Raw genomic sequence first — 141,685 nt, 5'->3', positions numbered from 1 at the left:
ATTGGAGAATGTTGGAGATGTGAAGCTCAAAAGCACATTTTCAAAAGGTTTATCTCTAAGTAAACGTCTGAACGCTGGCGGAGATGTGACATGACCTCACTTTGAGTACGTCTTAATCATTGACTCTGCAGGTCAATGTTTAACAGTGAAATTCCCCGCCGAGGATCCAATCACTTTGTTGTTGATAAAAATTGTGTGACTTTGATAAAAATATCTTCCGTGTTTGCAGTGGGATGAAGCTCTAGCATGCTTATTATTTTTTAATTTTTTTGCATATGTTATAATAATAATCTGTATCACTCCTGAATGTGAAGCTAAGAAATTTGCAGCTTTAGGCAAATCTGTCCATGGACTAATTTTGGCTATAAAAACAAACTAAAAAGTGAATGATAATCTCCATTGGTTTATTGTTATGGAATGAATACAGAATACGAACAATCCCAAACTCCATAGCCATAAAGCGTGAACAGGACTTTATGCACAACCACTGAATCCCTTTTTAATTCGTTAAAGGGACTATACAGAGTTTAAACATGTTAAAAGTATGTATTTTCCTACATATTCCAGCCATGTCTTAATGTGTAGAATGAGCCCAGAACTGTTCACCACAACTGCCTCTAAAATCCTGCACTGTCACTCAAACAGTTTTACTTCGGGTCCGAATTGCCGTCATGAACAAGCTTAATATAGAAGGTGCAGTTACACGTATGACCTGAGATGGCAGTAGTGAGCATAAAATGGCCAACTTGCATCTAGCCCCTTTAAACTCTTATTGTGTACGTTGTGCAGGTCCGGTTCCAGGGACGTGGTACGAGCAGATCAGACCCCACTACTGGACCCCGGACAATGTTAAGAACTGGATCTGTGACAACATGGACGGCACAAACTTCGACGCTCGCTCCGTGAATCTGGCCTACTGCGATATGGATGGCCCTAGTCTGTGTCAGATGACCCAACAGGACATGATGGGACGGTTTGGCCCGCAGCTCGGAGCTCACCTGTACAATAGCCTGCTCAAACACAAGGCCAAGCCTGGTAAGAGAAACACACCTATTGAGAAATTGTGACAAAATACATAAAGGCAATTGCATAGTTACAAAGAAATATTTGTGTAAATTACCTGTTCATTATGTTGTTAAGTAGAAAACCTAACAACAACTCTTTCCCTTCAGACCAAGAGGCAGAGCTGGACGAGACGTGTCAACTCCTCGACAACTTCTTGGACAGACTCCCTCTCCTCAGCACCCTTATCATCGCAGACAGCATTGAGAGTAGGTCTTTTCACTTTTAAACAGCGTGAAGTATATGTTTGAAACGATCCACTGCCCTGCATTGAATACAAATGCTGATTCGTGCATCCTTTCCACTGACAGCCAGCAGCCTCGCCCCCAAAAGGGAGACTTCTTTCTACGACACCGTCTACGACCTGAGCCAGCTCAACATAGAGCAGCTCCCTCCATTCACTGACCCAGGCTACTTCTCAGATCACCACTCAGACAGCGAACTCAGCTCCTCCTCCCACAGTAAGCTCGAAAACAATCACCATTCTACATGAACAGACAAACAGACACATTGACATAGATGAATAATATGTGTACTTGTCTTTTAGGTGGTATGTTCCCCCGGCTTCACACGCCAGAGTCCACAAGCGGAGAATCTGACCTGGAGTTCTCCATTCCAAGTAAGGATGTCTGGGATATTGATGTCTATCCATTCTGTGTCCCCAAACAGAGGTATAAACGTGTGTATTTTTCTTGTCAGAAATCAAAACTGAGAGGGATGAGGAGGAGTATTGTCCGAGGAGACCCCGGGGCCGACCTCCTAAAGGCAGCAGGGAACACAGTCTGTACAGTCCCAAGAAGAGCAAGCATGGTGAGGACGAGAATAATTCACTCATTAAGTTTAACCATATTGTCGGTACCATTAGTATTCAGGATTAGGATTAAGCATGCGATAAGTCAAGTGTATTTATTCATCAGTGGGTAAAGTGGGTGAAGTGATAGCACTGTACAGTATATTGCACAATGTAACCAAGGCCATTCCCGCCGACTGTTATCACGAAAACCACGTAGACATCAAGTTATCAAACGCCATAACTGGGTCAATTCATTTATTACAGCCCGGAGACAGATTACATTGCCTAATAAATAAAACGGTCGTCATGATCGATCATAAAAGTCCGCTGGCCCACTGACCTCACTGTGGGGGATGTTTTTGCAGCACCGCGCGGCCCTCACCTGTGGGAGTTCATCCGGGACATCCTGGTCCATCCCGAGAAGAACCAGGGCCTGCTCAAGTGGGAGGACCGCAGAGAGGGGGTCTTCAAGTTCCTCAAATCCGAAGCCGTGGCCCAGATGTGGGGACAGAAGAAGAAGAACAGCAGCATGACCTACGAGAAGCTGAGCCGCGCCATGAGGTCAGCAAGTCACACCGCTTCAAATAGACCCCTCGTTACGCATTTAAGCATCATCATATTCAAAATGAGCCTCGTTTATTGCTGAATATTCACTGTGAAATATTTGGTTCACAGGTACTACTACAAGCGTGACATCCTGGAGCGCGTGGACGGCAGGAGGCTTGTGTACAAGTTTGGAAAGAACGCCAACGGCTGGAGGTTGAGCGAGCCGGGCCTGGTCATGTGACTGCACGGCACATGCTCAGTGTAACGTTTATGACACTTACTTCCTCCGAGCAGGAAGGTGTTGACAGAAACTGTAAGCCACTGTTTATGGCTCTAGTAGGTTTTATGAACCGCATTTAATATTGAACGTGTTGTTATTTTTTGTTATGGACTCATTATGTTGAAAATTATTGATATGGTACGATTATCGATGGACATTTGTAGCTCTATTTGGGCATTGTGAATACTTTTATTACCCTTGTTTTTTTATGAATTTAAGTGTGGATGTTTTTGTAGTGTTAATGTAAGACCAAAGGAGAAAGCACTGTGTAATTTTGTGTCTGATATAGGGTTGATAATGTTATATCAACACTGTATATGCTCTCTGTATCATGCATCATGTCTGAAATGTGTTTCATTAACACACTCCATAAGTTTGTAACTTTTATGCTTTTCACAAGAGTCAATGTTGATTTATGCTTTCCATTTTTCAATATAGTAAATATTTCTACAAAAAATACCAAATGTTTTTTGTACAGTTATAAATAAAATGAACCCTCAGCAGACCTTAGGATTTAGAAGTGAATTTGTTTAGTCTAAGAGGTCTCGCAGGTCAGATTTCAGGTTAATATATTCTCATCTGATGCTTAAGTCTGAACTGTCTGGTCTGTGGAGTATATGACTCACACTGACATTAACAGGTAGAAAATACTTTTTTGTGGGTTGAATTAATGTTTCCCATTCTGTTACTCTTCAGGCCCAAACCTCGACTTCTGAGATCAGACACGGAAGGTGCTATGTCTGATTGAGTAAATTAATGATAAGAAAGGACATTTTGGTAAATGGCCTCGATTTTTATATCTTGCAGGGGTCACCAACCCTATGCCTATTTTTCTAAAAAATATAACACTTGAATTTCTTGCACCTTGATCTTAAAAATACGGTTTATTTGTGTTCTTGAGACTCACTACTTGTTTAAAAGCATGAATGTGTCATATAATATGCTTAATAGTCTATAATTAAACCGTTTAAGTATTCTGGATGATGTTTTTAACTGGCAGCCACTGAACAACTTAATATTCTTGAAGTAGAACTTAGCTCTGAAAAGGTTGGTGACCCCTGTATGTATAGTAGTGGAAAAGCACTATACTACCACTATACCCCAGCTGCCCTGGGGTTGACAGACAGAAGTGCGACCGCACCACCAGCCCCTTTATCCACAACCAACCACTTTTTCACCACCACTCCCTCAGGCTCAGGCTTTGAAGTTTACGTGCTTCATTGCTTTGTTTCTCACACTGCCCAGCTCTTCTCTGGCCGTAGAGCTGACCATCAGTGAGATTTGTTTGAACTCCAGTGCGAGGTCACTGCTGTGTGTTTGGGACTCTTGGCTGTTTTGTGGTTTATCTTCAGTTTGGACGAACAACTGGTTTTGCCTGTTGACTGAAACATGATAACATCAAGATGCTGCCATGTTGCATAAGATCGGATCAGGCTGTGTCACGCAGTTCGCAAAACTGTTAAGCAAAAGCTGATTGTGAAATTTGGAAATCTGGATAAAAAAATGTTTTTAACATATCAGTATTTATTATTGCTCTCGGAGGAGTTTTGCTCTAAATGAATAGTGTTAATTAAACAGACAATGTACCCTTTCATTATGGTCGATAATCTTTTCATAATAAAGTGTACTAAGTTAGTACTACATTGCATAAGCACGGTTTTCGGGTATTTCTCTTCACCATCTTTTCAAAAAATACCTTTGTATCGTGCAAAAGGCCCAAACTTATGTAAGGACAGGTGAGATGTCCCATTGGGAATTGATGTGAAGATCTGAGCCAGATCAAAAAGATTTCCATTTATGCAAGAGTGGCCTTTGTGGTGATGAAGGTATTCATGAACATAAGAGAATTACATAACACAAACTGATGAATGTTTTAGTGTGTGTGTTGCACTCTCCAACAGAACAGGCGTAAACTTGGATGGTTTGCAACTTTATTTAGTCCAGTTCGTTGTACATATTGAGGCACGCTTGGACCAGCGTCACCATAGCGCACACACCAGGCATCACTCACTACTTCCCGTGGGCGTGGGCAACCCACTTTTGTGAATGAGCCCCACTCCTGGACTCCACCCATGGCGGTACATGTGATCGTATAGTGAATAATTTACACTTTTTACCAATAATAAATAACAGTGAAATCTACATTTGTTTTACCAATAGATAAAATAGATGGGCTACACCCTTCCCCACTGAAAAGAGAAGTGCTCCCCATAGTCTCTTTTTTTTCATTTTCCCTTTTATACCCAAGTGTAAAAGACTATACAAATTAGGCATTACATTTCAAAAGCAACAGGTTTGGCAGTCCATTTCACATTGTTTACAATTTTAACTTGTTATAAAACGTCTTTTTATCAAAGTCCATTTTTTTATGGCAACAACACACGACTCCTCATTAAGTCCATATGCATCAGCGGGTGCATCGTCCAGGGAAGTATCGGTGGGCCCCCCAATCTTCCATCATGGGACAAGGAAAATACTTGTTTCACCCCAAAGCATGTTATCACATGACTATACCAATTCACTTTAGTTTAACTTTAGATCAGATACGTTACAACTAATACTCTTTAGAATAGTATCAAATTTGTGTGCCACTTAAACCATTTACTCTACCCACAACATAACGTTTTAGGAGTCAAATAACCCATCTTTCACTATTTACAATAGCCTATAAGACTAATAATGCGAAAAAGGATACATAATGGGTCCGTCGTCGGTGTGGACCTCATCTGCACCGCTAGCACGAATGGGACAGGTCTGCAGCTCTCTCACTGTTGGTTCACCCAGCTGGTCATAGGTGTACAGACGACGAGGCTGTTTTGCTCTGACTGGCCTCCGTGGTGGAACTGCAGCTTCCCTCTGTTCCTCTTCCGACTCACTGGCGGAGGCTGGTGAACCCCCTTGATTTTCAGGCTCGCCTTCAGGACTCCCAGGAGCTACCACTTGAGGCTGCACCGCATTCTCTTCCCGTCTCTCCACTTGCATAGGCCTTCTGACAGGTGCTGTGGTGAGTGGATACAGTGGCTTCCCAGCTGTCCAGAGGCCAAACTCCTCCTCACTGGAACTTTCTGTCTCCACTGGTTGCAGCTCTCGCCGACCTCTTTGGTGTCTTCCCCTGGTCTGAGGTGGGGGGTGGTATAAACCGGACTGAGGAATGTCCCTGGGAGGCTCTTCTACCAGGTAAGGGCAGGGCAACAACAGGTTGCGGTGTAACACTCTTCTCCTCCCTGTACCTTGCAGTGGCTCCACTGTGTACACTGGACTGTCAGGGCCTCTCCTCTCTCTCACCACATAGATGGTTTCCTCCCAATAGCTCCGCAGCTTCCCTGGACCACCTCTGGGGGTTAGATTCCGTACCAGGACGTGGTCACCAAGTTGTAGTGTTGAGCTCCATGCACGTTGGTTGTAGCACTTCTGCCCTCTCCTGGCCGACTTCCACATGTTCTCCATGGCTATAGCATAGGCCTGCTGCATAGCTTCTCTCCATTTCTCTGCATAACCTACTAGAGACTGGCGCTCTTCTTCATGTTTTTTTCGAGGGATGAGCAGATCAACGGGTAAAGTAGGTTCACGGCCGAAGAGGAGGAAAAACGGAGAATACCCTGTAGCTTCATGGACTGTGGAGTTATAGGCATGGATGACTTTACCGAGATGTTCCTTCCAGCGTGACTTCTCAGTTTCTGCCAGGGTCCTCAGCATCCCGAGCAAAGTCCGGTTGAAGCGCTCTGCAGGGTTTGACTGTGGATGGTAGGGTGAAGTGCGGGAGTGTCGTACACCAGAATAGCTCTCTAGTTTGCGGAAGAGCTGATTTTCAAACTCCCTTCCCTGGTCATGATGGATTCTGGCAGGGAAGCCAAAACGCAGAATGAAATCATCAAATAGCTTTCTGGCCACCGTCTTTCCAGACTTATCCCTTGTGGCATATGCCTGTGCATATTTGGTGAAGTGATCCACCAACACAAGGATGTACTCCTCTCCTCCACTGCTCTTCTCAAGGTGCACAAAGTCAATAGAGATCAACTCAAACGGAGCTGATGTCTCAATACTCTGAATTGGCGTTCGAGTGACTCTATTTGGCTTCTTCCTCTTGAGGCAGCTGCAGACAGAAGTGACATAATGCTCAATTTCTTGTCTCATCTTGGGCCAGAAAAAGCGCTCACGTGCCAGAGCTATGACTCGCTCTGTTCCCAAGTGTCCCATATCTTCATGAAGGTGCTTGTAGATGAGAGCTTTCATGGGCTCTGGGACGACCAACTGTGTTCTACAGGATGTTTCCCTCCAGAGGATCCCATCTTCATCCGTCTGCAAGCGAGACCACTCTCTGAGGAGCCTCCGCACTGGTGCACTCTCTGTCACTCTTTCTTTGTACTTCAGGTGAGTATATTTTTGTTTCAGGAACAGGACTCTGGAGATGGCTGGATCTGCTCCTTGAGCTGCACTGATGTCTTTGGCTGCTAAGGGCTGTACAGACGGAGCAATGCTGAACTCTTGTGGAAGAGCATCAATGTTACAGGTAACTGCTGAGATCCAATTGATTTCTCCTCTGCTTTCCTCCCGCATGCCCATGCCAATGCCTTCAATATCCTCTTGATGGAACTCTTCAGTGCACTCCCTGATGATGTTGTGAATAGGCTTGTGTCTTGACAGGAAATCGGCATCCCTATTAGCAGTCCCGGGCCGGTACTTGATGGTAAACCGGTAATCAGCCAACTCTGCTATCCACCGGTGTCCCGTCGCATTCAGCTTGGCAGATTTTGTGACATAGGTCAGTGGATTGTTGTCACTGTACACTGTAAAGTGGGGTGCATGGAAGAGATAGTCCCGAAAACGCTCAGTAATTGCCCATTTTAGAGCCAAAAACTCCAGTTTTCCAGAGTGGAGTTTGTAGTTCTTCTCAGTGGCGGAAAGGGTCCTGGAGCCATACCCAATAACTCTGAGGGCTCCCTCTTGCCTTTGATAGAGGACAGCACCCAGTCCCTCTTCTGAAGCATCCACGTGCAGAATGAAGGGCTTCTCTAGGTCGGGATAGGCCATCACTGGAGGGTTAGTCAGCTGATGTACCAACTTCTGCAGTGCCTCTTGGTGAATCACAGTCCATTGCACTGGGTGAGATGGAGCAAGCTGAGCTGAATGACGACTTGAGACCTTCTTCGGCGGGCTTTTCTCTGCAACTTTGGGCTTAGAGAGTAGGTCGTACAGGGGCTTTGCTGTCCTCGAGAAGTCTTGAATGTAGGACCTGTAGTAGGTGAGGAATCCCATCAACTTCCTCACTTCTCTGACAGTAGAGGGAGTCTCATGTTGGAGGGCTTGGACCGCTTCCATTTCCTTGGGATTCATCTTGTAGCCCTCAGCTGAGATGATCCGCCCCACATAACACACCTCCGGTTTGAAGAAATCACACTTTGTTGGTCTCAGTTTAATACCAGCTTGTTTTTGTCTTTGCAGCACTTGCCTCACATTTTGTACATGCTGATCAAAACTTTTGCTGAAGACCAGGACATCGTCAAGGTAAGGGACGCACACTTCATCTCTTAAATCCCCAAGACAGCTCTCCATGTAGCGCTGGAATGTAGCAGGAGCATTTGCAAGTCCAAATGGGATCCGTACCCATTCATACAGGCCCCAGGGTGTGATAAAGGCTGTAGATGGGCGACTCCTCTCACTCACAAAGCCCTGATGGTATGCCTTTCCTTGATCCAGGACCGTGAACCACGCGTTGCCTCCCAGATTCTCCAGAATTTCCTGAATACGAGGGATGGGGTGGCGATCGGGCAAAGTCTTTTGGTTCAACAGCCGGTAGTCCACACAAAGACGAAGGCTCCCATCCTTTTTCCGGACACAAACAATAGGTGAGGAATATGAGGAGTAGGATTTCTGGATCCATCCTCTACTCAGCAGATCTTGGATGTGTGTTTTCACTTCCTGATAAAGATGACGTGGGATTGAATTGTAAGTCCTTTGCACTGGGGTATCATCTTTGAGCTGAATATTCATTTCCAGTCCTTTAATACATCCCGTATCCCACTCATCCTTAGCAAACACTTGACTCTCTTCCCTCAGCATTTGGCGTACCTTCTGTTGTTGTTCTGGAGAGAGATGGGTCAGGTCCACAGGAGGATCCCACAGCTCATTCAGCAGCACTTGAGTCGACTGCTCTTCTTCAAGTGTGGTGCTGCCCTCTTCTGGAGATAGTGATTGCTTAGGCTCCAGGGGACACACACTATTAACACTATGCAGCCAACCAAGGGTGGTGCGACCACACAATGTAATGTCTCTGTCAGTATTATTCTCCACAGCCACAGTGACACGTGCATTGCCTTGGGGGATAACTATGAGCTGCTCTCTCACTTTTAATCCATTTGGCCACGGAAACTCCGGGTTGGGTTCCAGCAAAGCATAGGATCCACCCCCATGGACCAGTCCACAAGACACGTTCATGATACTGTTTTTGGGAATTGTCACCGGGCGTCGGCTGAGGCGAGCGATGTGAGGGCTGTCCTCAGGCTTATGCTGCTTCAACACAGACAGGACAGCATGAGCCGTTCTGCGGCCTACATCTAGTGCTGAGGAAAGTCTCTGGGCCATGTGACCAACTGGATTGCAGTTCTCTGAATTGTCACTGGTCAGGGCGAGTTCCTCTATGACATTGAAGCCTATAATTGGACGCTCCAAGTCACTGCTGGCCACCAGGACAGGTACAAGCACGGACTGCTCACTCATCCCTGGGACAGCCTCGTGAGAGAGAGTGAACTCCACCTCCATCCATCCTTTGTAGGGAATCTCTGTTCCATTAGCTGCAGACAGGCTAAATTCCCCATCCTCTAGGAGCTCTGCTACAGGCCTCACCAGGACATCTGGTAAGTATTTATTTTTCCAGTCCACTCCAACAATCGACACCTGTGAGCCACTGTCCCATAATACAGTTGTATCCACATTATTGAGGAAGGCTCGAACCAGGCATCTTCGCCCCACTAGTTTAGCTGTCTGTCTTTGCTTACTAGTGAGAGGTGTTGTCTGGCTGAACTGGGCGTCGGTCTTACCAAGATGTACCTTAGTCTCAATCTTATTTGACGAGGCTGAGACATTGGTGCCCTTGCGACAGCCAATGGCCCAGTGGTCAGCACTCCCACATTTATAACAGTGGTCACACTTGCCGTGGGGGTTGGTGTCCTGGCAGCGTTGACACCTCCCGGTCGTATGCGGTCGCTGTTGTGGCCTGAACCTCCTGTTGAAATGTCTGCTAGGTCCCTCAAGGCGTGGTGGTCCCGGAGCTGGAGCTTGATGGAGGGTAGAGAGCTGGTTTGTAAGGTGTTGTATAGCCTCACAGATGGCTTTATTGCCCTGGTCCACTTTATCCAGGAGCGTCTCACGTTTGGGTGGTTCGCTGGGCTTGGTGGCATCCGTGGTGGACATCAGGGTGTTGCTCTCTCTGCTGTAAGTATAATCCTCCCCCACTGCTGCTACTCTCGCCCCCCTTGATTTTGACATGGAGGCAAACTTGTTTTTCCTTTCCACTTCTAGAGTATATGCATCAGTGACTTTCTCCAGGAGAACCTCATCCACCACCTTTGGGTCACGTAAGTATGGCTTTAAATCAGCCCGGACAGTGTCATCAATCAAACCAGTAAGCACTGTCTGAAGAAACTGGTTTTGGATCAGTTCAGAGCTATACTTTAATCCAAACTCAGCCCTTTCAGATGCAAACAAAATTTGCTGTCTCAAGTCCATAGCTCTCATTACAAACTGTATGGGTGTCTCCCTTGAGTCTTGTGCTGCTCTAGTGAGACAGTAATACAGTTCTGTTGCATCCTTCTCAATAAAATGGGTTCTCAAAATTTGCCTCAATGCCTGAAGAGAAAGGTCCAGTCTGCTCTCAAGGTAACTTTTTAATTTTATTCCCGGAACAATAGCTTGGATTACAGCCTCCACAATATCAGCTTCACTGTATCCTTTCTTCAGGGCTTTTTCAATCTGTCTCTCTAAGCTTGTATATCCCAGTTTGTCTTTTTGCTGCGGTTCACCAATTTGTCCAACAATTTTAAAGTCTTTTCGATATAACCGATGAACAAATGCAGGACTGGCATTATAGACAGGAATATTAGCAGCAGACACGGGTGCGCTGGGCACATTTTCATTGCTGGGTGCAGTACCTGATCTTTCCAGCAGATGGAGGTCTGGTGTTATAGAACGCGTCAATTCATCAATGCGATCTCCAACCTTCAGCAACAGAGACATTCCTTCGTCCTCCAGCAAAATCACGTCTTCTCCTTCCAAATGTTGTAGGATAATCCGTCTCATTTTGCGAGGTAGGTTCTTGTCCTCTTCGCTTACAGGTAACTCCAGCATTGTGCATAAATTAGACAGCTCCGTAGCAGGTAAAGTCAATACTTTCCCCTCGATCTGTTCCAGCGTGCTTTCCCAGATGACAGACATTTTCCAAATGGCAATAGTCACGATTCACCGTTAATGCTTTTACCTTAGCTCGTTTGGTGAAAGAGTACAGTTTGTGAGTAGGTAGCCGTGCGCCGCCGTAGTGGGCTATCAGCTGTTGGCTTGTAGCTACAACTCCGATCAGCTGTTGGTCAAATAGCCGCTGTCCATTTGCGATCTCCAATCCGGGTCACGGCGCCAAGATTTATGTTGCACTCTCCAACAGAACAGGCGTAAACTTGGATGGTTTGCAACTTTATTTAGTCCAGTTCGTTGTACATATTGAGGCACGCTTGGACCAGCGTCACCATAGCGCACACACCAGGCATCACTCACTACTTCCCGTGGGCGTGGGCAACCCACTTTTGTGAATGAGCCCCACTCCTGGACTCCACCCATGGCGGTACATGTGATCGTATAGTGAATAATTTACACTTTTTACCAATAATAAATAACAGTGAAATCTACATTTGTTTTACCAATAGATAAAATAGATGGGCTACATGTGCAGTAAACTAACATCTTTATAAATGTTTATGCCATTTTAAGATGTCACAAAGGTAAGTTTTTATTCTGATCTAGTGCATTTTGAATACAGTCATTTACGCCGTGGTTATTTATACAAAGCAGTACTGGCAAACACTGATACTGTTGTGTCAGGTTTTGCATATTGCGCCACATGGTGTTTGCTTCTTTCTGAGCGCTGAAAAGAGCCGTGCCTTTGTTCTAACCACGACAACAACTACGTATATGCAAAGAACTGTCCGTTAAACCCTCAGTCTTGTTGCACAGTTAAATGTTGTTTATATGTGAATCCTGTCTCAAGATCAACCGCATAGCACGGTGGCTTAGTGGTTAGTACTCTTCCCTCTTCCCCTGGAGTTTGTATATTCTCCCCGTGGGTGGGTGTCCTCCAGGTGCTCAGGTTTGGCCCGGTCAACCCAAACATGCATAACAAGTTAATCCTCCAAATAAGTTATTCTGAGCATTTGCTTGGCTCGATCTGTGTTCTTGGCGTTGACAAGATGCCCCAGCAGTAATGAAGGATGGGCCAAATTAGATAAATTAAGTGTGTCTTTATCTTAACAAGGCCTTTGTGATTGCAGTGAATATTTTATTTTGGTTGTATGGCCTTTGCTCAGCTTGACCCCGTCAAATATCAGAAGTTAAGCAGGGTAGGGCCTGGTTGGTACTTGGATGGGAGAACACCAGGAAGCCTGAGTGAGTGTAAGTGGTTGGTAGTGGTCGGAGGGGCCGATGGCACATACTGGCAGCCTCACTTCTGTCTGTCTACCCCTGGGCAACTGTGGCTAGAATAGTAGCTAACCACCCATATGGAGTGAATGAATATTGCAATGTAAAGCGACTTTGAGTGTCCAGAAAAGCGCTATATAAGACCAATGCATCATTATTGTTTATGTATTGGTTTATTTGGCCGGAACAGTGCATGTTAATGAACACACTGGATTGTAGCTATGTAATTTGCGTCCAATGTCCCACACTCGCTGACTCAAACACACTCTCATTCATCCTGGTCTTTTACACATGTTTTTAGTGGTAGGGGAAACCGGAGTACCCAGAGGAAACCTACGCAGACACAGGGAGAACGTGCAAACTCCACACAGAAAGGCCCCCTGGGAATCTTTTAGCACTAACCACTGCACCACCATGCAGTTACAGAACATAACTGATGGAAGAAGCTTTGACGCCGACAATTATAGATGAATCATTTCAGCGAGCATTTGGATAGACACCTGTCATCTGCAAGTATTTAATAAAAGTCAATCTCCAGGAAGAGAGTTTTTTATATTACTTCACCTCCTGCCAATTTAAGTTTCTGTCCTAGATTGTTGTAATTCTTTTGTGTGGTTTGTAAGAATGCAGAAGGCCAGGCCAAGTAACTCAACACCTCACAATGTCACCATTGTTGAAGGAAACAAATGTCTTTATAGTTTCATTTATAGCAGGTCTGTTTCTTTCGGTGGTACAGGACTCTCGTCTTGGTTCAAAACTGGTTGAGACTTGTTTCGATCATTTAGTCCTCAGCGTTTTTACTCCATCATGTTTCACTTACATTTTAGACCAGGCAGGATTAATACCAGTTTAATAGTTAACACAGGTTTAGTCCTGGTTTTGAAACATTTGGTAGTTTTCCCTTCAAAATAGCTTAGCTCAGTTTGTCAAAAATCAATGAATTGGAAGATTTGCCAGAGCTGATAGTCCTCAAAATAGCACTTAGTTTTCAGACAATCATACAGCTAAATGTCAGTCTCCGTTTGTGGTGACGATTGGCAGGAATGAAGGATATGTGTGTGTATTAAAGTAATGGTTCTCATTTTACCACTGGTGATCCTTATATTTCTAACACACGTAACTCAAGACGCAAACAACACACTTGGGTATAATGGTGGCTTAATTGGCAATTTAATCTCTTAGTGTCTGAACAAATCAGGTCGTGCAATGAAAAACTACAGTAATCAGCAGAAATCAGGTATGCAGTGTTATAGGTTATTATAGGTGCTATGCAACTTTAGTGCAAAAAGTGGTGTCCGACGAGGTGTCAATTTTCAGAAATAACTGTCCGACACGGAGGCGTGAACCGGCTGCTTCTGCGGAGTCCAGTTATTCTGATAATGGACACCTCGGAGTGCATTATCCCGCTTATACCATGGTCCATCGAACTGAAACTGTTCATTGGGGCCTGTCTGCTCCTGGGCAGGAGTTATCACACTTTTTAAGCTGTTTTACCTGAAGCTCGTTCCAGCTCAATTGTTTATCGTTACTATGGAAACAGCTGCAGTGGAGTGATATGCGTTTGTTAAGTGGTGACGTCACAGCGCTACTTCCGGGTCCCGTGATGTGCGAGAAACTACAAAAAACTCTTTAATACCACAATCAATATTTCTGAAACTCAACAGAGAGTCACTGAACGTACTTATTTATCAGGCCCATTAGCCAAAAATGCTGTACCTGCTGCTATAAAAGTAATATTTATCAAAATGAACATGTGATGATGTCATCAGGCCGCGCTGCTCAGTTTACTTGCGCAGGTGTGAGGGCTGGCCAGCAGGGGGCAGGTGTGAAACAGAGACCTCTCCTTAATCGAGGCATACATGAAATCATTTGTACTTTTATGACTGTTCAGAAAACAGAACATATTCAGCATAGTTTTTTTTTTAAATAATATAAATATAATTAAAATAAATACTTTTTTTAAAGGCAACAAATAATCGTTTGAATAATCGTGATTTCGATTATGACAAAAATGATCGTGATTATTATTTTTTCAATAATTGAGCAGCCCAATATTATGCTTTATATTTGAAAAATTAAAATGGAAACAAATTACATGCAGCTGATCAAAGAGGAGTCGCTACAAAAAGGTCACCCGCTCTAATATTTCACTTGACAGCCTTAGTTTTGATTCCAGCACAAATTCATTGTGGTATTGTTTCAACAAGCTTCTACAATGTCAACAAATCCAGTGTTGCATTAATGTTTCACCAAGATCTTGTATTGATGATGGGAGAGTGTGCTCCGGCGCAAAGGCTACTGTTGGGGGGTCAGGCAGTCGGTGTACTTTGCATGTCACAAAAGTTCTTCCTCGTTGCTGGCACTTTATGTCTGGGTGGAGGGAGCACATATAAAATATTGACTTGTTTGAGGTTTTGTTACTTTGTGATTTGTGTGTCAGAGGAGTTTTCACTGGTTAATATGTAAGAAATAAAAACAATCCTCTCTTATCTGCTGTATCAGTGCCAAAACACAGAAATCACTTCTATACAAGATTCGATCAGTCTCACTGTCACGCGAACCAGCGGCATGTCTAAAGGGTGTCTGAATCTGAAGGGCCGCCCACTCAGAGCAGCCGAGGCAGTAAACTGGTCAATAACATGTTCTTTTCACTTTTCACTTGTAATAAATCAGCAGACAGTGACAAATAAGGGATGGTAACACAAATTATACATTCATGTTTACCAGTGTCAGGGGTAAAGTATTACACAGTTTGAATTTGAGGGTAGGAGCTCATTAGCTTCTTGCTTCAGCCCACTCCTTTTGAGCATGTACTGTATACTGCTCAAATAAACAAATAAACTATACACAGTGATGGGCCTTCTCTGCTAGCCCTGGCCAAAGGAGGATAAAAAAGTGGGAAAAGTCTTTTTTTTAACTTTAATGTTTCACTGATAAAACAGCACAGACAAAATATAAAATATACTCTTATCCCCCGCCTTAACCGAGCACATTTTCTCCAGTTCGGCTTTACCCAAATCTAAAAGCAGACTATATAGGCCTAGGCCAGTGTAACACCTCATTTGAAAGCCAAGGCCCACAAAACTGATCGAAGTCTTTCCCGGTTTTTGTTTCCGTCATGTTTTTATTGTCGTTTTGGATTTAGGACAGTAACATTAGGCCTACACTAAAAAATGAAATGCGGTAAAATGCAACAAACAATAAAACAACAAAAACTAGGAAGATGCTTTGACTTTTGTAGGCCTTAGCTTTTAAATGAGCCGCCACAGTGGCCTGTATGCAAACTCAACAGTCAAGCTTCTTCATGAAGTTCATGTAGAAAGTGTAACAGTCCAAACTCTTGGGCAGTTAATCCCTCCCCTCTGTCCCCCCTCCCTGACACCCTTAGAGGTTGTGAAAAGTGTGAAAAGTCTTAATGGTATATTTAATTTCTAGTTTATTTATATTATGTACAGTTGAGTCGCTTATGTTGATTTTGTTGATGTGAAGTGCCTTAAACACCTCTGGCAAACTGCTCCTCCTCAGGGCGTGCTCCACAGATTCTGTTGGCCCTGTGTTGTCAGGCCGCACATGATTAACAGCCAGCATGACTGACAGAACTATCAGCCAATCAGAATTCGATGCATATTGACTGTACGCCCCCTTGGCCTGCAGTATCTCAGAAGCTAAAAGTAACTTGATTTACAAGTGTATTTAAATGATTTGTATTGATTTAAGAACAAAAATGACCCCCAACTCCACCCAAATAAAATACAGCACCGAATCAGTTTGGACACTGATGTACAAGATCTGCAGTTGCGTGTAACTAACGTCGTTAAAACTCAAAGTAACTCAAAGTAACTCAAAGTAGTGTAACTGTGGTACATTTTCAACTACAAACATATTACAACAAACATATAACATTTTACAATTTTAAAGTAACTTATCCAGCACTGATGTTTACGAGAATACAGTCTTCCATTCAAATTTAAAGCTTTCTGCTCTGGTACCACCCTGGAATGTGTGCCCCTGAGTCACCCGGGCGGAATATGTTTGGATACGTCCCTGACGCGCAACAACAAGGTTTTCAGTTTGGTATCGTTATTTGGAATTTCGACTCTCATTCCATGCATATTTCACTCCTGGAACCGCCACCATGACGTGGTGGAGGGGTTTGAGCACCTGAATGATCCTGGGAGCTCTGTTATCGTGGGCTTCGTGCCCCTTGTCGCGTCTCCCAGGGCAAACATGTCCTCGGTGACGGGTCAGACAAAGAGCGGTCCCTTATGAGAGACCAACAGGCCCGGTTTGAATCGTGAGGCCGTCCTTTCGTGGACTCACCACCTGCAGGAGGAGCCATAAGGGGCTGGTGCAATGTGATTTACGACCCGGCAACGGACAAGTGGAAGAAAATGGATGGATGGATTTAACCACAATTCAATTCTATTTGTTCATCTTATGAGTACTTTGAGTAATGAATCCAATCATGTCATGGTCCTTTATAGCAGATGTTTTTCTATATGACGAACACTGTGATTGCACTATGTCTCTACCTTTTCCAATTGATGAAAAAAAAACAAACACTGATATATGGCACCGTTATAAATCATGTGTTGTGTGACCCTGAAATTTTCCTTGAAGGAGAGAGGGGTAAAAAGGCTGAACAACCTCTTTACCTTTGCAAAGGAAAATGTTTTTTATTGTATTATTCCAGTGGTTCTCAAACTTACTGAAGCCCTCCCACATAGAATATTTTCCCAGGCCTAGATCAAATCAGGACTAAACTGGGTCTAAAAAGGTCTAAATCATATGTCTTAATTAGTGTAAAACATGTCCAATATAGAAATGCCCTATAGTTGCATTACTAAAGCACAAAAGAAATATTCTCTAATTAAAATCTCATTTGAACTTGCAGGTGGCCCAAGCACTGAACGACTGTATAATTAAATGCCTGCGTTTCTACCACATGACTATATTGAGATTACCGTGTGGAAACTATTTTGCGTGTCATTAATTTCTTGGCAGATTAGATGTATGTAAAAGCCCTGTAAAACCCTGACCTCTCAAGCATGTCATTGTCACACTAATTGAGCTGAAAATTCCTGAAAGATAATCAAAAGTTTATCATTGCTATTTTGTAAATATTCAACTTAGGTAATGCGAAATAAAAGCAATTTTTCTAAGTCTGATGCCACTCTTTGCAAACGTTAGATTAATCATTCCATGTCACCCGCGCCCACTGACATCCCTTACTTGAGTTTCTGCAGCCCTCCTCCTTCTAGGTCAATATACCAGTCCAACAGGTAGGGTTGGCCCAAGTCCAGGATGTGAGCGTAGTTTACTGGAAACTGTGCCCTGTGTGCCAGAAATCATGTGACCGAGACAGGAACTGCCTTTTATGGTCATGACATCATGCAAAGCAAACAAATACTCGGCTATAATGGTCTTCTTAAAGTTATTATCAGGCTGAGCCCATGCAGTAATTACAGGCCAGCAGGGCAAACATACAGCATTCACAGAAAGGTCATTAAAATTAAAGAAATACAATGGGAGTGGTCATATTATTATCATGGTTCATCTAAGTCAAAGTTTACCAGTGTAAAAAAGAAAAAAAATGCTTCTGTATTATTGCATGAACCAGTGTCTTCAGAGAAGTCTCAACATTCTCTATTTGCACCCCATGCAAACTTCCTGGGAGAAACTCAAACTTGATCAAATCTTCATGGTGTATTTAGGAAACCAGCAACAAAACAACAACTCTGCTTTGTTAAAAGAATAATGTCATGACAAAATTACATAACCTCCCCTGCACTCATACAATGCAAGTTGAGAAGTGTCCGCTGGGTGCCTGGGTGGATTTTGGGCACTTCTGCCACGCCTCCTCTGCATGCCCTGTGTCTGCGGGCCATGTTTTCTTATCTGTTCATAATTTCTCAGCCTTTTCTTCATTATTTATTTATTCCTGTGGGGCGTGGGAGGTTGGTGGTGAGGGCAATTTGATTTTAACCTGTAAAGCATTTTGTTTTGCATTTTTGCAAGTGCTTTATAAATAAAGTTTGCATGCAGAGTCTGTATGCAGAATGTGGCTACACACATTCTGCATACAGACATATGCATAATTACGGCACATCATGGCTTCAATCTCTCAGTGACCAACTAAATTCTAAATTAACTGACTGACTACACATGTGATTTCTGGAATTCTTCCCATTATTATCTGATATAGATCTAATTTATTTCCGAACTTTAAGACTCTAGACCTTTGAGTAATTAAACCTGTCTCCGCTGGGCAGACACAGGTATTTAACGCCACATGGAGCAGTTTGACTCCATTTCCAAATATGGAGGGAGCAATAATTTCCAATCAATATCTTGTTTTGCAGATGGAGATGATTGAACGGAGGGGTAACCTAAAACTGAACTGACACATGTAGAACACAGAGATTTGGATAATCAGATATATGAAGTGAATATGAAGATCTAATATAGTGATCTAATATTGTGACATCTAGTTGTCAGATTTTTCTCACTCTTCTAGAATAATTACTTTTTGTCTAAACTCGAGCTCAGCAATAAACTGGACTGGTCCCACAACACCAACAAGAAGGGCCAAAGTCGCCTCCACCTTCTAAGAAGACTCTGCTCTCCACTACGCTGCCGTGTGCTGGGCCCCGGGCAGCACAGAGCGGGACAAGAACAGACTGAACAAGCTGGTCAGGAGGGCCAGCTCTGTCCTGGGCTGCCCCCTGGACTCTGTGGAGGAGGTGAGGGACAGGAGGGTGTTAGCCAAGCTCACCTCCATCATGGACAACACCTCCCACCCACTGCACGGGACTGTAGAGGAGCTGAGCAGCTCTTTCAGTGGAAGACTGAGACACCCTCAGTGCAAGTAACATGTGCAATAACCCCTTTGAAAAACTACGTGCAATAATCTCTGTATCAGCGCCACTTTATTCCCTGTACCAGCGTCACTTGACAACCTGCACTAGGACTGTAAACTTTGTGCCTCAATATTCTACTTTTCATAGTCTATCAGTCAGTTCTATTTTTTATCTTATTTTCATTTTTTCTTATTTCCTTATTGTTATAATTCCACCCCTTAAGATTTTTGCTTTTACTTAATGTACATAAGATTTTTTTCCACTACTTAACTGTTTGCACATTTCCTGTCTGTTTTGCACAACCTGAGTGATCTTACTGAATGCCGATTTTAACAAGTGAATTTCTCCGTTGTGAGATCAGTAAAGGATTATCTTATCTTGTCTTATTGGAGAAAATCCCATTTTCCTCAGCCTGACATTATAATTACAATGTTGCAAAAGATTCGCAGTACATTTATTATGCAGAAAAAGTATAATAAACCCACTGTATCAGCAGGAATGTTGTCATACGTGCAGCTAATTGCTTGGTTATGCTCCACTGAAGACATGATTTATTGACAGCAGCAGTTTACTTTGGTCACAGCCCAAGTACTGTCACGTTGCTGCTCATTAATACGATTTTCCCTGGTAATCCAATGTTGATGTTTTTTTTGGTGTTTCAATGTTTTCTTCAGCAATAAAAAGTGATGAGATGATAATTTAATCTTCACGGTAAAGGTAGGGCGTCACAGGTGACGAGGCTACCGGTCAGTCATAAAAGCATAAAGCGTAGAGTTATCTCACAAATGTAAATGCACACCTAGTATGTCTGCAATTGTTTCTTTATATCTCTTCACTTTGTTAGACTATAAAGTGGTCTGTGTTCAGCTTGGAACAGTGTGATTTCAATGTCTCCTCAAAACAGCTCAGCCACTCATTTCAAAACTGGTGTTATCAGAGAGTGATACAACCCTCAGTAAAATGTCCAAATTGGGCTCAAAATCTCAATATGTTGTGTAGTATTTTCCAGCTCTTAATCCTCTTGGGCATGGAGTTCACCAGAGCTTCACTTCTGGACTCCACACTCCAACATGACAATATCACAGTAACGCCCTCAACTGGAGCCAACACAGAACTACGATTAGACACATTGATATATTTTGAGTAACTTGTAAGTTGTAGATTTATTTATTGTCGTTGGATATGATGCATAGAAACATGTCAAAAATAGAACTTAGCTTGTTTATTACAAAACACAAAATTGTTACAAAATGGGCTTGTGCTAAAAAGTTAAGCCACAAGGCGCTTAAAAAACACTTTACTGAATAGTGGCATTTACATTTTCTTTAAAGTCAAAGAGGCCAAATGTATCTAATTTAAGATTGAAAATAAAACATATAAATACTGTACAAATATGTCAATATAAACAGTACGTTTTAAGTTCAACATTACACGTCACACTTGTTGCAGCACCTGTCTCTTTCCCAAATGGAAGCATGGCAGGCATAATGTCATCAGTCTGAAACGGGCCATAGTGCGCTAAATCAAGTTTGGAGCTTCATTCTTCCATGTTATTTATGTCATGCCTTAACTATCTAAGTGATCCTGTATTCTCTGATGGGCCTCATAGCTCTTCCACTGGCCCTGCCTGTAGCACTGGTCAATCAACTCTGCCCTAGGAGCTGCTGAGATCATTTAACATTTATCACGACTCTGCTGCACTCTGCTGGTGTTTATCGTTATTTTTCTATGCCGACTGTAGGGAGAGATTGTTTTTCATTATGACCAAACTTAGAGGTTGTAGAACAAGCTGTGGTGTTCAGAGTACACCAAGGATAAAAAACGGATTGATCACTATATTGTCATTATTAGTGAGATGCTGCATAATGATGGGGTAAGATTTCTTTTTCAAGGGCCAATTTTGTCCTACCAAGACGGATGAAGGGAGCCTGAGCCTTTCCCTTAGTGCCCCAACTCAAACTTTGCTCTGTGCAATATATAGTGTTGTTGCTATCATTTGCACACAGCAAAGCAAAGTTGCTGTACTTAGACTGGACAACAGGACCTACAGTCTCTGACATATGACAAATGATGTTGTTGTTGTTGTTGCCATCAGGGCAGTCTATGTGATCTGGCTGTAGATTAAACGTTTAGTTCTTCTTCGAGTACTAAGAAGTTTCTCAAATAACGTCTAAACACTTCTTGTAAAAGCAGATCCATTACATCATGCTTTTTGTTTATATGCATTAGTATTCCAAGTATGACATGGAGGATTACATTTCATGGATCAAAACAGATCATCCACACAGATCCAGACTCTGATAACTCTATGATCCTGTAGCTCGTTTGGATCGACAGAAAAAATACTGAACATTGCAGCAGTTTTTGTGTCAAATGATTGCAGATGCACCAATTGCATTAAACCAGGACCAAACAAAACTCCTCAAAGATTTAGTTTTCCTTCATCCTCATTTCACACTATAGACCCTTATGGATGTTGTGACATCATGGGAAAGCAACTTTTTCAGGAAAAACTTTGTCCTGTTACTGCAATATGTCAGCCAGCTTTTCCTGATAGTACTCATAGTTGTCCTTACAGTCCTCCCACAGATTAAAGGCATCTTCTTCCTCGTGCTCCACGAAGGTGTCCCAGGTGTAGGAGAAGTCCAGGGGTTTCATGACACGCAGTTTACAGCCAGCAGCATGCAGACTCCTCAGACCCGCCTGGATCTCCGGCTCCTCCCACTCGAACAGGCGAGCCGCAAAGATGCTCAACTTCACGCTCTTCATGGCCTTCAGCGTCTCAGCGATCTTAGCGGCACAGGCAGCGCATGGGCTGGACGACACGTACCTGAGTAGAGCACATAATGGAGGACGTGTATAATGTTGATTGCAGTTTTGCTTCTAAAAAGATTTTTCAACATGTCCCACTTCCCACTGTGACTAGGGAGAATTACTACAGTATTCCCCATCGAGCCTGCAGTATACAGCTGAAGAAATCTAAGTTAGCTGTCTGAGCTGTACAATCAACAACTTATAAATACGTCTGTGGACTGGACTTCCCCAGGACCAGTGTCGGGACAGAACCCCTCAATTCAGTCTGACTCTTTTCTATTAATGTCTGTGTATCAAGTTGCAGCCGTGTAAAATGTGGCCTTTGTGAGAGATGCACTATTGAGAAAACATTATCCATCTGTTAAAGATGTCAAAGGCCAAAGGTTCAAATACCAGGTGATGGTGTACTTGATGGCGGGGTCGTAGTTGGGCAGACACTGTGTGAAAAAGGCCTCCTCTGCATGTGTGCCAGCGTGCTCATCCTCCAGGGTTCCCCTCAGCAGCTCGTCCGCACTGCCCCGGTCCACCAGGTAGCACAGAAACGTCTTGTTCCGCCCCGAAGAGTACTCCACGTTCTTAAACTGGAACTTGAAAGCGAAGGGATCTATCCGGTCGCTGCACAGGAAAAATATTTACAGAGGTGACTAATGATATTAATGCTGGCAAGTGTACAGCATGTGTTTACACTGAGCTCTAAGTGTCCCAGATCTGACCTCTTCATTTAAGAGTCAGCAGCTCCACTAATGTGAACTTGATCCTGTTGGGGCCTTTGAGGGCATGGCACACAGACCTGGTTAATTGGGTGCAGGGTTTGTTAAGTTCAACCACTGATGTGTGCTTTCATTAATTTAAACCTGACCTTTGCTTGTCACGTCTCATGCTGGTCTCATCCCATCAACAAACAAAGCTCCAGACTTTGTCACTGTTTACAACGGGACTAAACGGAATGAGCAGCACAAGCTTTTGTAGTTGCAACTTGTTCGCACACCAATTTCATGCAAAGTTGCTGGAAATAAAATTTGAAAGTAATTTGTGTGAAAAAGGCTTTACAACTGCAAATGAACATGTTACCTTGAAGGTGCATTATGCAATGTTTTAGGTGGGGAAAAAAGTTCATATTTGTGCATATTTTACCTTGTAGTGACCCAGCAGCTGTATGAGTGGTCAGCATGACGCCTTTACTTTCTGTCACTGTGGTCTCTAAGACGCTCCAGGATCAGGTTTTCTAGCGAGAGGGTCCGTTAAGCGAAAAACTTCCAAACAGTTGTTCGTGGAGCGTCCAGGGAGACCACTGAGATGGAAAGTAAAGGCGTCATGCTGACCACTCATTCAGCCGCTGAGTCACTACAAGGTCAGAGAATCAGAAATGTAGTTATTTTTTTTTACGTAAAAGTTACATAATGCACCTTTAAACTGGATACAAGGACAAAGGCACAAGTTTCACTATATGTGTCATTTCAAAGAACCTTCAGAGTTCAGTCGCTGGGATTGTGGAAGTTACTGTATTCTTATTTCTAAGCTGATTCGAGCTATAGGGAAACTTTAAGTGTGGAGAAAACGAGGTAACACAATTTTTACATCACATTTTTAAAAAAAAAGGTGTTTTCTTTGTTTTTATTGTCAGTGAATCAACATTACAACAAATATGTGATTGGAAAATGTCTCATCTTTGAACAAAATAGGTGATGTTTATGAAATATTTGCAAAGAACAAAATCAAGAAAAAATACAGTTGATGGATGTAAAATGTTGGTTGCAGCTCTGGAGGACTAAAGTTATGTAAAGGGAGATAAAAGTCTTACTGAACCCAAAGCCATTCCCTTTACTCTAGTAGAGGTACATACCCTGGGATGATCTCAAATGGAGGAAGTTCCATGGGCTCCACCTTCGGCTCTCCATTCGCGGCCTCGGCTCCGTTCTCTTGAGGCGCCTCTCCATTCTCTGCTGGCTTCTCCACTTTCTCCTTCATTTCTTTCACATTTTTGGCTGGCTCGGGCTCTTCCTTCTCCTTCTTGTCCCTTCTCCTCTGAGACAAACGACTTTTGTCCGCCATGGTAACTACAGGCTTGATTCCAAAGGCTCGGCAGAGAAGCAAAGAACCTCCACACAACACAACAGCCTGTCGAAAGTGAGGTCTACAAATGTCAGAGAGAACTGGAGAGGGCTGACAGGAGGAGGGGGTTCACACAGCACATACCTGACCCATTTGTGTCTGTGCACCCCCTCTTTCAAGTCACAGGCTCATCTTATGATGAGACACTTATTTACAGTTTGAGGCTACTTTCAGAATATGAACATGAACATTGTGCATAAATATTATTAGTCAAAATCTAAAAATACAGGTCCATTGGCCTTTCACAGCTGACATTAGTGGAGCCTGGGATGGACGCAGGCAGCTGCTGGCTACACATCCAGCATGGCTATTTACAGAAGTAGGTTGTGGGGAGGAGACTTTGAATGCCCAAATCTATGAGTTTGCACATTTACATGTAGGGCAGACATTACCAGTTCCTTCTGATAACCCCACTCTCGGTTCAGATGTTTTTCTGTTGATCTCATCGGTGAGCCAGTCCTGTTCAGGGTGACAAATTCCTTATGAATGAGGTTATTTTTATCTGCAAACCCCTGGTCAATGGCCACACATCTCTCACACTCTGCATTTACACTCTCTCAAAATGTTCAATAAGAACTCCCACAGAAATGGATTTATTTCAATATGCAAACTTAAAAAAAAAAAAGGCGTATTAAAAAGAAAAGGAGGAAAAAGAAAAATACATGACATTTTAAAACAGTTCCCAACTGCTTGTGGATTGAGTCCTGCCAACTCAACATAGACCGGTGACAGCAGCTCAGATGGTAGAGTGTGTTTGAGAGTGTGAGTGTTGGACAGCGGATGGAAATAAGCCAAGGCTACAAACCGGCGTGGCGTGTTTACATGCATGAGTTCCAAATAAAATTAAAATAAATAGAGCATGTCATCTTATAACCCAAAGGTTTGCACTCGCAGGTGCACATTGTCGTTGTGTTCTTCGGCAAGACATGTCACCCACTTTGCCTCCAGTGCATGAGTGAGAGTGTGAATGTGTGAGTGGTTCCTTATGTAAAGCACTTTGAGTGCCAAATATAGGTGGAAAAGTTCTGTATAAATTCTAATTTGTAATCATTTACTGCTGTAGGCGATTGCAGATTGTAGAACAGATTATGCAGTGATCACAGATTATGCAGCGACCACAGATTACGCAGTGAGGACACCTGCTGTCTTTAAATACTGTAGACCTAAACGCAATGACTCTATTCTCATAATTCACCTTACTTTTGTGGTTCTCTGTACAGTTTTCTCAGCACGAGACGTGCTGAAAAGGCCTCTCACCAGTTATTTGTTGTTGGTTTTTTGCACGTTAGTGTGGTATGTGGGCACTTTGGGCCTGATGTGTAGCCATTATACAAACACAGATGTATCAAATGTGTCGATTTAACAAACGACAATATGCTTTGGATACAGATTGTGAGAGTAATGAGCTGAAAGGGATGGTCTGGAAACAAACTTTGAGATGAGCTTTCCCTCTGGGGCAGTTGTTTGTGTTGTGAGTATTTATTGACCTGCACATTTCGCTTCTCTTTGCTGCCTCCCCCATTCTCCTCTGCACACAGCCCCACTGTCTGAGCCTGAACATTCACGAGGAGCAGCTTCTCTGGAACCACTACACAAAGGTGAGCGCCTCTATATGTTGCTTTAATATTTATTATTTCATGATGGATTAAGAATGGAACATGGACCACTCTGACAAATAATTTCAACCCAGTCGTGATAACATTTGGGTTGAAATGTTGGTAACTTTGTGTGTTGCTAAATCCAACACTGAACTAACTTTAGGCAGTTCTCATGGAGATTCTCAGACACTGGAACCATCTTTCTAACAGTGCCATGACAGTCAAACCCATCCACTTCAGAGTCTTGATATTTGCAAGACATTTACAGGTTTTGTTGCTCAGAGCGCCAATATTTGTGCAGAATAGACAAACACAAATCTGTTTCGTTGTGATAAGTTCGATATGCCTGCAGACTGGTGGAATGCTTTGTTAGTTACTGAAACATGATTCATCTAATTGTGAGGCTATTGCACAATGGAGCTTACTGTATTCAATATTTAGTGAGTGTAAATAAATAGCTCTGAATTATCCAAGAATGCAGCAGTCGTCCCGGTGACACAGTCCTGCTAAAAGTCAGAGCAAATACAACATTGTTTTTGGAGGTTGGTCACATGAGGTTGCCAAATTTCAATTAAACACAAGTTGGAATAGCCTACTTACAAAAAGTACTTCGCTTTTATCACTCACAGGAGTGATCCACAATCTTTTTTTTTTACACTGTGAACTAATTTTAGACCACCAAAATAGCAGAGATTAAGCTCTGATGACACTTTGCGGCTTAAAGTGGAGTCCTTCAACCAGGATGATATTTCAGCACAATTAAAGAAAATTACTTGAGTTTCCTCATTTTAAAGGGATATTTCAGGATTTTTGACATAGGGCCTCATTTCCTAGTTATCCAGAGGGTTATTAATTTCTGGAGATTTTTTTCTTCTTTTTAATTCATGCAGTCCTTATATTTGAAGAGTTAAGTGGTGCTAGGCTAGTGCTAGGCTAGCGCATGTCTATGGTAACTAGTAGCCTGCATTAAAAACAGTCTGACCCAAGCACAGTGCATCTGAGGCAAATCACTTATAACACCAGACTAACGATATAAATGTCTGTGTTGACTGAATAAAATATATCAACTTTCCCTTTAAAGGAACGTATATTTGAGCAGCATCAGCTTCCTGGTTGTATGCTACGCAGCGGCGGAGTGATCTGCTAGGTTTCGGATCTACAGTAGTTTGTTTACCTGCGACCGGCATTACTACACGTGGAATTCACAAAGGAGCTTTCTACAAATCAGATATGGCAACGTTTGGAGGATTACCCAGTGATTTAGAAGAGGTTTTTAATGCAGGCTACTAGTTACCATAGACATGCGCTAGCCTAGCACTAGCCTAGCACCACTAAACTCTTCAAATATAAGGACTGCATGAATTAAAAAATAATAATAAAATCTCCAGAAATCAACAACACTCTGGATAGCTGGGAAATGAGGGCCTGCCTGTGTCAAAAATCCTGAAATATCCCTTTAAATGTTCATACAATGTGTTCAAATTGGCTTTTCTCTAGGATGACCGCTAGTAGTGTCCACATCTGTTAAGGCAAGTTGAGGTAGAAAATGAGCATGAGCCCAACGGCCTGAACACATTTCTCGTACGCATTATGACAAATGTAAGCTGTTTCCAGGCCAAGTCTCCTGTTCTGCTGTGTGAAGATGCCCCTGTTGGTCCAAAGCCTCACACATCTGCTCCTGCTCCTGGTGGTGGGCTGTGGAAGTGCAGCTCCGACGGAAGACCCCGAGGATGTGCTGCTGGATTTGGACATAGACGAAGACCTGGATCTCAACCTTTACGATACGTTTGATTACGATGATCTGGACCAAGAGGTGAGACGGCAAGACTCACTCGAATAATAATGATAATGTAGGGATTTGCTTTTTCATGTGTTCGAGGTGAATTGCTGGGGAAAAAAATGTTATTTTTGATCTGCCTCTTGTATGTTTCCTGTCTTTGGGGGACAGATCGACGCTCCTGCTCCACTGAGCCCTGAAGCGCCTGTAACAGGTGATGAGGACCACGAGGAGACGCCCCAAACCAGCACACCTCCCGCCCCCAACCAGGACTTCAAGGCCCTGGGTCTGTTTGGCCCCGACACTGGCCTGGGTAAGCACACTCCTGGTCACTCTGTTCTTGAGAATCAGGCTTTTCTAAACCCTCACCGACACCTGAGAAAATAACCTTCAAATTATGATACTTCTGGAAAGACCTTTGGTAGACATTTTGATTGAATCCCTCCTGCATATTATGTTTTTTTTAATTATTATTTTTTTATATATATAAGGTAACACATAATAACTGTCCAGTGACTACAGATAAAAAAAATAGTCATGTTTATGAATATGCACTGTCCCCGTAACAAAATATATAAATGAAAATTGATTTGAGTAATCTTACCTCTACCTCTGAACAGATTAAATTTTTGCTTTATCCCCTTTTGGGAGTCTTTTGCATTTTTCTAACCCCAGACTGTTTCTAATATTGCAACATTAACCTCTTAACCCCCGCCTTCACCAAGAGCATTTTCTCTCTGTTCTTTGTATCAGTTTTACCCAAATCTTAAAGCTTACAGACTATAGGCTAGCGTGTAACGCCTCATTTGAATTCCATCTAAATGGATCTTTCTCCTTGCGTTTTTGTTCATTTTCCGAACTTTTCTGTAGCTTTGTTGTGGCTTTTTGTTGCATTTTCTTCACACATTTTGCCATTTTTCTGTTGCTCTTTTGTTGATTTTGCTAATTTTTTTGTTGTTGCCATTTTTGACACTCTGTTCAAGAAGCTTTTAGATTTGGGTTCAGGTGGGGGTTAAAGGGACTATACGATGTTAAAACTAAGTATTTTCCTCCCCCTACATGTTCCAGCAATGTCCTAATGTGTAGAATGAGCCCAGACCTGTTCACCACAACTGCCTCTAAAATCCTGCACTGTCACTTAAAAAGAGTATAGAGTAATATAGAGACTGCAGTTACACGTAGGACCTGAGGTGGCAGTAGTGAGCATAAAATGACCAACTTGCTTCTAGTCTCTTTAAGAGCTTAATGCATCAGCTTCTGTTAGAGTCATGTTGTTGATGACTATGCTAATCAACCATATTTGCTAAATGTATGCAATTAACTGGAACTATTATCACTTGTAAAGGAAAGATACACTGGGTCAAAAACAGTCTATAAATAAGTTAAAATGCTGTCAGGTGCTCTTCCAGGATGAGACAAAGCATAGAGGTAGAAGAAACTTTCCTTACTTCACACCCAAGTTTCTTCTACCTCTAACTTTTTTCACATTGTTGTACATTAGTTTTATGCGTCCTTCATCTGTGTGTGTGTGTCTAACGTTTGTCCGTAGGAATGCCCACATGTCTGCTCTGCGTGTGTCTCAGCGGGAGCGTTTACTGCGACGACTCAAACTTAGAGGATGTTCCACCTCTTCCTAAAGACACCACACACTTCTACGGACGCTTCAACAAAATCGAGCACATCAAGAACACAACCTTCACGAATCTTAGTAAGCTTTACGTCTATATTTGCTACAACGGCCTCCATTCATTTTCATTTCTTTAGACAAGCTCCAGTCCATTGATCTCACCGGAAACGACATCTCTGAGATCGACGGGGCGGCGCTCAGGCCTTTGCCACAACTGCAGCATTTGATTTTGGCAGATAATGACGTGAAGGTGATGCCTGACCTGCCCAAAACTATGAGGCTCATTGATCTGCGCAACAACAAACTGAAAAGCTCCACAGAGCATTTGGAAGTGTTCAAGGTAACAATAAACGATATCCAGTATTTGACCCACTCAGTGCTGATACTTGTCTACAATGCAGGACATGAAGGATCTGGAGTACCTGTATCTATCTGATAATGAACTGGACTATATTCCCCCATTGCCTCTGAGCCTTCGAGTGCTACACCTACAGGTAAACATCTGTAAGCAGAGATATCAGCAACACTGTTTACACATTTGTACCTTTTTCCTTCTCCACTCAGAACAACAACATCCAGTCCCTTCATATGGACACGTTCTGCAACAGTCACGACCCCACATTCATCCGCCGGAAACTGGAAGACATCCGCCTTGATGGAAACCCTGTGAACACGCACCTGTTTGCTCCGGCTTACTCCTGCCTGCCCCGTCTGCCTGTGGGCACTCACTGACCCCAGTCTCCTTATCATTTCACCCTGTGGATATGTCAGGATCTGTCTTTTTATCTACCTGTAGCCCATAGACGTTTCGTTTTCTGACACATTCCTCTTTTGACCCTCAGTTATGGTGTATACTCCTAATAGATACAGACGGCATCTGGTCATAGAAGGGGGCGTGGCTTCGCCCAGGGGGAAAATAGAATCTCCACTCTATTAAGCCATTTTCTGGTGGAATATGAACTTATTTATCACATAAATAAAGTCAAGTCTAAATCGGGCCCATATGGATATTTTTCTCACAGCAGATTGTTCAGTAGAAGTGAAAAAACGTTTGTAGCTAGCACTAGCTAACCGTTAGCATTAGCCCGATGCTAACAAGAAGCACCATTCTCCGTTATTTATGTCTTTATGGGCTATTGAACCACTTTGCTCCTGTCCATGTCTTTGTATCTTTATTTAGTAGAAAACTATATTCATAATTCAGCATTTGTTAAAGGAGTTTTTGAATAATTAGAGAAAGTTTAGATTTTTCCCCTTAACTGTTTTTAAACATGACCATATATGGGTTAATTGAAGTACATTTACAAATACTTCTTCTGATATTTTCAATGCTAATTATTTGTATTTGAGTGGTGAAGTTTTGTATAAATATCCTGTAAGTAATTAAACTGTGTGTGAGTTTTATTAATGTTTAAAGTTGTTTATACACAATGCCAAAGCCTTACAGTGTGGCCAAAGATCACATAGACGTCACAGTTCATCTCTATTAAAGTAAGAAACTCTCGCTTATACAGTGACTTCTTTTAATTTCTAATGTAATTCACACAATTATATTGCACAAAAATATACTATTTTTTAAATTCATTTAGAAAGATTAATTCGATATATTAAAATGGAATTACTAATTTACACAAAGGCCACATGTGTAGGGCACCTCACATGGATTTTCAGGTCGTTGGACGGTCGTTGGCCCGCTGCTCATGGAGCGTAAATACTCAGTACTCGATAGTCACCGCCTTCGTCTTCAAATATTCATTCAGTGCTTCTCTTCCTGTGGGGCACACAAAGGCATCAAGGGCTGTTTGCTCCATTTGATCTAATGTTTTACTGTATATGAACAAAAGAGTTACAGAAAGTTCTTATCAGTAGTGAGCGCACACACTTTCATTTTCCTTATTGTATCCATTCAGGGAGCTCTTTATTTAACTTACAATGTGAATCGCTTTTAAGCAGAATGCCTCTGAAGAGCAAACACGCTGCAGTGTTTTCAAATGGCGGTGGTGAAATCCTCCACACCTCTGTTTGAAGTTACAGTATTTGTGATTGCAATATATCTTACCCAGATCTTTGCCGAATCCAGACTGTTTGAATCCCCCAAACGGTGCCGCCACATCTGTTTTGTTGTAGGTGTTTACAAAAACAGTGCCTGCGTTCAGCCGTTCACTGACATACAGCGCTTTACTGATGTCTTTGGTGAAGACGCCAGACGCCAGGCCGTACTCTGTATCATTGGCTCTCCTCAGCACCTCATCTACGTCTCTAAAAGATACAAATACCATTGAGGCAATCGTTAATGAATACATGCATGAATCTGGTATGTGTGTAAACATTACCCGCTCTTAAATGAGGAGAGGATCATGACTGGTCCAAATGACTCTTCTTTAGCGATGTACATGTGGTCCTGCACGTCTGTGAAGATAGTGGGCTCAAAGAAGAACCCTGGAGCACACACAGGGTATTCCCGGTTATTGCAATAGAACTGTATGATCTCTGGCATCAAAGGCTTCTTCACATGTAAAAATAATTATATTGTATGTAACTTTTTATCTAATGATTGTGAAATATTTTCTACTATTCTAACAACTGCCTTTATTGTTGACCTGTGTGCTCTAAAACCGATATATTGTTAACTTCATAATAGTTTTCTCGCCTCTTAACAAATCATTTCTCTAAGATTGTTAAAAAAAATTGAGACAAAGAAATAGGTTGTGAATTACAAAATAAATGTCATCACCTTTGTTCAATGGAAAAACTTTCGATATTGTAATTTGATCACTATTTGAACACTACCTGAGTCTGTTAAGATTGATTGTTTTTATCATGATTTCAGATTTTTAGGGTTATTAAATGCTTGCTCATGTAAATGTAAGAAAAATAACTTTACATTATATATATAACAAATTCGATGGCTTGTCACCATAAAATGACAAGCCGCAACCCTGTTTTGGGTTGCGGCTTGTCATTTTATGATGATGGTGGGTCTCGACACCAGTTGAACCACTGTTATAACGTATGGATGCTCACCTGGGCGCGCCATCTGTTTGCCCCCACACACCAGGGTGGCCCCTTCCTTCACTCCTGTGTCACAATACTCCACCAGTTTGTCCAGGTGGGCTTTGTGGTTCTGTGGACCGTGGTCTGTGGCCCGGTCCAGCGGGTCTCCGATCTTCATCTTCTTCACCTCCTCCACCTACAACGAAAAATTGCTCGGTCAGCACTCTCGCTTAACTCCATTTTTATTGGCCGTATTTACCAATTCACATAGGTAGGTCTCAGAAATAACACTATACTAACTTTAAAATCAATTTTAAAATAAAAACGTGTTTAAGCCTCTTTATGTTGTAATAGCAGCATTTGTGAAAAATGACCACAATGCATCAAATTTCAAAGCATTTTATTTTATTTGATTCATGAACTAGCAGACTAGTTGTTCGCATTGCTGTGACAACAAAGCTCAGCCGTGCTCCCTGAAACTTGTGAAATATGTTTTTAAACTGATGACAAAAACATGAATGTTTGAAACGTATCTGGAAAGTTATAAAGGAGTTTCTACCGAAACTAATCGTTTAAACCAGGGGTGGGCAATTCATTTTCATAAGGGGCCACATGAGAAGCCTGAGTAGAGTCGGAGCCGCACCAACAATAACTCAAACTTATTCTGCTCAACTCTGTGTATTTTGAATAGCTGATACCTACCATTATTTAGTAGGATTATTATTTTCTGTAAATATTTAGGGGTAGACTGTCCATTTCACACTTGACCACAATGTGTTGTTTGTATCCTGATCTTTCATTATGTCAGTGCTCTCTGCTGGACACCTGTGTAATTCTTTCCTTTTACTTTTATGTAAGCTGCCCCCCAGTGGCTGGACTGAGCATTCTGATAATTTCTTTAAAAAAAAATCATAACTCCGCACAGGAATGGGCTCGCTCGACTTACATTTTTTTTGGACATACTTATGAATTTATGCCCTACAAGTCGTGAGCCGGACTGAATCATCTCGCGTGCCAGATGTGGCCCGCCGGCCGTATTTTGCGGCCGGTTTAAACTTTAAACTTTACTCACTTGCTCAGTCATTGCTTTACTGTGAATAACATTGGGTACTGGACAATTTCATCATCTCCATTCTTGAGGAAAAAGCTCACATACAGTAAAGCTTTCCGAAATATTATAGGATGAAAAACATGAGTGTTCCTTCAGTTGGTTACGTTTCATTTACTTGAATTTGGTGTTGTTAATAAAGTATATTGTATCGTATCATACGGTAGAGAGTTGTAAATTCTCCAGATTATAAGTACTATACGAGTATTCGGTCACGTACCACTCTTTTGACAAACTGGTCATGAATAGTGTCCTCCACAAACAGCCTCCCAGCAGCGATGCAGTTCTCTCCTTTATTGAAGAACACTGAGCTCATCCCCTTAAAGCACAGAGCAAAGCAGTGAGGCCAGTTATCCAGTCTCCAAAACACCACATCCCTTTGAAAGAACATCCGCACCATCCGCACTGCTTTGTCCATGTCACAGTCGCTGAAGATGATGAGAGGGGACTTTCCTCCGAGCTCCAGAGAAACCTTCTTCACATTACTCACGGCACAGCTACAGAACCGCACACACATCCAGGAGCATTAACATTTGAGAGATGACTGAAATATGAGATGCCACTTGTTTGTAGAGTAACCTCTTCATGATGTGTTTGCCGATTTCAGTGGAGCCAGTGAAGCCGAGTTTACGGATATCAGGGTGGTCCGACATTCGCTGACCAACCAGAGCGCCTGGAATATATTATCAGTCCTACAATTACTCTTCTACGTTTTTAATAATGTCATTTAATCAGTCAGTATAAAACTCCCACCTGAGCCTGGGAGAATGTTTATGACGCCTTCTGGAAACCCTGCTCGTGCCGCCAACTCTGCAAATTTTAGTGCAGTCATAGGAGTCACCTGTAAAAAAAAAAGATCTGTCAGAAATCTTCATCATACTTGGGAATATCAACACATCAAAAGAAAAATGGGTAACACTTTAGGTTGCAGCCTGCAAGTTCCATGTTTAGGTATAGGTAATAAAGTAATTACACATGTAAGTGCAAGATTTAATAAAGGTGTACAAACATGTAGGTGTACATGTAGTACAGGCCTACAACAGGGGAAGGCAATGTCAGGCCCGGTGGCCAATCCAGCCCAGAACCTCTGGCTCCCACAATGATTTTGAGAAACATTATTACACAAATTAGGGAGTAATTTGTGTAATAATGTAGTAGAGAGTTAAATGGGAGAATAATGGACACAATATATAACCTTATTGGTGGTATTGACAGCACAAAACAAAATTAATATTTTTAAGGAATAAATTATATAAATCTACTTGAATTAGGAGATTCTCGAATCCCGAGAAACCGGTGCCATGACCGAGCGGCATCGTCACCTCTGCCTAACCAAAAGCTGGACTTCTGAGAAACAGGACCATATCTTGGCATGGCAACCCTCTCTTGTCTTCAATCCAAAATTTGAGAAGATAAGTTCTGAACTTATCCACCATTGGCAATAATAGAACCTCTTATTGCCAATGGAACAAGTAATTATTTTCTTAATTCATATCTTTGATTAGTTCAAACCAACTCAAATTCAACATATAGAACTTTTATTCAAACGATTTTAAGTAATTTATCTTATTTAAGCAACATTTTTCCATCGTTATACTTTGGGCTAAAATTGGCTGCTTCGGCCCTGTCTTTTTACAATTAAGAAAATCAGCCCTCCGCTGAGGAAACTTGTCTACCCCGGCCTACAAGGTGTAACAAAGGTGAACACAGCGTCTGACTTTAGATTACAGCCAGCGCTGATGTCTCATTACACATTAGGTAGCATTTGTTATGTGGTTATTTTCCCTTGTTCATCCCATTACTCTTTGTATTTCTCTGATCCCTCTTGTTTCTTGTAGTACTTTAGAGTACTCACGTATAGTTACACATTAGGTACAGTGCATTTGCGCGTTATGCGGTCATTTTCCTCAGTTTGTGAAACTTTATAAAGCTGGCACATCTATATCATGGACAAAACACCTAGATCTTATCACACTTCATTGAGCATTGCACTTCAACGTGCAATTACCTGTAGCTACATGTGTAATTACTAAATCTTGTTCCCTGCACCCAACACATGGAAGTCGTGGGCTGTAATCGAAAGTGTTACCGAAAAATGAGTGTCACCTGAGCTGGTTTGAGGACCACAGTGTTCCCAGCGGCCAAACACGCTGCGGTTTTCCAGGCCAGCATCATCAGAGGGTAGTTCCAGGGAATGACAATGGCACACACACTGACCACAGACAGACAAAACACAGCTTTAAGTTAAATTACAATAGACTTCAAGGATTAAAGAAAAACACAACTCCATTTTAAGATCACTAGATTATCTGAAAACAACTGAAATGATGATAAATAGTAAATTTGATCGAGCAAGTCTTTATGATCTTATGAAATCGTAATAACTCACCCTATTGGTTCCTTTCTGGTAAATGTTATATTACGATTGGGCCTGGCCTGGTTGATCGGGATCGTACTGCCCTGTGTAACAAGGTTAACTTCTTAAAATGTGTGTTTGTTTCCTCAATATTGGTAGTATTGAGTACAACACACCAACCTCGATTTTGTCACACCAACCAGCAAAATAGCGGAAAGTCTGTATGGACATGCCTATGTGGGTCTTCAGGGCCAGAGTGTAGACAGCACCAGAGTCCAGAGACTCAATAGTGGCCAGTTCCTCCTGGTGCTGCTCCATCAGGTCGGCCAGTCTGTCAGAGAGAGCAACGTGAAGCACAAACATGGACTTAAACTCTTTAAATAATTGAACCACATTCTTACGAAGCTGAGATGACTAATTACACTATCAATATAATAGTAGATAGATAATAATAGACAAACATAGGTCATCGCAAAACACAAAAAACATAAATAAAAGACTTACCACAGCTTTCAACTGATATGCAATCAGGAGGGAAAATCATGAGAGAAATAAATCACTGACAATGCTTTTTCCACCAAAGCACTAAAGCTTGTATAAAAGCGGAACAATAACCAATCTTACTGACACTTAAAAAAAGAGTGTCTTAGTGGGGTTAGCGATGCTCTGAGAGAGAGTGCACTGACTTGTAGATGAGGCGGCCTCTGTCCCGGGGGTTCATTTTGCCCCACTCTCCGTTCTCGAAGGCCTCTTTGGCAGCAGCTACAGCTTTGTCCACGTCGCTGATCTGAGCCAAGGACACGTCACACAGGGCCTGCCCACAGCACACAGTGTCAGCATCTTCAGACCATCTTCCAATTCAAATTAACTTAAGCGAAAACATCAAAAACTGTATGACCAATGGGACATATTTTAGGTGTGTACTCATTGTGGAACATAAGAAATGGAAAAGTAGATGCAAGCTTATACATGAGGATGACTGTTGCCATTAACCAGTTGTAGATGGTGATGAACCAATGCTGTCGTGGACCCTTACCGTGCCGGTGGTTGGATTAATTGTCTTGTAGGTTTTGCCGCCTGCTGCATCCACAAACTCTCCATCGATAAAGAGCTGATGAGGCATCTTCACCGTCATGTGGTTGATGTTCATCTCCGCCTAAAAAAAAGAATGACGGATCTAAAAAAGAATGATCTAATACAAGTTCAATACAGTCTTATCGAAGAGGCACTTACATAGTCCACCACCAGTTCCTCCTCCTCATCCTCGCCACGGATCTTCCTTACACACATCTGAATAAACTCCTGGAAAGTGGAGTTGATGTAGATGTCTTCGTTCTGGAGCTGACAGTTACTGGCCAGAAGTTTCACCTCCTCCACCAGCCTGTAGACGAACGAGTGACATGAAACTACTGGAACGTAAACAGTGTACGTCGCATAAACGTGTGTATGATTATATAACTCTCCTAAAGACAGTGAGATTTGTTATAAGACTGTTACATATTGTGCAAAAAAGAAACATGATGTGAAGTCACCTGACCACATCCATGGAAGCTGCTCCAGACTTGAAGAAGTCTGTGGAGTCCTGAACTTGACTGACATTGGTCAAAATACTCTGCCACACAGCCTGTGAGCACATGAACAGATTATGAGAAGAAATCCTGAGAGACATGTGTCAAGTGACTTTGAGACAGAGCACTCACTCTCATCTGCTCAGCCAGAGCCTTCTCCTCCTCCGTGAGCTCCACAGCAGAGGTCTTCCCTGCACTGAAGTACTGCGAGGAAGGGATCATCTTTCCATCCTCAAATTGCAGATTCTTCACCATGAGCTGAGCAACACAGCAGTGCTAGTCTACCAATTCAATTTAAAGACATATACTGTACAAAAAGTTTAATTTACTGCTTTGCCGTCATTTCCGAACAGAACCAGTCCTGCTTTAGTCACGACCCCAGGTTGACTCGCTCCAGGGATCTCCAGCGGCTGACCTTTAGCTGCCGTCCCATTTCCGACCAGCGCGGAGCCATAGAAGGTCACATTCTGTCAAAGCAAATGGCAACACAACAGAGCTAAGGTGAGGTCTGGATTACTCTTCAAACATCTGTTTTATTTAAAAATCTAACTAATTTGTCAGATTCACAAATGTCGACATACTTTTCCGTCCACTTCAGCCCAGGCCCCGGGGACTTTGTCGTTCCCTCTGATCCAGTTGTGGAGGGCTTCAGCCGTCTGGTTCCAGTCAATCTAAGAAACAACATTTGCTAATTCTGACTATAACTCTGATGTTGTCGTCACGTTGCACTTAATGTTATGGAATCACTGTATTTTGTCCTCTTCAGATGTTACTTACCTTGGAGTTTGCTTTCTTCTGGATGCACTCATAAGTGGCGCCCTCTTGTGGCTGGGTAATTCTGGGAGCTTTTCCCTCTGCAATCAGCCGCACTGCCTCGACCTGCACCAGTACCCAAAACATCCTTAGGTTTTGGTTTTCATATGCATTTATATTACAACCAGTGTGCAATATTTTTTATCCAGACTTGTTCTTTCATATATCATCATTCATTATGACTGTTGCATGATCAGCATTTTTAGTTATTGTGCCCAGGGCTAGCACAAGAATCGGGAAGAGTGGTGAGGATTTGTTGTTGTATTTTGTTTTTTATTGCAGGTTTTCTCAGGAAGAAGACGGCTAGGACATTTTTGGAAAGTGAGGACATTTTGCGTGGTCCTCACTTCTTTGAAGGACTGTTTGAGGGGCAAGATGTGATTTAAGGGTTAGGGTTAGAATTGGGTTAAGATTAGGGTTAAAGGGACTCTACAGAGTTAAAATGCTAAAATTAAGTCTTTTCCTCCCCCATATGTTCCAGCAATGTCCTAATGTGTAGAATGAGCCCAGACTTGTTCACCACAACTGCCTCTAAAACCCTGCACTGTCACTCAAAAAGTTTTACTTTGGTCCGAATTGCCGTCATGCACGAGCTTAATATAGAAGGTGCAGTTACACATGTGACCTGAGGTGGCAGTAGTGAGTATAAAATGGCTAACTTGCATCTAGCCCCTTTAAGGTTAGGATTGGGGACTTAGGGTTAGTGGTTAGAGTCTGGATAATGCTTTATGTCTATGAGTGTCCTCACTAAGATAGCATTACAAACATGTGTGTGTGTTTGTTGTAATTACATGAACACACAAACACATACAGAGTGAGAACATTTTTGAAAAGTGAGAACATTTTGGGTGGTCCTTACTTATTTGAAGGACTGTTTGAGGGTTAAGATGTGATTTTAGGGTTAGGGTTAAGATTAGGGTTAGTGGTTAGGGTCTGGGTAATACACTATGTCTATGAGTGTCCTCACTAAGATAGAAGTACAAGATTATGTGCGTGTTTGTGCTACAGTCTCACCGTGCCCTTGACTCCCTCAGGGAACAGGAACCTCTTGTAGATGGAGTTGACCGTGTCGTCTGGCTCCACGTCACACTCTCGCTGCAGGAGGATAGGCCCCGTGTCCAGACCATCGTCCGCCCAAAACACAGTGAAGCCCCCTTTCTTATCTCCGTGGATCAAAGTCCTGTGTCAGGGTCCGCGCACAGAGGAAAGGAAAACAATGTTAAAACATTTACCACATAAAACATATCGAGAAAAGGGGAAGTGTTTATCGGGCACAGCTTAACATTCCATTCTGTTCGAGTGGTCACATGCATCTGAGAACATGTTTGTAGAGAATAAAGCCGAGACTATATAACCAAAATCAGTGCTTCAGGGTGTAAAAATATGTGCATTGTTCATTGAGAAAAAGAATGGATATCCGAGAAAATGAAAAGCCCTTTATAACATATTCTTGGGAGTGTTTTTTTTTTTTAATCTATAGGCTATTTTAAGTTTATACTACTGTTTTTATGACCTGTATGTTGTAAGCTAAAGGGGAAATAAAGCGCCTCTTATCTAAAGCCCAATCCTTCAGGAAGTAGAAAGCAGAAGCTGTATTATTATTTAAGATTATGACAACAGTGAATCATTGACAGAGCTCGTAAAAAAAAGAACAATTTGCGTCACTATGTTTTCAGGAATAGATGCAGTTGCACAACCTGAAACCTGACAACAATGAATGAAGAAGAAAGGGGACTTGTTCAATGGCTAAGATTACAGTTGACAGGGCAAACATGTCCTGGAGCATTTAAGAGAAGACTGAAATATAAGCTGTTTAACTAATGCAAGAATCACATGCACTTCAGGAGACAATAGCAGATATGTGAACTTCAGGGTTTACCGGTTGTATTCATGATAACTCCTTATAGATTCAGATTTTTTGTGACTTTCAATCCCAGCTTCACTTCACATTTGATTAATTGAGCGTCCCTTCCGACTTAAAAAACAAATGTCTGACCAGTTGATGGCCGACGCCCCCCTGTGGCGGGGCAGCAGGGAGGGGTGGTAGATGATGGAGCCGTGTTTGGGGTGGTTGATGACCTCCATGGGGATGAACTGGGAGCAGAAGGGCAGCACGTTGAGATCAGCCCCCGTGGCAGCGTACTGGCTCACCACCTCAGGGATGGCCTGGCCCTTCACCCTCCAGCGCGGGAACTTAAACACGGGCACGCCGTCCTTCTCCGCCTCCACCGCTGACACAGCACACAGACAGGAGCGCACACATGATCAATTCACAGTTACATTTAAGTCTGTGGTGACGTTCGTGTTATAAAACAAAGGCTCTTATTCCTGATTTATATTTTTTTTGGGGGGGGGCTTTACCCAAATCTAAAAGCTCAAAAGAAAAAGCATCCAAAAACGAGGATGCAAACGGAACAAAAATGTGCCGTAAAAGCAACAAAAAAGTGACAAAAACACAACAAAATGTGACGAAAACGTGACGACAAAGCACTGTAAAAAGCAATGAAAAAACAACAAAAACACGAAAAAAAAAAGAAAAACTAGAGACAAAACACAACAACAAACAACAAAAACGCAACAAAAAAGTGACAAAAATGCGGCGATAAAAAGTTACCATCACTTTTCTAGATTTTAGCTTTCAAATGAGGCGTTACAGTGTTGCTCTCCAGTCAAGAAGCCTTTAGATTTGGGTAAAGCCGAACTGGAGAAAATGCTCTCGGGTAATACGGGTGGCAAGAGGTTAGCATATGTCTTTGTGGAAGTGTCGCATTTCCGCTAATTTGGGCCGGACTGATCAGAGTCCAGGGCTGTTTTTCAGTCCCAGTCCGCCCCTGAATGAGTTCATAAACACAGGGAGCAATAACCTCTTAGTAATGTAATGTTTTTTCCACAATAACACAGTACAGGGCCTTAAATGTCAGATACCGGTGCGTGAAGAGTGCGCTCTTACCCAGGAGGTCTGCTTTGCCATCGTTGTCAGGTATCGTGAAGACCCCGACAATGGTGTGGCCTTCTTTCCTCAGCTCCTTGTACACCTCCTGACCAAACAGGCTCTGACCGATCACAGCAATCTTCATCACTGCGGCTCAGGCTTCTATAACGGGGTGGGGGATCAAACGAAGGAGTCAGTTCTCAAATTTTGATGTATAGAATGGAAAATGCAGGTCATATGCTCTGATATTCCGTGGGACCCGCCTTTAGCTTTGATTACAGCTGTAGCACTGTTTCAATAAGCCTCTGCGACGTCAAAAGTGTTATTTTTTTCACGAAGATCTTGTACTGATGATGAGAAAGTGTGACCACAGTGCAAAGCCTTCTCCAGCACATCCCAAAGACTCTCTAAGGGGTTAAGATCTGGACTCTGTGGCGGCCAATCTATGTGTGAAAATGATGTCTCATGCTCCCTGAACCACTCTTTCACAATGTGAGCCTGATGAATCCTCGCTTTGTCATCTTGGAATACGCCTGTGGATGTTCAGGTGGTTAGTTGATTCCATTCTTTGGGCAGTGTTGTGAACCCCAGTTAGATAAATCGGGGTGGCGACTTTTTTTTTTGGTCAGGCAATGTATAATTTAAGCTACAATTGCCTGGTGTGATCTAAAAAAAAAGTGAAAGACTACGCCCCTCAACCAATAGGTGCACACTGCTATTGTTTACATGAAGCATAAACAGGGTAATTTATGCAGAACACTGAGTAGGACACTGTGCACTTTGGTTGGATTCAGAGCCAGGAGCTGGATGGAGCCAGTTGAAACATTTGCAGTACAAAGAGCAAACGAATTTAGTTTTGTCCGACCAGAGATGGAGATAAGATAAGCGAGAGATATTCTTTTTTGTTTGCCTATTGATTGAAACCTGTTAACAAACCCATGTTGTTACGTAACCATAACATTCAGTGACATTCAGTATAACACAAGGCTATGCATCAAAACTCAAATTGTTTCTAGTAATGATTTGCCTGATGATGAACGTACACAGAAAATATGAATATTGAACAAGGTGACTTCCTTCCACTAAAAACAGAGAAAGCATTTGGCCACTTCAAAACATGATAATGGAATAACTAAATGTACAGAACAGCAAAAGTCAAATAACAGGAGGCACAAGTGCTTGTCTGACCGTCAGTTTCAATGCCCAAAGTCGTTTAGCTTTGATAACAGTCATAAAAGTACAATTTAGTTAGTCATTATGAACCTCTCTATCCCTCTATCTAGCCCATGATTTCTCAACTCTTTCACAGATCAACCTATTTTCTTCAAACTGTGAGGAATAAACTCACATTTTTTGTGTGTGTCAAAAGTAGAGTATATATTTTCCAAACACTTTAAAACATCCATGGTACACAGAGAGAGCACACAACTTGTATTATGTGTCACAGAGCCAGAGAGAAACGAGTCTGCCAATGATCTCCAGCCAATCAGGTGCGCGTGCCTCTGAAGGCGACCAATCAGAGGCTCCGAAAGACTGTATGGCGGCTCCAGTTCAGAGTTCACACAGTTCCAGTGTTGTGAATCATTACATGGTTATCAAGTTTGTTTCCTTTCTCTAATATCCCAGTTCTGCAAAAATACTGTACATGTTAACTGGAGCCGGAAGATGTTCCCATGTCTAAATAGTGGTTAGTTGGTGCTTACCCCTTTGGTGCAGCAGACCCCTGGCTCAGTGCAGTGGAAAAGAGGGATCGGGCTGCTACGCAACTTCTTAATTTCGTCCCACTGCTCCACAGCTGTTACATAACACTGGACAAAGCCGTGCGATTGGTGGAGAGAGTGTGTGAGGAGCAGCGAGGGCAGCCAATCGGACTTTCCCCCTGTGAATAAACAACCCAGCCCAAATAAATGTGGAGTTTGATATGGTAGGATGACTTGCAGAAGTAGGATTTGGTCTACAAATTTAACAGCCAAAAACATTGTAACACAAATCCACAGTACCTTGTATGTAGGAAACTGTGCGTTAATAAGTTAATTTGTTCCCACTTAGACTTCTGTGATCATTTCGTCACAAACAACTGCAACAAACAGCATGGGCTAAACAATAAACCAGAAACACAGGTAGTTACTTAATAAAAATAAGTTTATTACAATTTATATTTCCCCATGATAATAAGTTGGCAAGCACAAAAATAAGGTATAAAATAAATACTCAACAAAAATGTACAGTTCCACATATCAGTTCATGGTGGCGCTGCTGTGCATGAGGGATTAAGGCAGACAGATTGTACAATGCATGTGGCATCGTGGAACAGTTCAGCCTTGAGTTCATCAAAAGGCAGTTACAGCACTGCTGACATGCTAGCAGTGAGACATTGTGCCTGGAAATTTATTTTAGCGAGTTTGTCTGACTTAAGTACAAGCGTTGCTCGGAGTAAATGTTTTATTGTTACACGTTAGTTCAACCTGTATCTTCTCAGCTCATCGAAGGCCTCTGCGTGAGGTTTCAAACTGAAATAACACTTTCCCCCTTTCTCCAAATTTGAATGAACACAAGGCTTTACATTTATATGGATAATGACAATACAGAGCTATTATTTTTTTTGGAACAAAGGGTGACCTTGTGATCATAATCCATTGAAGGTGCATTTTTAGTGGCATCAGCCTCACGAGGAGCTGCTGTATTCAAATGTCAGTCAATGCTGTCACTGGACAGTGTGGCCGAGCAGCAGCTCACTCCAGGTCCTGGAGGTTTATGGTGCTTCCTGTGAACTGTGAGTTCTCTGAGCCAGTGTCGTCCTCTGGCATCCCTGAAGGCTCCTGCCAAAAGAAACAACATGGTAAAATAATGCACTGTCTTTTACCAACACTCAATAAAGAAGTGGCCAATTAATGATGTTTCTTTTACATTTTAAGCTAATTAAGTTACAATACTGACATTGTCAAAACCTTTCAGAATACACTTTTAGTTGTACCTGTAAAATGTTGACTGGCAGATCCACAGTGAGCTGGGTGTGGGAGCTAGAGGGCTGCGAGCTCAGCTGGAAAGCAAGATCTCCGTCAGAAGCTGGATCGTCCTTGTGAGAAAAAGGGATACGTTTCACATAAAAATTAGATAAGTGCTTCTCAATCAGTCTCTACATGAACAACTGCACAATTTCATAAAGATACACACATTCATTTATTGATGGTCATTACTACAGTCCCATACGTTCAACAGTAAATCCATCAAAGATCCGTGCCTGACTCTCTCATAAACAGCTCAATCAAAGACCCCGTGTGGAGGTGTGGATACCTGCAGCAGCTGAATGTGCACGTATTGGGGTGAGGAGTCCCGCAGACTCATGGTCCTGGTGGAAGACACTGTACTTTCACTATATTGAGGTCCGGACAGTGGTGCTGCAGCCGCCTTCACAATCTTTGGCCTTTTCACTGTTGACCACAGGGGAGAAAACGGTTATGTTTTTTCCATATTCTTTCAGTAATCCTTTATTTATTACAAAGATACTTATAAGATCCTGGTAAAATGTATGATTACTTTGTAAATATTCACCAGTCTAGTTCATGTTACAGGAAACATTTTAGCCGAAGCTGATGCTCAATGTCTGTCGCTAAATGGGCTTTTACACAGAAAAACTAAACATCAATCTACAATGTTGAGTGAAAAGATTTTAGAGCTACCAGATGCTGGTCCACTCTGTTTCTTCCTCTTGGCCAACTGAATGGCTCTGTAGTCTGTGCGGGCTGATCCTCCAGTTTCCTACAACAGAAAAGGAAAGACAGTGGTTACAAACTACCCATGTAATAACAGTAAAGTGTGTCAGGGTCAGTGCGTCTTACCAAGAAGCTGCTTGGGGACACCGTGGTGTGTTCAGGGTCCTTCTGTGGGCTGAAGCTGCTGCTGTTCCCAGGAAACACAAACTGAGTGAGAACCTTCTCACCCTCATGTGTCTCCATCACCTCCACACAGCTCAGCAGAGACGCCTGGCCTGGGCCACTCATCTCTGGACCCTTTGGGAGAGAGGCCAGGAGCTCCACCACTGGAGCGGTGCTCTCTACACTCAGGGAGTCCACTGCCACACCTGCTCCCTGCATGTTGAGGCTACTGAGGGAACCAAGAGCCTCTGGAGTCACACTCTGCACGTCGTCCAGGTTAAGTGTCCCCTGTGGAGGCAGCACCTCTTCAACAGACCTCTCCAGAGCCTCATGAGAGCTGACCTCTGCTCCAGCTGTCAGCAGCAGTGGGTCCACAGTTTTAGCCAGTGTCGTGGGTGCACCGGTGCCCAGTGTGGCCCCCACTGAAGAGGGGTCAATGGTTAAGATGCCTGAACTAACCATGGACAGGTCCATCGTGAACATCCCAGAGGAGGAGGTGCCTCCTACAGGTATCCCCACACCAATGCCTGCAGTGGGCACCGTGTTCGCCGCTACTCCGGACAACAGAGAGCTGAGGTCCAGACTGGTCAGTTGATCAGCCGCTGGACCACCCCCAGGGACCAGAGCAGGAGAGGGGCTGACCAGTTCACTGCTGGGGGTCAGTGTGGGGGTCATCTCCATCTGACTCAGCATATCTGAGAAACATCAAACAAACATAAATGACATCCCCAACAGTTCTTCAGTCCAGTGTCGTGTCACTAACCTGGACTGATGTGATGGCACTTCAACATGTGACTCTTGAGGCTGCTGCGGGACGAGAAGTGCTTGGTGCAGTTGTCCACAGGGCAGCGGGTCCGCAGGCTGCTGGCATCCTGCTTGTGCTTCTTAGAGTGGATGTAAAGGCTACTGCGCGCGGAAAATTTGGCATTACAACCTACAGAACAAAGACAAGAGTATAGCTCGGTGAGTTTTCACACATCCTGGTTTTAATCTTTAAAGAGCATTTGGGTACCTTCTGCATGGCACTGGAAAGGCTTTGTTCCCAGATGAGTGATACTGTGGCCCTTCAGGTGCTCTGCCCGAGTAAAGGACTTTCCACACCCCTCCTCAGTGCAAACAAAGCGTCGGTCATCATCATGTTTCCTGACGAATACAGAAATATGGGTATCAAATTTGAAATAACTTTTTGGCATGAAAAGTGGCTACAAGTAGAATTGGTTAAAACGCCATTTGTAACAGATGAATTACTAACCGTTTGTGTCGGAGCAGTTTGGACATACTTGTGAAAGACCAGCCACAGCCCTCAGAGTCGCACACAAATGGCCTTTCACCTGGACAGTGGAGACAACAGCGTATGTGGGTATAAGAATGTAATTAATTAGAAATAAAATCACAGCCCAGGGATCGTACCAGTGTGACTCCGGAGGTGGATCTTCAGGCGGCAGGCTTTGTCATAGGTTTTCTCACAACCGGGGAAAGTGCAGGCAAAGTGCCCGGTCTCTCTGAAGTGAGTCCGATTGTGGGAGAAGAGAGCACTGAAGGTCATGAACGTCTTCTCACAGCCTGCTCACAAAGACATGTGTAAGCGTGAGAACCAAATATTACAAACGCCGCCCTTCCACAACAAAACTAGAAACTAGAAAAAAAGACATGGGAGATGAGAGATCACCTGGAAATTCACATTTGTGGGGCCTCTGTGGCTCAAAGTGCACTCTCTGGTGACTAGCGAGTCGAGTAGCACTGCGGAAACTCTCGTTACAGATCTCGCAGGCAAAGGCGTTGTCCTGCTTGTGGTTTTTAATGTGAGCTTTGAGGTTATAGACGGTGGTGAAGCGCCGGTCGCAGCCCTCCACTGTGCACTCAAAAGGCCGCTGCTTGTCATGAGACTGGAGGTGTCGTTTCAGTTTATAGGAGGTAGCGAAAGCCCACCCACAGCCCTCCACGGTGCACTGGAACGGCCTTGGATCCTCAGCGTGGTTCAGAAGATGCACTTTTAGTTTCTGCCTTGAAACAAACGTGCAGGAACACCCAGGTTCAGGACAGTCAAAGAAGGCAATGATCTCTTTTCTTGATTTGATGGGGCCTTGTGCTTCCTCGTGTTCAGCATTAAAAACAGCTGCTTTGGGAGATGGAGAGATCAGATCGGCCTCTGTAAAACTGTACAGCGTTGAACAGTCATCCACCAGGGACAACTCTGAATCTTTCACTTGGCTTGAGCTGGGGGCGGCCAGGGTGTTGATCTTCCCGATGGCCTTTGTCCCTCCATCATAATTAAGCAGAACAACATCTTCGTAGTCCTTCATGCCAAGATGCTCTTTTAAACTCACCAAGTCGTCCTCTTTGTGGACAAATCCCTCTGGGGGCGCAGAGAGCGTGAGAAAGCCATTGTCTATGGTCACAATAATACTTTGGTTGTTAATCATGATGGTGCCAGAGAAGGTGTCACTGCTCGGGCCACTACCAGAGGACAATGTAAGCGGGTTGGCACTGTTCTGGTCCGAGTCTGCAATTCCGCCTGGGCTTTTCGGTGTTTCAATCAGGCACGAATCCACTGAAACCAAGGCACTGCTTTCGTCTAAGTAGTCTCCTGGCACTTTACCGTCAGCATCAAGAGAAGACGGCGGAAGGTCCAATTTATCGTAACATTTGCGACTGAAAATAGAGTCTTCTTCTTCTTCTTCTTCAGTTTTGTGATAGTCCGTCAGCTTGCCGTTAAAGCCGTCACTCGGTAAACAGAAACTTTGGTCGCTTATTTCCAGGGCCTTGGTTTTAGGAACAGTCACGTCCTCACTGTATTCACAAAAGATCGCATTACTATTGTCGTCATCTTCCATGGATGCGCTCAGCCGCGTGTGATCGGCCTCTCTGCCTTTACCCGCTACTGGGACGGTGCCCCCCGGGTCTGTGCCCCCCGGGTCTGTGCCCCCTTCAGGAGACGTGACATCGGCGCCGCCTTTGTTCGGAGCAACAGTGAAAACCACATACAGTCGTTGGAGGTCTTTGCTGTCCGAGGTGCTGTGCTCTCCCTCCGGCTGACTGTCCAGGGCCGAGTGCGGGAGGTATTCACACCGTAGAGCTGAGGCTGTGTCAGGCATTTCCTGCCCGCCCTCTTCCTCCTCTAGCCCAGGCAGCGCCATTTTCTCCTCTCTGACAGCCCCAGCATCTCCACACCCCTCAGTCAGCTGTGTCCCGTGGTGTTTCTTAAAGTTCATGTTGGAGCATATATTACCCACAAATAAGGTTTTATCCGGAGGCTCGGGCTCGCAGGGCGGAGAGAAGTCCATGGCGCTGCCATTTTCCGCCTGAAGGCGAAACGGAACCGTTCTCGGCCTGGTATTGTTGTTGTTGTCACTTTGAATCTCGTGCAATCCATCCACTTCACTTTTTGACGAAATAAAATTGGTTCTTTGGGTGGAGGTAGTTGGGAGCGTGGACAAAGTGGATCCGTGCAGGGCGCCATGTTGAGAATGATTGTTTTGGGCATCTGAAAGCCCCTGAATTTCCATCTTGGTATCCCTGTAGCAGCGAAGGACTAAGGCCCGCCCTCTGGAAGAAGACCTATGCAGTGCACTTTCAACCATCGCCACAGGCGGCGCTGCAGACACCAATGTCACGGTACTGCAGTCCCCTGTGTGTTCACGAGAGGGCGCTGTCGGGTAGCTACTGAAGCATGATTAATGTAAAGCTTGTAACTCAATGTACCATTAGTTTGAAATTAAACTTAAAGAGCTACTAACCCCTCCTTCCAGAGCCTCAGTATCAGAGCCTCAGATTTGAAAATCTCAACAGAAAGGGGGCGTTGCCTGGAGGACTAAGGGGCACGCGGGAGGGGTGAGGGGTGGGAGGGGCTTGAGGCTTCTGACTTCGACGCTGCACCTGCAGCGCTCCTCGTAAACAAAGTCCGAGCATGGTAGCATGGAGTTCCAGCGAGCTAACTTATTTAGCAACTTGTTCCACTGGGACAGCTCTACAGCTCTCTCTACACAGGGGGGGCATCGTGGCAGCCTTGTACCTGAGGCGCTGGGTCATTTATTCCTCTGTCATTTACAAAGCTAGCGGCTTAGCATTGAGCTCGATCGACGTTAGCATCGCAGCTAAGGGACGTAACTGTCCTGGCTGCTTCAGAATTTACCGATCTATTTTAGATGTAGACTTTTGCTGTGGTCTACGTGAACATGGGAGATGTATCTCAGTGTCCTCAGCAGAGTGTGTGGTATAGAGACGTGGCTATTTGTGTTACAAAGATTTTTATTATTTTTCTTACAGCAAAGTGCACAAAACATATCACATAAATAAATATATGTAGGCCTGTATTATTGAGCAGGAACACTGTCTTTTTGAAATTGATTTTTGGTTTGCCATTGAAGATGTGAGACAGAATCATTCAGGTCATGTTTCTCTAAAGGCTTGACTGTAACATTGTGAACCCAAAGAGCCAGTTAGCCCTAAGTAAATAGCCTGAAGTAATTTCTATTACTAAATTTAGTGAACTAAAAGGTTTAACCAACGTTAACACATACACTAAACTACCACTGAATGATGACACTGTAGAGTAAAGGCTATAATGAAGTATTTATATGTATGCTTTTTTTAGTTGAATATTGAAATATTAATAAAAATTATAGATCTTGTTTTGTACCAGTACTTGATTCTGCACTTCTGGCTCTTACAACAGTGCAATTTCCCTATTGTAGCACAATTTCTTTGGTAAAACTTACTACAAACTTACAGCTCACATTTCACTTGAGGTTGAGCTGCATGTGCCACTCACTTGGCCTACATAGATGTGTGCAATAAACAAATTGAACAGACAAAGTTGACTGGTTATGTTATACAATACCAACTGTAATAAATATACATGCAGTAAGTTTTCAGCTTCTAGAAACATAAAGCGGTGCTGCATATACCTTCCCGTGACATATCTGACAGAACATATACAGGCTTCTTTTTTTTTTTACTGCTCACAATTAAATCTTGCATGAAACATTGATTTTAATCTATTACGTTGTCCAATGGGCACAGAATGGTTCAGGCACAGGTCCTTTGTGTGCTCCTGATATGGGAGAGGATCCTCGACCACACTTTCAAACAGCAGGGCCATTAGTTGGTCAAAGTAGACTGTAAACAAAGCACAAAACATTTGTTCTTGTAAAAGCATTGGTTGTGTTGTTTTTAATGTGACATACCTGAGGTAGCTCTGGTCTTCATGGCTCTCACTGTGTCGTCTCCACGCTTGAATTTTGGATACACTATGACATACAGCAGCAAAACGATTTGCCTTTTTTAATCATAATTCAAGGCACCAACCTGCACCCTAAAATTTCACAAATAAACAATATGCAGTATCTATTTTCTAAACATTTCAAAGTGATAAAATAACTAGTGAATATTTGTTGAACCTTTAGGAATCATTACCTGGCCAGCATTCCTTTGGATAAGAGGCCCAGACTATTGTGAGAGAATCAGACTATGGATGCCTCAATATTTGAAGTGTGGTATTGTGGGCTTATTTTAGCTTAATCTTTCAAAAAACGTGGTGTTGACAAAAGAGTAAGAGTCTCTCGCATGCTGCTGTGCCTACAAAGAATTATAAAGAATTACAAAGAATAATAAATTGATATGTGAAGTGTAAATACATCAATATAAATTAGATATTGGGAGGAGTAGTTGTAATTACACATACTTGATTTTGGCTACACTCTTGCATCATCCCCAACCAAAGGCCTGTGAAGACAGCGAGGGGACAGGGGGTTTTCCGTGGACATTCTGAATGTAGTTGCCCAGATGTCCACTCAGCCACAGCCTTTGATGGTGACCAGTAGAGATGATTCATAGATGGTTCACAATGCTTTTCTTCCACCTCGTCATTTCCTCCGTTCACCTTTTCTGGCCCAGCGCATCATTTTTTCCAATCTCTGGGACACAAAACACAAACCCCTCCTTCTCCATGCGCACGCTGTTTCCAACCACATTGCTCTAATAAGACAAAAAAATAAGAATATGAGTTCTATCATAATGCACAGTTATCCCAAATTACATAGTTACATTTTTATTGTAATGTTTTACCTGGACTAGCTGGATGTCAATGACTTTGTTACTCGTTAGATTCATCATGGTGTAGCTGCCATACTTGGCTGAATGTCCTACATGAATGCAAGTTATACATTAGCTGACTTTTATTAATACTTCAGATAAATGTTTATGAAATGTATTTACCAGGTGAATCTGCCCGCATGTCCCCGCCCAGTGTAACAGAGCCGCTTTCAAGAGCCTCCCTGATGAGGTCATCCTGCTCCAGCTTCCACTGCCAGTTGACCGTAGGGATGAGGAGCTTTGCCTGATGCCTATAGAAGCACTGCTCTGACAGTCCCTGAATATTGAAGGCCCCCAAGAACTATAAAATTAAAACATCTGTTATCATCGGATAATATATGGAAAAATAAAATGTTTTTGTAGTACCTTTGAAATCTGGCTAAAGGATGAGCCGGTGAACAGCACAGCAGCACAGAGCTGTAGGTTTCCAGCTGGGACGTTGTTCACCATGGGCTGACTGGACCACTGACTGGAGAACTCACAGCGAGGACACTGTTGAGTGACCCAGACAGGACATCGCCTAAACAGCTCCAGCAGTTGGTCCTCAAGAACAATATGTTCTTTGTCCTTGTGTGGAGGGACTTCAGCAGGAATGCTATATAAAATAAAGGATATTTCATCCCTCAAAAAACCAGGACGCTGTATATATTTTTTCAATTAAAACTCTAGATTTCCTTTGTACCTTGAACAGTTCACAGTGCTGGCGCTGTCATCTATGTGGAAGCTGGGCTCAGACGATGACACCTCACACCTTCTCCTTTTTAAAGGTGTAGAGGCTGCTCTGGGACTGTCAGGAAGAGGGATTTCCATCAGGTCCCCTGTCCCACAACCGACGCTTGTGTAAGCGGTCCGGGCTTGAGTAGCTGTACAAAACACAAACAAAATAAACACGTTTAAAATGGCAGTAATTACACAACTTGTGTCTAACTACAGTATATAAAAAAACAAAAGTGTAGACTGTTTTATACATAAAATGACAGTACTGTATAAAGGATAAATAGATTTCACCTTTGCGTCGCCTGCTCGGCTTCACATTGGCCTGGACACTTGCATGCCTTGTAATGACTGGATCAGTCTGGACATTTCTCTCTGCTCACTTTTGGCTGAAAACATAACAATAAATAATATTTATAAAGTGCACACACACGTGACATGCAAACACATTGTTTGTATTGATGATTTATAGGAATACAACCTACGATATACTTTAGAATATGCCACCCTATAGCAGATAAAACAAATATTTGTATCAGGTTAATTCTGGCTACAGTCGGCTTCTAAAAACTTCCAAATGGTTTGGCATTTTGAAAAGCTGCGTCCAAATAGGTGTAAACTTTGGTTCACTTCAGAAAACTTGTCAACATGAACATAATTATCAGAATTTATCCTACTTTGTGAACCTGTTCAACAACAATGGCAATAACAACTATACTGATTCTGAAAGCACGTAAGAACAGCTCATATCTGTGACCACAATGACCACACGGTCCACCTGGAGAGGTCAGCCCTCTCCTCACTGACCACACGGTCCACCTGGAGTGGTCAGCCCTCTCCTCACTGACCACACGGTCCACCTGGAGTGGTCAGCCCTCTCCTCACTGACCACACGGTCCACCTGGAGTGGTCAGCCCTCTCCTCACTGACCACATGGTCCACCTGGAGTGGTCAGCCCTCTCCTCACTGACCACACGGTCCACCTGGAGTGGTCAGCCCTCTCCTCACTGACCGCAATCGAGCATCAAACGGGAGCAGAGCGCGCATGGAGCCGGTCAGTTTAGCCTCAGACACACAGTACGTTCTAGCTATACGTTAGCTTTACAGGCTAGCTATACGTTAGCTTTACAGGCTAGCTTGTAGCTACTGTCAAAAGCTGCAGTCATATCAAACTTAGATTAGTTTGGTGCTCAGACTCGTGCACATTTGCGCACAGTGTTGGCGTAACTTTGCAGACGGATGCATTAGCAGGCTGCCCCGGGCAGAGTAGACGCGCTTATAACCGGTGGCTGCTGTTCCTCAGCCACAGTGAGCGAGTGCGGGACACGTCGCCTGGAGCTGACGCTGCAGAGTCTATTTACACGTCATATTTTTTCAACATATCTACACGACTCATGTGATTGGTGTTATCAGAGGCCAAAACGGCGAATTTGTTTGAGACACTACAATAACGATCTATTCTGACGTGCACATCAAAATTCTATATACTGTACATGACTCAATCTGTGAGCAAAGTAGCTACTACTGACAGAAATGACCGGGACAGAGTGAACCAAGTGCCTCTTTTTACAGCAGCTACAATCAATGCAATTATTACCAAATCCAAAATGGGTAAATCATTATTTTTCTCACTCACCTCACATTGTTGGCGGGGCAGCAGAGTCGGTGGGGACGGCCTCGCTCTTCAAACGGAGAAGACTAGCATAGCCCAGTTCAACCTCGGTGAAGTTGGCGAAGGAATCAGCACGTAAAATGGTCTTTGCAAACTCCAGCCCCACTACGCTACACTTCCTCCCCATCCTAACACAGTACAATTAACAACTAACAATTAAATTATACACGATAGACCACTAAAAGCAATACTAACAAACGCCCTAAGCTAAACTGAGCAAACTAATCTAACAATAAAAGCAACTAGTGACTACAACTACAATATTCAACAACAAACACTACTAAAACTATACACTTATTTATAATAAAAAAAGCTATCCTAATAAAATCTACCTAAATGCTATGATAACTAATCGCAAACCTGACAATCGAGGAAAATATTCTCTCGTTATTCCAACTCCAACTCGCTGTGGGGGCGTGAGCGAGACTGAGCCTTTTTATACCCCAGAGCGGCAGAGCCCGTGACATCATCTCTCGCCTCCTGACATCATCTCTCTCCCCTCCGCTAATTGGGTGCCGAATTCAAAAAATCAAATGCAGTACAGACAGTTCGCTGCAGATGGCGCCACACAGACGGTTTGGGACACAAAGACAGGATTTCAACAAATTTGCACTAAATTGTTAAAATAGTGACATATACACGTAGACAACACTATAAGATACCCATTTATACAACTTAGCTAGAAAAAAAAGTTGATTTGGGGGTTAGTTGTTCTTTAAGTGGTTAGGGATACTTAACAAGGTTACTATACATTTAGTCCATATCGTGATAATATCATTATTCCAAGCTTCAAGAGCTGAAATATTCGTGTGTGCAAGTGCAAAACTTTTTTCATCACGAGCTACATAATGTCTTCCAAATCATATATACAAAACTTCAACCACAAACTTAAAAATATGTGAAAACAGCATTAACTCAGACTTTATAGTTATGACACTTTGGTTAGGATTTTTTTTTCTTTTTAATGTTGATGAATTAAACAATTTCATATGTACTTGTTGCCTCTGTAATAAATTCCTACAGTAAGTTTCCAAGACCACTGGCTATTCTGTTTAAAAGCAATAACATGATACAGGCTTGGCACAAAACAAAAACAGTTTGAAGGCACAAAAGTTCCTGAGGTATGTCGCACAAGAACCTATTTGGCAAACAAAACATCTCTTTGAAACAGAAAATTGAAAAGATGAGCAAGTGACTACACCAGACCTGCTGTAGGTACACAATTTATAATGTATTTCTCCTGGAGCTTACTCTTTGAGAAGTGATCATTGTTGTTCTGGATGTTAGACCAAAGCCTGGACTCTCACCTACGTCCGTCCTACTAGTAATATTTCCAACAACTAACCAAATTACAAGACACAACTCTTGACTTAAACAAGGTTGAGAAACTAAAACTTATTTGATAAAACAGTTTGTCCCACTACCTTCACGGTCAAGAGACATTCATGCTGAGGTGAAAAGTGAGTCTCATTTGTTCAATGAGTCGTGAAAGCAAAAGTCAGTCTGGGTGGATATCGATCTAGTGGTCATCGCCTGTGCAAGCTCAGACTGTAAAGTTTCACACTTAAGTGATAAAATGGTATTTTATTACAGAAAATTAAAATTTACCTCAAACCAACAATTAACAGTTGAACACGATAAAATAAGTTTTAAAAGAGCTTTGTTCACAGAGGCAGAAACCGGCTTTCAAATCAAACTGATATTGCATCTAAAATACTTTACTCTGTTATTATTGCTCAAGTGCTTTAATCAGCTCGATTTCCTCATGCGAACGTGGAAGAGCAACAAAATTCTAACTAAAATTCTGGAGGATGGTCATAAATAATGATCTCATGCATCTGCCTTTTAGCACCAAAGAGCTTTCCTTCCTTCCTGTCCCTTTGACCAAGAAATCCCTTTGTAAATCCAGAAATGGTTCACGACAAAATAAAATTATAAACTGGAAATGAAGGCTTTGTTTCCACAACAGAGCAGCGGGAGACTTAGTTTGGCCGAGCCTGACTGACAGGAGTAACAGAAGGCAGGAGAACTGGAGATTTAGACAATGGCATTGTGTCCTCTGAGACCAACACCACGAGCAAACTGCTCCAGCAGGCCTGAGATAGCAGCTGAGGGACTGGGAGTGGAGGACTTAAGACCCACTGTGGAGCTGTAAGCCGCCAGGAAGATCTCCCGCACGGATTCTAGACGGGTCTGGCGCTCTGGAGGCAAGGGACACCTGCAGACACAGTCAGCACGTTCCAATTATCCATATTTTATACATTATTCATAGTTTTAGCTGCAAAATGAGAAACATCATCGACTACAGTATTTTAGACGTGATTGTTAATGTTAAGAGACAGTCACTCACATGCGCCCACTAGAGGCGTCCTCCTGAAAACTGAAGGGCAGAGGGGAGTCGTAGACGGGAGCTACAGCAGATGAGGTGGAGGAGACTGATGCTGTGGGTACAGGAAAGTGTGCGTGGTCATGAATGCTGCCACACCCTGAGACGATCTGCCAGCTTCCATACTCTGTAGAGACAGATGAGGCCGAGCGCGGGTGGTCTACCCTTAATCTAAAGCGGACACAAGTTCAGACAGGATTTAGGATGTTAAATAAAGCTTTTGGTTGATATTTGACACACCTTGTCCCAGGAACAGCTAGAGGGCTGCTGCCGGTGTGTGTGAGCCCGTGGTCTGATTGGTTGGAGGAGGAGGAGCTGGAGGACCTGGCCTCGCTCAGCGGATGAAGCGCGCTCTCTTCCAGTCTGTTCCACACGATCTGAGGGGAGGGTGATGGGCCTTTCCTCCTGAGGACACAAACATCATTCTATATTATTACACCATTAGGATATGATTCATTTTAGACACAAGGTTAGAATGTATATAAGTATCAAAGTGAATTTACAGCGGTGCAGCCCAGCAGGCCTGAGCAGGCTGGTTCATAAACAGGTCATTGTTGTCACTAGTGACACTGGAAGGTCCTCCAAGCTCCTCAGTGATCAGAGAGAACTCGCTACTCAGACTAGAAACACTGCCACGATCTCTGGAATCTGGAACACAGACAGCGGCTCCCTTTTAATACCGTGGAAAGAAAGACTGTCTGACAACAAGGCATTTTGAACAGAGTAATTCCTGAGACATAAAAATCCCACAATAAGAAAGTATTATACAAACTTTGATCACATTACTTTACTTAACAACTTACTTAGCTGACAGAGGTCGTCTTCAGTGAAGTCATTATCTCTGAGATGTGAGTTCTTTCTTCTGAGAAGAGAAAGACGAAAAAATGTGACTTCTCACATGCTTTAGAAATGATTCACTATTAATTTATTTCAAAGACAGTTGACTTTCACACCACTGATGCAGCTGATGTACAGAAAGCGTAATGTAAGGTACAATACACACCTCGGTTTCTTAACAGCAGAGAACTTCTCTGAGACGATGTGCTTCAAAAAATTGAAGCAGAAAAAGAATATCTAGAGATAAAGAGTAAATTATAGATTAGATTAAACAAGATCATGGACAAAAAGTCACATTACAAAGCGCTCAGGAAGTTTTTGTCAAATTACTGCTTTGTGACAGGGAGAAAAAAAATATGGGAGAAATGAAAAACTAAGGCACTCCTGCAAGAAAATGAGGAGAGCAAAGTGCAGGTACTGACCTCTTCTCCCTTGGAGAGTCGATCAGGCAGCATGTGACTGCAGAGAGGAACAGAAGTAGATCAAGAATCTGTACATCTTTCATGAAAACAAATGTGTGCTGCACTAGGGCTGGGCGATATATCGATATTTAAGATATATCGATATATTTTTAAATGAGATATTGAATTAGACCATATCGTGTATATCGGGATATTTCAAATTCAGATAAGTTATTAAGCTTATCTGAATAAGCTCATAAAGAAAGAGTTAATTTTTCTTTATGTTAAAGCTAAAAAAAGGATCTTAAACTGAGCACTTTATTTAGTTATCTCTTTAGTTATCTCTTTAGCTATCTCTCGCGATCATAAGCCTCTTGCTTCAATGTGTATTTGTAAACTAAACTTTATATATAAATGCTGCCCTCGGATAAAGTAGCCTATAAAACAAAATAGGTCAATCTTTTTCTAAGATATTTTTTTAATTAAACGTGCACCTTATGGAGCTTTGTTATACAGTCTTTATGTTTACATTTTATAGTGAGTTTTCAATAAAACTACTCGTATTTGGCTTACACTTTGACTTAACATTTCATTTCACAGCTCTCACTTTGCAGAAAAAGTATCGTATATCGATATTGAACCAAAATATATCAGGATTTGACTTTTGGTCCGTATCGCCCAGCCCGACGCTGAACTAGAACATATAACACAATATAAAAACAGAGGTGGTGTGTACCCAAATAGGAACCAGTCGTAAGCGATGGTTAGGAACAGAATCTCTGCTGGCTCTAGACTGGCGTGCACTACCCCATCCTGCAGAAAACAGAACACATGCTTAGACATAACAAGGCTGCTGCTGTATCAATGTCCATGTTCAATCCTAACGTATGTCTGGTTGATAAAACAGAGGAGAGCTTACAGCCCACAGGGACAGTCGCAGAAGAGAGACAAACAGAGGCGTCCTGTCCCAACCCGATATGCAGTGCACCAGCAGCCCACTCTCATCTGAAGCAAGAGGAAGACTGTCAATTCTGTTTCGTGAAGTTGTTTAATCATGTCAAGCTTTTGAATAAATATATAATTCACCTACCATCACTGTTAATGAGGTGGAGAAGCAGCTTCAGGTAGTTCTGAGTCTGTTCCACCAAGTCCCACGACTATCCCACACAGAATAAAGACAAATATTAGAAAATCAGTTACTGTACAATACCTAATACAGCTTTACCGACCAATAATAGCCAGACTTCTTCAAATACTTTGGCATCTAAAGCATTGGCCTTCTGGTTTTTAACTTGTGTTCAACAGAGTGTTTTCCAATGTTGACAAGGGTTCTTAACGTGTCATCTGTACTTGGTTGTCTTAGATCTAGTCGGGTGAGGTTTACTTTGCGTCAATCAACAGGCTGCTCTTACACTCACAGAACAATAGAGGCGACCGATGCTGAGAGAAACTCACAGACAAAGCCTCTCAAGGTCCTCAACACTAAAACAATCCAGTACAGATGACGGACAAAGAACATTTCTCTATAATGTATGAGAGGCAGACACGTTCACGGGTGACGAGTGACTGACCTGGTACTGGCTCCAGTCAATGCTGAGGTTCTGAGTGAAGGATGTTGGGATTGTCAAAGGAGCATCCACATAGTCCTGTCACAGAGGACCCAAAATGTGGTTAGCAAAAGCGGAGGATGTACAGACCCTGCGTAATGAAGAAAGGCCCACCTGATTCCAGTTAAAAACCAGACCTTCTGCCGTGTAGTCTCTGTCTTTGTAATCCTTAAAGAACTCGCAACCTAGAAAATAAACAATGGCCGGGTGATAACCTCACATAATCTCAAAATAAATGAGAATGTGAGAAAAGTGGCCTGTATAAAAGGTAATGGAGGAAAGCAGTCCTTTGGGCTCCGTTAGTATTGATTTAATCCATAGGCCTTAGGTTAAAAATAAAAATAAAGTTTAAAGGCACTACGGAGGCCAACCAGCTTCAGCATGTGGCGACCACTGACCATATAACACACAATTTTTAAACTTTCTAAACTTAAAATTTGTAGAAGCAATAAGCATCTTGTGGTATTTTCATGCATTTGGTAATTTCCTTCATGTAGTAGTTAACACAAACATATAACAATCTGTTGTGCTTTTAAACATAACAGCCCGAAAAGCGTATGAAGGAAAAAAATAAAACGGAAATTTTACTTCCTGAAACCACAGGTAGTCGGAACTATAATTAGATAATTATGACGGGAAGTTGAACTCACCACCCTGAGGCCATAACCACAGTGTGACACAACAATAGAGAAGCAGAGTTTACCTGGATAAGGCACAGAAAGCAGAGTGAAGTCTGCATAGCGTTGAGCTTTATCCACTTTTTCCGATGATGTCACACTGTAAACGCAAGAGAGGCGACTCGTATTACAAATGCTGCCAAATTTACATGCAATTCCACAGAAAAAAACACAGGGGAAATATAGAGTAGTTGCATTCTTACTTTAGGCCAAATTTAACCTTCTTGTTCTCCACCATCAGGTCACAGATGTAGCGCACTGAAAGATAGCGCAGCAGCTTGATGTCGTGACCACGAACTTTATCGAACAGTTGGGAATCACCGTTCCTGAAAGAAACCGTATAAACAATTTTATTTTCTTTATCAGGCAACACAATAACAGATTCTTAATGACAATGCTGGCCTGAAACAAGTCCAAAAGCTCCTCATATAATTAGAATATCATGAAAAAGTGCTTTGCATGTAATGAGTCTACAGTACATCATATATTAGTTTCACAGTCTAAGTTGAATAACAAAATTAAAAGCAGTTTTTCATGATATTCTAATTATATGACGAGCACTAGTATATAAACTATATAAACTTAGAGCTAAATATGAAATTAGCTAGCCATTTAAAAATGTGTGATGCTAGAGGAGAAGCTCTGGCTCAGTCTCTCCTCCTAAATCGGGCTTAACATGGCCATCCTGCCAGAGCCATTTTTAAAATGCTTCCTTTAGGGAAAAGGTACCGCTCATTCTAATGTGCTACTGACCGCCATTCAAACGGTTTCTTTCCACAGGATGTGGTGACTCTAAACAAAGCATTATTAGTTTCTATGGACTTTTTATTGAGCAGTATTTTACCCTTGTGTTTTTTATGTGGCATTTGTTTGTTTTTATGTCAGGAATTGTCCTTTAATGTGTTGACAGTGCACTTTGAGCACCTTGCACATTTTTCTTCCAATGTGGTTCTGTACTGTAAATCTTTTTCACCCCAAAACATTTCGACAACTGGCCCTAAGGTAACACAAGAAATGCTTTAAAGCCACTGTGTCCAGCTCTTTGCATTGCTCTTTTGCAGACATGGATGCATAGTGAGCTCCTAGGAGGAAACCATTTCGTCATGATTCTGTAGAGCTTAGAAAAATATAACGCAATTCAATAACAGGAGAGAAGTGTGGCCTCATTGTAAACACCTCACTCCGTTGTCATCCTCCAGAACCTCTTCTGGCTCAGTACAGGTGTCGTCAGTGCCTCCTGCAAACAGAAAAGGCAATAGGTTTTGTCCACGTGACATCACAACATTTGACAGAGCCCATAGATACAGACGGCATCTCTGGACTTGCCCATATATGGTCATGTTTGAAAACAGTTAAGAGTGAAAACAATTTGGAGAAAAATCGAAACTTTCCCTAATTATTCAAAAACTACTTTAACAAATGCTGAATTATGAATATAGTTTTCTACTAAATAAAGATGTAAAGACATGGGGAGGAGCAAGGTGGTTCAACAGCCCATAAATACATTTAAAAAAAACAATGCTGACATGAAGCTTTATGTTAGCATCATGCTAATGCTAACGCTAGCTAGTGCGAGCTACAACTGCCATTTATTCCCTTCTACTAAACAATCTGCTGTGAATGAACATCCACATGGACCCGATTTACACTTGACTTTATTTGTATGTGATAAATAAGTTTATATTTCGCCAGAAAATGCTAAAAAGGTGAAAAACTGTGTGATGCCGTCTGTATAGTTTAAGATTGAGGTTGAGGGCAACTGAGAATTCCATCACGGTAACTATGGTAACTTAGTTTTTGGCGAAAATTTTCAGTCATTACGGGGAGAATCCACATGAAACAAAAAACTGTCTCAAAGTTTATTGTCTCCTCTATCAGCAAACTATTGTCCAATTATTATCTCTGAAAGGCGTCCAAAAGTGCTTGTTTTGGTCACTATTAAAGGACTTTTAGACATGTGAATCCAATCACTGTCAGATACTGATGAGGAAAAACATTTGTCAATTTTCGTTTTGGAGATTTCTTACAAAACCTGTATTTCTCCTATAGTGTATTGGTTCCTGCCCTCCACCTGACATTATGACATCATCACATTGTAAATCGTGAATGCCACCTATTAAATACAACAAATTGAAGTAAATGAGAAAAAAACTATAGTATACTCTACTTATTGACATGTAATTGAGAGAAATTTTTTGGGGGAGTTACCTGAGAAGATGTAGTTGTAGCCTGTGCGACCGTAGAGCTCCCCCCAGCCGGCCAATGTGGACGACCGGCAAATATGCTGCAAAACAAAATACGATTAGTGGATTCAAAAAGCCCAAAGAACGCATAGGAAGGAATATTGAAGCTGCGAGTTCCTCTTTGAAAGTTATTTAAAAACAGTATGACACATCCAACAACAGTGCTTTGTATACCCAAGGCAGAGACACATGTGAAGTGCATGACGACTATTGTTGCAGCCTGTTGACCAAATACATAAAAAGCTAAAAAGTACTTCTGTTCAGCTGAACTTGTTTAAATAAGCTGGTAACAATGAAACGTCTCACATCCTTTTTTTGTGTGGCTATTTATACATCAACAAGTGGGTCTACGGCAAAGACTTCAACTCTCTAGTGCAGTAGTATTTGGATCAAGTAGACTTTAGATTAAGATCAAATCAGGATTAAAGCGGGTCCAAAACTGACCTAAATTGGACTGTTGAACTTGAACACGTCCCCAGAAAAAAATCCAAACTTAACGGCATTACTAAAGCATGAATGAAAAGTCTAAAAATGTGGCACACACTACATTTTAAAGGAATAGGTCACCATTTTTACATACTGAGATATGTTCTTACCTTAGCTTTGACGAGTTCTTTAGGACCTGTCTGGTCTTCACCCGTGCCTTCAGTCACGTAAAAACAGCGCAGACGGCGTTAGCATTTAGCTTCTCCCTCTCTCCTCTGTAGCTCCAAAACAGGTCAAGATAGAAGCTACCAAGCTCTTCCACGGTTTCCCTATTTAAATATGGTTACGTGAAGTGTTACACTACAAAGTATAATTACACAAAATTAAACAATTTGGATTTTCTAAGCGGATAAAAGGGGGAACTATATTGTAAGGCGTAATAATACCAGGAGTAGTTTGGCATCCGCACAGTAAAGTGAAGATTACTGCGCAGTAAAGAGATTACTGCGTGGATTTCGAACTACTCCTGGTATTATTACGCCTTACAATATAGTTCCCCCTTTTATCCGCTTAGAAAATCCACATTGTTTAATTTTGTGTAATTATACTTTGTAGTGTAACACTTCACGTAACCATATTTAAATAGGGAAAACGTGGAAGAGCTTGGTAGCTTCTATCTTGACCTGTTTTGGAGCTATAGTGGAGAGAGGGAGAGGCTAAATGCTAACGCCGTCTGCGCTGTGTTTACGTGATTGAAGGCACGGGTGAAGACCAGACAGGTCCTATAGAACTCATCAAAGCTAAGGTAAGAACATATCTCAGTATGTAAAAACGGTGGCCAATTCCTTTAAAAACCACCACTCTAGCAATATCGCATCTCTGTTAAATAAACGTGAAAAAGATTGAGGGTTGGGTACCTTTCCATTGTAGAGGATGACAGGACAGACAAACCTCCCTCTACACCGGGCAAGCTTGCTCCTGTTGACCAGGTCCTGAAGCTTACTGATCTGCACAGCACCCTCAGATCTGCAACACACAACACACACAAACTCTTAAGAAAGAAATCAGAAATCTCAGAGAGTTATGCAAAAATATGAAGTAACAGAAAATCTACTGTAGTTGTATTCTTTTTAGTTGTGCCACTGATTGGGACCGAGCACAACTGTGTGAATGAAATATAACCTTTGGTCTTAGTATGGCTAAAGATGAGGACAAACAAACAACACAAGCTAATCGCTAACTAAATGGACTTTGTGATCTTTGTGATCCAGCAGCAGCAGTGGTTTACCTGCTTCTGTCATATTCCAGTTCCTGCTCCAGAAAGACAATTTGCCGTGGGTAGTGGCCGCACACTTCTCCATTCGGGTTGTGGATGATGCTGTACTTGTAGTCCCTGGAGAATAAGTCCAGGGTGCGCCTCTCAATCTCCTCCACCTGACAAAGAACTAATGAGTTATGTTTCCCAAAGGCAGACAAAAGTAAAAGCTTAAACATCAATGATAACGCTTTTATCTTTGCTCTGTGAAACACTCTGTGCATCATTTGGTTGTTGAAAGGTGATATACAAATAAATGTTGATTGGTTTAGATTTTCAGTGATGTTCTTACACATTTTACTTCAGGCTTCAGATTGTATTTGTTTTAGACTATTGAAAGCGGCGTGAAACAAATTCAGCAATCCATAAATATCACAGAGCTCCAGGAGTTGTTGTTAAATTGTTCTGTGGTGATCTTTTTGTTTGGGGAAGAAAAAAGAAACCACTCATCCTGCATCCAAATACTCTATATATATTTTCTAAAAAGTATTTCTTTACAGTGTGTGTGTGTGTGTGTGTGTGTGTGGGGGGGGGGGGGGGGGGTATTTAATATTATTTAATTTTATGTATATTATTTATTATTTGTATTTAGGGGCTGGTTAATTTAAAATCTTTAAACGACTGGGTGTTAATTCATCCCACGAGTTAAGTTTTGGCTGTGATCAGCATCATGACTATAATGTGATGTTTTCTTAGACAGAAAGTGTTGAATGTACTGAAGCCCATCGCCTCACCTGTGGAGTCACCTCCTTTGCCCTGTACTGCGTCTTGGAGAACAAATAGATTAAATCTACTATTTCCTCGCTCTTTCTCAGCGACAGTCCGGAGGCAGCCATGGCTGAGCCCCTACCCACGGCAGTGGCTTGTAACCTGACGTGGCCTCCCTCATACACCGCAGCGCCCTGGCTTTGGGGTCTGGAGGAGCGGCCAGGCCATCCCTTCCCGGCCAACTTCTTCCTGACTGCCCGCTGGAGCGGGCCGGAGCCGCGGTCTCGGCGAGGATTCAGGGCCGTGGCGAATCCTTCAGGCGGCAACAAACTGTACAACCGACGAGTTAGCACGGGGCTAACTGCTCACACGAACCTTTAAATGATGGATTTTCACAGATACATTCGGATGATTTCCCATTTATGTGCAGTTGTTGCATTTAGTCCCGTCGTAGTTTTTATTATCTTGCACTTGTTTCTCAACTCCCGAGCTAACTCAGCTACACCGCGACCTTTCCAGTCTTCATTTATCCTCCTCGCGCGGTCCCTCCGGAGCCTCTCGAGACATCGCAGTGAAGTTATTCCACAAATAAAGAGGTTAAAGTCGTGTGGATGAACACTCACGTCGGTGTCAGATACGAGCACCGATGTTGCAATGTACGATGTTGAACCTGTGTTAGAGGCTAAAGGAAAACACACCGTAAACAGGAAGTGAGTAGAAGGCGGAGTCAGCTTTCCTCCGTCTTCATTGGACACGGTCACGGATGTTTCCTGTGAGGCTCCATTGATGTGAAAACAAACTTTTTATTTCTATGTTCGGTTCATGCCAGTTATATTAATGTTGGTCATATATATCATGCATGTTCATCCAATCGCTTCAGCATTCAAAGTTACTGATGTGGAAAAATTACAAATTAAATATTAAATATATGGATAGCGGTGCTTGTTGGCTCCAAATATCTTCAACGCTCTACTTTTCCCACATTATGAAATATTTCTGCTGACTAAAATTGGACTAAAACTAAATTTGAAGTTTTTCGTGAGACTAAAACTATGACTAAAGTGTCCAGATATTTTAGTCGACAAAAATAAGACTACATAAAAATGAAAAGGAGAGACTGAAATCATCCAAACTTCTATTGACAGACTGAAAGAGCCTCATATCGTGTAAATTCACAGCCAAAGGAACAGCTCTGAGCTTTGTTCATGTGGAGCAGCTCCATGAAGCAGAGGACCAAGATTAAACATGATAATGAATATCATAAATGCAAAGTCGACTAAATTTGTCTTCAATTTAGTCGACTAAATTTACTTGCAATTTTAGTCGACTAAAACGAGACTAAAATAGATTTTTTTTTTTGACTGAATCTCGACTAAATTGAATTACAAGATCGAGACTGAAACTAAATTAAAATATGTTGTCAAAATTAACACTGATTTAGAAAGCATTTATGAGTTAGAAAATATATTTGTAATTTCTAAACAGTAACAGTGGAATTTTGTGTAAATCTCGGCCAATAAAGAGTTTAAAAAATTACAAACTTTTGCATGTTGCAGTTCTATGAGACTGAACAAAACAAAAAAACACAGCATATGAGTATATATATATATATATATATATATATATATATATATGAAGTATAGGATATACTGTGTATATAAGTATTGTTTTTATTGCCATTAAAGAGTTGAGGCCACAAAAAGCGTTGAGTGTGATTTCTTTAAAGGGCACTGAGAGGTTTAAATTCAACATTTTCCCTCTGAACTCCAAGATTGGTTGACGTTGTGTATTTGTAAATTTAGTTTAGGTGACATTCGCAAAGCCCATTAATAGTTCTGTAAAGGACCAGCTCCAGGTTTGACAGTTTCTTCTCGAATTTCTCCCTGCTAAAGTGTGGGTGTGTGTGTAGTACTTTGAGTATTTAAAAAACAGTTTTCAAAACCGAAATCACAGGTTGAAAGTAGCAAGAAAGAGGCATCATCAGGTACCATAGTATAATGGTTTTAAAAATCCATTATCATGATTATTTTATTATCAAAATGCAATACAACTCTTCTTAAATCTTTTGGAGGGCAACAATTGAATTAGTTTCTACTATGATCTGTGTAAAAATTAAACAAAACCAACATAAATGTACAAAAAAGAATGCAGCATCTGAGAGGAACCAAGGAACAGACCCAATGATTAACTTCCAACCATCAGACAGACCAGAAACAGAAATTATGTGTACTATGTCTTCATACAAGTCTATATATCACAATTCTGTCTATACACAGGTCACATAGTCATACACAACGTCCTTTTGTGTTTTAAGGTTGAATCTCTTTTATTTTAAGGTGCTGGTAATTTTGAGCCACAAACGTTTGTTGTTTGGGTCAAACATTCCTTGTGTTGAAGTTGTGGCAGGGAAAAACGGACATGGAGGTGGGCAAGTATCCTGGAACTGGCCCTTTTTGCTGCACAGCCCAATGTTGTGCCGGCATTCAAACCAGCTACAGGTCCCACCACTGCAATGAGCACAACCGCCTCCTCAATCCAGGGGATTGCAACAGAAATACACCATCTCATCCAAGGAGAAGTAGCTCTTCTGAAAGAACTTAGCAGCAGTTATATACTTTCATCAATTATCCAAGTACTTCCTCAGAGATCCCTCAGTATCACATGGAATGCAAGGATTGGTCAGAAATGGGGAAAACATGTAAAGTAGTACTACTGAACAAATCAAACCCAACACGTGAATGAAACGACTATTTGGTTATGTCTAAACACAATCACAGAAAACTGCTCAATATGAACAAAATAAAACTGATTTTAACTAATATAGTGGCGAGGTCAGCTCCACATGCAGAACTGGCTTTTAATTCACTGGAAAATGCAGCACCTTAAACCCCAAGAGCCATGTATATCAAGTAAATGGTAGATGTCAGTGACATACAGTATCATAAATAACAGTTCAAAGATGGGTTGGAAGTTGAGATGGAAAATGAATATTGACAAAGGGCTACTGATGATTATGTTATATAATGGAATGGACTGTCAAAACAGTGGGCTTTATTTATTATGAGTGATTTGAAGGTCACTAGAAAACCAAATAACCCCAGTGTAATAAAACCTACTTTAACTACTATACACATAAAATATACATTCATAGCTGCATATCAGCTCCTGCTTTCAGTTTCCCATTAGGGTTAAGAGGTTAGGTGTTCTGAAGCCTGGACACTGGGAGATCTTCTAAATGAAATCCAAATAACAAAGGCATACTGTCTGTGGGCTGATGCAGCATAAGGCACCAGATTGAGTGTGGGTGGTAAAGTCGTCTGAGCTGCTTTAAAAGGAAGGAAAAAAGATCTACAGCGTCTGACTGGCCTTAAACTGGATCAAAGCTTAACTCTCATCATAACCCTTCATTGTTGACTCTTTGAGATCAAATTTAGATGAAATCACCTAAATACGTCACAGACCTGAAACACAACTGGATGTATATTTTGGAGTTTTGTTAACCACAAATCAGCAAAGATGTATAATGAATTACAAGTCAAAGTAGACTTCAATAGCACTCATTTATTTGCATTTTCCATCCCAAACTTTTCTTGTTGAGGGCTCTCTTTACGTACACATTGACTTCTTAACAAATACAAAAATAGACCCACTCTAGAATTCCAACGGATACTGCTTTCGATGAATGTCTGTGAACTTCACTCAAGCCTGGCACTTTAGAAAGTGGAGGGGAGATGGCAGATTTCAAGAAGTCACCATTTCTATGAATGTTTATATGATCTTTGGGCAATGTATCATCACTTTATCCCACAAAGCAAAGGAAACGACAAACAAAAATAGATCCACAAAGTCCTTGTTCCTGGAGGGTCTGTACATCTGTCCTCCTCAGACTCCTATAACCTGAATGCACAGCCGTTTAGGGACAGCAGCACCTCTCACTATCGCACATCTTCACACTTCGAAAAGCTTCCAGACGATCAGTGATCCTGAGCCTGAAAACTGGCTCAGGCCCATCCCTGGTGGGCAGTGTGTATTTCAGGGGCCTACAACGCGCTCCCTTTCAAAGTCCTGGCCGAAGCATCCAGTCTGGGTCCTGTGGCCGGCTAGCCTGCTGGTGTTGAGAGCACTCTGGGCAGGGAGTGTAGGAAGTTGCAGAGTGGTCCAGAGGGTGGTTCAGAAAAGGCCCAGGTGTGAGTACGAGCCAACTGAGGGACTGAAGGAACCTTGGAATGGAAACTTGAAGGTCTGCTGAGGGAATGACGGGCTGTCAGTCCGCTGGCTCTCTGTAGACTGAACACAGATCCACGTGTGTTATTTTTCAATATCACTATAATACAGACCAACCAAAACAATCTTGTATTTTTGGACACACAAAACTGTAGTACTGAATGAATGTCTCTACCCTCTGGGCCACACCTGCTACTTTTTAGACTGCTCAGCAGCCAATAGAGAAGGTGCATGCTTCAGATATAGATCTCACACACTAGTGTCTAAAGTGAACATACCACATTCTTTGTCCGTTGAATCGTCACTGCGCTTGTAAGTACGCTCAGTCTTGATGCTTCTTAGCACTCGCTCCAGTACCCCCTGCCCTTCCCTTAGCCGTTCAACACTAGTCGGAACCATCCTGTGAAGATACAGGGGGCACACAGTATAAGTGTTTCTATAAATCATCTATCAGAGTGGAACAAATAAAGGAGAGGTTACACAGTAAAAATACTGTAAACAGAGCAGTCACCTGTACGGTAAGTCTTTATAGTTATTGTAGTTATTCTGTAATCAAAATCAGGGCTAATTACTATACTATTACCAACTGCTCAACGTAATTTTGTTGTAAAATAATGTCTAATGACAAACAAAACTCTCATAAATGATCAGATCTAATGTTATTAGAGGAGTGGAAGGTAGTATCCGACAGCTCTTACCATTGGTTGTCCTGGTGTCGAGAGGATTCGGAGGGGCTGGCGGTCTCTGTACGGGGACTGGAGTAGGGCTGAGCTGCAGGGGGCTGAGGGTGAGGGGAGGAACGAGGCTGGAGTCTGTGAGTGTGATGGGGGTCCTGGACATAGAGGTTGCCGGGTGGGGTATGTGTGGCACTTCTCGAGTCAGAGTCACGACCAGTGCTCTGCTTTCTTTTCCGATATTCCAGCAATGACACCTGCAGAAAACAAAGAGGCATTGTCCAACAATGGCCTACAGCTCACAGCAGCTTTTCATGGTTCCCACTTAAACATAAGGCCTTTTTCAGCATTCTGGGCATAACACACAATAGCGGCCTTTAGTTTAATCATTGACCTTTGGAAAATCTTCCTTTTGAACACAAATAATGAAGAAAAAAAAAACTTGAAGACACATGGGAACCCAGCTTTCACAACCATGAGTGATGAGACACTTCATGCATTTTACCAATCTGAACACTGTTCATGGCATTTCTTTAACACCTGCAGATTAGAAATCATTCGCAATGGAGTTTGGTGCATTCCTATCGTGAGCTGAATGCATGGTTAGTAGCATACAGCAGCTACAGCCTTTACAATGGAGCAGGCATTTGAAACCATCACAATACGCCACCACACTGAAAACCTACAGCATCCACAGACAGTTCGGGCACACAAAAAGTGTACAAATGACCACATATACACTGCCAAAAGGTTCAGACTTAAGTGGGATGTGTCTGTGTGAACACACGAGGGAGAATGACATGACGATGAACCTAGAAAAAAGGGCCCCTCTCATTTCACTGAATTATGTCAGCTTCTATTGTTGGTCTCACACTAAAAACAAGCTGCTTTCCAGGGAGTAGTCAATAAAACAAGGAATGTGAAGAAAACGCCTTAAGATTAACAAGTTATTGTATTAGCTCTTATTATAGCAGCAGCTAATGTAACCAAAGCTTCTGTCATTACAAGCCTTTCAAGTTTTAAAGACTTTACCATTTCCACATAGTTTTACATTTATTTCAGAATTTCTAATGCATTTAGCTATATTACTTTCATTTATTTATTTTTGCTCTACATTGTTAATGAGAACATCGGGAACCTATGAAAGGTTTCAAGGACATTAGAGAGATATCTGAGGCCAGTGAGATTATTTGATGTGATTTTGTCCATAGACCTAATGTGCTGCACAACAAACTAAAAACATAACATTGTATTTTCAAACTCAATAGCACATGTGCGGATGAAGACATGTAGTACCCTAGTTAAATCCGTAAGTCGTTACTTTGGTATAATCAAAACTTAAGAACTACAATTACAGCTTTTCCAACACTTAATAAAGTTCTGTTTGTATCGTCAATGGACCCAAAGCTGAGACGCCTGACAACCTACAATGTCAAAATAAGATGACTGTGTGAGACAGTGTTATAGACTAATTACAATTAGTCTATATGTGTGCTCACATTTTACCACATTCCTCATACTTCACTCATAAACATGGTCACGACAACTATGTTGGAAAAAGGAAAGGACAGAGCTTGTGTAAGAATGGGGGTGTTGTATGCAGATGCAATAAAATACTGACATGCACACTAAAGGCAGTTATGAAAATATTCACCATATTTTGTACTGTCTTGTATTCACTTCTTACAGCTATAGCCTGGTAATGTGTCTTCCCTGTCACCAGACTAATGGGTGGCTGCTTGGCCCTCTGCCTTGGAAAAAAGTGGAAGAAAAACTTGGCAAACAGAGTAAAGTTGTAGGAGAGGAGCAAAAGGGAGGTCAAAGCTTTAAACTGCTGTGGTGCTGCCAATCTGAGATTACATTGCATGTCGGTGACACATTCCAAAGTCAGAAATGCTCATGTATGAACTCAAACTGGAAACCGAGATTAGAAGACAAAGTAAGGCATCATATGATTGATAACACAATCATAGACAAGTGGTTAAGAGGGCTGGGTGGCATTAAGAACAGTTCAACACCAATTATTTTGCAGTCCCAGCACAAATAACAGCTAACCGATTTTGACCTTTGATAAAATGTATCATTCTGTGATTTTATTTATAGTATTAATGCTGCATAGCTACAAGAAAATGTATTGTTCATACTGGTAATGTAAACCTGTTTAAGTACTGGAGCAGAAAAAATAAATAAAATAAAATAATAATTAAAAAAAAAATGTTAATGTTAACGTTTCAGAGAACCCAGCTATGACGTCTGCTTAATGTCAATGACCGTATAAAGCATAATTTGAAGAGCTTGTGATACTTGCCTTCTTTTTTTGAGGGGGGTTGCTTGTGTGAGGCGGCGTGCCACTGTCTGGGTATATTCCCCCATAATGAGGGTCCCCATACGGCGACATAGACCCAGGGTCCCCCATGAGCCCATGGCCGCTAAGGGAGCTGTGGAGAGAGTCTGCAGGGGAGAAACATTCAGATTTGCAGAGCCGCTGTTCTGCGCTCACGGGGTTACCCAGGTTTGCATTGAGGGGTGAGCAGGTGTAAATTAGATTGAACTCTGTCTTGAAGTTTTGCTCTCTGCTTAGGTCCGACGACAGACACGACGATTGATTCAGTGAGTTAGTTCCAACTGCTGAGCCTTGAGAATCAGGGCCTAAAGCACCTCCGGGAAGAGAGTATTCATCAGACATCATAGCGGCTGGGCTTTCCAAGCTAGAGGAGAGGGACACTTCTAAAAACTGTGGTCGAGAAATGTCATAGTCCGCCTGCGCACATGGCTGAAAGAAAAGGGGAGGTTACTTCACAGGAATACAACCTGAGAGCCAGTCAGTGAGAATGAAGAGGTACCTCTGGAGATATGGATTCTGGCCTGTGGACTGGAGACGCCTCAGGTGACGATATATTCTAAAAGAGACAAACCAAAATTCAAGATACTCACAAACAATGTACAGTATACTTCTGTACAGAAAAACTATTTCTCTAAAACTTGCTCCAAAGCAACAACATGATCAAAAGCAATTGAAAGTGGACAGTTTGTTTTGTACACCTGGACGATAATGGACGATAAATATTTCAAATATTTGGAGACTCTCCTATGTGGCTTCAAACAAGGAATGAGGAAGTCGCTGAAATGCTCCACCACCTGACACTCCCGGCTATTACATGCCAAGGGAAAAAAGGATGGCTGAATTCAATGATGCTTGAGCTTGAAGCTTCCTGGATGGGGAGTGAAATGTCTTTTTCATTGAAATGTAGCCCAGCTGTTTTGTTTTAAAATATATAACAGCACTGGTCTGATTAAAAGGAAAAACTTTGTAGCGTTTTAATAAGCCAAATCAGCATTGTCAGTACGCATGCGAGGTAAAGTTCCCACGGTGTCAACAAAGCCCATTAAAACCACACTATCATAGTAGAAGAACCAGCTGTTAAGTGACTATTGCTTAAAGTGGTTTTACGTCGATATGCCAGGTTCGCATTCATTCTCCATTGCAGTGCGACTGTCCACGTGGACTTAATCAGTCTATGGAAGAGTTTTGATCTATTCACGAGTGCAATAAAGGAACCTCACAGCGCTGTATATGTGATACACCATACGTACTCATCAGATTTTCTACTGAAAGAAAAGATCCAGAACGTCGTGACGAATGGATTAAATTAGTAAATTTGACATAGCTATAGTAATGCTATTTGTAACCGATACGTCTATTTACTTAATACAACAACTTTTTTTTATTTATTTATTGGTCTAGCAAGGGCCACAAGTTCTTTTTCACTTCCCAGTAACACTGTGTCCCCGTTTCTTACAGAATTCTTTTAAAACATCGATTTTCAACGCTCAAAACATTCAACATTGTGTCACACTCAGTCATGTTAACAGTTTGGGATACGATCTGGGTAGTCCTGACCTTTAACCTGGACCAGCATGCTTTGCGCTCGGTGAAATACCGAAGAAGTTTAGGTCAACAAAAATGAGCTGTAGATGGAGAGCAATGCACTGAAGAGCCACTCTTGGAGCAGACTAAACGGGTGGTCTGGCTCGAGCTGTAGTATTAGTAGCTGTAGCTGTAGTATTCTCTGCACTGTCCTATTAATTGATCCTTTTCTAGTTGTTTTTATTTATGATTTATGGGTGCAGCTGATAAACTGAATTTCCTTCGGGATTAATGAAGCAGTTGCATCGTATCATATCGTAAGCGCTCCAACATGTGTGAAAACGCCTTTGCTTGAGTGTTGCTTACCTCAAACTGCAGTGGTGTGTTACAGCGACTGGTTGGCTGTGAGGGCATAGGGGAGAAGGGCAAGCCATTGGACAGAAGACAAGAGTTGTGGAGCAGAAGATGAGGTGCATCATCCGGGAAAGGTGGCGTGATAGGCGACAGGGGCCGTAGTAAATGCTCTGAAGAGGTTTCTGGCCTTGATTCAATCAAATACTTGGACCTGCGCTTTTTAATTGGTGCATTGACTTCTGCAAATCAAGAAGAGAAAACTAATCTTAAAAAGCAAAACATATTAATTTTGATCATGGAGTTTTAATGACTGACATATGGCTTTGATGTTTAACAGAACACATATGGAATATTAAATGAATGGTGGACAGACAGGACACTGACCAGCGGACAGTGGGTTGGGGGTTGACCTGCTACTCGTACTTTTCTGAGACAAGGTAGATTCTGTGCCGTCCTCAACACTGACAGAGCAGCTCTCATCTTCCAACTGCTTTATCCACCTCTGACATGAGAAACAAAAACAATCAACATCGTAATTCAGTCTCATGAGAATGCACACCGAGGACTTACCTTCTTGTAACAGCCATAAGTGCCATCCATCTGGAGCGGGCGGGGTCTACGTCTCTCAGGGTTAAAGGGTGAGCCGAAGCGGATGTAGTGTCTAGGCGTGGTACAGATCATGGATGTATGGGACAGGCCCGGCAGCATATTGAGAGTGGTGGCTAAAACGGTAGGGTCGGTTGTTATCCGTAAGGGACGCTCCACGGGCACTTCCTGAGGCACTTTCTCACCTCCAGGCGTTTTGTCATTTAACCACTCAGTAACCAAGTACTGCAGAGAAAACATATGACAGAAAGATTAAAAAGGTTCATATATACTTTGACAACAAGCAAGGATCAACAATGGGAATGTTGTTCAAATCAAACGCATATGAATTTTAAAATGACAGGAGAGTACACCCTCGAGTGACACACTGGTAGAATCTGATATACAGTGCTGATCAAAAGATGGTTCTTAACAAGTAGACTCAACTTAAAAATTAACTCACAAGTTTATCAAGATGTTTTGCAGAACAACTAGAGGCCATCTGTCCAACAGTTGAAGCTCAAAAGAGGATAGGTACTGCAATAAAACAATGACCCAAAGCACAAAAGCAAATCAACTCAATCCTGGTTCGATTACAACCAGGACAGGGTCCGTCTGTGTGGAGTTGGCATGTTCTCCCCATGTCTGTGTAGGTTTCCTCCGGGTACTCCGGTTTCCCCTAAAGCCACTAAAGGTAAAATACATGTACAATAGGTTCCCCTCTGGGGCCAGGAACAAGAGATTTGTACTGGACTTTCCTGGGTAAATAAAGGTCAAACAAAAACTTCCAAATGGTTTCAGAAGAATAAAATACGTGTTCTGGAATGGCCCAGTCAAAGTCCTGACCTAAACCCGATTGAGATGCTGTGACATGACCTGAAGAAAGCAATTTACACCAGACGTCCCAGACATCTCGCTAAACCAAATGCCTTTAAAAGGTCCAATCGGTGCAAAATTGTTTATTCGGTGTTATTTTCTGTCTGGTATTCACACTGTCATGACATCCTGATGGCAAATGCAAAAAAGCGTACTCATTTTGAACGTGGTCTGACTGTTGAGCTGCATAAGCAGAGCCTCTCGCAGCGTGCCATCACTGCGAAGGTGGGACACAGTAAGGCAGTCATTTTGAATTTCAGAAAAAATCCTGAAAGTTATAAAACAAAATAGTCAAGTGAAAGACCCAAAAAATGTCACCAGGTCCAGCTCTGAGCTGGAAGATCGATTGGCTGTCCGTCAAGACACTGGACGATCTTATGACGCTTCAGCTCAACAACTTGAACACGCCCACATTGTTTTTTTGCCTTTGCCTTCAGGATATGACGAAGTCACTTTTAAAGGGATGTGGTCCTAAACTTTTGATCAGCTGCAAAACAGCCTACTTCAGTTTACCATACTCAAATGTCTCCCATTTCTTTTTCTTGCATATTGAAGTTCTACTTGATAAGATGAATGAAGGTGAAAGTGAAATTACACCTAAATAAAATAAGCAATGCCATCTCACCTTCTTGGTCTTAGGGTAGCGAAAGTTGCCTCTGTGGATACAGTTGGGACCTTGGCCGTCGCCATCAAAAAGACCAACTGATCCTACAACTCCATCTCCTTGTTCAGCACCATATGGACCCTGGGGTGCCTCCTCCTCTAGAGCAGCACCCTGATCAACTAATGATGCAGAAGCTGCCAGTGCTGCTGCTGCTGCCGCCTGTTGAGCCAGAGCCTGTCGCTGGCGACGTGCACGCTGCGAGGAACTGGATCGGTAGCGGGAAATTCGGCTTTTGGGCCTGGGCTTTGCAGGTCGTGTAGGTTTGGCTGCAACAACAGGTGCTGGCAGGGTCTGAAGAGTCTTTTCATCAGCTGGAGTAGGCTCCTATGGCAAATGCAGTTAGTAAAAAAAGAGCTTAAAACTACTTGAGCAATTACAATTGTTTTAAAGGTTAAGTTATAGAATTACTGTAACATAGGTGGTGCGCCGTGTGCTCATTCCAATCCCAGCGGGAGGAGCTGCTTGACTTCCCACAGCGGCGCCCCGAGAATCAGCTTCCACACACTCCTCTTTCAAATCGGTCACCCCTGCTTTCCTCCGCCTTCTCTCTACAATGTTCAGCGTCTACACACAAAGAAAAATGTACGTCAGACCCTGAACACTGACACAGCAGCAACAGTTACTCCGGGGGAAAAAACATTTAAACATTTTTAAGGATAACCCTTCATGATCACAAGTCAATTTCAGACTACTTCGGGAGAACTACTATAAAAGAAACAATTATAGAAGCGTATACGGTTCACTTTTGTTACAGGACAATGATTTGACAATTAACACAGTTAAGACATACTTTATTACTTGAGCCCGATAATCCATTCTCGAACAGCTCAATGTCCTTCTCTTCAGCTTTAAGTTCATCCAGTGGCTTCTCCTTTAATGCGGATGAAAACAAGAGTTAGATAACAGGCTGAGCAACTCATAATCCATGGTTATGGTTACATTTTACCTCAGTATCACTGGATCCTTGTAAGTCTTTGGCCTCTGAGAGCTGTTCTAGGGACTGGTTGAGGTCACTGCTTGAGCCCTCCTGCTCTTTCCTACGGGCTTTTCTCCGCCTCGTCTCTGCTCCAACCAGCGGAGTGGGGTGTAAAAGTGATGGAGGACTCACCAAGTTTTCTGTAGGGTTGAGATTATGTTTCTGCACTGGGCAGTTTTCATTCCCCTTATGGCAAGCACAGTCCACTTTATAATTACTGAGGAGTACAAGAAGTGCAGAATTATTATATAAAAGACCACATACATTATTATTATATATTTATATACACATGCTATTCAACAGTTCTAGCTTTTAAATTTACTCAAGATATTTGAAAATGTTTAGTGTTGTGAATCACTGTGGCATGTATATAGTTTATTTTGGTTATTTTAGTTGTGTTGTCGGCAATAATTGAAACGAAACATAAAATACTTACCAACTACTAAATTCAAAATCGAACCCAATGGTGACCTCAGAATCCTTAGTGATTTGACTAACAGCATAGATGCACAAATGAATCATCCCCTCTGCAATCATATGTCGGACCTGAAGACAAAACAAATGTTTATATTTACAGCCATTTTAATAAATATCTTAACGTTACTAGTAAAATACGGCAGCTTACTTCAGCATTGGGTGTACAGGACCTCCTGATAAAGCGGGCATCGTTCCCAAATGTTCGTGCATCAACACACATTTCTACATCATTGTACTTTGAGTAGAAGAGCACAAAAGGATAGGGCCTAAAAAGTAATGACAGGTGTAAGTCAAAGGAAGTTTGTACTGAATGACAGGAGTTGCTGTAATATTACTTTTTGAAAAAGTGTCCATTGACTTCAAATTGCTGCTTGAGCATGACTTTTCCCCGGTACTCAATAATGAGGGTGTCCGGCTCCAGGGTCTTGGCCGCTCGGAGAATCTTCCGATGTTTCTGCACTCGAGTAACACGACCCAACTGCAGCTACGCAAAATCACAATTATACGAGTCAGCGTTTCACACAAACACAGAAACTAAAAATTTGATGTGCAGCCATTAGGGTTGACTTCAAATTTTATAAAAATGGCTTTGTATTCGTGTAGTATTTTATGTCGACAGTCCTGTGTAAACTAATAGGACGGAGGGGGCGGGCACAACTCATGGCGGCACCCACGCAAACGTCCGGAATAAGAACTTCATTATTATTATTATTATTATTATAGGGCCCTAAACTGAATTCAAAAAGGTTGCATCAGTGCGAGATGATCCGGGTAATGTGTCTTGGTGCTTTCTGCACAAAGACATGTATGCTCCAAAGCTCCTTCTGCATCTAGCAGTGCCATGCACACATGCACTGACTGGCTAAACGTCTTTGACCGCTCACACCTGGTCCCAAAGTCTAGTCTCGACCCACACAGAGCACTGCCGTGTCAGCGTTTGACTCGTGTTTACAGACTGATGTGCTGCTGAGGTGGAGCCATCAGCCAAATAATGCAATCAGGATTGTTTTCTCTGGATTCTGCACTGGTGTTTGATTTGTGCAACTTGTCCTGTCTCTGTCCAGTGCTGGACCGCAGTAGCCCTGTTCATGTACCCATTTTATAATGCAAGTGTAAAACCCTATTCTAAACTATGGGGAGTATACGTACAGAACCTACTATTAATCAAGCCTGAATAAATTGGTAGCGCTTCTAGTCGCATGTGTTCACTTCAACCTTTAAAAGAGCGGTCACAGTGTGGGGAGCGTACCTGCATTTGTGAACCAAGCACAGTGTTGTTACAGGAGAGTGCCGTCCGGTTGATGGTGTCTATGAGCTCTGCAGGACTGGTCTGTACTGAAGAGGGCGACTGTGAGGCTGTGGAGCCGGCAGTGTGATGCTGGACAAGTGACTGCACATCCGCGCTGTACTGATTGACCACAGCTTCCTCATATTGGTCCGTCCACTTGCGGATTTTGCTCTCCCACCCCTCTGCAGTGTTCTCATCCAGCACATTAGTATCTGTTGTAGAGTTCTGTAGGGTACATTGTCTATTGTAACTTCATTGCAAAAAATATATATAATTTCTCCAAAAAGATTTTTTTTTTTAACCATACCTTCATTCGCATGGACTTTCTGGAACCTTCTCTGAAAGCCTGGATGCAACAAGAAAAAAAATACAGTCGATATACGTTTTTAGCTAAGTCTTTGACAATAACTCCAAACACCCCTTGATCCCTTTCTTACACATCTTTATCGTAAAAAAAAAGCCTATTTTGATGTAAAACGGTTTATTCAGTCTCCCTTAGCCACTCTTCCTGGTTTAGCTGGGCACATGCATGTTGCTTTGTGGTAGTGAGGCTTTGGCAAGTGTTTTTGCATTTCGGTAATGTGTGGTAAGCTGTGCTTACACACCAAGGATAGTCACTGGGGAAGCATCTAAAAATGTATTTTATTTCTAGTATATTAACAACTTTGAATTTATGCCCATAGAATTAATGTAGAATTGTTTGACCAATAAACTGTACACTATGAGTCACATTTTGCCCTTACTGAAGTAATAAAGTCTTACCTTGACCTTTTTGGCTTTTGTCATTCCACGCGTCTTTTCCGTGCTTTTTTTCCTCTTTTTGGATTTGCTCCGTTTGACTCTGTTGACCGTCAGTTTAATGCTGGTGGGCGTGTGTTGTGTAGCTGTGTAGGACACTGTTGAAGGAGACACTTCTTCATCGCCACTTTCAGTAGCACTGCTCTCCCCCACTAACAATAAATATCGAGGGTTATTTCAGATGCTTGTTTTCACACTGTACATTTGCTTTATTAATTTAATTAATTAATGGTTTAACACAACATACCAGAGACATTATCAGGATTTTCCTGGCTTTTTGCCCTTTTACAGCTGTCGATGTCCCTGAAAAACAGGTTAGAAAAAGGGTGTGAGGATTAATTAAAAAGACGCTAGCTTTAATAACAGGCATCAGTCTTAATTATTCAGCGCAATAGGAAATAGGTCAACAATATGGACTGCTCTTCAACAAAATCAATGACAATGAGACACTGGCATGTACTGCGAATCACATGTCCAACTACGGTCAACTTTTAGAACAGTTTAAAGTTTGGATAAGCTGTAGGTTTACTCTGGCTGAACTTTGCTCTGTGCCTCCACAGGTATCAGTTTATAGAACAGATTAAACAGGACACCAACAGCGTAACATGCTATCCTGTGATCTAAATAAAGACAGTGAAGGAACATGAAGAGTACATTTAGTTGTTCGTCAGCTGACTTCCAGTTTCTTATTTCTGAGTAATACTACAACAATCTTTATTTTATTACTTTGATAGCTATGAATAATCTTGAGAGGAAGGTTGAGAATGAAACTTCACTCCATGCACTAATATTACATCCTTTGAAGTATAAGTGATGAGGTGAAAACAATGCAGTACTCTATACTGGAATTAGTCCATTGTACCCGTATAGTATACATGGAGGAGAGTATAGGCTAGGTGAGAACAGACCTGCAGTGATCACACTTGATGAGGATACTGTCTGCTGTCAGGCTACATTGACACCAGCTCGAGTTCGGCTGCTCCTCATCTGAGGAGCTGTCGCTGTCTGCAGAGTTGTCCTCAGCAGGTTTATGATAACGAGAGGCTCGCACGACACCGTTGAGTTCCATGCGGGGAATGATTGTTTGGGAGAGCGGGGAAGCAGGTGGCGTGGGGGGCGGAGGCGCACCATAGTTGTGATCTTGGCAACACACAACAGAAGACTGCTGCATCTAGGAAACAAAAGGTGGGGGGAACAAAGATTTTACTCATTATGAAAAATTCTATAATTAATAAACTTAGTGGAATTAGTCCTTACAGCAAACGGTAGACCGCGATACCCATGACTCTGTGCACTTCCACAGCTGTGGTTGTAGTTCTTCTCATTCACTGCAGGACTTGCTTCTACTGATTCAGGGCTGAAAGGTAAGACAGGTTTAATTGGCTACAAATTATTCATCATTTTTATAACTGAGGTGGAAAAAAACAGCTTCAGCTGCAAACATGTGTATCGTATCACCTGCACTGCACAGTGCACACCTCTAGTGAGAACACAGAAGCTTTTTTAAACATGCCATAAAAGAATTCAATACCCGGACAGGATGGAGCCCTTATGTGTGGAGTGTGCATATTCTTCCCAATTTGCAATAATCGAATAGTTCAATGCAGCATTCAGTGTATTCTTTTGGACTCCATGCTTGTAGTATCCCCAACTCTAACCATAATGATGAGCGAGCAGGAAATACTCCGAGGACTTACTCGGATCCAGCGGCCATGTCTGAATATGACGTTTCAGGCGTAGTTACTCCCAGAGCGATTACTATGCTCATGACGTCCAGCACAGCGATGCTCGGGGAGGGGGATGAGGGGGGAGGGTGGGTGGGGGAGGGGGGTTGACTAAGGGTAGGGGGGAGGGAAAAAAGGCTAAGAATCACAGGGTTCCAGCTACAGCCACAGAGCACGCCAAGGGTGGGTGCCACCGAGCCGCACGCCACGGCCCACCGTCATTGGGGACCTACGACACAAAAACATTAATCTTCAGGGGGGTTTTGGCCTTAGTTTATAAAAATAAAACAACTCAAAATGTGCATATCTTTCAGCAGAAAGTCACTTCACGAAGTGAAGTTTGTGCATCAGGTAAAATGTGATCCTCCCTGACATCCGTATTTTACACAGAGTAAGACAGGCTGGTGCTGCACCAGAGAGATGAACCTATCTAACCTCGCCTGCAAACTGAATTCTTGTGGTGTTATTTGTGACTTCACAAACATGAGAATCCATTATGTGCTGCTACCACGGATATCTCTACAAACCAAATTGGTTTGGACTAAATCGATACTAATCAATACACGACAGCAACAGAAAAACTCTGGTATGCTGCTACATACTTTAAACACAATATTTAGTTTTTTCAAAACAAATAATTGAATGACTTGGTAAAACAGATGTTTAAAACAGAATCAGTCACTAAAAAAAATAATACAAATATCCACAGTGGACCACTTTTAAATGTTTGCTTGAATATTGAAATGAAATCTATATGGAGCAGGACCAGGCTGTCTTTTGACTCAGGATAAAATGTGCATGTGCATTTACTGTTACACTCAAAAGTACAGACAAGTATTCAAATATCTGCAAGTATTATTCCAGAAACCACCGACATAATCTACTTTAAAATGTGTTTGAAACAAGGGTCGTGAAATTAATCAAAAAGACTGTTATAATTATCACAATGCAGTCTTATTTTGTATAAAACAAACCAATCCTGTAGTTTAAACCTCTACAAACATGTTCTGAAATGCATGTGAGTTTTGCATTAGTTTAGTTTAGTCTTCTGATTTTTAAAATATACACCACAATTAGGGGTGTAACGGTACGCTAAAATTGTATTCGGTTCGGTTCACGGTTTTGGAGGGCTCGGTTCGGTTAATTTTCGGTACAAATAAATAAGAACTAACAAAAATTTTCTTTTGAAAAGCTGCCATTACACAATAGAGTTCTTGCATAAAATAAATAAAAGTGACCCATTTGGGTGATATTTTAAATAAATTGCACTCTTATAATGAGAGTTACTGTAACTCATGAGAACCATGTGGATTCAACTCAACAAAAAGGCCACAGTGAACGGCTTTTTACTCTCGTCTACTCGCCAAACTACTGTCCTGATACTCTAGACTCACCAGACACAGTAAGAAGAGGGTTTAAATGAGAGTGAGGCCCAGTGTCTGCGCAGAGAAAACATGAGAGCTGCGCCCGGGACACGGGTGACGTGATGCAGCCGCGGAGGAGCCGCGCATGAGGCGAAGCACCGGGAGACAGACGCCGAGCGGGACACGAGCGGAGAAGCACTCGCGCTTTGGAAGTGACGGGGGAAGGCGGTCGGTTTCTCCTGCTCATTCACTTCACCAGACTACTCCGTTTTGGTGTTATATGTGGCGAAGTAGGCGGAGAGTGAGTGCGCGCTGGAAGAGCCTGTCCCCGTAACAACAACGCGTTGAACCGGCTCTGAGCGCTGGTGTAACTTTTTGGCTGAAGTGCGGACGTGACGGGATATTGTAGCGAGGCTCAAGACTTTTAATCAAATACTTAAAGCCAGCGCCTGTAGTTTCTCTCGGCTACTCATGCAGCTTCAATGTACGTCACTCAATAGCGTCCGTGCGGAAACTCGCGTAGGAACTTTGTTCCGCGGCACTTAATATGACGCTAATAATAAATTTACATTAAAATTAAAAAATAATACACCGAAACGGTACGCTAGTGGACCGAACCGAACAGGCCGAACCGAACGGTTCAATACATCCCCGTGAATCGTTACACCCCTAACCACAATAATAACTGCAAATACAAATAACATTAATCTGTTTGGAAATTTGTGCAGTCCTATTTGTAACTCGGCTCAGGTCACAGTCCAGTATAAATAGTCACAAAAAAGAGAAAAATCCGAGGCACTCCAAAGGTCGCGTTCGACCTTCTTCAGGGCATATGAATTGTATGCCCTGAAGAAGGTCGTAAGCGACCGAAATGCGGCGGCATGTCCATCCAATAAAGGACTTTTTACCAGGTATCGGAGTGCCTCGGATTTTTCTTTTTTTTGTGCCTATGTACGTTTGATCCTGAAGAGCACCTGACCTTCTTTACAGAGTATTTTACCCACTGAAGCGATCACTTTGTTCCTCCCTGTATAAATAGTGGCGCACGGGTTAGTGCTCATGCTTCTCACCAAGGTTTGATTTGTAACTGTGTGTTTTTGATGCCTCTTGGCCTGGACTGCTTTATTATTATTTTTTATTCAAAAAGTACTTTCCTGGTTGAATAAAGGTTTAAAAAATGTAAATGCCCGGATGGACAGTGTCTTTCTGTTCCGATTTATGCTACCGCTTAAAAAATGTGCATTAGGTATATGCGCAGATAGACAGCCTCCCTTTCATCAGTCGACCCCCGGGCCTCTGTGGCTACTAAGTAGCTTACCACCACTGAGTACAGAGAAAGTGAAATTGTCCCATGTAAAGCCATGTAACCATGTCTGTGAAATGCACTATTGTATTAGTGCCCCCCACCACCAGGGGGCACTGCGGCCTCAGCCCCAGTCTATTTACAGTGACTCATCCACTGCATCATGTGACTGAGCACTGAGCCAGCCCAGCAGTGTTTTCTCACGCTCTCTCCCTGCTCTCCAGATGTACAAACACAGAATAGTTTTTAAAACATAATTTGCAACCAATTCAGTGAGCAAGTACAAGCAGGCCAACAATGTTACTGTTATGTTATTAAAACAGTGGATGATCATCATATTGTAGTTAGTTTTACAGTTTAAATAAAACAAAAGAAAATGCCAGCCACTCAACACCATCGCCTCCTTCAAATATACAGCCCTTCTCATTGATATGATCACCCTTGTGCGAGTAAACAATGATCCAAAAAGATGCATGGGATAATAATCTCTTGCATCTGGTCTAAAAATTATTTATTTGGCCCCACACAACAACCTCAAGCACATCGGCTGATCAGTCGATGGCTGACTTGATCAGGTTATATCACAAAAAGGTATAGTATGGATAATGCAATACCATGTGCAATCTACATTGTATAGACGTGCGATAATTTCATATTGTGTTAATTTTCCGCTTCTAAACGCACAGGCGACTACGTACATAGCTGTACTGTGTTTGTGAAAGACAAATATCACAATATCATCGATATCGCAATATTGCAGTTATTAAGGGTTTTCAATAGCCCAACTTCACATAAAAAAAGACCATGGTAAATAAAAAGCCTCATTGCCTGAACCACCTCTTTCAGGAGTCTTTGTCATTCTTTGTAAGACTACTGCCACCCCTCTCCTCAGTAAATGTAACTAAAGCAGTTGTTATTGTTGTTATTGAACTCCACATTTCTCCCCTACATATTGCACTTATACTTGACTCCGCCTCTTCCACATAAACATAACTAACTAGCTAACAGAAACTGTATCCGCCCTATCAGCAGGTGATAATCTGCAGAATATCCCCTTCAGCCATGTCCAGAGTCCAACAATAACCATGAAAACAGCTAGCAAACCAAACTGACTTAAATTAAATTATTTTAGAAAGTCAGACTGTACATTAACAAGCAGACATTTTTATTTATATAGGATTTTAGGATTGTGTGAATATCAAAACCTTATCAAGCTGTAGGCACAAAAGATACTGATAAGCTGAATTTTAACAACTAAACTGAATCAACAAAACCAGGCACATGACTAACACAAAAGCCCAAGCAAAAAAAAACTTTTAAAAATGCCCCATTGCTTACTTCGGTAAAATGGAGGGGAACTAAATTGGCATGTACTTAAACCAATCAGAGCTTTAGATACTGTATGCTTTTACAGTGAACTTTCTCACCAAATTAAAAGTTACCTACATTGGACTAAATAATGTCTACACCAGAAAACTCCCAAAGTCATTAAATAGTACAGCATTCCTAAAGCATTCAAGTCTAAAGATGGCCCTAAGTGCACAACAAAGCCCTATCCAACTTCCAACAGCTGCACAACCTAAAAAAAAAAAAGAGCATTTTCCTGGCATCATGTAGGCTACATGGGCGTTAACATTTGAAAAGACTAGTCTTTACCCTTTCACGCATTATTTTATCTTTTCAGAAGACGACACCTCCTCTCCGCTTAACAGCAGCTGCGCACATAACTCCTCCCCTTCCCCTCGGCACTGCAGCCACAGTGACTTAAATGGCATTCATTTAAGAAGTAAGAGTAGGAGGAAACAAACCTATGACAGAAGCTTGTGGCTGCATGTAGTGAGTGCTGGCGTGGAGGAGGAACACGTGCCCAGAATGAACCGGCTCAAGTTGCTGATGTTATGACGACGTGTTCCAAATCAACACATAGCTACCTCACAAAAAAAGCAAGGCACTCCTGGTGTGTACAAAGTTACACAGTACATGACCTCCACTGAGCATGGACCACATTAGCCTCTGATCAAACAGCTGATCACACCAGGCTCAACACAAGTGCTCTGCAGGCATGAAACATGTGGAAACAACAACGTGCTCCTGAAAGGCACTATACCTGATTTTTTTTAGTCGTGGAACAAATTTTGTTCGGACTCCTTTGGTACGTTGTAAAGTATTTCTATCAATTTCATGCAGTCTTAGGCTAGATGTCTAGCATTTCTGTGACAATGACCCTTAAAAGTGACCCTGCAAGCTGTGAAATGTGTCTGTAAACTCATTCCTGAGAATTACAAATATGTTAGAAAAGTTAGGATTAGGAATGAGTTTGGACCACAACAAATGTGTTCCTCTTTCATTGTTTGGAATTTAAAAAAAAAACAGGTATAGGGCCTTTAACTGAGGCAGAAAACACATTTCCACAGGAATGGTACAGGGTAGGAGAACGGAGAGGTTTGGGGGCGTTTTCACAGCTGTGAACCAGCGAACCAATCTGCACCCATAGTGGGTACGAACCATTCTAGCCTGGGGCCACCTCTGCTGTGGGGTCTGGAGTGGTTTGCTTTTAGGATATAATGAAAGACACAAGTCGCTTTAGAGTCAACAGGCCAAGGCCGCTGTGGGAGTGACCGACTGGTTTTGTTGCAAGGCAGGACTGAGGTCATCATGGTGAAGAAGGGAAACTACTTTGTGTTTATCACCAACTATTTTGTAATCATTTCCCTTCTCTGCATCACTGTAATGCATTATGAAAACTCATCAAGCCAAAGCATGTTTATTTATGATTTCGTACACAAGGCTCGCCTTACAAAAAGAAGGTATGCGAAATTATAATCCATAAAATAGCACATCCATAAAAACTTGGGACATGGGAAATACACAGTACACAAGGCCACGTGTTGGACGTGTTGGACAACCGGCCATTGACCAGGGGGGTGGGGCTGAGGAAACGTGTTGAGGCAGACGCAGAACGACGGGGGCGTGGTTAACAAGCAATGCAATAGATCTGTCCTCCTTTCTAGATGCTTTCAAAACAGAAAAACATACATTGTTTTAGTTCTCAAAACACGAGTACCCAGCCAGAAACAGCCGTTGCTACTAAGCTAAACCTTTTAGTTTACCATAACTTGCTGTCTCACAGAATACATCTGCTACTCGCCAAAATACACAGACACCTGCCTTAATATGACAAATGTCCATTTATGTCTGCTTTAAAGGGACTATATGGAGTTTAAAAATGTTGAAACTAAGTATTTTCCTCCCTCTACATGTTCCAGCCATGTCCTAATGTGAAGAATGATCTCAGACCTATTCACCACAACTGCCTCTAAAATCCGCATAAGACCTGAGGTGGCAGTAGTGAGTGTAAAATGACCAAATTGCATCTAGTCTCTTTAAGGCCTGTTGTATTTACTATTTACAAATATGTATTTTTCTCTCATTTTTTACTCACGTAATCCCGAAAACCACTTCAGACCTCACCGTAGAGGTGGCCCCAGGTGGGAGCAGCATGAGGCCTTTTTGCACCAAGCAGTTCATGGGGACAGTCCCTGAAACCTCCAGTCCCCCTTTAGTCACGGGAACCCCCCATTCCATCTGCTTGTGTTCGCACTCCACAACAGCCGCCGGACAGGTGTTCAATGACGTAAGCGCCATGCTGCCTCTATACGCTAAACTGTCACACTGTTTGCAAAACAAACTTTGTAGCCTGTGTCCGAAGGCATCCGGATCAGACTTTACACTGTGGAAAATTCATAATTGCACAAAATACAGCCTGCAATCAGCAGGATTCGGGAGTTTACAGAAGAACAGGATACACCAAGTAATATTGTTTCTTTTCAGGAAGCAGGAAAAAAACAGAGGAGACCACATATCAGGAATTAAAGCCGGTGACTAACTGGCTCGATTGTGAATTTGAATAAATAAAGAAAAATTACTGCCAAATGTAGTGATATTCTTGTCCCTTGCTACAGAAACTCATCACCAAAGAGTTCCTATGACTGAACAGTACTACACTCGAGGTAGCAGCTGAAAAAGATTCTCCGAAAAGGGGTAAAGTACCCCAGTACTTCCCTGTTAAAAAGTGATTGTCTGGTACGTAAAAAGCACTAAGAACTGCAAAAGGTTCCTGCAGTGGGAAAAGGCCTTTAATTATGAGGGTGTTCACATAATGATGGAAAGCACCCCAAACTGCTCTGCTCCAAACCTGTCCCATGGAAAGACGGCTTTAGCCTCAGTGGTTCTAAGGGCTCCAACCGACAGTTAAAGACATACAAAAACATATCCCCATTCAATTAATATTCACACCATTTAACAATTTAGTTGAAAGGTATTCAAACTTTTTTGTTTTAAATTGGGCACAATTTCTCCCCTACATCACTGGTTGTTTTTGTGTCTCTCATTTCAGGTAGACTCAAATTGCAAGTTTGTTCACACAGTAACATCTTCTGCTGCCACACCAGTGAAGTTAACATTTTCTTCTTTACCACAAAAAACTATTGAAGTAAACTATTCACTTTTTTGTTATTTCATTAAACTATTAGCAAGGAACATTAAATCTACTATGGATCCAAAGCAACATAGAAAGAAGAAAAAAATACTGACAGTGCCCTCGGCAGGCAGTGCAAACATCGCTGCCATGGCAACAGAATTGCTACTATGAATGTTAAGGCCAATGGCTGCTCTTTCAAGGAAGAAAAGACACACCAAATCTCAACACTGAATTGGCAAATTGGCCGCTATAACTGAAAGAAGCACCGTCTGTTGGGTCAAGTAGAAAAACTAAAATCAAAATGGCTCAGAGGGAGGAACTAACAGAGAATATTCAACAAGAATATGCAATATTCAAGAATATTCAAAGAAGTAACAGCAAAGTCTAAAATCTGAAGGTTGGCCCACTACTTTCAACTGCTGCTGCCCCATTATCTTCACAAGAAGCATTGCTTTCCTTGGTACTATCAGAATACAGCAAAGACGGCCTCTGCAACAACACTCCCACAAGAGCCAGGGAAACACTGGCAGTCTATTGGACTAGCTCCAGCTCTCCTGCACCAATAGAAGAGGAGCAGCAAGGCAGGCGTCACGGCCACTTGTTTTCAACCCTGTTGTGCAAGATGGAAAAGCACACACCAACAGGACACCAGAGGAGACTTAATTTACACACAAAATTCTAACATTATATTTGGTTCATTACAATAGGCACAACTCTTTATTTGAAAATACTTCAGCCATGACACCGTGCTATAAGATTTTCTGACCTTATGTGCACCCATAGCAGAGTATGTCTGCAACAAACTACTTAAAGTTAACAATATCTGAACTTTAACAGATAAAAGAAAAACAAACCTTATATCAGCAATGAAATATTGGCAATAAAGACAACCATGCAGATCAAAACAACCTACCATTACACTTACATTTACATTTTTATTTTTATACAAGGTGTGCAATTTACAGATTCCTGTACACATTCAAATCTTCTTTAAGCACACCCACCCCCACGAAAATCCTTCATTAGTCATGTCAACAATTTCTGGTACCATCTTGCCCTTTCCTGGAAGCCATCTTAAATGATATGACAAAAGAGGTCATGGTAGATTTTATATATAATTATATAACAATAGATTTAAAACAGAAAACTACAATGCCAAGTGCTAATCTTTAATACAACAACAACAATGTGATGACAGAAATAATTGCAGGTGAACTGCAAGGCACCATCAAAGATCCAATAAGCCATACTAAACTGCAGTTTCTGCTAAATACGTAATTCAAGTGAAAGAGGTATCTTTCATTCATAACATCGTTGTGCAGTTGTTGTACAATGACAAATAAACCACCTTAACCACCTTAACCGTAATCATCTCGTTAAGATAATGTGACATTGTGCGGGTAACGTTAACAGATCACACCTACATACAAAATATTGAATATATGAACATCTGCTCAAATTGGGCAAAGGGTCTGCCTGATCTATTACTATTACATGTGCCGCTTGGCAAGTGCAGTCCTCCGGTCTAGTGACTCCACAAAACATGGATACACTATTACGTGGTGAAGCTGTGCGTAGACCGAAACCATGAAACGCAGGCAATGTTTGGGGCAGCCATTCGTGCTTCCAAAATATTTGACCTCACAAACGAGGCGCGTTGCAAGAATCGTCCCAATGTTATTATTAGGTTTTGAAGATCGTGCACTCGCACGACAACGCTCGTTTTTCTTAGCAGCAGCTTGTTTATTTGTTTAAAAGGCAACAATTAAGGGCAATTGGTTATCTACAGAACGGAAAGACAATCCATTAAACATTATGTGGCTAACTAAGTTATTTCATGTCTGGACCAACTGTGCTAAAACCAGAGAGACGACGGAATATAATTTGAAGCTAAAAAAGGAAACAGTCCCCGTCTAAAATACCAGCCAGTTCTGTGAACCGCCATCGAGGCTGGGGGTTGGGAAGTGGGGGAGGTGAAAAATAGCAAGTCACCACCAAACACAAATGCTTTATATTTATCGGTTTCACTTCAAAACACACGCACAATTTTTAACCAGAAGTGAGATCAGACCTTAATTCTACACTGGGATCAGCGATATATTAATGACGACAACACACTCCATGTTAAAATGGTATATACCTTATGATTACATAATTATATCTATAAACGTGAACAGAAGATGCATATTAGTAACTAAAGTATCTTCGTTTAATGCAATGTCGTGGGGCTTCAACTTCTTTGACAAACTGCGTGGCAGTATGCCACAGAAACTAGAAAGAGCATGGGAAATGTTCTTTTTAACCCTAAACATGAGTCTATAAACCGTGAATTGTGTGTTTATTTGAGAACACTGTCGTATTGAAAGCTCAAGAAAATAAGGTACAATAAGCATACTAATTTTGTATCGATTACGCAAATAGACACATACATCCCAACAAAAAGGGACACAACCACACTTCATTATCCAAGGAAGTCTATTAGGTTGGTTTAGTGTACTGACATAAAGGACTACAAAAAGTTTGGAAACTTTGGGTTATTTGGATTCGATTAAATGAATTAACAACATGAATTGCAATACGAGGCTAAGTTGTTGGAAATCATTTATCTAAACATGAGTCTTCTTGGGCGTCCTGAATTAAAAACAAATCCGTTCATTTTGCTACATTGGTTTTCACAAAATAATGTCCCAGAGTAACAGGTTGGAATAACAATCTAATGCAAGATATACTTATTCCACTATAGTCAACTTCAGAACACATTACACTAAATAGTATGCTTTCCTAAACCAGTTACATGGTAAATACTCCAGCTTACTTACAACTAAAATCTTTCTACACAACGGGCTTCGATTCACTTTAACGTTAAATGTATTTCACAATAGCGCCGTTCCCTCATGTAATTGATACAATTATGCTGCTTAACAGCAAACACTGTGTTCTAATCAAATGAAGTGGACGCCAAGTATTGGGCTAAACTAGCCAGTTAGCCAGGTTAGCTATATTTGTTAGCTAAGGAGCGATGATGGGTCGACCGAAACATGGTCCGTGTTTGTTTTTCTCTGAACGTGCTCTTACCGTTGATAACACTGCACAACTGTATCTCATATACTCACCTAAAGAGACATCCTAAAATCGTTTATATGAGGTAAAATCCAGTACAATGAAAAGCCTTTGTGATATCCCAACATGAAGCAGACCACTAGGCCCGTAACAAGGCCTCGGAGTCTCCCGTGTGTCTGCCGTTAAAAGTAGCTCCCTCTCTCTGGATCACAAACAAACTTCTCAGTGTTTCCACGCATTGGCGTAAAGTTAAATTCAAAATCCCCGTAAAGTGAAGGTCATCCATGAAGTCTTTCCGGTAGATCCCTGCAAGGCATATCCATTTATTTTAGTTGGTATAATATTTATAATAGGTATTTATAATGAGGTATGTGCTGCTGAATCTAATGCACTCTGATTCAGTGAAGGTCCGTACGTTTGCAGAAGCGCCCATCCCCCTCCTCACCGGGCTCGAGCTCAGGTCCCTGTGAAAATGACACACAACCTGGACGCGGGGTTTCCCGGGCGACCGCGCAGGGGCTTGTTGGGTGCGTGTTGCGGTATGTGGCACATGATTGGGACAACCCCGTGTCAATCAACTCGCACAGCTATATTGGCCAATCACAACCGCTTCCACGTCAGTGGGCGGGAGTAGTGCGAAGGAGGGCAGCCACATATCCGCACCATTACAGCTCGTCGACATTTGGATACAAGTTGGTGTCGGGGAAATATGTGCGCTTCAGATGGGATTTGGAACTAATCTTTCGGGATATTTTATAAAATTGGAATAATTTTAACAATCTAATGGGATTACTCTTTTGTGTCGATGAATATTTACAGAGGATTACGTGCTCGAACATATTGAGTAAAAAGAAAAGGGTCATGAGGTCCGTGTGGGTTTCTTTTCTTTATGGCGGTCACTCGATCTTGCCGTCAAAATGTTCACTATTATGCATTTTCTGGGAGGATTTTTCACCCTTAACGGATACAATAAGAGAACATGCGTTACTAACAATGATATACCATTTTAAGGTCATCTCAAATGGCTATTAAGGCCATATATTTTATTACGTCTCATAGATCTTTATGGTTTCGTGTTAATCCTTACGGAAAAGGTTGCGATCTCGTTTGATATGGAGTAAAGGCCGAAGGCTGCACATCATTTCCAGCCGTTTTGGCGTCCGAGAACTTTCTATTGTTGAATAAGCGGCTCAGTACTGCGCCTGTAGGCCATACGTAATAAAACACGTCTGTGAATGTGGGGAAGGCTATTTTTCCACTAGTCGGTAGTCGTTCACGATGATATGTCCAACTGTCCAGATTTGATCATCTGCTGGATTCAATATGTGCTCCTTTAAAGAAGACAAATGAATGGCCAACATTATGTTAACAGAGCGCAAGTAATGTACGATTGCCTCTTCTATTCTTCTGAGCCAGTTGCGCCCTCTGGTGTGCAAATTATGTAAAGACAGGCTACAATACCGTCAAGCCTTTTCAGTGTGATATGAAAGGAATTACCTATATTATGGTATGATGAATCAATCAACCCAGTAGGCCTAGTAGAATACTTTATTCCATCAGAATGCGTAATAAGGCATTCTCTTCGGTTAAATCACTACAATTTAATCTGAAGTCACTATATACAATATATACAAACATACATATACAACAGCTGCCCCTGGGAGCCTGATCTTTCAAATGTATCTAACCTTACAGCAGTTTAAAGTCCCTCAGTAAATTACACAAAGCTTCTCCAATCTTATACAAATTTTAAGGTAGAAGAATCATCAATGATGCCAAACAGTGTATGCCACATTTTGCACAAAGTCTGTTAGAAACACAGTATAAATTAAAACATATTGTTGGCACGTGTTAATGACTGGCCTCTGAGGCTTGCTGTATAAAGTCCAGACAGACCTTTCCGTTTTCTCCAATCGTCAATCACATCCAAAATATCATAATTAAATTAAAAAATATTTGTTAAAAGGAATGTTAAAATGTACAGAGGAACTAAAGGGACTAGGATTCCAGCCTATTATTTAAGAAGTATAGACAATTCCAAAGGGAAGGGTCATAGGTTCTGTGCAGATGTATTGCTAGTTACAGCTGATCAATATATACAGTACCAGTAGGTGGTATTGGTGGTAAATATATAAAAACAAAAGTAACTGATGCAGCATTAGGCTGAGGTAGAGAGCTGCACAAACAATAAAATAATTGACTGGAATTAAGAATTTTACTCTGAAAACAACAAACACTGATCATTTTTATATCGCTTTAGAAAAGATGCAAATACATTGTGATAAAATATATGTAGTCTGATTTAGAATGATTCAGCTTTCACAGATTTGTGTAACAGCAACAGAACCAGAAAACTCAAGTCCCTGTTATCTTGCCCTCATTGGGTTTTTTGGACATGCAGTATTTCCAATATGTGCAAATAAAGAACAGGTTTGTGTCGTTTAACGTAACATGGAGAGAAACAAGGGGTGTGTAAATGTAAACTGAAAGATATGGGAAGGCGGAAATTGGTCAAGATCCCATTATAGATCTTCACAAGGCAGCAGCTAAACTCACTCTTTACTCATTAGTTTTTTTTAAAGTTGCTGGAAAAAGCACTTTGCACATGCCCTTCTTATTCAGTGTCCATTTCTTCAATCAGACACACGCAATCCTTATTGCCTTTAACGCACTTGCACTGAGCTGTAGGTAAAGACTGTCCCGTTCAGCTTTGTCACAAAAGTTCCACATGAGTCCATCTTGATCAGCGAAGCGGTGATGTGTGGTTCCTCTGTCACAAGTCTGTCACTTTATTCTCCACTGCAGCAGCTATCTGCTGCAGGCGGTATCCCAGCTGCATTTTTTGGGCTGTGGTATCTTCCTCCAGTGCGGTGATAATCTGAATAAGGAGGCAAAATCCAAATAAGTCAAAAGATCAATCAAAAGATTAAACATACACTGCCTGAATCCTGGCCTCTTCATTTTGGAATATGCCATCAGAGAATAAGAAATCAATTGATGGAATAATCTGGTGATACAGGATGTTCAGATAGTTTGCCCAGATCATAACCGTTAAATCAAGGCGGCGACTTTTCTTTTTCTCAGTGTACATGGATTATATGCCATCTCAAAACTACATTTTATTACATTCTTTATCCAGAATTTAATACTCAAGTGAATATTAGACCCTGATGGCATGAACCATGACCGTTAACAAAGAAAAAACAATAAAACTTTTACCATCACATAAATGCGTCCATAACCGTGCCACACGTGGGGTTTTTCACTCGTATTTTCCCTAAACCTAGCAAATATACTTATTCTTACATAAAACTTCTCAAAAAGCTAAAGGGAACACTTGAACAACACAATGTAAAATACAGGGACTTGGAGTTACATTGTGTTGTTCAAGCGTTCCCTTTATTTTTTGAGCAGCGTATTATCAGACTATACTATACTATGGATTAGGAATGAGTACATCAGAGACAGACATGATGTCAGAATGGCCTACAATGAGAAAGATTTGTTTCAATAACAAGATCATATACCTGGTCATAGTATTTATTGATGTACTTGTAGAGTTCATGCAGTGCCACCAGGTAGTTAAGCTCTCCAGAGTAGTTCTGAAATGGTAAGCACACAGTCAGGCGGTTTGTCAATAGGCAGAGTTAAACTGAAATACGTGACTGATGACCCACCCTTGATAATTCAGCCAGAGCAGAGTTCATTTCCTGATCACTGGCTGAGATTGTCTGCCTGATGTCAGCGTAGTACCTGTCATTGACACGTGAGAGACACATGTTAAAATATGCCATCTAAAATTTTAAGTAACAAATTTTGAAAGCACAAGATACCTTTCAACCATTTGCTTGTAGCGGGGAATGTCTCTGGCATACAGTAGCTTGTTAATGGGAGAATCCTGTATTAAATGGAAGAGAAAGACTCTCAAGGCAGGAAAACAAATCAATATTTTCCATTCAGATGTGTTCCATGTTAAACGTTTTAAAAGTGATTTTTCAAGTTTAGCGCCTGATTCAGGAGACTTACCCTTCCCAGTTTGTGCTCGGCTATCGTACAGGAATCCATAAAAGTCTGGGAAATGACCGAGAGCACAGCATCAACGTGGTCTGAGGCTTGGACGTCAAAAATAAACTGAGGGTTTTTCACAATGTTGATCCAGAAACGCAGAGGAAGACTGGAAATATAGAGCAGACATGAGAAAGAGCCCTCAATAAATCACTGATTGACTGTGTGCGAAGCCAGTTTCAACACCTATTCGTCTTCCAAATGTGGATTGTCTCTGGGTCGGAGATGCCGTGCTGTCCTGCCTGGTCATCCAGAAGGTCAAAAAAATACTTGACGGCCAGTGGGACCGGGCGACTGGTGCTGAGGATCACCGTGAATAGATCATCCACAAACTTTTGTAATGTTCCCTGAAGAAACACAAGGACGGCTTATATTAATATTATTCAGTGGCAACTTTAAAAAAAAAAAAGGGTGTTTGCAGAAAGACACAACGAGAATGAAATATCTCAGGAGGGTCATCACAAGCAGCTGTCACTATGGCAACGGTCTATCCAGGTCTTTAGGTTTGACTGGACCGAGACACTGTTCAGGTCATTCACTTTACATACTGTAGACCAGCTCTCATACATTTCACATCAATTACACCTTATTAAATATTTGGATTTTCAAGTACAACCAGAGTACTTGAAAAGACTAAACTAGGTATAAATTGTAATAAATGGATACTAAACTGTGACTAAAACCAGAACTAAACCAAGGAAATACTAAAACTCTAGGACAGGGGTAGGCAACGTCAGGCCCCGAGGGAACCGTGGCCCTCAGGATGTTTTTAATGATTTTGAAGATGATGTTATGACACAAATGAGAGATCAAATGCCTGTGAATACTCTAAAAATGTGTGAAATACAGTCAATTCTTTATAAAAATCTTCAAAGAGAGCCTGAATGATGCTTTTTTCGATACTTATACTAAAATATTTGTCGTTAAGAAACAGAAAACGTAACTATAAGGTTTGGAAGATTTGCAAATTTACAATATCGGGTTCATCTCCATTGGCAAGAAATGTGTGAAAAATGGGGATTAATTTGGGGTATTTTTTCCCACCCGGTAACTACATTTAGATACCAGTATAACCTAAACTTTTTTTCCCCGATACCAGACTGGTATCGTTTAATGGTAGCCTTAATCGTGTACATAAAACGCTGGCATTTGTAGAAAACGGTGCTTTGCATTGGGCTAAAATTGGCAGGTCCGGCCCTTGGTCTTTTTACAATGAAGAAAATCGTCCCTCCACCAAGCAAACTTGCCTACATCTGCTCTAGGGCCTAGAGTTGTAGACAGCTTACCTTCATGGACAGTAGTCTGGTAAGGTATATCTCTGGGATGGCCTTGGCCCTTTCTCTCTCCCTCATGCTGCCTCTGCGGTGCTTGGGCAGCTCCGGCTCCTCGCTGGCTTTTACCAGATGCCACAGTCTCACTCCACCCTCATCTGCATCCTCCAGCATCGGCGTTTCTGCGTTGTGAGAATTAATACAGAGTGATATTCATCCAGTTTCATGCAGTTGCTATGGTTTCCAAAAATATAGGATAAAAATACTGATTATACCATTTTTAGAGTCAACGTAAATACTTACTCTCCCCTGCTACATATTCATGGTTGTCATGATGAATATGCTTGGTGTGGCGAGGTATAAGTGCAACAGTAGCACCATCTGGGACCTGCAGAGCAACAGCCAGAGGATACAGTTTAAACGTATTCATTCATATTTGAGTTATTCTGACGGCTGTTTCTGACCTTGTAGTGCTGCAGAGTGTTGAGGCGTTTCCAGCTGCCTTGTATCACCGAGGTTAGGTCCTCATCGGACAATATTAGATGTCCAGCCACACCTGATCGCCATTCTGGTTTGAAACAAATCATAAACAAACATGCTCCTAATGATTGACTAGCACAATAGTTATGCGCAGGAAGAGGATAAATTGTATTATCAAATCTTAAGCGTGAGAAGAGAATATAGCCTATGTGAGTAAAAGTGTGATGATCAGTACTTTAATAGTGTTGTTTGCGGGTTGCATCTTTGTGTGTATTAAGAGAGACATAGAGACAGTTACCCAGGTCCAGAGAGTCAGTGTGTGGCCGGTGTGAGAAGGAAGTGCCCTTAAAGATCTGGTCCAGGATCTTCTCTTTGACCTGGGAGATGGTGTCACAGTCCAGCACTTTCGCGGCCAAGGGCTGACTGTCGTTGAGCCCGCTGCCCTGTGCCAGGACATTTAGATTCTGCAACAGAGCATAGAGACATCAGCTGGGGGTCACCAAAGCACAAGTACACAGTGTTTGCAAGCCCTTACCAGAGTTTTGTACTCCACGTCTTCTCTTAGCAACCGGTTGTCATTGAGAGTGTATTTGGCCTTTCCTGTCACGGCGTCCACTGGGCCTTTATCCACCTGGTGCTTTATGGCCCTGAACAGCATGTACAATGGTTCTCCTGCCGAGTCCTGTGCACAGAGCAAAGACTGAGTGGGCTATTGAGAGCCATAAAACATGTGGTTGGATTATTATTGCGCAGAAAGGTGTAGTAAAGTGCTATGTCTTTGCGAGTCAAGGAGAAATCACCTGCAAAGGCATTTCATCCTAAAATTGCGGTGTCGAACACTTTCTACACAGCACAAGCACACACCATAAGCATTGAATGGTCAAATCTCTCACTCTCTCAGCATGTTTATTAATAATTGCATTAACAACAATTAACATTTCCTTCTGGTTTCCTTTTACAATTTACGACTCAAAATCATTTCCTTTATGAATAGCAAAGAGGAGAAAAATGCCGCAGCTGTCCACTTCACATCATACTATAAAACATTTCAGCCAGAGACCAAGATTTACCCTGAGGAAGGTGTACAGACAGATGGACATCCAGTTCGTGAGCAGCTTCTCCACCACAGTCTCTGTCCTGCACAGATACAAGAATAAAAAAAAAATCAGTTTTCAAATTCACCATCCTTCTCCTCACACAGTGGCTTGTCCTGACCTCCGCAGCATCAGTTTGGGATTCTTGGCCACGTACTGGTCCACCAGGTCGTTTAGCAGCGTCTTGAGGATGTCAGTGAAGTATTCTAGTTTTCCATGCAGGGACACTGTCAGCAGAGACGCCACGTAGGCACGGTCTCTGGGTGAGAATGTGCGCTGGCTTTCAAGGGTGTGGATGAACTTTAAATAGAGAAAGCAGATACATGCATGTAAAAATCTCTTTTAATAACTCAGTAGTTAGATTTTAATCTTCTAATTTTACCTTAATTTGAATGTTATAGTGGTAAAGCGTGACATAAGAGATGTTATATACCTTGGTGAGGAAGAGCTTGCTGTTAAGGAGGTTAGACAGCTGCACCAGGCCCTGCTCCACAGTCTGTCTACGACACTCCTGAACATCCAAGTCTCGTCTCAGTGGGGACTCCCGGTGGCCAGGGAAGAAAATGCGCTCTGCATACATGCGGTAGTCCAGAAAGGGGATACCCGAACCCACTAAATCACTGGACATGTCCATCATCTCCGTCATCAAGTCTAGAAGAGGTCAAAAGAATGGGTAAAATACTGCAAAACAGAGCTGCCATTTATTCTGCGGCAAATGTGCTTTTCTGTTTTACCTGTGAACTCTTTCTTGCAGCGGTCTCTCACACTCGTCTCCAGGTTCTCCAGTTGGATTTGGACTTTTTTGTAATCCCTCAGAGCCTGCTTGCTCTTCCTCCTAATATAACACAGCAGTCACAAGGGTGTTTAGTCAGTGTGTCTCAAAATATCCAACATTTTGGGTGTAGTGATGACGGTGAGTTAAAGTGACCTGTAGATGAGAACGATAATTAGGACAATTAGGGCCACGATGGAAGCTCCCACTCCCACTCCGATCTGGGCCTCCAAAGGGAATGTTGCTAAACTGGGGTTGTCGTACTGCACTTTTCCCAGGGAGAAGTTTAGGTTTCCCATTCGGACCTAAAAAACACACATTAGGCTTAAACACTTTCTTTCTTCTTGCGTTCTTTACACACAGACGATCTTTGGGGACTCACTATGAACTCTGGCAGGCTGTCGGACCCCTCCCGTTTAACCCCATTGGGGGCAGGCACGGGCTGCTGAGGAGGGGGCTCACAGTACAAGTGGTTCTTGGTTAGAGTCTTCACGGCACACACTCCCTCCCCCACCAGGACCAACACCTCATCTTTAGTCATGGCCAGGTCCAGGTTTTCACCCTGTAGATGCAACAAACATATGCTTTGACTCTGAACAATGACTAACGCTGAAACGAACTAGTTATGGTTCACACCTCCAGTTGGATGAAGCTGCCCGGGTTGTAGCGGTAGACCTTCAGCGGGTCCTGCTGGTTGAGGGGCTGCAGGACAGGGTTGGGCTCGTACCTAAAAGGCTGGCTGCTTAAAGCGATGAAGTCAAAACTGAGGTTGTCCAACTGGAACTCCACTTTGACCTCTGACCCTTGCACCGTGGAGTCAACCACCGGAGAATGGCACAGGATGAGAGAGGACGAGTTCACCTCACAGGAGCCAACAAACTGGAGAAAGATAAAAGATCAAATGAACAAATGCAGACATAAAGCAGCTCAAGATGATTCTCTCCATATTCCACAGACCTGTTTAAAGTCGGGCTCACTTCTGCTTTTCCGGCCGCTTCTCCTCTTCCTGTTCTTGGATTTGCTATGGACGAATGGGGACTCCGCCAGAGAGACGGTGACCACCATGCGAGGCCTCTGCACCACATCCAGGTTGTAGCCATACACATAGATGAGCCGGCCGCCACTAAGAAAAAAAGACGCATTTCAGTATTCAAGCACAAGTATGCACTATCGAAGATTTGTGAAACTGCTTTCTTACCCCATGAAGCTGTTGGCTGGGGAGGCGTGGGTGACGTTTGGGTTGGGAGTATAGAAGTACCTCGCGGAGTGAAGGTGGCGCTGGCTGCGGCCATAGTGAAGAGTGAGTCGCTGTTCTCCAGTCTCCTTACTGGGACCTGTCTCACACTGCACACTGGACATGTGCACCTCTGACACACTGGTGCACAGTGTCCGGATGAAGAACAGTTTAAGTAACGGTGTTCTAGTGGGAATGTGAAAGCGACTCGAGCACAGGAGACTTACATGTCACAGAGAACTTGTCCAATGGTAATGGTGAGATCTGTGCGACGCCCTGTTTGCAAGTTTCGGCCAGTAACGTTGAGGATGGTGCCTCCAGCTTTTGGGCCCCTTAGAGGCGACACACCCATGACAAAAGGATCCTAAAAGTATATACACAACATTTAACAGTGCGGAAATACAGCATATGTAGAGTACACTTTCTATTTTTTACTTGCATCATAAGCATAGTTAGTCAATTCAAATTTAATGTACACATGAGAATCAGAATAGTTTAATTGCCCGTGAACATTGAGCAGGTCCACAAACAAGATATTTTCTTCAGTGCAAACCTGCAAGATGAAGCATAACACATAAATAGAGAATGAGATAAATAGTCAGCGATGCATAAAAGTAGATTAAATAAAACATTTTCATTAAGATAAAATAAAAATTTAACACAGAGCAGCAGTGTGCTCTGGGTATAACTGGAATTACCTGATAACTGAAGATTTGGCTGGAGCGGCCAAACTCGCCTCCACTCACAGTGACGGACACATGGCCTGCAGTCTCTCCTCCACTGGCCCTCGTTTTGCACACGATCCTGACCACACATACAGTATTTTCCATGTTATTACTGTAGTACACTCCATGATGAATCTCGTAGTCACACTGTTATATTCAGTATAAACATCAGTTCCAAGCAAACTAATTGTTTTGATCTTTTGTACCTGGAGGACACCTCATAGAGATTAGGGATGACCGTGCAGGGAACTCCAGCCACAGACACAGAGTGGAGGATGTCTTCAGGCTTCTGACCCAGGTTAGAGCCTGTGATGGTCACCAGGGTCCCTCCCTCCAACAGGCCGGACAAAGGTTCGATCTAACAGGCACAGTGACAGTTATGACGGTTGTTTTGTGTTGTTCTGCTTAAAAGGAGAGCGAGGTCTTACTGAGTGTATGACAGGCGCGGGGCACGTCTTCTCTACCAGCTGGCTACAGGTGTCCGAGTACACGCAGCTGGCCTCTGCTCCCCCGCACCACACGCAGCCGTACTTCTGATCCGCGGTGTGGCAGCGGCTGCAGTCTGAGCGGCCCACCGAGCAGTTGTACAGTGTCACTGAGGGGGCCACAGGTTCACAGTTAGAGCTATTAATGAATAGGAGCCGGGTGTTCAATGATGCTTCCCTTTCATTTATATACACATCTGATATTGCTACTCTAGTCTATTTTCAAATGAACACTCTTAAAAGGGTAAATTCATTGACATGTATTATAGGCTACACCCAAAATTACCCTTAGATGTCTTGTGTACAGCTTGTTAACAATACCCGTGTCTTGTGTCTGGACATGTTAAACACACCAGAGTCAAAGACAAACATTATGCACAAAGAGCAGTCTGCTGGGCACTCACCATACAGGTCCGGAGTGCTGTCCACATGAAACGTATCCCGCCTTTTCACATAAACCATGGCATTATATTCCTCTGACTGGGCTGAGTATGTGTACTGTAAAGACACCATAGATTATGAACAAAATACTGAACAACAGAGGGAAATACACTAATGATACAACAACAGTGCACAACAGCCCTGATACAATATATAAAATGACTACCTCGTGCAGTTGACAGGTGATGTCAAAGTTTGATGGATTTATGTCATCCATCTCTACATAGGCATCCACCACCACTGTCTGACCCTCGATCACCAGCACACACTCATAGTCCAGGTCGGAGTCCTGCACACAATGTAAAAATGTCATTATTACCATGAATGCCATGACTGATGAATATTTTTTAAATGCACTGCAAGCTTTATACAGTTCTATGGAGCCTTGGTAGAAATAAACAGAAAGTATAACATTTATCTTTCACATGTAGTGGATAAAAGTACAGATCCTCAAGGCCTCTATAAGTACAGACAGTGGAGGATACTGAGCACCACTGTATATGCATGGGTGATATACAGATATTCCACATGAATAATGAATCTAATCTTCATAAATGTGCATACAGATGGAGAAATGTTCATAATACAAATAACCTGTCCTGCAATACAAGAAAATTATGGAAATTAATGTAACCCCTTGTCATGAAAATGCAAGGCTAACACAATATTGGCAGGTATCGTCATCAGTAGATAAACACTATACAAGTGGGTCACAAGGGAACAGTGAATAAAATATGTTACAACTTGAATACGTTTTGAGTATGCACAGTATAGGGACCTCATCTGTACCTGATAGAGGTGCAGGTTGTGAGCCAAAAGTGTGATCTTCCTCTTGACTCTGACAGGCAGCAGTGAGGAGCCCTGGATCTTCTCCACACAAGGACACGCAGAGGCGCCCCAGCTTACAAAGGACCCCTCATCTCCCTGTAACATTACAGTGAGTGAATGTTCTGCCAAACCCAGTCGACTGTGCGTCTTCATGTGTGCTCCATTCTTCATTTACGGCCTGAACGCAGCTGGAAGAATTATAAAGTAATGGAATGTGCATAGGCTGGAATTTAGAGGGGGGAAAAACAAAATATAGCCTTTTTGCTTGTAAACTGTGCAAGAATTAGTGGCAACTACTCACATTTAACGCAGGATTAAACCGTTCTAAAGTACGAACAAGTTTTTTACCTATGTACCTATGTTAATTCTGCTGTAAGTAATATATTTTTCATTAATAATTGCTAAAGTTCAGATGACTGCACAAACTGAGAATTTACTATGAAAAGCATAATAAGAATGCAGTTTGTTTTTTCTATCTGACCTATCCACATAAAATAAAAACTTGCACAATGTCTTCTCTATCGGCATATATACAATAAGATTTAAGATAACATTAAGGCAGCTTTGTTGATAAATTCTCTACAAATACTGATTATGGTCAATGCATTTTCTGTTTTTTTTTTCACAAACTGTCTCTCCCACAGAGTTATATTGACATAATTGTATAGATAATTGTAGAACACAACCTGTGAACACAACCTGTTACTATAAATAATTATACCAAGCATTTGTGGATTTCCTTTCAAATAAAATGTCTTTGACGACTCTCCTTTTTGACTACCTGCCTCTGTTGATCATTTGGCAAAAGAAAAAAAAAACTTGCATGGATGTATACATTTGAGGAACAGTGAGGAAAGCATGAAAAATGGGTGTGAACTCACAGGGAGAAAGCCCTCGTCCAGGTCATACTGAAAGTCCGGCTCAGAGTCAGAGTCCTGCCGCTGAGGGGAGGGGGGTGGCGGGACGCGCTCCATCTCCCCATCTCCTGACAGGACAGTCCCGGCCGAAAATGTTGCAGTGTCATTTTCAACCTGCTTTATGTGGTCTTCCGGCTCCTCTTTTTCTTTCGGCCACACCAGCACCTCGGGGCTGTCAGTCGGGGGGTCTGCTGGCGGGGGAGCGGGGCTAGTTTCAAACTCAATTGGCTCTGAGTCTGCCGGTTCGCCCGCAGGGAAGGGTGTGGGCGGAGGGTGACTTGTATAAAGGAGGGTCGGTGGTCCAGTAACATCTGGGACAATAGACGCGGTCTCCTCTGACATCTCCTCCTGAGAGGTCGTGTCTGGTTCGGTTTGGGGGATCATCAGGGGCATGACTTGATCTAAATCTCCACTTTGACCGTCAGCAACAGTAACTGGGACAAAGTCGGCACCTTCATTTGGGGCAGTAGTCGCCTCGCCCCTGTGGCTTTCCGTAAAAGGCACTGTGGGGGGAAGGGCGCCACTTCCCTGGGTACTTGGTGCAGCGGTGGTGGGATGGGTAGTGGTCGCTTGAGTTGTAGTAGCAACAGTAGTCGTGGTGACAGTGGTAGGAGTCGAAGTACTAGCGGCAGTAGTAGTAGTAGTAGTAGTAGTAGTAGTCATCGCAGTAGTAGGGGGGATGGTGGTAGTGGTGAGGGGTGAGGTGGTGGTAGGGGGCAATCGAGTGGTGGCTACGGGAGCTGCGGTGGTCGTCGCGGCGACAGTCACTGCAGTAGTCGCCGGTTTTGTGGTGGTGGTGGTGATGATCTCCAGGGCTTTGGAGGTGGGGGGAGTAGATGTGGGGAGTTTGAACTGGGGGGTGGCGACAATGGGAGAGATTAGGAGCAGAAATGAGACACACCATGGAAATAACCAAAAAATTAACAAATAAGTCCAAAATATTAAATGCAAACTAAACTGGAAACACTCCTTTTGTTTGCATTGAATCTACATACTATATAAATACAGTATGTGGCGCAGAATTACCATGAAACAGGACATATATGTATTTACAAATCAAATAATACAAAAGCCCTGAGCATTTTTTTTGTTTGGGAAAATGTTTCTTAACTCAGCAGAGAAGTTTATGGTGTAAATGCTCTTGGCGTTAAAAGGAAAAAAGCTAAAAATACTTATTGGTATGTAAATTCGTGTGTAAATTTTTTCTGATTATTTGGCAGGATTTTTTACTGCGAGTGAGCAGGTACTTACATGCTGGTTGTAGATAATGACTCCCTCCTCACAGGTGGGTTTGTGAGTGCACGTGTGCTGATGGACGCACCAGTTACAGCCCCAGCGGCTCAGGACACAGCCCCGACAGCTGCAGGATAAAGATGAACATGACCACAGACTTCGAACGAGTGTGTTTTGCCACTACTCAACAGCTTTGAATAAATAAAATAAAATAAAATACAGCCGTGCTCCTAAGGTCACATACCCTGGCAGATTTTTGGGCGGATAGTTTCTGTTGCCAGTATGATTTGAAAGGGGCAAAAACAGTTCACACAAACACCAACCATGAGTGGGAAAAAAAATTGTGTTATGATTTATATTCTTTGTAAAATCCACAATTAAAACATTATTCGCCAGGGCATGTAAATTCATGAGCACAACTGTATATTGACAAACCATTAACTCAATGTTAAAGGGGCTAGATGCAAGTTAGCCATGTTATACTCAATACTGCCACCTCAGGCCAAATGTGTAACTGCACCTTCTATATTAAACTCGTGCATGACGGCAACACGGACCGAATTAACACCTTTTTGAGTGACAGTGCAGAATTTTAGAGGCAGTTGTGGTGAATAGGTCTGGGCTCATTCTACACATTAGGACATTGTTGGAACATGTAGGGGGAGGACAATACAAAATTTTGACATTTTTAAACTCTGTATAGTCCCTTTAATAAATGCCATCAAGTATGTATTAAGTTACAATGTGACTTTATATATAGAGAAAAAATATATTGTCTAAATATGTCATTCTTCTGTTGTGAGATTACATTCAAGTGTGTCTTAATTGACTACATAAATGTGGGTAGTGATAGTATTTTAAATTCAACGACACAATGCTTCAGATTCAGGCTGTCATTTCTAACGGCTCAAACGAAAAGCAGACGTGAGATCTTACGGCATGCTCCCAGACATCTGCTTCACCTCTGTACAGTCAAAGATGGAGAAGTCCCTCTCTGTGACCGTCACATTACCAAAACGGAGAGACAACACCACTTTCACAAAATCTGACAAGTGAAGAACAAGACAGGCCAAAATTAGCACAGTACAATACAACCATGGAGTACAGGTTACAGAGGAGAAGTCTGCAGTTGAACTCACCGTGTCCTGGAGGCACTGCAGGCACTCGACTGGGGTGTGGGGAGCGACAGGTCACGCCTGTGGAGCTGACTGTGGCCGGGCTTTCACTGCTCTGGAAAAAACAGGTGTAGGACTCTCCGTTTTCCAGCACAGGGAGTCCCGGGACATAGAGGGATATCTGAGGACACAATAAGGGACACACACAACTTGAATCAGAAAAATGGTCAGCCAACACACTATCTTTATTATCTTTAAAATGTGTGTAGCCATTTTTAAAGTCGGGACACTCATAAGAGAAGCGTCTGTTGCGCACACTCACCATGTGGCTCTCATCTTTGCTGACATTGGCGGGGCTGAGGTCCTGGATGGACAAACACTGCTGCTCTATGTCGAAGCTCCAGAGCCACTGCCCAGGCTGCTGACCACGCGCACACTCCGACTGCAACATGCACCTGATGGAGGGAACCACAAAGTCAGATTTATGGCAAATGTAAGTATTATTTGGGCTTTTTTGGATATCATAATCAGGCAGTATTGTGCTCTTCATTGTTGCTGTAAATTATTGTGCAAGTCCTCATTCAGTCAACAGATGTCACTGCTGTCCATAGCACGGCGCTCACATCTACAAAATTCCTGACTTAGAGTTTCTCTCAATGGATGAATTTTTTGTAAGCACATTCATTTCCATTAACACACCGATGTCATAAATCTATGTGAAATGGGTCAAGGTCAAAACATATGATGCGATTAATTTGGGATTAATCAACGACTCATTAATTAATTAACTGTTGATTAATCTTAACTGCCCTTAAGAAGAGAAGAGGTGCATAACATTAAAATGTATCACACAATGTTAGAGTTGGCTCTTCTTTCTTTTGATATTCCTGTAGCTATACTGTATTTCAAGACACAATCACAAACAAGTGCTTATTATTGGCTTTTCATCTTTATGCCAAGTGTGACGTCCATTCACTTTATTCGAATAATGTAAAAATGTGATGGGCCGCCTCACCTTCCCTGCAGGACGCACCAGCCGCAGTAAGGGTCGTGGGCCATCAGACAGGAGTGACAGTCCTCATGCCTCCAGCACTCAGCCACTGGTCTCTTCTGCAACTGCAAAGAGAGGAGGAAAAAAAAAAACATACCATCACGGCATAGTCAGAAGGCACACGCACGCTAAGCTCTGGGAAATCTGATTAGGAAGAATAGGTGCCCCATTTTCCCCACAGCAACAATGGCCACTAACTGCGGTCATTAGAATAATCCGGGGGTATTGCTGCTGCTCAGTCTCATTATGGGAGGGGAGGCAGGATGGGGGGCAGCTCAGGAATGTGTTTGAGATCTACAGAAATTCAGAAACAATACAAAGGTTTGCACTTGGTGATTTTAAGAATGTATTCACTATATATTGTGACACAGCAGGCACAGCACAGCATACATAATCCTTTTTCTTTAGTACTTTTTGTTTGTTTACATCAAGATAGTAAATCAGCACAACACATCACCAAATTATTGTTACCAAGACGATTACTCTGCGATGTAATAGCCATATCACAAGAGGCCACAATACATCATAAAATCACTTATGTCATCCTATTGACTGAGATTTACACATTTTGTACTGATATTATATATTGAATGTTGCCATTTACTCTCATATTGTACTGTCCTGAAAGGTGGTATTACTACAAAGTTGCATTTTCGGGGATGACCGGTTGCGAGGTGGCTGTTAGCATTCCTGCCTCACAGCAAAAAGGTGCGGGTTTGATCCCTGGACTGGGCTCTTTCCCTGTGTGGCACAATAACAGCCAAACATGAATGCGTTCGCTGTTTATTCCAAACCAATTGCAAATTCCTCCATTGTGCCATGATGATTTCAATCACCCAAAGCACATTACCAAGCACAAGCGAGGACTCCTTTGCCAAAGATGCCAACTGCATGTTACTCAAACCAGTAAGATGCCTTATAACTTTGTCAGGACAACAAGAGGCACGCCTTCAGCCACACAAAAGTGAGTTTTGGTGAGTACCATGTTCTGGGTCATGATGAAAAGGTGCTGCTCGGACAGGTCCAGGAGGAGGTCTGCGCTGATGGCAGTGTTCGGCTGGATGGAGATGACAGAGTATTCCTCAACCTCACCGTTTGGCCCCAGAAACACCTAAAAGCAAACGGCAATAATATGTGAAGCAAAGTCTGTATTACACGTTCAACAAACCAAACTGATAACTATCATTATCCGTTCATACACATTATTGTTGTGTACATTTGTTCTTTACCAGACCCATAGTCCTGTTCACAATGTTAGATTTAGTATGAAAACTTTATACTTTTGGAAACCTTATGGTATAAGCATTGAGAAAAACAATGTTTCCATTTGCCCTTGTCATTTGGTAAAATTGTGCAATCATGCCATTTCCCCATTAGAGTAAATGAAGAGTTCTGGTCAGCGCTACGGTAACTCCATGAAACATATGACAAGGGTTTCATTGACTTTTTTGATTTTGACGTAATTGACCAGGTACTTTCATTTTACCTTGTGTAGATTCCCTTTAGAGTCGCCCAGGAAGGTGATGACATGTCCCGCCCGCACGCTGACAGCCACAGCAGTGAGTCGAGCCGAGGGGCTGTCCAGGATGGTCTCCGCCTCCACAGGGATCCTGCTGGCCATGGGACTGGGAGTGTGATCCGAGCCACAAGGGTACGCCTCCAGGGTGTTCTGGGACGGGAGCAGGACCGCATTAACTCATGCACAAACATACTGTATGTGTGGCCTGTTTAATGCATTACTTTTGTACTTGAATCAAAGACAGTCTGAGAAAATATGAATCATGCACTTCCAAAATTAGTTTTGTTTTTACGCAGTCCTTCCATTTTCTTCCTTGAGGACTAAGTTTTACATAAACATATTGCTTTCTTTTTTTCTAATTATATGGCTCTCTCCGCACTCACGACTCTCATTCATGCTGTAATGTACTACTGCTCTGAAATAAAGAGAAACATAAACCAAGTGAACCAAAAAAGAAATAAATACAACCTCAATTGAAATAAGAACAAGGCAGAGATGCACTGGCTCACAAAATCGGCGATTGCCTTGCTACAGCAGCCATTTCCAAAAACTGGAGCGTCACATCCCCCTTATTGATCCGAAGATCCTCAGGGGCCTCGCCATAATAACCATTCACAGTGTTTGTGTACATTGTTGTATGAATGAGAGTGTGAATGGGTGAGTGGTTCCTTGGTCTAAAGAGCTTTGGGCCTAATGAAGGTAGAAAAAGCGCGTGGCAATTATCTAATGAGTGCATTTACCATTTAGGCAACACACGGATTACACACTAAATAAATAGATTTAACTTTCAATTCAAACTTACTTATCTTCAATGCACTTGTTTTGTAAGAAAGTGTTCGGGACCCCCCATGGGACCCTCAAGGAACTCACTGTGGAAACTGCTGGTCTACAGAGTGTCACTGTCAGGGCAGCTAGCAATTCATTTTCCACCAGTGTCAACTATCACTATATCACTTTTAAAAACAAGTCTTCTTATGCGTGATGGAGCAAACAGACTAAAAGTAGGTTTATTATTTACAAGCCGATTTTAAAACATAAACTGAGTAAGAAAAGCTCCACACAGCGACACTTCCAGAACACAGTACAAGCACGTTATTATGTCTCCAAGAAGTGGCAGAGACTGTGGTTCCAGCAAATATCTAATGAGCTTGTCAACCCTTGTGCTTGGACAGAAATCTCCATGCCTGATACATCCTGCCTGTGCTTGGGCTGAGGGAGTGTTTCATTCCCTAACATGTCAAACAGGGGTCATTGTTTCACCACTGCTCATTGGATCAATGAGAAATGGAGGCAATGAACCTGCGAGCGTTTCCTGCTGAAAGCAGCGTGGAATGAGCTTTTTCACTCTTATGAATGGACTTTTTTTTTTTGAGAGCGCTTGTGCTTGCACTGGGACAAACTTACAGACAGGCCCCTCAAATCACATGGAATATACTGGGGTCACTAATGTCTTAAGCCTGTGTTGTTTTTCATTCTTTAAACAGATTAAAATCTTAGCAGGAAGCAACACCTATGCACTTATCGCACCATCATCTCTTTCAAGAACACACAAGAAAAACTATGGCCTTTTGTCCCTTTCCACAGCTGTCTGTAAGGATCATGGGGGTGATCCCTATAAATAGAAACCTCCTTCATCTCATACCATTTTCCTTTAACTCACAGCATGCCAACAATCCATCTCTTAATGTATTTAATACATATTGTATTAACCACTACTACTCCTGTACTTAAATCAAGCCATAGGTGCATAGTTAATTTCTCTGTCCTGTTTCGGAAAAGCATGACAATCACACATTATTGAAGATGTGAAACTTACCTCTGGCAGATTAGCGCAGATGGACTTGACTTCATACTCGATGTAGGCCGCCTCTGTCCCCGCCTCTCTGCCCATCTGAGTGTAGCACAAGTCTCTGGTTGAGTTGATCCTGACGTCTATATCTTGCAGGTTAAACATACAGAGGGCAGAGTCCTCGCTAGGCCGGGATGAGGAGGTCGACTGAGTGGAGAAGACTCCCAGCAGGACGTCCTGACCTCCTGCCCCCGCCCCAGAGCGACCCAACTGCACTGCCTGCAGCAAACTGTACACCTTCCCAGCTCTAGAGCGACATGTTAAAGGCACTTCCACATAGGAGTAGTACGACTGGTCATCCAGGCAAACTCGAGACACGTAAGTCCTGTATTCCCTTGACTGAGATTTCAGATCCCGTCGGTAGAACAGAAAGTATACATGATGTTGATGTGCAAATGTAGAAACAAAATGATGGTCATACTCTGAGAGGCGACCAGCTACAGCCAGTTTAGCTGTCTCTTCATAAGAAAAAATAGATCCTTGGGCAAGGTTTCTGGTGGAAATGGGGGGGTGGCTGCTGGTATAACCCCGTCCCACAAACAAAACAGGCTGGCGGTCAGGATAGGCCCGGACTACTACTCCTACAGTGCTGACATTGGGATGGTTAGCTGCTACATATTGAGTATCTACTGGTCGTTCGGTGGAGAAGAGGATCTTCCCCACTGAGTCCAGGCTGCGTTTCTGACAGATGCCCTGACTGACGCTCCCACAGGTGATGAGGTTCAGAGAGTACGGGTCCACCAGCAGCAGCTTGTTGTGGTTGCTAGTGCTTCGAGCTTGAGGACAGGTGGTCTCTGTCAAGGGGGGCAGGCACTCCTGGCTGTCTGTTACTGGGCCCGTGTCAGCCTGCACCTCCACATGGAGGCTTTTGTCCAGTTGGAAGAGGTGGTCCCGGGCACCCACATACACCCGACCGATGTGGGGGTCTGGGTGCAGCGCTAAGTGCTCAAACAGAGTGTTGACGTGGGTGAAGGTGGGGTACAGGTCAGAGGATCCACTGATGAGTCCGATGGGCCAGGCCACTATGACGACCAGGAGGGCTAACACTGGGGGTCCAGCCCAACAGTGAGCCCAGATCCCAGGAGGCATGGCTGCACAGCTGAGGGAGCACAGAAGACGTCATTTATTTGGAAATTGCTTGCCAATAATATAAAATGAAAGAGGATGTTGGTTGCTAAAGTAATTTGTTTAAGAGCACAATTTTGTTCACAAGAACAAAGAATTCTTTCAATGGAACATTAATTCTATCAGTTGTTCAAATACAGTTCACTTAACTATTGATATTGAGACTGAGAATAGACACATAGACATAACAGACTCATTACACTGTAGATACACACCCTCAAGAGGTGTCCTTCAACATAATGCCATCAGATCAGCTCCTCATCTTCTGTCTGTGGAGCATCAGTGTTCTGCAGCACTGACCCTGGGCATTACCTGCAGATGAACAGCACAAACATCTTATTTACCATATGTGTAAAAAAAAAAGAAAGAAAAGAAAGTATATAAAACACTCAATTAAAACAAAATATTATAATTAGTCGTATAATTAATCTGTTACACACCATCATGAACCATGAAGGACATCATAAAGAAACATATATTTAACAGATTTAAAGAGGGGGTATTATGCTTTTTTCAGCCACATAGCACCAGTCTATAGCACACTACAATGATGACGAAACCTTCTGTTGGTCTGTCAATGCAGTAAATTAGAATAACTGCCTTATATAAAATTGCTCTTTCAAAATGGCGTTAGCAAATGACTTGAAATAGGCTTCTGTCTCTTTAAGAACCTCTGACCCTTTCCGACACGCCCCCTCCACACGCTGTCTGTGGCATCACAACAACACTGCGCTCGTCGTCTCAACTGTATTGAAACTACGATCGGTGCATTTTAATTTTTATTGTTGGAAAGGACCTACTGTTTATCACTTTGTGAACAATGGCCACACAGGATATTATTTGGAAACGAACCTTCCACACCGGACGCTTGGAAGGGGCTCTTGCCTGAAAAATAACTGCTGTTTGGAGGCTATCCCTTTGCATCTGCCATGCCCTATGGATCTCTAACTATACCCCCATGGACGACACCCGGATCTGCAGGAGCCCATACGATTCAAAGACGGACATTATCTGTGCAGGTGGACAATGGTTTTCCGAGGTTACCCGTTAGCTTGTTATAATCGACTACAGCTCATTGTTGATGAAAAGTCTGTAATAAACCACAAATGTGTAAAGCCAGGCTCATTGTGTGATCATCGTAAAGGCTGCTTCGAGTAGTTGCTGCTTTATTGACGTTATTTGTGCATAATATGCTGCCTGTTTTCAATGAATGTTGTGAAGGTGAAGGTTGTTAGCTTGTCGCGGCTAATAGTGCCTTAGCTCCGGGAGAAAACCACTCGGCTACGACTCACTGTAGATGAAATGTGAGCAATAAACTACACAATCAACAAGACAGGCTCCGTGTGTGATCATCATAAAGGCTGCTTCAAGCAGTTGCCTGTATTAGTGACGTTTTCAATGCATAATATGCTGCTTGTATTCAGTGAATTTTCCCGTTAGCTCATCGCGGCTAGCTTGTTAGCTCCGGGAGAAAACCACTCGGCTACGACTCACTGTAGATGAAATGTGAGCAATAAACTACGAAATCAACAAGCCCGGCTCAGTGTGTGATCATCATAAAGGCTGCTTCAAGCAGTTGCCTGTTTTAGTGACGTTTTCAATGCATAATTTGCTTGTATTCAGTGAATTTTCCCGTTAGCTTGTCGCAGCTAGCTTGTTAGCTCCGGGAGAAAACCACTCGGCTATGACCCATTGTAGATGAAATGTGAGCAATAAACTTCCAAATCAACAAGCCAGGCTCCGTGTGTGATCATTGTTAAACGGTTCTTGATGTGTGTGGTGGTTTTATTGACTTTATTTGTGCATATGTCTCGTTTCCACGTGATGACTCGAGGTTTAGCTTAGCATTAGCTTTCTCCGGAGGCTCTGTGCATCATCAAGGCCCAGCGCAGAACCAGACACTGAAATAAGTGTTCTTGTCACCGGTTTTAATCCTGGGTGTTTCGGTAACAGAAACACTGATGTGTGTCTTTGTAAAAGTCTGCTGTGGCTCCGGTTCACAACACATGAAGCTAATCCTCCATGATGGCTCTGTTTACATCTTAGGGCTAGACACTGCGGGGAGGGGGTTCTGCTGAGGAGCAGTGGTTGGTTACTCGGCTGGTGACGAAAGGTCGGAGGCGTATCCTGGAGGTCGAGGGCGTTTCCTGAAGGAATCAGGCGTTTTATCCCTAAAATGGCCGCCATCAGAGTTTCTACAGATTACTCGAAAATACGTGAATGTGCCAAGGCAACACTTCAGGCATGGTTTTAATGAGGGAATGACTTAATAACATGATGTAAAGCTTGAAAAAGTCGATTTTGCATAATAGGCCCCCTTTAAAGGTCTAGCGGAGGATATTCTATTTCCGGGTGGATCATCAAGACGATTGGTCCTCCTAATTGTCAATCATTCTGGTGATATGCCTACGTAAGGCCGTCATGCGTGCTTGCCCCTTGTTAATTTCTGCACATGCGCACTTTCAGGCCTATGTGAGTTACGCTGTTAGCCATTCATTGCTGCTCGCAGAACGCACCGAGTCGTTTGAAAATGGCAGAGGGGCAAGAGAAAAAGTGCCTTCGAAGTGTATGAGAAGAAGAGAAAGGCTTCAGAAGAGAGAAACAAGACCAGCGTTTTTGGGAGATTCTTCCTCCTCAGAGGCAGGTAGAGCGTTGCGCATGCGCATTTTATTTTTTTTAAAGTGGATAGGGCGGTTCTTTCCTAAAATTTGGGGAAATCCTCCTGTATACCTTTAATGCACTGTACAGTATAAACATTGCAAATACAATGTTTATGAATTTCCTAAAATAAGTTGATTAAATCAACTGTCAATGGCTTTAACACGATAAACACATGTGTGACTCACATCTATGAACACTGTCAATCAGTTGCCTTTCATTTTCATCATGAGTAGAAATATTGTAACATGTTGTAGTAAGTACTGCATAATTCTACTTTGGTATTCAAAATGGCCGCCATAACAACAAAAGTCACATGACTGAAAGGCATGAATACCAGTCCCACCAGCAAAATACTGAATAATGAATTAAACTCATGTGCCATATAAGTAAGGCAAGGCAAGTTTATTTGTATGGCACATTTCATGTACACGACAACTCAATGTGCCTCAAAGCAACACCAAAAGAAAATAAGATGAGTCTTCATTTACAGACTGAGGTTTGACTTGGTGTTAAAAAACGTAGCCGTACCGTGAGAACAGGATTTCTCCATCATTAAGGCAAATCAACAAAAAAAGAGAATTGTCACTAAAAGGAGGAAGAGGAAGAAGGAAGTGGATCATGCGGGACACCATGCTCTGAAACGGGGACAAACCCAGCAGGCGATGCACCGCTTTGGGACAGAATCTTTTAGCATGTGAGTGAACTCACAGCCCTGTATTCTCTATCCAGCTCTCATGATACCAGGCAGTACCACAAAATGAAAGATATCTTGCTGTAAAGGCCAATATCACATTATTAATGCATCAAGATAAAACATTTTATAAAAGAATCAAAAGGTGCCAGAGGCATTGAATCGAGCTCTTTGCCTCAATGAAGTCTGTCTTTCACTAAATTCCCCAGAGTCTGGCAGCAGAAGCGGAGTCCACCAGGGCTCACCGACCTGGGGGAGGGACTTCTTGCCATGAGAGCAGGCACAGAACAGGCAGGAGGGGGGCACTGAGGGGACCGAGGTGATGTCTGAGTGCTCACTGATGGAATGTGACCAAAGACAATGAAGCAATGGCTACAAATCCAGGGTTTTGCCCTGGGGTTAGTCTTATTCAGTATTATGTACACAATGATCTGCTATTCTTGTCCACTTTGTATGCATGGGTGTTTCCCATTAACTATCCATATTACAGTGTGCTGTAATGTTTTAAACGATTTTAAGTTGCGAGCCAAAGATGGACACATAGCAACTCACATCAGCAACTTACAAAGATATAAAAAACGATCTAATCACACTGTTGTCACATTGCACTAAATAAAAGAAAAAAAGCTCAATCATCTTAACGCAACCTCTAACTAGACTATACACATCAACTTCAATTCAAGCCAACAAAGCCCTTTCAAACTAAAAAGGTGTGTTTTATGTGCAGTCACGTTTCTCTCTGAATGAACACATTCCTATCAGAGACTCCCACGATCGCAGTCGCCTCATAATGTGCTCCATGAACCTGAAGATCAAAGCTGTTCTTCTGCCCAGTCCGTCTCACCTGACTCACAGTGTCCTAAACTTGAAAAGATAAACTGCCTTTCTTTTACTTTAATCTGTATGATCAAACTAAAGCCTCAAACAAGGTGAGAGAACATAAAAGTTGTCTAGATGTATTAAGGTGAGAGCAGTTTATTGTAGGGCTGCACAATCAAATCAAAATCTAACTTTTAAGGGTGTTTTACTGCGTTCAAACCTGCTGTTTACACAATGGCAAAATCTTTTCCCACCGCTCAATTGAAACTATAAAGCCTGGCCAAAAAAGAAATCTCCATTTTAAAAAAAAAGGATAAGCCACACACTGATATTTCGTTACAAAGCTACTTCAGCTTTGTTTACAGCACATATTTGCTGAGGAATAGTTTCTGATAAGTCTTTATTTCAATGTTGACATCCTGAGATCTGACCAACAGCAGATCCAGACTTTTATTGGTTCGGGCAGTATATATGTTGCACTTTTGTCCGTCACACACAGCGGCTCTTGAGTATTCCCACTGGGTGACCGCATTATCTCACCAGTCTGGCTCTAAGCTGGACAACAAGTTATTTATACACAGCAGATTCCTGGGCAGCTGATTGCATGCGGAAATGAGCTTAACAAATAGCTGAACGGTAAAATCTAATTTCTCTGTCAAATCAAAATTTCCAAGGGCTACTGCAACTCTACAACACACACTGCAGGTAAAGACCGGCCCGACTCTCAGCCGGAAGGTCGTGATGCTGCAGGTCTTGGCCCGATGAGTGACACGCGGTGACAGTTCGTTTAATCACTTCCTCATTAACTGGTTTGCATTCATCCCCATTGTCCCAAAGCTTTTCTGAGTCCGGGAAATAGACAAGCAACAACTGAACCAAACAAAGCACTGCAAGGACTGTGCGAGGAGTGAAATGCGTCATACAAAATCAAATTAAGTAACACAAACCAAAGGTAGAACAGAGATTGTCAAAAATTGAAAAGTAGATAAACAATCTATTGAATATGATAAATATAAAAAGTCAGAAACCAATGGCACAGAGATTTCTTTTACTTAATGGAAAATGAAAGGGTGCACATGAATCATAATAAAATCTAAAACATTACCATATTTCTTTCAGGAAATCTCCTCATCTCAACTACTACAGAGAACTTTCAGGACTGTTTTGTCGCTGCGCAAACCTTAAGGTAAGAAGTCATTTAATTTAATGAAGGGAAAACTTGGTAGTAGGGGGTTGGGTAAGCAATAACTGCCAGGGCCTGAGTTCATGCATTTCCTGGGGCCTTAAAACTATTACATAGAGAGAAAATACACCCCCTATATAATCTTTATACAAGATGATGAACACGTGTAAGCAGATCGTCAGAACAGTGCTAAAAATAGGAAAGCACATTGGACAGTGAGTAAACTTTATCTGGTCTAGATTTAGAAGCAGAGTTCATCATAGTGCCGGCCTGTTGACAGACTTCAGACAGCAGCACTTCTGTGTGCCGTGAAAAGCTAAACATTAGCCTGCAGCAGACTGGTTGTGTCAGAGTCTCAGGTCCCACAGCTCATACCTGATGACCAAACCATGCCATTTCGTAATCCTGTGGTTTATAATATAATGGTAAAACCGCCCAAACATTTCCCTGGAAATTATGAGCAAACGGGTACAGGGTGTAGCTACCGCTTTGCTGTTGTTTGTGCGCATACAAGTCGAGATAATAACATAAATTGTATAATGCTATTTTCCTTGTTTGAAAATAATCTAGAAAACATGTTGTTATTGTCTTCAATTCTCTTTTCTTATACTATGATCAGCAAACAAATTATTGGGGCTAGGATCAAGAAAAAAACTATTGGCTCGGATTCGGATCGCAATACTTTATGCTGCAATTGTTGTTACACAGGACTTTGCTACATTTTGTGTTAAAGAAGAACTAAGTAATTTGTTTACCTTAATAAATCCTTTTCATAGTCCTTTTGGGGGTGTTTCATCTCTTGCAACTTTCCCAGCACCGGTTCGGAGGCGCAATACACACTAATGGAATCATGAAGAAGAAGCTAACAGGCTAACGGGCAAAGCTAACTGTGGGCTTTTTTTTTTTCCCCTCAAGCCAAGCTTGAGGGAAAAAAAAAAATATCTCTATACGTATACCTCACTCCCTTTGTATTTTTTGTCAGTGTCATATTTCCTCTCTCGGACAATTAATGAGTAAACAAATGCAACAAGCTACAACACCTGCAGTGGCGCTTAAGGCCTCTAGGGGCATGAGTTACTTAGTTCTGCTTTAAAGCTGAGTACCTGACTTTTTGTTGCTGCAGAGTAAATGTATTTTTGCCACCTCAGAGTGTGATGTAAACACTGCAAATAACAGACTACTTCTAGAATCAAAAGCTGTATATGGGCGTGAAACAGGCATATAATTGATTTGCTTGAACAATTTGGATGTGCAGGCGGAATTGTGAGAGCTAGAAACAAGTTTGGGCCACAACTAAAAATGCCACATTTTGAACAGAAAACATCAGGTACCCCAACTGTAATGCCAGCTTTTTGGGTGTCCATTTGCACGATGTAGCATTACTTGATGGTTTATAAGCTGAATTTCCTGATTGTATGAAATTGTTAAATAAACTAAACTAAACTAATGTACTTTTCAATCTTAGCACTTCAATAGACGTCACATGGCATTTGGTTTCTAAACTTTGGACACATGACTGTTTTCTTTTTACACATTATAAGGCAAACATATTTCTTATCATACTTACTGTATCGCAAAAGTGTTTCATCCAAGCTCTACAAATTACACTGTAGCAATATAACATAATCTTGCAAACTGATTTGTGTCATTACGTTTCCTCATGTAACCTGCACAGCTTATCCAGGGTTAAGAGAGGAACAAAGAACATAACAAAACAACTTTCACCCTTACATCGATCTAATACCATCAGTTATTATTAGACACTGTCCTTTCTTCATGAACTACGCTATCGCCGCCCATCAAAGTCACACAACAGCAGTGCCATGTTATTTGTGACATGAACCCCCCCCTTCCCCAGTCTTCACACAATACCGGCTTTTCTGTGGCTTTCACCAAACTAGAACATAATCCTCTTTCCACCCAACACTGCTCTTTTTGTGCCCGGGGCCTGGCTGTTGCAACCTAAGGATAATATTCAAGACGGGAGGTGATTTGGCGCAGCCTGGACAACATGCTCTCACAGAACTCTCACAAACATACATGCACGCACTTATAAAGGGCATCTGTGCTGGCTCAAACAAGGGCCTGCAGACCGGGGCGAGGGCCGCTGCTGTGTGGAGAAAACTGGACACAAAGAGCAGCTTTGTAGAGCATGCAGTGAATGTCGGTTTTCCATAGTTTCATAAGAGTCGGGGTGTATACTGGTGACTGGAGCCAGGTAAGAGTCAGATCGTAAAAGAAGGGAAATGTGTGAGTAGCTTTCAAGGAAACACTTCAGTAAAACAGTTTTATGTGGACATGTATCTTTTGGACAACTTGGATTAATATAGATTTTAGTTTTAAGGATGTAACTAGCAGCACTTGGAGAACTTGGTGGAAGACTCTTATCGTCAATCTGTTGATCAAGCAGTTAGCATAAATGCCTCAGATTCTTGCTGGACTCGCGGTGGACAGCGGGACTTGCTGGTGCTTGTCCTGCCTTACGGACCCAGCTGCAGACCCCTCAGGCCGGGACAGCACTGCGTTTAACATGCGAATGAAAAAGAAGGCATGTGACAACAGCGTTACAATCAACACACCTGGGATTCCCCCGGCTAGAGGTCCTGATGAGCCGCTCTGGGTCTCAACATCATCAATCCCAGTGCCAGCTTACTGTTTAAAAGGGACTAGATGGAGTTTAATGTTGAAACTAAGTATTTTCCTCCCCCTACATGTTCCAGCCACGTCCTAATGTGTAGAGCTCAGACCTAATCACCACAACTGCTGCTAAGATCCTGCACTGTCACTCAAAAAGTTGTTAATTCGGGTCCAAAGTGCCGTCATGCACGAGCTGAATATAGAAGCTGCAGTTACACGTATGACCTGAGGTGGCAGTAGTGAGTATAAGAATGACAACATCCCTTTAAGAAAAAATGTGTCAAAGTAAATTAAGAAACACATAGGCCCTGTACCCAGATTTTCCCATTTTTAAACCAAAAAAGTTCAAGTTGGTTAAAGGCACAATGCACATTTGACTATACAGCTGCTATCAATATAAAACATGCTCCTTATGATCAGCTCGACACAGAAAATGCTATTTTTGCGATGGGTAATCAAAGAATACATCTGGATGAGGACCTAACTTGTAAAAATCTGGTAAAGCTACAGTCATGTCTTAGGAGAGGTGAGCAGCTCACATCAAAGGCACGTATGTGTTTGTACATTTAAAAGGTATTTTTCAATTATGAAAGTATTTATCATAAAATAAATGCTTGTATTTCAATTATAATAATTGGGCAAAGTTAAACTGTTAGTTGTGATCGAAGCTCATTGCAAAGTTTCTTCAGGCATTTCTAACATTTCAATTCTTCGCGGGTATGAGTTATTAAGCATGTACAACCTTATAGGGAACGGAGGGGAGAATAGACCTCGGAATAAACAATATACTAAGAGAAAAACGTATTCCAGACTACATCGAATCAATACTACCTATCAATACATCGAATCAGGTACAACCCCTTGAAAACTGTGACTACTGTTAAGAGCCTTCAGTTCATTGTGGATTGAGGAAATGACTTTTTGTGAGTTTGTGTCCCAGTTCCATAAACGAGCAGAAATCCATGTATTGACCGTAGCTTTAAGCACCACAGTGATAGGTGAACCTTTGACCCTTTGATGTCACTGACCAAAACAATCAGCAAATAGTGGCACAGCTAAAAACATGAACCAAAGGCACGTCCCCTTCAGTAAAGTTAAGGTTCATCCACCGAGACGCTAACAATACATTCCTCTTAATTAATGAGATGATTTGACAATGTCACTGTGTCTCGATGGTTGTTAAGGCAAATAAAAAGAAATGCAGAAAAAGCAGAGGTCCAGACAAATGACCATCCCCCACACTTCCCCAGAGGCCGATTCATTCATGGATGGAAGTGTGATGGTGGCACACAGGGGAGAAGGCCTCATTTGAATACTATAATGAGTGCCCAAGTGAATTCCCATGGCAGGCTATAAAGCAACCACTGCCTACTGCACGCTCCAAGAAAGCCTAAAAAACTGAGCACAGGTTAGGGGGGCAGGGAGAACATGTACTCTTACTTACAAAATAGAATGACTCTCATGGTCCAATTTATTTCTAAGCTATGTTATATTATTTGTTAACTGCTTGCACTGTAAAACCATAAAATCGGCACTAAAATCATCCTACATCAAGACCTATCACTGGTTGTAGTTCGTAATTCCACCTCTCGTCTGTACGGGGGGTGTGGATTGCATACGACAGGTTACAGACTTGATTTATGACTCATCGCAGCAGCTTAAAGCAATCAAAGTGCCCCACTAGTCCCATTATACGACTCTGTCCTTGTACCGTGTGGGTGGAGGTGGGCCGGGGAGAAGGGTGCGGTGGGGGATGGTCTCTGTGGAACACACTGAGCATCTCGCATCTCCAAACAAAAGATATCCAGCGTCATTTGAATACAATAGTCCTGCTCTCGAATGCCTATCAGTGTCCCCTGTGAGGCAGCGTCCTCATAACTTCACACACATACAATAGAGGCATTTAGTCATAGCAATACTTGTCCCTGACCCATTGTGTTCTCCTGGACCGAGACGATCCTGTAACAACCGTCAAGGCAGAGTGACACCTTGGACAAATGTGAGATACAGCATGAATTAAAAACTGATTTTTTTCATGTCCTCATTGGCCGAATACAACTACGATTTCAAAATTTAGACATCAACTTGGATATTAAGCATTTAAATTATTAAAGCAAAGTGGTGCACTGGTATCGCGTATTGCCATTTCAATAAAGCGAGCCTAAAATGTCTGAACATCAATGCGTGGTCAATGCCTGAGATTCCTAATTACAGTATAATCACCGCAGTTTTTCTCTGGAGTTAACTGTCCATTTACAGTAAGCCTCTGTTTTGGTGCACACACGGTTTGCTTTGGCAAACACAATTCTGGCAGACCTCCCACGTTACGAGATAAATCACTCTGATGAATATTTCATAAATACAGTTCAATATTTATTTCTCTAACTTTAATTCTATGCCGCTCTGGTGACTTGGTGGCTCAGTGGTTAATGTTCTTGTCTCACAGCAAGATGTTGGCATTTCTTTGTGTAGTAGTTTGGATGTCCTCCCCGTGCCTGGGTGGGTTTGAACCCAAAACATGTACTGTGTACATATACATGTACAGTTGTACATATACATGTACAGTTAGTCCACCAGCAAGGTGACTCAGGCCAGTCTAATCCTATCGCTGCACTAACTTAAGCAGAGCAGAGATTCAGAAGTGCGCAGGCAATGGAGTAAACTTTGGAGGTGTCAGGTAACACATGAAATCAGGCTAGTCCTGTAATTACACAGTAAACAGACAGAACAGTCTCAGCACACTGACCTTTAGTCCTGCAGAAAGATTAGAAATCTGCAATATTTGGGCATTTAATGTAACACACATTCGAGAGCCAGTAGTAGTTAAGAATTAAAACGCAGTGCTCTCTGCATCCCACCGTTCACTCACATAGAGGGGGTAAAGTGTCTTGCCTAAGGACACAACAACAGTTTGCACAAGTCTGTGCTGAAATTGAACTGCTCTGTCATCTGAGCCCATGTTATCTCCAAAATTGAATTACTTGCAGTATAAAGGTAGAGTTTCCCAATATATGAAGCAATGGTCAAACTCAGCCTAAAACAAAAAATGCATGGCACTTACAAATGTGTAAAAGTTCAGTTTTGATTATATTTTCTTTATTTTGATTTGGTCCAGGGTTGAAGTCTTGTCTTGACCCAATTCTCTGAAAAACAATTTACTTGTAATTGGATTTAAATGTAATGTAAAATACCACTTTGAAGCAGTTCAGTAAAATATCTTAATAGTTATATTGCACACCTGTATTGCTACTTGTTTGAATATTATACAATATACAGTCCTGTGTTTAAATAATAATTAATAAAAACATATCTTTCATCAGCTGGTATTGACTTTTTCCCAGAGCGTACTGCGGGAGCCAGACGACCCTCAAATGTTGTAGAAATCATTTAGATTCAGCTGCTGCCTGTCGGTGTCAGACACCACGAATAAATGGATGGATAGAGGTGACTTTGAGAGGGCACTAATCAGTGAAATGAGCAGTGCGTTGGGACGTCTGCTCTGCTCTGTCTCTGCGCTGCTGCCTGAAGTCATGTGATCCTGATGATCATGTGATCAGAGGAACAGATGTGATTAGACGACGTTAGAAAAGTCACCTTGGCTCTTTGGGACAAACAAGGCCACAACAACTGGGTTTTAACATCCACAATCAGGGTGCAGTCTGTGGTTAAAGTTAGCAAGAGGCTCATTTTATTCCATCTGACTAGAATAAATGTAAAAACAAAAAACAAAAAATAATGACATGCACCATTTTATATAAAAATGTCATCATGGAATGTCTAAAATGAATTAAACATTTTACTCCAACACTAACAATGCGATATCTCTGTGTTTACTAACAGAAACCAGCGCGAGTTCGTAACCTGACACAGTTGTCCTCATGAACATGGCTAATCCCATCACTTATGAAGACACAGACCCTCTGCTGAGTGTTTATTACCCACAGAGGCTTTTATTATCAACAGGCACATGCTAATGCACCACAAAGGTCCAAAAGTCATTATGGGCCATTATAAACATGTTAACATGAGCACTAACCATCGGTCTCTAGAGCTTTCTGCGCAAGATGAGGCCAATGAGAGAGAGAGGGACCACTTTATTAACGACTAACTGGGACCGTCTTGAGGGACTCCATCCTAAAGAGCTCAACATGAGACGACAAAAGGGCATTTCTGTCTTTTATTTAGCTAATAGAATAATAGAAGACAGTCAAGTTTCATTTCACACACATCTCTGACAGATTGTGATTGTGGGGAAATTAAAAAAGATTTAAATGTCGATGACTATCTCCACCGTCTCCTTAATTTGCATAGGTGTGGGTTTATCTCCAGTCTGCAGCAGGAGACTGTTTGTTTAAATTCCTTTTGTGATCCGTTCTGTGTATAGCCCATAATGCTAGGGTACAGGCCTGACCTTGCACATATGTTATTTGTGTCCAGCCGCAGAGAGCTCACAGAAGACGCTCTGTGCTGCCTCCGACACCACTGCTTCCTGCGCCCGACCTCTGCACTCACTCCACAGCAGCCCAATTCAACGCTCCACATTCAGGGCCCAGTGAGCACTACGACTGCACTTGTCGTACCAAATGATCACTCTCCTTGTGACTCCATGTTTAATTGTGGTTTTGTCTTGGTGGTTGAACGTCTGCAAGGGTCTGTCTATAGAACAGAGAGTGAATCCGTTCATGATTATAAGTCGATTACTTACGAATAATCGATTAGTTTTTGCAGCACTAGATGTATGATTGTCGTCTCATTTCTCCAGAAAACTGGTCAGGCCGCTCTCGTCTTAGTTTACATGCACGTCTAAAAGCCAAGATCATTCAACGTGTGGGAACTAAGCATTATAAAGCTGTGTGTTTGACTTTCATTTCAGACGTTGTTTCTGTGCTGGTTCGGGCTGCGTACCGTTAAAGGGACTATACGGAGTTTAAAAATGTAAAAACTAAACATTTTCCTCGACCTACATGTTCCAGCCATGTCCTAATGTGTAGAATGAGCTCAGACCTGTTCACACAACTGCCTCTAAAATCCTGCACTGTCGCTCAAAAAGTTGTTACTTCGGGTCTGAATTACCGTCATGCACGAGCTTAATATAGAAGCTGCAGTTACGCATAAGACCTGAGGGGGAAGTAGTGAGTATAAAATGACTAACTTGCATCTAGCCCCTTTAAACTATACTAATATGGTATAAAAAAAAAAAAAGTTCAGTTCATTTTAGTATCGTATATAGTCAGGTATAGGTATCGTAAATCATTAAAGTGACAGTCTGTAAGTTTGCGAAGTGAGACAAGATCCACTTAATCAAATTCCTCTCCTCTTGGACCAGAATGTTAGGAAAATGAGGAGAGCAAGAACGGAAATTTTCAAAAGTAAACAATCAAACTCCTCCCCCTCCCTCATGATTGGACCTGACAGGCCGGGTCACAGGAAAAGCTCGTCTCATTGGTCAAAGTAGTATCCCGGGGATTCTGATTAGTGATAGCAAAGGGAGGGACTTTTCAGAATATCTCATTTTACAATACTAATTATGTTACCTCATTATTATTATTTAAATTTACAGACTATCACTTTAATGTATCGGTGCACAGCCCTAGTGCTGTTCAATGACGTTGTGTGAGTACAAAATACATTCGCTTCAGATCATTCTCAGAAACATGATAGAACTACACACTAATCATACCCAGTCTGAGTTTGATGGGATACAACCATTTACTTTTGGTAATCATTTTATAAACTGGGGATTACAGAATGATTTCAGAATGGAATCCTATCACAGTGGGATATTTAATGGCTTTATGGGATTTAACAAAATGCTTACTGAATAGAGGATATATTTTAAGAGTAACCTCATGCAACTGAATTAAGAGGAAGTTCTGTGTGGAGATCATGAACCCACAGATGTGGACGTTTGGATTTATAAAAGTGAAGAAAAAGAATTCAAGGTCTTTCTCTGTAAGTCTGAGCAACATGCGGGTGGAACCAACCAGGCCTCAAGAATTATGAAAATACAGATAAAAGATAAGCCTTGAATATGCACCCGTTTGTCTGCTGTAAACAACGCATTTCATTGGTTGCAAAATCTACTTACCGACAATCCATAAATGTTGAATTGTGAGTTCGTTAGTTAATTCAGTGAACAAAATCCCTATAATCATGTGGCTTTAGACACCGTCTGCAATCATACCACTGTGTAAAATCATATTTCTAATTTCCAAAGATGGGTTCTTCACAATTTGTCGAAGCTGTTTTTATTCAGCTTTTTTTCCATATCACATGAACGCTTGTGTAGATTAAAGAAGATAACATGCCAATGAGCAAAACTGGCTCTCAAACTGTCACTCAGCTCCCAACTGCTTCTACAGAAAAATGACAGAGATCTGATTGTGTCGTGTTGAAAGTTATACAGAAACCTGGGCCAGTTGTGGCAAGATCTGGCAACATCTTGGATTAATGAATGAATGATCTCTTTATAAACCTCTTAACCCCGCCTTAACCAAGCGCATTTTCTACAGCTCGGCTTTACCCAAATCTAAAAGCTTCCTGACTGGAGTTTACAGCCTATAGACCAGTGTAACGCCTCATTTGAAAGGCCATGACAAGTTTTTTTTTCGTAGAGCACAAGTCATTCACAAGGCAATGCAAAGTGCTTCACAGTTGCATAAAATTACAAGAAAGCAGATAAAATCAAGAAAATATCAACATAAAAAGTAATCAATCACAGTAAAAGGCAAGAGAGCAGATAAAATACTTTCAGTCCAGTCATATGCATGGGTAAAAAGAGCGGTTTTCAGCCTGGATTTAAACAAAACTGATATAGTTTTAGTTTAGTTTATTTATTTAGAAAAACAGGGATAGTGTAAAATAAACATTAACCTCAAGGAGCGAGATGTATTGTACCAGGTTATAGCTCACGTGCTAAGACCCTGCTGACATCATCAGTGACATCATCTGGAGGCAGGAAGTGATCAAGAGAAATAAGATTAAACTAAAACTAGCGATTATAAGTGTAAAACTACAACTACATAATGTGGTCCTGTTGTGGCTTAAGGTGCAAGACCAAGAGGAATGACATTTGAGACGATAAAATAGGGTTTAATTGATATTTCCAATAACAGTTAAGCATTTGTTTATAGTTACCATGGCAACAGCTCCAATGGAAATAGATAGGAATCTAACTTCCTGCCTCCAGCTAAGCCCCGAATGTTTACAAACAATTAAAGGGTCTTATACATAAAACATCATGCATACATGGATAATGGCATTTACATTGATCAAGTTCATAATAGTAAAACCAAATCTTCACATACACAACAATCAGATAAAACACACACAGGCATGTATCCGGTCACATGTGGGTGCATCATGATGAGTTGGGTGATCATAATGTTTTTGTCACGTTGTTCGAAGAAGCTTTTAGATTTGGGTAAAGCCAAACTGGAGAAAATGTGCTCTGTTCAGGTGGAGGTTAAGAGGTTTACAAACAACAAACAAACAAACCGATACATTTTTTTCCATAATGAACATTATGTTTCACACGTACGGACGTAGATACATCAGATACTGTACATAATCAAACTTTAATGGGAGTGGGATGAAGTAGCACTTACTTATTATTTGTTTTAAAAAATTTAATTCAAATTCCTGATTACGTTCCTCAGTCTGTCCCATGAATCTGTTTATCAATTATACACACACACACACACACACACACAAGGCAGAAGAGACATAAACACATTCCCAAACTCCAATGACAATAATCCACATGAGCTCTTACATTTATTCTAGGGCTGGGCGATATATCAATATTTAAGAAGATATATCGATATATTTTTAAATGAGATATGGAATAAGACCATATCATGTATATCGGGATATATCGGGGGCGACAGTGGCACAGCTGGTAGAGTGGGTCGTCTCATGATCGGGGGTTCGAATCCCACCTCCTGAAAGTGCACATTGTCGTTGTGTCCTTGGGCAAGACACTTCACCCACATTGCCCCCAGTGTCTGCGTACATTGGTGTATGAATAAGAGTATGAATGGGTGAGTGGATCCTTGCTGTAAAGCGCTTTGAGTGCCTAATGTAGGTGGAAAAGCGCTATATAAGTTGAGACCATTTACCATTTACCATATTTCAAATAAATTAAGTTAACAAAAAAGAAACAGGTAATCTCAAGCAGATTTAAAAAAAAAAAAAAAAAGAAGAAAAAAAAGAAATCTTATTCTTAAACTGAGCACTTTTTTTGTTATCTCACAATATATAAATGCTGCCCTATTTTATTTAAGATGTTTTTTTAGTTAAATGTGCACCTTACGGAACTTTGTCATACAGTGTTTATGTTAACATTTTATAGTGAGTTTCCAATAAAACTATACTCGTACTCGTATATCGATACTCAACCAAAATATATTGGGATATGACTTTTGGTCCATATCGCCCAGCCCTAATTTGTTCCTCTGTTTTAAACTTTGCAATTACAAGTTGTCTAAAAAACCTTTCCTCATTGTACGAATGGGCTTGAGTTTAAATTTCCCAATTCCCCTCAGTTGATCCCCTCCTTCTTCTTGTCTGAACAAAATCTGTATATTGCCAGAAGTAAACCATATTTGTTTGCTCTGTACATTATTTGAGCTGTGGTATATTCTACAGTTCTATAGTTTCAATAATTTGGCCTACAAGAATAGTGAATAGTTCAATATGTGAATTACAAGTGTTTTTTGGGCAGTTTTTAAAGCATTAGCTTCAGCGCGATAAGTGAGTTATGGTTGTATTCAGAGCACAATAAAGTGACCAAAGCAAATTCGTTTCTTTGCTTTGTTTGTAGTAAACACACCTGCATATAGGCAATTATACATTAGTAGCTATAAAAGGCATTGTTTCTACTTATCTTTCAGCACATATATAAACACGGCCACTCCCCCTGATCCATCATTACACATAACACTAAAAATCTGCCCTGAAAGCACGACCTAGGAGGGCCTTTCATAATCGTGCCCATGGGAAAAAGCGTTACTCCTCTTCCTTCTCTCAGGGCCTGCCAGGTCTTGTTCTGTGGCTGATCCCTGGGGTATGGAACAAGCTAAAACCCAAACTCACTGATTTTTTTTTTCCCTTTTACATTTTGTCCCAACTAGACAAAATGCAGCTGTAAACTCTGACCCCAGATGACATGACAGTTTTAAGACCTTATGTTTGTGGCTATAATAATCAAATTGAAGCCTTGTATTATAACTTCAAAGTGCTGGGGGGGTATCAGTGACACATGTGGCTGCCTGGGTGCTCCAGTACTTCCTGTTGCCCTGTAGGATGGGCCCGGCCTGTAAATGAGCAGCTCCTCTGTCTCTCTCTCACACAGTGCAGTGGATACGTCTTCTTCGGTTTGAGGCCCAGGGCGATTGAGCCGCTGCAGTCAGAGCCAGTCGAGCGCTGCATTGTTCAACAACAGTGTATAATGACTTAACTGGTGACATCCCCTGGTCACTCAGCCGAGCCAAATCCAGGGAGTCGGTGGCCAAAAAAGGCAACCAGGCTCCTGCTTCCAAAACTTCACTTTATTTGGATAAAAACTAAAATGATCCCATAGAACGCTTAATTTCACTCAATACAAAGTGTTTCTCTCATGAATATCGGATATCAGCCGTCAGAGAAAAATGTTAATCAGACAGTCTGGAAGTTTTCACTGCGTCACACAATACAGACAGCATAACAGGAAAGTTATGCAGCAGTATTATATCCCAAACACAAACCATGGCTCATTTGAAACCATGGACACCAAACTATTTTGGACATTTTACCACCATTTCAGAGGAACTGTCGGTTTGCAAACTCCCGCTGACAGAGTGCCTGTGCCCTCCACTGTAATTAAGTCCCGCGGCTCTCCCCCGGTTTTGGTTTAGGCACTGGGCCGTAATGTGCGGCTGATTCCATCCTGCTTTACTGCCCACATCTCCACATTCCACCCGTGGAGGTGGGAGTAGGACTCGTTCAAACTAAAAACATGAAAAGGCAGCAAGATCAGGATAATGAGCATTCAGTCAATATATGGCAAACTTTGGATGTTTTCTTTTCCAATTAAAAACTATAACGGGTAACAGGACTTTCTATGACCTCAACGAGCTGTGATTTCTACACTGTGCCGCTTGTGTCCAGTGTAACTAAGCAGGCACTGACCCAATACTGGTTTCTGATATCAGAGACATACTGGGGGAAAAAATCAGGTATCGGCTACAAATATCAGACACTGAACCGATGCATGTCTTGGCTCATTATCTCAAGAACACAACTGTACCTTGCTGTGCCTCATTTTGAATCGCACAACCTGGAGAATCGCTGAGTTAGTTTAACCTCTGCAAATGTATTTTTGCACACTGATCATAGTCCACGTAAAATGTTGCTGCTAGCAACAGCTAATGCTAGCGGCAACTAATCAAGTGTTCGACACAAACAATAGGCGAGGAACGCGCTTCGATGGTCCTCGCGGCTGGGACATTGCTGTAGTACCACCCCCTGGTGGCCAGGGGCGACTCCAAAAGGCATTTGGGAGACAACGTTTCAATGAGCCCTTTGACTTTCCCCAGCACTGCTTGGGCTCCAAAGAGTTTTATTTTTTCTAAAAATCACTATGACCCATGTGACAACGCTGAGCCGGGTGACATTTTTAACCACGTTGGTTTCTGTACATCAGCACTAAAAGATGGAAGCCTTTTCAGTGCATTGACTGGCTCCAGAGCCTGTCAATCAAGCTCTGGAGCTCTCTGGAAGCTCCGCCCGACCTTATAAGGAACAGGCTGCGGAGGAGGAGATTTGGCAGCCATGATAATCTCACAGACGACTCGGGACCATTACAATGAATGGGGCTGAATGGAACACCAGCTATCTCTTATAAATTATATCTATGGACAGAAACTACGATTGGATCACCTTAAGTAGCCTAATAAAATAAAATCGGCCACTGCTGGAGTGACCAAGTCTTTGTATTTTAGTATATGAGATGCTTAAAGAATAACTGATCTGACAAAAACCTAATAGCCTGATATAGACAAGAATATTTTGAGAACAAAAGGCCAGCGATCCTTGATTGATGTTTTTACATAAATGTATTAATATAAATGATCTGTAAAATCTCGTTTGCAAGAAAAGATAACACTTTATTGATCACTATGGAGAAAAGAGGACCATTCAGTGTTTCACTCACAGCAGCCATTTTTAAGGAAGTCTCTTGGTCTTGTTTCATCAGTTAATATCGGCAGATACTCAAACCCCCAGTATCGGTATCGGTGCATCTCAAGTCCAGTGGATGCAGTAGCAGGGCAAACGACAGACATCTGGCGGCAAAAGTGCAGTGCTTTCCCATTAGTAAGGAGACTATGGTGTTCCGCCGTCATTTAATTTTCTAGTCTAAAAGAAGCCTGGGGATAAATTGGCTCTCAACCTTCTTTACAAATGTTTACGCAACAAATTCACTCACTGGACTTCACTCAAATGAACAGATCAGCGTATTTTGAGCACTTGTCATTAAATCTGCTTCAGCGAACGGTTTAATTATCCACTCACAATTGAACTGTCTGGGCCCACAAGGTATAGGACAGTGGTTGTCAAACTGGGGTATGTGTGCCACCGCTGGTACTCAGGGTCATCTGTAATTTTAGACTTAATCTTTTTAATTACAGATCATTTTGAAATGATCCAAAATGCTTCGGCTAAAGCATGAATGATGTTTGTTTTCTGGGCAGACATGGTTTACACCCAGTTTAGACATAATTTTGTTTAATCATGAAAATATGAGGTGGTACTTGTGTGAAGAGTTTGAAAACCACTGGTCAAAGCCTGTCTGTGTTACGGTTTTACATTCATTTTATACCAAGAGGATTCTCCAAATACATACTCAAAGTCAAAGCTAGCATTGTTGTCTGCAGTTGGTCTGACAGCTGATAGTGAGTCCATCCCGGGCCACTGTGAAGGAGCTGGACACACATCAAAGACCAGAGACATGTTCTATACGCTGCACATGTGCCCAGCATTTGGTTTTGCATTCATCCACAAAGTCGGCACCAACTGTTCAGGTCTACTGTAAATACAAGGGGCTATTGTTCCAAAACTTAAATGCTTCCTTTAAAAACGAAATACTGTACCAAATTATTGTAATAGGCCAAATGTCTGTTCAGTGACCCCATTAACAAAGGCTATTATGTTTTATGAGAAATTCAAACTGAAGAGTAAATCAATAATGAGGAAAAGTACTTGGAAGTGCTTTACAACATGAAATTATCCAGCTCACTCATTCACAGCCCAGTGTGTGTTAACTTATCGCAGGAATTGAACCGTCAACCTTCAGTTTAATGGCAAATGACAAACAACACACATTACTGTAAGATTCAGACAGTTGCAGACAAATGCACAGGAGGAGTATAAAGATTAATTGGTAGGTATGAACATGTGTAAAGTGAAGTCCGTTTGACCAATGGTCAGTGAAGCAGCCGATCAATGAAACACCACAGGCCCTTTGTGAAGTGTGTCAAACTGATACGACCACAATATTCAGATCAATGCAGGCCGGATTCAGCCCGGACAGATCAAACATGTACAGACACGCAGCAAACGACAATGGTGGTCAATTGTAAGGGAGTTTCATCCCTCGTGATTAACCAAACCAAGTGTCTACATTGCGGTCAGACGGTTCCCAGCTTTTTACCATCACATGTATTTAATATGGTTAAAAATGTCTGGTCATGGTTTGGGCCAGAAGTTGGAAAATGGTTAAGTTTAGAAAAAATATACAATTAAAGGGATTTTTCAGGAGTGTTGCTGGTACCTGGAGATATTTTTTTGTAATTCATGCAGTTCTTATATTTGAAGAGTTTCGTGGCGCTAGGCTAATGCAAGGCTAGCTACGATGTCAGCTAGCCAGCATCAAAAACAGTGGGCAAATCACTTATAACACCAGACTAACCATATAAATGTTTGTGTCGATAGAATAATTTTTGGAATATAACTGACCTTGCATCACATGAATGATCGCATTTTGAGGGACTATTTTCTAGCAAATCACTCCGCCACTGCGTAGCTTATACAAACACGAAGCTGATGCTGCTCAAATATAAGTTACTAAATTATTCTATCGACACAGACATTTATATGGTTAGTCTGGCGTTATAAGTGATTTGCCTCAGGTGCACTGTGGAGTGCGTAAGACTGTTTTTAATGCTGGCTAGCTGACATCGTAGAAATGTGCTAGCCTTGCATTAGCCTAGCGCCACGAAACTCTTCAAACAGAAGAACTGCATGAATTACAAAAAAAATATCTCCAGGTACCAGCAACACTCTGGATAACTAGGAAATGAGGCCCTATGTCAAAAATCCTGAAATATCCCTTTAAGGTTATGGTTACCAGTAGCTTGGGAGCTTCCAGTAGCTCTCCAGTCCTTTCTTGGTAGCGCGCCAAAGGCTTTCTACATTTCTTTATGCACATTTCTTTAGCTCCTGGACATCTAAATGCATTATCATAAGAAAATGGCAAACAACAATCAAAAATCACAGAATATAACATCTTAATCCGGTCTCGCCAATGGACTATGTAAGTCTGTTGACTTTGACTCAACAACAATGATCTGGACAAGGCCTAAGCAGACAGGCTTATGTAAGAGGGAGGCAGCAGCCCAGTATGACGCACACAAACCTGTGGAGAGTGGGAGAATCCAGTGTTCTCCCAGGAAAAGCACACACGTCAACACAAAAGGCTTTCCTCAGAGACTAAAATAGCAATTGTATATGTATTTTTTTTAGCCAATAGAAAGAAGCAACCATACAAAGATTAGGGATGCACAAAATATTGCTAAATTATCCTTAATATATTCTAGACATTTTTTTCCTCATACATCAGGCACCTCTAACAACCATAAGTAGCTTTATTCAGACATTCGGCATGTTGCACTTTTATAGCAGAGCCTTTAAGTGACGCTTAGTCGATACATGGATTCCCCGGCGTATTTTACAGGGCAATGAACAGGAGTTTAATTAAATGGTGTTGAGAGCCATAACTGAAAGCTACCGACTTGCATGTTAATGGATTGACCCCTAAAGCTCCCAGACTCTAAATGAACTCAACGCAACGAAATCAAACATTGGAGAAATACAGAGCAGGAAAATGCAGTATTTTATCCCACTTTAACCATCTACGGGTCCTGTATGACGATCATCACTTTATCCTTTACTGTATTCATTACAACTGACTCGATCTACGTCGTGTATTGATTTTTTGTAAAGCAGGACAAGGCAGCCAGGGTGAAAAACAACATGTTATAATATAACTAAAGAGCCTGAGAAACGTGGTACGTAAATACATTTAGTTGCATTAAGCATGCAGCTAAGGGCATTACTACAAGAACAACAAATCCAGAAAGTGCGTGGGAGTGAGCGTGACAATAAAACAGGAAGTAGAAGACAGATGAGTGACAGGTCATGGCTCAGTGCACCAACATCTGCAGCAAAGGAGCATAAAGGAGCCACCACAGCATTGTATAAACAGTACGGACTACTGACGACTGGTGAAAAGGATTAGTGGTTTAGCTATAAAATTTGAGAATATGTGAAATCTTAAACGACTTAGTGAGGGTGCCACAATGAACTGTAATCGAATTGAAATCACTGTTTTAATTAACGCAATTATCAAATCACAAAGAATTTTAGGTTCAGGTAAATCATGTAATAATTAATTACGGTCCACTGCAGGTTTTCTGCAAATTTTGTTCTAAATTGTTCGATCTTCTCTTAAATGTTACCGTTTAGTTTAGTTTATTAACGTACTTTATTCAAAAGCTAAAGCTAATTTCCGTCTGCAGTCCCCAGGCAGGTGCACACCACTGGTCCGGGAAGACTTTAAAATGTGCACTATGATCTGAATCTCCAGCGAGTAAATTAATTAAATCAGCCCTATAATTTGTTGATTGCGTGGACTAAAGTTAAACTGTAATATGCACAAAATGGATTTGTAAAAGAACTACAAAATCACTGCCTACACTAAATATTGCGAGCAGGATGTTGCCCTTTTACTATGTCACACAGAAGGCAATATACAATCTATACTACTGACACTGTACTGCCTGTCTGAGGCAAACAACATGGCGGTTCATTTCTAAAACAGTTACATAATACAGGCCTGACAGTGGGACTATTTAGTGCCATCGCTTATTGGACTGAAGGCACTAGATCATTTCAAAAGGCCAGTGCTGTTTCATGGGGGACCTGCATACCACACCCTGCAGAAGTTTAGGAGGCACTTTGTGACATTGTCCCTTAACATTTGCAGTGCAGCAAAAGCCAGCCAAGGTCCTGAACTTTTGACACGCTTGTCCAACATTCATCTTGAGCTTTCCATAGCAACCCCCTATTTCCCAGGCCCCGGCCCCCGCCCCGCAGGCATTTCAAGAGAGAGGGGGGTTGGATTTAGGGGTGCCATCGTAAGAAAAGGCCATTACTCTGCGAACTAAGCTCTCCCTGTTCTCGAAAAGAGCTTGCATGGTTACCACTTGGCAACACTCGGACCGTTGCCATTTTAGAATTATGCTATTGACAGCAGCGGTGTGTGAGCGGGATTTTGGAGCGTCACTCTGCAAAGGGCCGACCCAGGAAGGAAAGCTGGAACTTGATCAATGCACACGATGCACGGCCTGACGGCGGAGGCCGTAGGTGCATGGGATAATCATCACTCCCACTGACTAGACAGGACAGTGGACATTCTCACAGAGAGTGACGCAAGACAGACTGTTCAAGACAAGACAGAGCTGGGCAGTAAATGGTAAATGGACTCAACTTATACAGCGCTTTTCTACCTTTATCGGGTTTCTTACAGTAAGGAACCAGTCACCCATTCACACTCTCATTCATACACCAATGTACGCAGACACTGGAGGCAAGTATGAGGCCAATAACAAGCCGTTTTAAAGCTTCATAAAGCAGTTAAAGTTTCTTGATAAAGCAGTTTTAAAGAGTTAATGGTTTGTTAAAGTAATGCAAAATTAAACTGTTTTTTTCTCAAACTTCCAAGTCCAACCTTTACTTGATTAAGATGACTAATTTATGACCAATTAGAACTATAAGCAAAATTAAACCACAGTAACAATACATTTACTGAATCACGCCTTTGTAAGCCCTCAGTCATCCCGGCATTTTGAAATTATATAGTATAGTATCACTACACTTGAGTCTGTAGAATGACTGTTATTGGATTGTTTTTAATCATAATTTCAGCTAATTTAACATATTCAACAACATTTTGGGGGGAAAAGACATTTAGCATATTGTCGCTGCTGGTCATCACAGGGTGATAGTGAGTCCCGACGCTATACCAGTTGAGAACCACTGCTATACGGTATACCAGTCTCTCCCACCTTAAAGGAATAGGCCACCGTTTTTACATACTGTGATATGCTCTTACCTCACTTTAGACGTGTTAATATATCCCCGTCTGGTCTTTGTCCGTGCGCTCTGCCAGGCAAACGGAGCACATACGCAGCCTCTCCCATATGTCACATAGCTCCAAAAAAGCTCACGATAGAAGCTACCAAGCTCTTCCACGTGTTCCCTATTTAAATAAAGTTACGTGAAGTGTTTTCATGCGAAGTATATTTACACAGAAATGTAGCATGTCGATTTTATAAGCAAATAAAAAGGGGGACTATATTGTGAGGCGTAATGATACGAGGAGCAAAACGTCCGCGCAGTAACTCCTAAAGACTTCTCCCTCTCACTTCCGTCAATAACCTTTAGGAGTTACTGCGCTGACGTTTTACTCCTCGTATCATTACGCCTCACAATATAGTCCCCCTTTTTATTTGCTTATAAAATCGACACGTTACATTTCTGTGTAAATATACTTCGCATGAAAACACTTCACGTAACTTTATTTGAATAGGGAACACGTGGAAGAGCTTGGTAACTTCTATCGTGAGCTTTTTTGGAGCTATGTGACATATGGGAGAGGCTGCGTATGTGCTCCGTTTGCCTGGCAGAGCGCGCGGACAAAGACCAGACGGGGATATATTAACACGTCTAAAGTGAGGTAAGAGCATATCACAGTATGTAAAAACGGTGGCCTATTCCTTTAAGAATATCAGCTTTGTGTTCAATAACACAGGCCCGGGTTTCACACCAAGTAAGTAAATTGAGAATAGATTGTTCTTATTATACTTTTGTTTGGTGGTGTGCCTTGTTATTGTTCCAATGTAAATTACAGAGTACAGACAGCAAACAAAACAAACAAAAATCAAGAAAATAATAAGTAGCCGCCATTCTGTCTGTTTCCTCCCAGAGTTAAGCTCTGACTTTTAGCTCATTGAGGATATGAATCAGAATTGGCAAAAACCACAGTTTCCAAAAACTTCAGCAGGTGTTTATGTGCGCTGCACTCTTCAACGTGGAAAATATCTTTCCAGTCATTTCCCTAATAAATACACAGCTGACGTTGTACTGGCTCCTCAGCCCTTCAGTGAAGCTCCTACTGCACCTTTTCACTCTTCTCTCCGTCTTTCAAGACCAGTTGGAGTTACCAGCACTTTAATAACGGCAAAACAATTTCAGTCATTTCTCCACTCTCCAACGTTTTTGTAATAAAGCTAAAATGTAAAAAGTAAGAGGGGAAACAGATACAGAAGGTAAAGATTTAACATTTATCAGAGGGGCCACAGCAGAGATGAGAAGATTCTTCAAACATGCCAGAATGAAACAAATCTTAACTCAAGGTATTTGTGTGCAACATGAAAAAAGCTCTAAAATGCATAATAACCACTCTTTAAATGTCCCACAAACACACTCTTGTCCGTCCTCTTGGGCTCTCTCTCACCAAAGCCTCTGCCCCGCTCTGGTTGGCTGGCCTTTTCAAACTGCTCCTCACAAAAGACACAAAGGAGGCTGGACCACCACTTCTTTTTATAAACAGCTGAGAGAATGGGTGGGGGTCTGCAGGGATGAGAACCTGCCACACAAACCTATGGAAGAGACCGATAAAGAACATGGTGGCATTTCCCCCACATCCCAAAAAAACAGCCGAGGAAAAGAAGTGTTGTGTCTTGCGCCGTCAGTTCAGCCTTGATCAACATGACCACAGTGGAGTGTGGGTAAGGCTAAGTAAAACCATGGCAATATAGCTGTTAGACATATTAAAGGACAAGGACTTATCTTTTTTCACATAGTGTCAGGGCCGGATGATTCTGGGGAAAAAAATGTGAGAAGACTAAAGCTGTAAACTGGTTAAATCTATTAACTACACACTTAGCTGTAGAGATCTAGGTATCTGCTGATATTTATCGATACCAAGAGACTTTCTTAAAAGTGACTTTCTCTGAGTAAAAAATTTAATTGACTCTTTTTCTCCATTATAAGATCAACAAAGTCATATTTTATTGTCATGATGTTACAGATCAGTTATATCTATTGATAAACCTAGGATAAGCATTTAACAAAGATCACTGGTCTTTTCGACACTAAATATCCTTGGGTATATTACATCAATATAAAACAAATCACATGAAGTGATCTGATCATTACAAATATGCTAGATCAGTTATTTCTTAAATTAAAATACAGGCACTCGGCTTCAGCAGTGGCCAATTATATTTTATTAGGCTACTTTAGGTATTTCTATGTTAGTTTCTGTCCCAGCCTTGATTAGTTCCTGTTAAGCATTAGCATGCTAACGCTAGCTGTAGCATATGATGCTAACCCGCATTTGCACGGTGATCAAACATAGAACTAACTCAGCGTTCTTAGCTTTCCAATGACATACAGCATGCCCATATTCACTTAGATTTAGGTGGTTAAAGTTGTGTTTTACGGCGTTGAGAGCCAAAACTGGTATCGGTTCAGTATCGGATATTAGAAGTCAATACCCGACATCTTTCTTTTTTCAGTATCGGCTCCAATATCTGATACCAGAATCGGATCGGTGCATCCCTAACAAGCTTATTTGTTTAAATAAAAGACCCTATGGAGATTTAACAATTGCGACCATCCAAATTGTGATTTTGATTGTGTGATGTTGCAATATGTTGTGGATTACTTGGTTGTTTCAGCTCAACTAAGTGATACAAATTTAAAAGAAAAAGCATTTTATGGAATAAATTAACATTATTGTTCACTTTTCTGGTTCTAGATGACAAATGTGTTAGTATAGGTATCGAAAAAGTATCGTTCAGGTATCAGTATTGTAAACCAAGTATCGTTAAAGTACCGGTATCAGCCCTACTCCTAATAAAGTATTACGATAATAATATATGATTTTGTTTACTTGATCTCAGTGGCAAATCACAAGATCATGGGGCTAAACCTGAATGAGTGGTTCAAAATGACTCCACAGTAGTAGTGTGATCACACATAGTATATTCTAAAACTGCTCAGTCATACTGTATCTTCTGGTGCCGCAGTGTGTTGTTGCTCGAGCTGTCACTAATGACAGAGCGGCGTGCAGGCAGAGGTCAGAACAATTGGAGGGAACTTGAAGAGGCTCGATAAATATTTATCTAAGACATCAAGGGATCAACAGAGAAACAAAGGTTCGGTGACAGGACCTATAATTGAGTCAAAACTAAAATGAGAACAAGACGTCCATCACCAGGCTCCTGTGGCATACAGCGAAGGATTTCAGAGTAAAACAACTTCACGATCGAGATGAATAAACGCATTACTATAAAATGAGTCATAACTGTGGACATAACACGCTTTTGTCATGATATCTTTATTTATCACGAGGGCCGATATGATTCGTGCTCCGACATAATAAGTATTGCATAAGCAGGGCTGCCCTCACCTGTCCTGGCAGAATTATAGAGTAGTCCGAAACAAAAGAAATCATATCACGATCTACTATGTCCAATTAGTGTCTCTGTCACTTCACAGGTATAAATAAAGCCATCTGATCTTCTGAAAGTTTCCACTTCACTGTGAATCCACATCACTCACTCAAACCATGAGGAGACCGACCGATAGGAGGCGGAGTGTGTAACCCCCAGATTCCACATCTTCCGCCTGTTCGCTCCCGGCCGCCTCCTCTTCAGTCCGCCCTGGTCCTCTTCGCCGGTGCTACAGGTCCAGGAGGAGCTCGAAGTGAACACGCACAAAGCATTGAGTTTGAGAAATAAAACTCTTCAGTGAGATCTCTGGTCACCAAGATCATCCTGGCCTGTTGTACATGTTTTTAGCGGAAGAGGAAATCAGGCAGCGCAAAAACCTGTAATCCATCGCGCACAGAATGAGATTAAGTAACTTTGTAACTCTTAAAATTGTGTGATGATTAATCCAATATTTTTTTCATTATTCATTATTTTTCACTTGATATTGATTTTAAATTATGTGTCTCACACGTTGTAAATGTCAAAGCAAGATAGAGACAATATGGTTGATGAGAAAATAATTTGAGATAACTTGAGATTAACATAAATAGGATTAATGGAACACCAAGCACATCTGCGTCCGGATTTGACTAAATCTGGGTTACTAATAAACCAAAGGCCTGCATTATCCCAAGTCATTACTGAGTCTTTCTTACAAAATAGCAATACAGACATATGGTTTCAGATCATGTAATTTGCCTCCTAAAAGTCCAGATCCAATGAGATGAATGTGGCCAAGTTAATGCTGAGCAACATAATTAAATAGGCTGTTAATCTGCCGATATAGTGAGCCAACGTCCACACAGCAGGCCTCCGCTGCTCCAGCTCAGTGCCAGTGTGCAGGCTGCCTTGCTTTCTAATGCCAAGCTGTCCCTGGTGATTGAATGTCAGTGCATAGTGGTTTGCCTGTATACATGTGAGTCCTGCATGTAGCTGGGTTTACTTTAATACCGCCTAAGGTCAACAGTTGTCGAGACAGTCACTCACAACTCCAGGTATAAGCAGATATTTATGAATCTGACCAACGTATTATTAGGCCTAGTTGCCTTACACTGATTTAATAAGGTTCTTTGTATGATCAGAGTAACATCTGTATGATCCACTGTAGTAGCATCATTCAACTTCCTTCATAATAGAAAAATCTAAATGCATTTGTGTAGCTGCAGTAAACCAGTAAGAGTATAGTAGTCTACATATAGTGCTGTACTGAAAGTGCTTTGGCGCAGATATAACTGCTTAGCCTGTATGGATTAAAAAGGTTATAAGCCATATTTAACTGGGTTTGTGTGTCAAAGCAGCAAACCTGCTCCATAGTTTCACCCTTTTACTTTGCTAGAGGGGGCGGGAAAGAGCAAACAGCGTTCAGGAAAACATATCGGACTCGGTCAGAATAAAAAGCTATGTGTTCATGATGTGAACTTGTCAGCACTCAACAATGGCCTCAGGCTGCATTTTCACAGAGCACCTACAATCGCACATTTTTAAGAGTTCATGTTTCCAATGTCAGCTGCAAGAAAGTTCACCCTGTATCCCACTGGAAGCAAATCACATTTTAAAGCAAATGTGCATGGATTTGTTATGCAAACATGTTCTATCAATTCTCTCTGACAGGCACTTCGTGAGTAAAACCGGCTCAAATAAGAGAAGGGGGGGAAAAGCCGAGCAAGAAAACAAAGTTAATACAGCTAATGAATACGAATGTTATAGTCATTATGTTATCTGGGATATTCCTGCCTTCATTCATGGTCTGCCAGTCTACTTGATACACAATAGAAAAAAAGGGACCACTCCCATGGACTGTTGTCTACTCAAGTCCATGTGCAAACACTATCTGAGAAGCTGAAACTCTGCTGAAGTCTAGCACTGAATCAGAGCAGACACAAACAATCCAAAAGCCATACAAAAGAAAAGGACATTTCTTTAGCAATTGCATACAGCATGTGTCTCATTGCTTTCTTTAACAACAGTGATGCGATATGACTGTGGAAGATGTTCAGTGAGTGTGGAAGGGTTACAAGAGATGAAAGACAAAGTTTTGAGGACCACAAATAACCAGGCTGTAAAACACAATGTCACTTCTTCTCCCCTTTAGTCTAATTGTGGGACTGGGACTGGTAGTGTAGTCAAACTGATCAATCAGAAGTAGCACATCAAACAACTTTTCTCCATCAAAAATAAATAAAAGCCGTTTTTCCTTCTTTCTAAATCCCAGGAGCCTTAGTTAAAACCTTGCTCGGTGCGCCAGGGGGCTGCTGCGTGTTGGTATAATGGGTCAGTGAAGTCAGCCGTGTGCCGTGGAAAAAACGCAGCTCCAGGAGAAAAAGCGCACTTTGTTTAGTTTGCAGCAAAAAAGGTAAAGAAACAGGCAATGCCACGCTATGCACGTGTACGAAGAGATTATAGCTCGCCATTTCTAACACAAAGCAAGCACGTGTAGTGTCGAGAGGCGCTCACCTTGTCCCGAGTGGAGAACCGCCGCTGCTCCGCGCTCCTCTACGCCGCGACGCGAGCACGTTACCTCCGATACCACTTTGTCCAGGGGGGTCGGTCAGCGTGGAGGAAAAAAAAGGGGGGGTTGTCCCACTTAGAAGCGCTTTAATGTTGCCGGGGAGTAGTCCACACGTACATGACACCTAAAGTAGCACCTCTTTACGCACACCGTGTAAGAGGATTGTTCCACTGAGAGAGCAGAGTTCGCCCGGAGTTTGCCTGCTGTGGCCGAGTCTGTCTCCCCCGAGCAGGTCCCTGCCTCATCCAGGTCCAGCCCCCCCCCCCCGGCTATGCTCAAAGCCCGCCCCGCTCCCACCAAAAGAAAGAAAAAAAAAAGTGAAGAGAGTGAATGGGACACGCTGCTTTCATGGACCACTCGGTTTTGGGGAAACGTAAACAAACGTTGAGTCAAAGCTACCCAAAATATCGAAGCAAATCTTAATTAGTTTTCACCAGTGGCTTCGAAAACAAAAGTAGGATATTGTTTGTATTATTAGAGGCAAACCGTTACACAGCTGCATCTCAAACAA

General features: G+C 42.1%; 9 protein-coding genes across 15 annotated transcripts in view; 2 read left to right on the top strand and 7 right to left on the bottom strand.

Moving 5' to 3' along the window:
- elf3 (E74-like factor 3 (ets domain transcription factor, epithelial-specific)) overlaps positions 1 to 2,852 on the top strand; it is a 3,126-nt gene extending 274 nt beyond the window's left edge. The window contains exons 2-8 of the mRNA XM_079578470.1: positions 790 to 1,035; positions 1,173 to 1,271; positions 1,374 to 1,523; positions 1,610 to 1,681; positions 1,762 to 1,872; positions 2,221 to 2,416; positions 2,531 to 2,852. Of these exons, the coding sequence (XP_079434596.1) occupies positions 790 to 1,035; positions 1,173 to 1,271; positions 1,374 to 1,523; positions 1,610 to 1,681; positions 1,762 to 1,872; positions 2,221 to 2,416; positions 2,531 to 2,642 (986 nt within the window). The 3' untranslated portion in view covers positions 2,643 to 2,852. The remainder of the gene's footprint in view (positions 1 to 789; positions 1,036 to 1,172; positions 1,272 to 1,373; positions 1,524 to 1,609; positions 1,682 to 1,761; positions 1,873 to 2,220; positions 2,417 to 2,530) is intronic.
- An 18,827-nt stretch (positions 2,853 to 21,679) lies between these two features.
- On the bottom strand, positions 21,680 to 24,184 carry apobec2a (apolipoprotein B mRNA editing enzyme, catalytic polypeptide-like 2a). The gene is made up of 3 exons (XM_079578895.1): positions 23,880 to 24,184; positions 22,430 to 22,651; positions 21,680 to 22,052 (listed from the first exon to the last, which is right to left on the bottom strand). Exons 1-3 carry the CDS (start codon positions 24,086 to 24,088, stop codon positions 21,746 to 21,748), a joined length of 738 nt encoding a protein of 245 aa, XP_079435021.1. The 5' UTR covers positions 24,089 to 24,184; the 3' UTR covers positions 21,680 to 21,745.
- Positions 24,185 to 27,307: 3,123 nt separating this feature from the next.
- Positions 27,308 to 30,002, top strand: optc (opticin). The gene is made up of 6 exons (XM_079578385.1): positions 27,308 to 27,559; positions 27,695 to 27,836; positions 29,073 to 29,231; positions 29,288 to 29,490; positions 29,552 to 29,644; positions 29,715 to 30,002. Exons 1-6 carry the CDS (start codon positions 27,389 to 27,391, stop codon positions 29,880 to 29,882), a joined length of 936 nt encoding a protein of 311 aa, XP_079434511.1. The 5' UTR covers positions 27,308 to 27,388; the 3' UTR covers positions 29,883 to 30,002.
- A 686-nt stretch (positions 30,003 to 30,688) lies between these two features.
- aldh1l1 (aldehyde dehydrogenase 1 family, member L1) lies at positions 30,689 to 41,078 on the bottom strand. The gene is made up of 22 exons (XM_079578168.1): positions 40,940 to 41,078; positions 39,986 to 40,220; positions 39,004 to 39,169; positions 37,954 to 38,055; positions 37,758 to 37,847; positions 37,506 to 37,643; positions 37,309 to 37,434; positions 37,141 to 37,232; positions 36,842 to 36,989; positions 36,645 to 36,764; positions 36,295 to 36,422; positions 35,789 to 35,939; positions 35,642 to 35,712; positions 35,359 to 35,464; positions 34,006 to 34,093; positions 33,832 to 33,925; positions 33,650 to 33,749; positions 33,473 to 33,571; positions 32,175 to 32,340; positions 31,484 to 31,589; positions 31,210 to 31,409; positions 30,689 to 30,921 (listed from the first exon to the last, which is right to left on the bottom strand). Exons 1-22 carry the CDS (start codon positions 41,064 to 41,066, stop codon positions 30,866 to 30,868), a joined length of 2,709 nt encoding a protein of 902 aa, XP_079434294.1. The 5' UTR covers positions 41,067 to 41,078; the 3' UTR covers positions 30,689 to 30,865.
- Positions 41,079 to 43,068: 1,990 nt separating this feature from the next.
- LOC306979835 (zinc finger protein ZXDC) lies at positions 43,069 to 48,435 on the bottom strand. The gene is made up of 10 exons (XM_079578968.1): positions 46,466 to 48,435; positions 46,207 to 46,359; positions 46,049 to 46,127; positions 45,809 to 45,939; positions 45,560 to 45,730; positions 44,761 to 45,491; positions 44,602 to 44,680; positions 44,216 to 44,352; positions 43,896 to 43,997; positions 43,069 to 43,740 (listed from the first exon to the last, which is right to left on the bottom strand). Exons 1-10 carry the CDS (start codon positions 48,375 to 48,377, stop codon positions 43,654 to 43,656), a joined length of 3,582 nt encoding a protein of 1,193 aa, XP_079435094.1. The 5' UTR covers positions 48,378 to 48,435; the 3' UTR covers positions 43,069 to 43,653.
- A 2,394-nt stretch (positions 48,436 to 50,829) lies between these two features.
- Positions 50,830 to 51,384, bottom strand: LOC306979511 (uncharacterized protein; the record flags this gene model as incomplete). The annotated part of the gene is made up of 3 exons (XM_079578469.1): positions 51,256 to 51,384; positions 51,013 to 51,190; positions 50,830 to 50,939 (listed from the first exon to the last, which is right to left on the bottom strand). Exons 1-3 carry the CDS (start codon positions 51,337 to 51,339, stop codon positions 50,830 to 50,832), a joined length of 372 nt encoding a protein of 123 aa, XP_079434595.1. The 5' UTR covers positions 51,340 to 51,384.
- A 3,198-nt stretch (positions 51,385 to 54,582) lies between these two features.
- mtmr14 (myotubularin related protein 14) lies at positions 54,583 to 64,599 on the bottom strand. The gene is made up of 19 exons (XM_079578697.1): positions 63,902 to 64,599; positions 63,141 to 63,286; positions 62,770 to 62,878; positions 61,392 to 61,467; positions 60,360 to 60,420; positions 59,387 to 59,509; positions 59,210 to 59,283; positions 58,621 to 58,691; positions 58,471 to 58,545; positions 57,990 to 58,056; positions 57,819 to 57,904; positions 57,636 to 57,712; positions 56,921 to 56,957; positions 56,665 to 56,735; positions 56,465 to 56,523; positions 56,165 to 56,309; positions 55,902 to 56,066; positions 55,626 to 55,832; positions 54,583 to 55,493 (listed from the first exon to the last, which is right to left on the bottom strand). The coding sequence occupies exons 1-19, from the start codon at positions 64,001 to 64,003 to the stop codon at positions 55,313 to 55,315; spliced, it is 1,932 nt and encodes a 643-aa protein (XP_079434823.1). The 5' UTR covers positions 64,004 to 64,599; the 3' UTR covers positions 54,583 to 55,312.
- A 1,301-nt stretch (positions 64,600 to 65,900) lies between these two features.
- On the bottom strand, positions 65,901 to 91,092 carry setd5 (SET domain containing 5). 6 transcript variants are annotated; one of them, XM_079578524.1, is made up of 24 exons: positions 91,006 to 91,092; positions 90,644 to 90,896; positions 80,357 to 80,612; positions 79,917 to 80,016; positions 79,568 to 79,830; positions 78,907 to 78,962; positions 78,624 to 78,811; positions 78,169 to 78,207; positions 77,823 to 78,086; positions 76,909 to 77,057; positions 76,722 to 76,839; positions 76,533 to 76,642; positions 76,067 to 76,313; positions 75,911 to 75,991; positions 75,529 to 75,684; positions 75,082 to 75,444; positions 73,566 to 73,826; positions 73,380 to 73,497; positions 73,008 to 73,234; positions 71,617 to 71,673; positions 71,082 to 71,546; positions 68,798 to 69,030; positions 68,378 to 68,499; positions 65,901 to 68,162 (listed from the first exon to the last, which is right to left on the bottom strand). In XM_079578524.1, exons 3-24 carry the CDS (start codon positions 80,425 to 80,427, stop codon positions 68,140 to 68,142), a joined length of 3,711 nt encoding a protein of 1,236 aa, XP_079434650.1. In that variant the 5' UTR covers positions 80,428 to 80,612; positions 90,644 to 90,896; positions 91,006 to 91,092; the 3' UTR covers positions 65,901 to 68,139. The 6 variants fall into 6 exon arrangements, 5 of the variants coding, with proteins under 5 accessions (XP_079434650.1, XP_079434653.1, XP_079434649.1 ...); XM_079578527.1 differs by lacking the exon at positions 91,006 to 91,092 and adding an exon at positions 70,428 to 70,520 and having other exon boundaries at positions 90,644 to 90,999; XM_079578523.1 differs by lacking the exon at positions 91,006 to 91,092 and having other exon boundaries at positions 90,644 to 90,999.
- A 1,388-nt stretch (positions 91,093 to 92,480) lies between these two features.
- Positions 92,481 to 141,425, bottom strand: LOC306979544 (plexin-B1-like). Of its 2 annotated transcripts, XM_079578518.1 has the most exons (38): positions 141,120 to 141,425; positions 111,010 to 111,106; positions 109,637 to 110,768; positions 107,788 to 107,970; positions 107,284 to 107,412; positions 106,266 to 106,366; positions 105,573 to 105,705; positions 105,275 to 105,431; positions 105,072 to 105,180; positions 104,154 to 104,262; positions 102,867 to 103,754; positions 101,947 to 102,081; positions 101,324 to 101,446; positions 101,121 to 101,214; positions 100,660 to 100,826; positions 100,438 to 100,589; positions 100,205 to 100,310; positions 99,734 to 99,870; positions 99,471 to 99,647; positions 99,230 to 99,395; positions 98,909 to 99,151; positions 98,655 to 98,834; positions 98,429 to 98,577; positions 98,235 to 98,335; positions 97,934 to 98,151; positions 97,622 to 97,800; positions 97,477 to 97,543; positions 96,942 to 97,088; positions 96,705 to 96,870; positions 96,391 to 96,494; positions 96,230 to 96,314; positions 95,942 to 96,108; positions 94,842 to 95,002; positions 94,617 to 94,764; positions 94,424 to 94,488; positions 94,268 to 94,343; positions 94,118 to 94,192; positions 92,481 to 93,468 (listed from the first exon to the last, which is right to left on the bottom strand). In XM_079578518.1, the coding sequence occupies exons 3-38, from the start codon at positions 110,756 to 110,758 to the stop codon at positions 93,364 to 93,366; spliced, it is 6,624 nt and encodes a 2,207-aa protein (XP_079434644.1). In that variant the 5' UTR covers positions 110,759 to 110,768; positions 111,010 to 111,106; positions 141,120 to 141,425; the 3' UTR covers positions 92,481 to 93,363. The 2 variants fall into 2 exon arrangements, with proteins under 2 accessions (XP_079434644.1, XP_079434645.1); XM_079578519.1 differs by lacking the exon at positions 102,867 to 103,754.
- Between the last annotated feature and the right edge of the window lie 260 nt (positions 141,426 to 141,685).

This window comes from Gobius niger, assembly GCF_951799975.1.
Source record: "Gobius niger genome assembly, chromosome: 20".
Classification (NCBI taxonomy): domain Eukaryota; kingdom Metazoa; phylum Chordata; class Actinopteri; order Gobiiformes; family Gobiidae; genus Gobius; species Gobius niger.
Note: the sequence above shows the minus strand (reverse complement) of the source record. Positions and strands in the feature narration are given on the sequence as shown.

What these genes read in the sequence shown, in the direction of transcription:
- apobec2a (XM_079578895.1), bottom strand. Translation starts at nt 24,088, where the DNA reads ATGGCGGACAAAAGTCGTTTGTCTCAGAGGAGAAGGGACAAGAAGGAG. An exon ending in CCATTTGAGATCATCCCAGG is followed by an intron (nt 22,652 to 23,879) that starts GTATGTACCTCT and finishes TTTCCTGTGCAG; the next exon opens with CGACCGGATAGATCCCTTCG. An exon ending in ATCAAGTACACCATCACCTG is followed by an intron (nt 22,053 to 22,429) that starts GTATTTGAACCT and finishes TGCTCTACTCAG; the next exon opens with GTACGTGTCGTCCAGCCCAT.
- optc (XM_079578385.1), top strand. Translation starts at nt 27,389, where the DNA reads ATGCCCCTGTTGGTCCAAAGCCTCACACATCTGCTCCTGCTCCTGGTG. An exon ending in ACGATGATCTGGACCAAGAG is followed by an intron (nt 27,560 to 27,694) that starts GTGAGACGGCAA and finishes TTTGGGGGACAG; the next exon opens with ATCGACGCTCCTGCTCCACT. An exon ending in TTCGAGTGCTACACCTACAG is followed by an intron (nt 29,645 to 29,714) that starts GTAAACATCTGT and finishes TTCTCCACTCAG; the next exon opens with AACAACAACATCCAGTCCCT.
- aldh1l1 (XM_079578168.1), bottom strand. Translation starts at nt 41,066, where the DNA reads ATGAAGATTGCTGTGATCGGTCAGAGCCTGTTTGGTCAGGAGGTGTAC. An exon ending in TGGCAAAGCAGACCTCCTGG is followed by an intron (nt 40,221 to 40,939) that starts GTAAGAGCGCAC and finishes GTGCTGTGTCAG; the next exon opens with CGGTGGAGGCGGAGAAGGAC. An exon ending in GGGCTGAAGTGGACGGAAAA is followed by an intron (nt 37,644 to 37,757) that starts GTATGTCGACAT and finishes TTGCTTTGACAG; the next exon opens with AATGTGACCTTCTATGGCTC.
- LOC306979835 (XM_079578968.1), bottom strand. Translation starts at nt 48,377, where the DNA reads ATGGTTGAAAGTGCACTGCATAGGTCTTCTTCCAGAGGGCGGGCCTTA. An exon ending in CCACCTCCGGAGTCACACTG is followed by an intron (nt 46,128 to 46,206) that starts GTACGATCCCTG and finishes TCCACTGTCCAG; the next exon opens with GTGAAAGGCCATTTGTGTGC. An exon ending in ACAGAGTGGACCAGCATCTG is followed by an intron (nt 44,353 to 44,601) that starts GTAGCTCTAAAA and finishes TGTGGTCAACAG; the next exon opens with TGAAAAGGCCAAAGATTGTG.
- mtmr14 (XM_079578697.1), bottom strand. Translation starts at nt 64,003, where the DNA reads ATGGCTGCCTCCGGACTGTCGCTGAGAAAGAGCGAGGAAATAGTAGAT. An exon ending in CTGGAATATGACAGAAGCAG is followed by an intron (nt 62,879 to 63,140) that starts GTAAACCACTGC and finishes TGTGTGTTGCAG; the next exon opens with ATCTGAGGGTGCTGTGCAGA. An exon ending in TTGACTGGAGCCAGTACCAG is followed by an intron (nt 58,057 to 58,470) that starts GTCAGTCACTCG and finishes TGTGTGGGATAG; the next exon opens with TCGTGGGACTTGGTGGAACA.
- setd5 (XM_079578527.1), bottom strand. Translation starts at nt 80,427, where the DNA reads ATGAGCATAGTAATCGCTCTGGGAGTAACTACGCCTGAAACGTCATAT. An exon ending in AATGGACACTTTTTCAAAAA is followed by an intron (nt 76,840 to 76,908) that starts GTAATATTACAG and finishes ATTACTTTTTAG; the next exon opens with GCCCTATCCTTTTGTGCTCT. An exon ending in GATTTTGAATTTAGTAGTTG is followed by an intron (nt 76,314 to 76,532) that starts GTAAGTATTTTA and finishes TGTACTCCTCAG; the next exon opens with TAATTATAAAGTGGACTGTG.
- LOC306979544 (XM_079578518.1), bottom strand. Translation starts at nt 110,758, where the DNA reads ATGCCTCCTGGGATCTGGGCTCACTGTTGGGCTGGACCCCCAGTGTTA. An exon ending in TCTGCGCTAATCTGCCAGAG is followed by an intron (nt 107,971 to 109,636) that starts GTAAGTTTCACA and finishes CTCCCGTCCCAG; the next exon opens with AACACCCTGGAGGCGTACCC. An exon ending in GGACAAGTTCTCTGTGACAT is followed by an intron (nt 99,648 to 99,733) that starts GTAAGTCTCCTG and finishes ACTGTGCACCAG; the next exon opens with TGTGTCAGAGGTGCACATGT.